At 37.8% G+C, this 144179-nt stretch overlaps 1 protein-coding gene across 4 annotated transcripts; it reads left to right on the forward strand.

Moving 5' to 3' along the window:
• Positions 1-45960: 45960 nt before the first annotated feature.
• On the forward strand, positions 45961-120840 carry LOC120543396 (6-phosphofructo-2-kinase/fructose-2,6-bisphosphatase-like). Of its 4 annotated transcripts, none has more exons than XM_039776475.1 (15): positions 45961-46362; positions 68882-69007; positions 71969-72065; positions 78349-78415; positions 79870-79944; positions 81033-81089; positions 83092-83213; positions 85491-85698; positions 87008-87154; positions 92043-92147; positions 99386-99515; positions 107758-107820; positions 108943-109007; positions 113589-113713; positions 120173-120840. In XM_039776475.1, exons 1-15 carry the CDS (start codon positions 46329-46331, stop codon positions 120177-120179), a joined length of 1428 nt encoding a protein of 475 aa, XP_039632409.1. In that variant the 5' UTR covers positions 45961-46328; the 3' UTR covers positions 120180-120840. The 4 variants fall into 4 exon arrangements, with proteins under 4 accessions (XP_039632409.1, XP_039632411.1, XP_039632410.1 ...); XM_039776474.1 differs by lacking the exon at positions 45961-46362 and adding an exon at positions 62419-62750; XM_039776477.1 differs by lacking the exons at positions 45961-46362; positions 87008-87154 and adding an exon at positions 62409-62750.
• The last annotated feature ends 23339 nt before the right edge of the window (positions 120841-144179 follow it).

The raw sequence follows: 144179 nt of genomic DNA on the forward strand, positions 1-144179 counted from the left end.
CTTTCACAATGAAGCTATTTCCAAATATTTTGACAAATTAAAAAAAAAAAAACATATTAGTGACCTTAGTGTCTGCTGCACTCTACAATATCTGTGGGCAGTACTATCATGAACTTTTTATCCTGTTTCTGAGATGCCTAAACTACTGTATTTACAAGGTGGAGCAATTGTCAGCAGAAAATAAACAAAGTGTGAGAAGTCAGATAAAATTTTTAGGCTTTAAATTTTAGTCAGGAAGAGTAGAGTTAAGCTACAATGGGGAGGTGATCTCCTCATTTCCACAGCAGTCTCTCTAGGTATTCCATGCTCTTTCCTTTCAGTCACAGACCTATACAAAAAAGAAAATCACGATTGTTTCTTGTGACACTCCACACTTTTCAGGTGTCTCAGAAAGGTCAACCTTTGGAGAGCTATGTATAGTACAATGTTTGTATTTTATGAAGTATTGGATTCAGTGCACTCTATGGATTAAGGGCAGGTGGAGCACTACACATTTATCACACAGGAGATGTCAATGTTGTGCTAAAATTCAATAAGTAGTAAATCTTAAATTAATAATTCAGTATATTGGTACCTCAACTTAATAACTCATGATATTGCTAACATATTTATAGCAAACACAGCCTGGTATTTTGATCATAAGGTTTCCATTTTGGCGCCAGTCTGTTAACCTGGGCTACAAATATACAAGTAAAAAAATGCCTTAAAACAGTTTGGTAAGAATCTGTATTTGTAAAGTACCTTAAAGTGGTGTTTGAATTATAAAAGGCCCTACATAAAGTAAAGGTACAGTAGGTGTTTGATATTGCAAAGGTGTTGCTACCGTTAGCCCTAAGAGAACAGCAACAACAACAACAACAACAACAACAACATTTATTTATATAGCACATTTTCATACAAACAGTAGCTCAAAGTGCTTTACATATTAAAGAATAGAAAAATGAAAGACACAATTATAAAACAAAATAAATCAACATTAATTAACATTGAATAAGAGTAAGGTTCAATGGCCAGGGGACAGAAAAACAAAAACTCCAGACGGCTGGAGAAAAAATAAAACCTGTAGGGATTCCAGACCATGATACCGCCCAGTCCCCTCTGGGCATTCTACCTAACATAAATGAAACAGTCCTCTTTGGATTTAGGATTCTCACGGAAGGGCTTGATGATGATGATGGTCACGTAGACTTCTGCCTTTTAATCCGTCCATCATTGTTGGAGCATCATGAAGCTTTGAGTAGGTGGAGGTGGCGCAGGCCGGAAAAAGAAACAGAAAAGAGAGTAGGGGTCAGTACCGATTTTAGAGCCACCATGAATAGTTATTTTGAGGAGATTGAACATACAGAGTATCAGGATTAAGTTAAATTAAGATTAAAATGAAGTTATAAAAAGGCCATGTTAAAGTAATGTGTTTTCAGCAGTGTTTTAAAGTGCTCTACTGTATCAGCCTGGCGAATTCCTATTGGCAGGCTATTCCAGATTTTAGGTGCATAGCAGCAGAAGGCCGCCTCACCACTTCTTTTAAGTTTTGTTCTTGGAATTCTAAGGAGACACTCATTTGAGGATCTGAGGTTACGATTTGGAATATAAGGTGTCAGACATTCCGATATATAAGATGGGGCGAGATTATTTAAGGCTTTATAAACCATAAGCAGAATTTTAAAGTCAATCCTGAATGACACAGGTAACCAGTGTAGTGACATTAAAACTGGAGAAATGTGTTCTGATTTTCTTTTCCTAGTTAGGATTCTAGCAGCTGCATTCTGCACTATGTTGCAAACGATTTATATCTTTTTTGGGTAGTCCTGAGAGGAGTGCGTTACAGTAATCTAGTCGACTGAAAACAAACGCGTGAACTAATTTCTCAGCATCTTTCAGTGATATAAGAGGTCTAACTTTACTTATGTTTCTTAAGTGAAAAATGCTGTCCTAATGATCTGATTAATATGTGATTTAAAATTCAGATTACAGTCAACAATCACCCTAAGCTTTTTACCTCCGTCTTGACTTTTAATCCTAATGTATCCAGTTTATTTCTAATAGCCTCATTGTATCCATTATTGCTGATCACTAAAATTTCAGTTTTCTCTTTATTTAACTTGAGAAAATTACTATTCATCCATTCTGAGATACAAGTCAGACATTGTGTTAGTGAATCAATAGAATCGGGTCATCAGGTGCTATTGATAAGTACAGCTGTGTGTCATCAGCATAGCTGTGGTAGCTCACGTTGTGCCCTGAGATAATCTGACCTAACGGAAGCATGTAGATTGAGAATAACAGCGGACCCAGGATAGAGCCTTGTGGAACACCATATGGATATCATGTGTCTTGAGTTGTAATTCCCACAACTAACAAAAATTTTCTCCCTGTCAGGTAGGATTCAAACCAATTTAAGACTGCCAGAGAGGCCCACCCATTGACTAAGGCGATTTCTAAGAATGTTGTGATCAATGGTGTCAAATGCAGCACTCAGATCTAAGAGGATGAGAACAGATAAATGGCCTCTGTCTGCATTTACCCAAAGTCATTTACTACTTTAACGAGTGCAGTTTCTGTGCTGTGATTTGTTCTAAAACCCGACTGAAATTTATCAAGAATAGCATGTTTATTTAGGTGGTCATTTAACTGCATAATGACTGCCTTCTCCAGAACTTTACTTAAGAAAGGCAGGTTAGAGATGGGTCTAAAATTTTCAAGAGCTGAGGGGTCAAGATTATGTTTCTTAAGTAGGGGTTTAACTACAGCAGTCTTAAGACAGTCTGGGAAGACCCCAGTATCTAGTGACGAATTTACTATGTCAGAACATTATCAATTAGCACGCCTGATATTTCTTTGAAAAACCTTGTTGGTATTGGGTCAAGGACGCAGGTGGAGGGTTTTAATTGAGAGATTATTTTCTTTAAATCAGGTAAATCTATCCTAGTGAAAGAGTTTAATTTGTTTATAACAGGATGCTGGGGTTTAGGAGGATCCTTAGTGTTGGGGAGATATACTATGTTATTTCTAATATCATTAATTTTTTGATTGAAAAATACAGCGACAGCCTCACAGGTTTCACTGGAAGCACTTAGGAGGCATTCCTTTGAGCTACCTGGGTTTAGTAGGCGATCAATTGTTGAAAATAAGACTCTGGGATTACTAGCATTGTTATTTATAATCTTGGAGAAATAGCAGCGTCTCTCAAGACGGACAGTGTTATTGTATTCTGTTATTTTGAACAGGGTAGAATCCTGGCCAGGATGCAATCTGTATGCAGTTTGAAGAGTTATCCTGTGTCTGCTCGGGTTTTTCTTCAGTTACTCACCCAAAGACATGCAAGCTAAGGTTAATATGTGACTTTCTACTTTTCTGCTGTGAGTTGGTATGAATGTGAGTTTGAGTATAAACCATGTTCATGTGTCATGTTCCCTGAATTAGTGGTGGCTCCTAGTTTGTGTCTGATACTTCTAGGATAGACCTGATTATTATTCCCCTTGCTGTAAAGTATGTTATGTACTAAAATGCATATAAATGATAATAGAACCTCAGGAGTTATTGATGTTCTGAGAACCTTAAATTTAAATCTCATATTTGTGAATAAAACTGTTTATAATAAAAGATAACTGCATGACCACTGTGTTTCCTGCTCGAGAAGTTTCAGAGAATGCTGAGTTATTTTTCTCCATCAGTATATTACCCTTTGTATATCCAATATTTATTTTGCCTTATCTCCAATGATAGCAGTGATTTTAAAGGGGCTTTCAGAAATATTTAAGCCATTTAAAATGTATGTGACGCATGGCAATGAGACTATGACCTTTGCAGACTTTAAAATAAAACTGAGGAGTTATGAAGACACGGAGAAATATAGTGTTTACACATCGGATGACCATATGATGAGAGTACTGGTACAAGAAAAGCCCAGCACATTAGTGGGAAGCTATGCGGATATTATGTGCTATAGTTGTGGTCAGGAAGGATGTAAAGCCAAAGTATTTCTGAACAACCATTCTGGACAGACACAGTGGTACAGCTGGTGCAAAAGTAAGACAGATAGATATGCAACATGCCAAAGGATATGGCAGGACAAAGACAGATGGCTGAGGAGGACACCAAACACACTTACGCTTTCAAGACAAATGAAAATCTAAGGCAGTCAAGGCTGAAGCTGAAGGGCTTAATGGTCAACACAGGAGCAACATCCCACATTATTACCAACATCAAAAGGTTTTAAGACATTTGACGACAAGTTCCAGCCAGATAGGCACACCATGGATTTGGCTGATGGAACCAGAACCAGAGGAGTTGTGCAACGGATAGGAGATGCGGAAGTGGAGCTGATTGAAAGCAGAGGATGACAGTGCACAGCAACACTTCGAGGCACACTATACAGTATATTCCCTTGTACCCACAGGACATTTTCTCTGTGAAAGCAGAGACGGCCAGCGGAGCTTGTGTGCTCTTCCAGCAAGATAGAAATATAATTTACCTCAAATGGTAATTCATTTGACATCACTGAGTATAACAGACTGTACTTCTTGAGCATGGTATGTGATGAAAATTATGACAATTCTAAGAGTTGTCAGGATGTACAGTGTGAAAAGATCAGACTCAACACACTTAAAACGTTTTGGGGCAGCCACTCGTATATTATCCCTGGCAGCAATGGGTTTGTTTTGTAGAGACATGTGTCTCTATTAGAGTCCAGACATGAACTGATGAAGATTTGGAAAGATGGTGGTTTTAAGTGACTAGATCAGAAATGAGGTAGGGGAACTTTAAGTCACCTTCTGACATTGGTCTAGGCACCGGAACCGAAAGTGACATTGGTCTAGGTGCCGAAATCGGAAGTGATATCTTCAATGCTGAGTCAGACAGTTTTCCCGTGGCTGGTCTATAAAGACAACAGGAGAAGGTTTAGTGCACCCTGCCACCCCCTGGCCTGGCGTGGAATTACGTTTGCTTGGTCCATACAACATCGTCCTACTCGCACGTACATCACAACAGACATGGCATGAAATTGTTAGCCTTTGTAATTATGATCACATATTGAAGCTACAATATGTTGTTGATGGGTTAAAAATAAGGGTTAAAGCGGATAAGTCCAGTCTTTCCTGTGAAGTGTAAATTCAGGAAAAATTTACTCTGAGTAGAAACAGATGCCCTAACAAAAGAGCCAAAGAGGTACTTGAATTAGTTTACACAGATTTAGCAGGTCCAATTGATCCAGTATCAAGAGGGGGATATAAATATGTGATGGTATTCACTGATGACTTTTCCAGTGCAATATTTATCTTTTTTTGAAGGATAAAAGTGGCACAGTAGTAGCTTTGGAGAAGTTTACTGCTGATGGTAGCCCCTTATGGGAAAATCAATGATACAGAATTTATGTGTGGAGGCTTTAAACTACTGCTGACCGAAAATGGTTTCAGGCATGAAACTTATGCACCATACTTACTTCACCAAAATGGTACTGCAGAATGACAATGGAGAACATTATTTGACATGGCCAGGTGCATGCTCATTGAGAGTAGTCTCCCATAAGAGCTATTAGTGTATGCACTACAAACAGCAGCAGTACTGCAATCGCACCAAACAGACACTATACATTATATTGAAAGGGAAAAAGCCTAATGTTTCTGGGATGCAAAAGTCTGGGCCAGTGTGCTATGCATACAAAGAAAACAAAAAGAAGTTAGAGAGTAGGTGTGAGAAATGTATCTTTGTTGGCCATGACAAACATAACCCAGCCTACATAGTCTACTATCCCGATACTGGCAGGGTTCTAAAACAGACTACACAGACTAGTGAAATTTATTGAGAAGAGTAGAATAGAGCAGAACACACAGAATGGCCAGGTACAGATTGATGACAGCGATGATTATGACCTGAGGGGTAACACTTGGCAGATTAGTAGAATTATTGGTAGTTCAGACATTACTGATGAAAAGCCAGTACAGGTTCATGGAAATCAAACTGGAGCAGGTAACAAAGACAATTCACAAGCCAATCCTTGTACACACTATACCAGCAGAGAGCACAGGAAGCCACCGCACTTGGATGATTATGTATTTGATGTAGACCACAACGACCAAACAATAGTTAACACTGATTATTGTTGCAGCATTATGAGTAATGTGTCACAAACATTTACAGATCCGTAAATTCCAATCAGTCCAAATGAGTGGAAGAATGCAATGAAGGGATAGATAGATAGATAGATAGATAGATAGATAGATAGATAGATAGATAGATAGATAGATAGATAGATAGATAGATAGATAGATAGATAGATAGATAGATACCTTATTAATCCCAAGGGGAAATTCACATAAAAAAATTAAATTAAAGAGTGATAAAAATGCAGGTATAACAGACAATAACTTTGTATAATGTTAACGCTTACAAAGGGGTGGAATTGAAGAGTCGCATAGTGTGGGGGAGGAACAATCTCTTCAGTCTGTCAGTGGAGTAGGACAGTGACAGCAGTCTGTCGCTGAAGCTGCTCCTCTGTCTGGAGATGATACTGTTCAGTGGATGCAGTGGATTCTCCATGATTGACAGGAGCCTGCTCAGCGCCCGTCACTCTGCCACGGATGTCAAACTGTCCAGCTCCGTGTCTACAATACAGCCTGCCTTCCTAACAAGTTTGTCCAGGTGAGAGGCGTCCTTCTTCACCGCATAGAAGAGGGTGCTCACCATAATTGTCTGATAGAACATCTGCAGCATCTTATTGCAGATGTTGAAAGACACCAGCCTTCTAAGGAAGTATAGTCCGCTCTGTCCTCTCTTGCACAGAGCATCACTATTGGCAGTTCAGTCCAATTTATCATCCAGCTGCACTCCCAGGTATTTATAGGTCTGCACCCTCTGCACACAGTCACCTCTGATGATCACAGGGTCCATGAGGGGCCTGGGCCTCCTAAAATCCACCACCAGCTCCTTGGTTTTGCTGGTGTTCAGTTGTAGGAGGTTTGAGTCACACCATTTAACAAAGTCCTTGATTAGGTTCCTATACTCCACTTCCTGCCCACTCCTGTTGCAGCCCACAATAGCAGTGTCATCAGCGAACTTTTGCACGTGGTAGGATTCCGAGTTGTATTGGAAGTCCGATGTATATAGGCTGAACATGACAGGATGAAAGTACAGTCCCCTGCGGCGCTCCTGTGTTGCTGGCCCCAATGTCAGACCTACAGTTCCCGAGACGCATATACTGAGGCCTGTCTGTAAGATAGCCCACGATCCATGCCAACAGGTATGAATCTACTCCCATCTCTGTCAGCTTGTCCCTAAAGAGCAGAGGTTGAATGGTGTTGGAGGCGCTAGAGAATTCCAGAAACATAATTCTTACAGCACTGCTGCCTCTGTCCAAGTGGGAGAGGGATCGGTGTAGCATATAGATGATGGCATCATCCGCTCCCACCTTCTCCTGGTATGCAGAGGGTCAAGGGCCTGGCGGACCTGTGGCCTCAGGTGGTGAAGCAGCAGCTGCTCCGTGGTCTTCAGCACATGTGACGTCAGCTCACTAGGACGTGATACCTTTGGGACTGTGGTGATGCAAGATGTTTTCCAATGCATCGGGACTCTCCCCTGTTCCAGGCTCAGGTTGAAGATATGCTGCAGAAGAGCTCATGCTGATCACCGCCTTTAAAAGCCCTTTTCTTCCGGTTCAAAAGGCCCTTGATGTCACTTGTAATCCATGGCTTGTTGTTAGCATAGCAGCGTACTGTTCTTACTGGAACTACAATGTTCATACAGAAGTTGATGTAGTCAGTAGTGCAGTCAACCACCTCCTCAATGTTTTCACTATATGACCACTGCAGGATATCCCAGTCCGTAGTTCCAAAGCAGTCTCTCAGAACCTGCTCTGTCTCAAGGGACCACTTCCTGAATGAGCATATGGTTGCAGGTAGCTCCCTCACTCTTGATTTGTAGTGAGGCTGAAGCAAAACCAGGTTATGATCTGCTTTCCCAAGCGCAGGCAGCGGGTGGCGCTGTATGCATCTTTAACATGTGCGTACAGTAGGTCAATAGTCCCATTTTCCCGGGTGTTACAATCCACATACTGGGAAAAGGATGTTTTGTCCAATATCACATGGTTAAATTCTCCAGCGATTAGCACAAGCGCCTTGGGGTGCTGTGTTTGTAATTTAGCAACAGTGGAATGGATGACGTCACCCGCTATCTCAATGTCCGCCCGAGGAGGGATGTGAACAATAACAACAATGACGTGTCCAAACTCTCCGGGCAAGTAATAGGGACACAGACTTGTATTCACATAGGGAGCGAGTCATCCTCCTCTTTTCTGCTTCCCGCGGGTATTTGCGTCTCTGTCCGCTCTAACTTTGATAAACTCAGGTAGCTCCACATTAGGATCTGGGATGCTAGTTGTTAGCCATGTTTCACAAAAACACAACAAACTGCATTCTCTGTGGGTCCTGACATTTTTCACCAGCGCAGCCAGTTTGTCGAAATGCACTCATTGAAAGAAAATGTAGACTTTCACGTTAACCAACCTTACCTGAGAGATAAAAATGCAGTGGGGTGGAGTCGATGGATGTATGCTATTAAGAACAACCCTGATGGTTCTAAGACATACAAAGCAAGGTATGTAGCTAAAGGGTATAGTCAGGTGGCAGGAGTAGATTATAAAGAGACTTTATCTCAACAATAAGACTTTTGATTCAAATAACTGCACAGAATGGTATGTTGTTACACCAGATGGATGTAAAAACTGCATACTTGCATGCACCGATAGACTGTGAAGTATATATGGAAGAGCAAGAAGGATTTGAGGTTGAATCTGAGAAAGGAGAAAAATTGATATGCAAATTGGAGAAATCATTGTAGGGGTTAAAACAGTCAGGCAGGAATCGGTAAAAAATGTTACATGATCATTTGAGTGATCATACAAAATCCAAAGAAGCTGGACTTGACAAAGTAACAATTATTATTTGGGCTGACAATTTGATATTAGTTGCAAGTGATGAAGAGGTAATGAAAAATGTAAAAGAAATGATAACAGAGAAGTTTAGAATGAAAGACCTGGGAAAACTGAAACATTTCTTGGGAATAAACTTTGAGCAAAGAGATGATTTTGTAAAAATGGACCGTAAGAGGTATATTAAGAAAATTGCGGAAAGGTTTTACTTGACAGAATGTAAAACAAGAGTGAGCAGAAGCTAGATTACAACCAGGAGTATGAAAAGTCAGTTGATCCCAGAAACCTTAGAGAACTAGTTATCAGTTTGATCCATGTAATTACATGTACTAGACCAGACTTAAGTTTTCTCGTCAGTAAACTGTCACAGTACTTGTCCAAACCATTTGCCCAACAGTGGGTGACTGCAAAACATGTTTTATGATATTTGAGAGGAATTGCCAACTATGCTATATGTTATAGAAAATGTGAAGATCAGTTAAAACTACTGACCTATAGTGATGCAGATTGGGCAGCAGATGAAGATGATAGACGCAGCATGACTAGATAAAGTTTTAGTCTAAGTAAAATGGGGGCTTAATTTCATGGAAAACAAAGAAGCAATCCACTGTGGAATTATGTACGTGTGAAGCTGAGTATATGGCACTTACCGCCATAGTACTGGAGAGTATGAATCTCATCCAGCTGTTAGTTTTACGAATTTATGAGGATAACCAAGGTACAAATGCTCTAGCAAAGGCTCTTAGGCTAAGGATCTACGCTGGTATCTGGAAGGTTGCTGGTTTTGAATGCCCGCTAATGTCAAAAGAGATCCTACTCTGTTGGGCCCTTGAGAAAGGCCCTTAACCTGCACTTGCTCCAGGGGCGCTGCACAATGGCTAATCCTGTGCTCTGACCCCAAGGGGTATGCAAAAACTAACAAATTCTTAATACAAGAAGCTGTATAAGGCAAAATAAAGAACAAAAAAAGAACCCTGTAAACAGACAGAGGTGTAAACATGTGCACATTATGAACCACTTTATCACAGCAATGTTAAATGATGGAAAAATTATTCTAAAAGACTGCCCAACAGAAGAAATGATTACTGACATTATGACAAAACCTGGAACAAAGATGAAATTGCAAAAGTTCAAAGGATTTACTGTATGTTTGGTAAGTAAATTGAGAATTCTGTTTTGTTTTCATGGAAGGTCTGGAAGACTGTTGTGACAGGAATGCAAAACAATGTGAGAGCAAGTGGGGTGTTAACATATGACTGTAAAATGCTCTAAATTGCAAGATATGTTCCCTTGTTTAATACTCATGTGATTTTGATGGACGGTGGTGTGTGTGTGTTTATAATAAAAGGTAACTCCAAGACCAGCGTGTTCCCTGGTCAAGAAGTTTCAGAGGATGTTAAGTTATGTTTCTTTGTCAGTATATTACCCTGCGTATATCCAGTGTTTATTTTCATCTTATTCCCAAGTGTATATTGTTAATAATTTTCTTGCGGTTGCACAGACATTTAGTCTGCTCATCACAGGAAAACAGACATTGAGTTGAAGGTAGGATAGGGAACTCAGAGGAGCCTGCAGCAAAGGATAGAAAAGAGGAGGTAAAAAAGACCGAAAAAGGAGAAACCCCAGCTAGCCCTTGACTAACTGAACAGCCTGAACCCAATTGTGGATAGCAGAGCTGGATAAGTTGTTACTCTGGGATGTTGAAAGTTTAACACGTACAAGGTTATGAAATGAAGACTTCCAGACTGAAGGAGGACTTCCAATTGGAGACTTATGGTAAGTCATTTGCAATAGAAGCAGCATAAGACCAGTGACACTTCTGCATTAAGGGCCAGTGGTACACAGTCCCACCAGATATTGTACAAAATATTCTCTATGTAATAAACTTAATAAGTTATAGCATAATGAAAATTGCATAATTAGATCTGGACTACCCTATATAACTCCAAATCAGAAAAAGGAATAGTATGAAAAATGCAAGTAAAAAAATGCAGAGATTCTTAAATTTACTTTGACTTTTATTTCTTTGCAGACAGTATGAACCCAAGATATTTAATGTTTTGTCTTTTCAGCTTCATTTCATTTGTTAATATACAGTACACCCATTCCTGCAATATTGTAGGTCACCATTAACAGGGGTAATGCTAAATCACATAAGCTTTCAGTGTACTGTGTAAAATTGAACTGAATAAAAAGATTTAAAGTAGAATGTTTCTATTCACACAATTATGATGTGACCTACAAGAATGAGGGAAACATGAGCGTTAGAAAGAGCACACCCATAAATGAAGACAGCATTATTCATTTAAAGCTTTGGCTAAGGACTTTGTGCTAATTCAGCAGCACTAACTAGTTCAGCGACATGACTTCTAAGAAAATCCCCACACTTGCATAGATGTTTCACTGTGGGCAAAAGGACAATATCAACTACAAACAGCATATATGCAGATATTTAGGGAGTTACACTACTCACCCTGCCTGGGAAAGCCTATGCTGAGTTTTTGAAATGGTGAATGTGGCTGACAGTGGAATGAAACCAATGCAGTTTCTATCCTGATCATGGAACATTGGATTAATTTTTGCCTATCTGAAAAGCTGTGGGATTTTGATAACCCTGACTTGTTCTCAGTATTTGTATCCAGCAGCAGCAGCACATGCTTAGTTTAAATGTGAATTCCAACAATCAGACACATGGCACTATGGCATTGTAGTGGTGAGAATCATTTTGCATGATTCCCTCTTTCTGTCTGACTTGTTTAGTTATTTTTTTTTCACTGTCTTAATAAGATTGGTTTGGTAAGTGCAGTACTGATAAACAGTACTGATGTTAGGGGCGTTTTCTCTTTATAGTCTCAGCCACAACATTAGATATAGTTGCTATCTCTACATGCAGCTTTACCCTTAATCAAAGGGGTCTGCAGGGTGCATCACAGATTGGTATCTGAGGAGATGCCTGCTCTCAGATGTTTGAATTTCTGCACCATTTGTGTAAATCCAGTCCTATTAATATTTATTCTTTGGTGTTTTTATATAGAAATGAAATAGTTTGTGACTAGAAACTTACTTTTCTATATTCCATCAATCAACAGAATGAATCAAACAATTTTTGGTTATTGAGGGATTTTCATGGAGAGTATATTTTCAAGGCACGTCACAGCATAAAAAACATTATATGTCAGGCAATACCTCAAACAACACACAAATGGAACAGTAAATAAGTTGAGGATTAGAGATACAGAATTGACAGCGGCTTAAAGTTAATTGTGAAGCAGTTTGCAAAGTAACAATGGATTTCCTAAATCCCATCTTGATCTTCTTGGACTGATAGCTTGATTTTACATTTCGTCACACTGTTGTTACCTTCATCAATTACTAGATCTGTTTGTTTTTTGGACACAATACACACTTGGTCTATTAATCTAAAACAGGGGTCTTCAATCACAGATCTGGAGGGCTGCAGTGGTTGCAGGTTTTTGCTCCAACCCAACTGCTTAATAAGAAGCACTTACTGCTCAAGTGACACTTCTGCCTCACTTTAGTTGTCTCACTCGTTAAGGTTTTGAACCCATATTGCTTATTTTAGTCTTAAACAGCTGTATTCTTGGTTTTTAATTGCTCCTACTTAGCAACATACAAATGACAAAAGCGACCAGCATTTCTCCATTTAGCTTGTTACCATTTACATCTATGTGTATTCATCATGCACTGCTGGGTTTAATTAAATACTTGGAAGGAAAGTAAAGGACTGAGAAATACTCCATTTTAGCCTTCATATCATTTGAATGATATAGCCTACTTAGAAAGGGGAAGAAAATCTACTTGACATAGCAGAGTTAAAGCACTAACAAGCCATGAAATTTAATTATTGGCAAGAATTGCTTTCTAATTAAGCAACCAGGTTAGAACACAAACTTGCAGCCACTGTGACCCTCCAGGACTGTGATTGAGGACCTCTGATTTAAAAATATAAAATAGTGGGGGTGGAGGAGTGATGGAGGAGAAGAAGAGAAATAAACAATAAAATGTTTGTTGGAACAATGGAATGGTCCAGTAATTAGAGATGATGCCTTGCATCTCTTTGGTGTTATGGCTTTGCTGTGGCTTTATCCTTGGCTTTAGCTTCTTTTGACTTTGTTTACTTATTTTGTTGTTTTTGTAAACTATTATACTATGTATGTTTTTGTCAATTTCTCTTAAGTATTTTATTGTTTTTCAATCAATCATTTTACTTTTATGTCAGTTCAATTTGTTATTTTGTTTGCACTTTGTCTGTTTAACTAGATGGAGAATTTCCCCCATGCACTACAGCTATGACTGCAGGTAGCCTATTTAACACTAGAATTACCAGAACCTACAAAAAAACTCGTAGATCCGGCCCACCTTAAATCCGTTCACACCTGTCCACCAGTGTCTTTTGTCCTGTAAATGTGCCGATAAAGACAAGCAGCCTACTATCCCATTCCCCCCACAGCCGCAGAACATACACAAAGTTCTCCCAGCTCATGCATTGATTGATTATCTGGGAGTGAAGTGCTGGAGTTTTAGAGTAGAAATAATAGATCGTTATTTGGAACACATGCATTTCATGTGTTCTGTTTCTACAATAATCTGTTTAAACACATTGTTAAAACAGAAACGTTTTTCACATATTTAAGTAGTATATGACAAAATATTAGCATAAACTATATAATGTATGAAGCCTGACATCCAAAGATCAAATAAACACTTTCACAAAAGGTTCAAGGAGCAGACAACAGCTTCTGTGGTGTAGCGGTAAGAGTTGCTGACTTGTGGTCAAGAGTCTCTGGTTTGATCCCGACTGCCTCCTATAGTTACCATTTTCAGTAATGAGCTGCTCTTATTGTTAATTATACAGTACACACATACATTTGGTTTGCGTCTGTAACAGACGGTGTACATTTGTAGTACTTGTGAAAGCTACCGTTTTTTTTCACTTTTATTCTCGCAGAGAATTATCGGAATACAGCATCTACCCTGGAAAACATTTATGGCACACGCTGCCTCACCCATGCGCACAGTCTATTTGAACTTCTCCCAGCTATAAACACACTCAATCAGTCCATCAAGTGCTCCTGGGTAGAACTGTTTGTACTTATAAGTACAATTAGCAAACTGTAAACTTGCATTACAATTGTAATATTGCACAACTCGAGCCACTTATGCTTTCTTATTGTATATTTCTCATGTTTTTTTTTCTTGTATTATTATTATTATTATTGTTGTTGTTGTTATTTTACCATTTATAGGAAAATAAGATTATGGAGGATTTGCATATTGAATGTCATTTTACCATACAATAACAATAAAAGATATTCGATTCAATTCAATAGAAGAGAGCGCGTATTTACAGATGATGACGACTGGCTTCTAAGTTGATTTAGATTGCCAAGCTCTATCTTCTTGGAGCTGTTGCTATCTTTTTTAAGATGAAATGCAGTAAAGTATTATATTTCATTATGCAGATAAAATTTTAACTTAATTTAAATAGTATATATATCATTAATGATTAAATGTGGACAGCAGTAGCGATGAACTGACAGGGTTGTCTCTGCCTCATGCTGTATTCTTGTACATGTACTATGAACATGTTTCAATGTTCCTTAAATGTTTTGAAGAATCATTGTTTTAAGCTTACAGATGGCTTGATTTTTTTAAAGAGCTGATTGCGTGGCGATTGGTTACTTGCAGAAAGAAATGGAATGACTGGAATTGGGGTTTAGTACGGTTGAAAGAGACAGTACTGCTGCATTGAATTATTTTATCGAGGCTCATTCATGGCACAGCAAGCATCTTGCGGGAAGCAGGAACAATCTCTGGATGTGGCGCCAGCTCGTCTCTACCATAGCACCAAAGTGCCCCCATAGTTTTTCACATGCTTTAATTCCTATGATCATAAAAATGATATCAAGTATACATCTTAGCATTTAAATTGTTCAGAGAGCTGTAATATCATGAATATAACGTATTCTGTTTCCTGTTGGCGTAAGAGGAAAGGCCGTTTCAGAAACATGTAGTGATTCACACACATAGAGTACATAGAAGAACACATAGAATATGAAGTATTTAACGTGGTACTTTAATTACGATGGAATTTGAGAAACTAATAAATGATTTTAAGATGACATTTATGATGTTCTACTTTAATGACTAAATAAACTACATAATTAAAGTGGAAATTTCAACCTTTTTTTCCACTGTGTCCCTGTATTTTTGCTTTTCTTTTTTAGTGCGTGCACACATTTCCACTTTTGTCCATATGCCATGTTTTAGTGTGAATTCTACGCATGGCATTATGCATGAGGCCCCTGTTCTTTTTGAGGGTGCAGACCAAGAATTGTCTTACTTTGAGTTGAAATGTGCATGGATTTTTTCTGAATAATTTGTTTTTCTTTTTTCGTAGCGTTTTGCCCACATTGCAGGAGCACACATCTTGGTTTATTAGCGTGAGGAAGTTTAAGTGATTGTGCCATAAGGTGGGCTATAGCGCATGCTAAAGATGGGTCCAGCTTGGGATTTGATGCTGGGATAGGCTACGACTCTTTTGTAAATATGTATTGAAAGGAACAAGTCTAGAATATAGTACTAGAGTACAGAAGTAATTTGATATCTGTGCAATCATCCATCCATCCATCCATCCATCCATCCATTATCCAACCCGCTATATCCTAACTACAGGGTCACGGGGGTCTGCTGGAGCCAATCCCAGAATATCATAATTAATAATATATATATTTTTATAGTTATGTCTGTTGGTACACTTGCATTCATTTTTAATCTGTCTTACTTGATAAATATTGACATCTACTTTGTTGTTATTTTTTTAAATCATGTCATTTGAAACTATCACTTGCTGTTCAACTGATTTGCCCTTGTTCTGACTCTCTTGAATAATTTACAATTTAGAAATCATTTTTTCAGTAAAAAGCACTATATAAAATAAAGATATATTTCATTTTTATTGATTCCAGTTTATTTACATGATTTACATCTTTCTGATGTGTTTTATTAAAGTGAGAAAGGCTAAATAAAATAAAGATGCATTCACCATTTGGTGGGTGGAATGATGTCACAGTAGTTAATGTTGCTATACAACAAGAAGCAACTGTCTGAATACCTACTCAGCTACATTCTGTGTAGAGTCTACATGTTCACTCGTTGTTGCTGTTTGAGTTTTCATATGTTTTGTTCTTTCCTACCAAAAAAATACATTTTGGTTCTATAAACTTGTGTTTTGGTTGCTGCTAGGGAACCATGTGTTAATCCTTAAAGGGTTTTTTCCTTTCAAGGTTTTTTTCCTTTTTTTATTACCACATAGGAGCAAAAGTAGCTGTTTTTTATTGGGGGTGCGCTTGGAAAACTTACTTGTTACTGTTATGTGTACTTGTTCTTGTTATTTGCATTCGAACTAGCATCAAAGGGGCAGGGAAGAAAGCAAGTAGCCACGTCAAACAGCAATTCCTTAATTTAAAAAAAAGGCCACGACTGATTTCAAAACAATAAAGGGGAAGGTTCAGCGGTGCATAGAGGGTAGCGTTAAGATGGTCAATCAAGCACAAGGGGCTGTAGCAGCAGATAAGACAATAAGAAATTATTTAGCAGCAGATAGTCACTAAGCAAGTTTTATTTATTTATTTCATATTGAACAGTCCTTAGTGGTCCGGAAGTACAGCAGCAAGTAGGCAACAGCATAAAGTTTCATTAATTCTGGGGAATACAAACAGTGCAAGTGGAGAGCTTTTAAGTAAGGAATAAGTGGAACGCAAATTTAGGATTACAGACAGATGTAAGTAAAGTTAACCTCATAAAAGAACAAAACAGCAGGCGACTGAGGGGGAGATTATTACAGAAACTTCAGAGGCCAGAAGGTGTAAAATAGCTCTATGGCTTAATTTTTTTCAGTTTTACCATTTAAGTTAAATCCTTTCAATTTAATTAAAAGAAAAGTAAATGTTAAGAAACTTTTAGTAACCCTAAATCAAATTTTAATAATGAGGCCAGTACAATGCAAGTACTGTTGGATTTTAGACTCTTTAGATGATGGCTTGGAGTAACCAGTCTTCTATAAGGGCTACATCAACAGGAGATGCCAGTAGATCCAGCACCTCGAGCTCAGGGTTGTTGAACTGGAGGAGGAGTTGGCTGGCCTGCACTGTAGTAGAGAATTGTCTGACCTGGCCCAGGTATCCTTTAGAGAGATAGTGTGCACCCCTAAAATGGCGTGGGAGGAGATTCCAGACCAGACAGGTAGAGGTGGGTCACGGTCACAAGGCGCAAAGTAAAGGGTACACACTGTCTGGTGGCATCAACCCCAGAATTGAAAGTGTCAAACCGTTTTCAGGTCCTTGTGGAGCTGGACGGTATCTCTGTTGATTCTGAGGCGTTAGGCAGGGATGAGGAGTCCCAATGGGTCACTTCAAAACCAGTTCCCAGAAAGAGAAATGTGGTGATAGTTGGGGACTCGATCATTAGGGGGATTGAAGCACAAGTTTCCTCCAGGGACAGAGAGTCTCACATGGTGTGTTGCCTTCAGGGTGCACAGGTCGGAGACCGCCCTAGATGGGTGAACAGACTTTTGGCCAGAGTGGGGGTGGATCCAGTTGTCATTGTCCATGAAGTTCTGTATATGCCACGCACCAATCCAGGTATGACTGAGGTGATTAGAAGACTTAATGAAGGGCTCAAATCTTGGAGCAGGGTAGAAGCCTATGGGTTTATGGGGCATTGGGACTCCTTTCGGAACAGATGGGACCTGTTCTGCTGTGAAAGTTTGCATCTGAACCAGATGGGAACCAAGGTTTGGGGAGGCTTATGAGTAAGTTTGTCAAGAAATGTCTAAACTAGGGGATGGGGTGTCATGGAGTTTTGGACAGGCCAGGTTTAAAACTATACATGGAGGAACAAACAATAGCGTAAAAATAAAAAAGAGTAGTAATGTAAATTCTACCCCAACATTTACACGTAAATACATTAAAAACTGCTTGCCTTAATACTGGAAGTATTAAAAATAATGCAAGTGAGTTGGAGTTGTATGTGGCAGAGCACAATTATGATATTATAGCAGAAAGGGAAGCCTGGCTAAATAACAAAAATGGTGATGAGTACAACGTAGAGGGATGCACATTTTTTAGGAAGGACAGACAGAACCAAAAAGGAGGTGGGGTTGCTGTTTTTGTCAAACTGTCTGGATTAAATATTTTGTAATAATTAGTACAGAATTGTGGATGTAGAGGGGATTGAACCTCTATGATCAAGTGACCATAATATAATACAGTTCTCAGTGTTTTGTTAGAGTGCAGATGCAAAGACTAAAATTGTTAAGTTTAACTTTGGTAAGGCAAATTTTGAGCAGATGTGGCAAATTCTAATGAGGATAGACTAGGATAAGCTTTTAAGTGTGAAAACACTTGAGGAGCAATTTTACATATAATGCAGGATAGGTACATACCTAAATTTATAATTAATATGATGCTGCTGTCTTCTGACATCTACCCTGGTTTTAAAAATACATCTTCTCCACATAGCTGCCTCCCTCTTGATGTGCATGCCCTTCGTGTTCGGAAGCAGGATGGAAATACCTGCTCTGCCTCCCAACCAGCTGAGGGTGGATTGTCGCCCTGCACCCCCAGAAAGTGACCTTCTGATGTATGTGAGCACACAGGCTTACATGCTGCAATATCAGGAGATCCACCCTTTTCTCCAGGGATCTCTTTTTCATCTCGGGTCTGGGACTCTCTATGATATAAAGATAGACTCTGTACTGTCTGAACCTTTTTTGATTCCCGTGTGACCAGTGCTGGAGTGGTGAGTGTCTGGGCAGCCCAGAAATCTGCACTAGATAGCCATTCCGAATCGTCTAACCCCTCCCCCTAGCAATCGATCATCACCCCTCTGTCAATTTTAGTGCTTGAGGCTACTTGGTACCTGATATTGATTAATTGCAGGGCCCATTTCCTCTCCATCTCTCTTTGTTGTACAGTACTGGTGTCACTGACCTGTACCACTGACTTAGGGAGTCCAAGGCCAAGTTGTTGCAGGTACTCCTGTACCTGTCGCAAGGGTGCCTCAGCCATAGTCCTCAGCTCTTCGATTATCTTCTTGATGTTGCTGATAATCTGTAAGAAAGCCTTATGAACTGGAGCAGCCTTTACAGCTCCCGCATGTCAAAATCTTTACATTGATCGGCCATTGACGGGATTGGGCTGGCAAGTATGATGTTTTCCTGTGCATGCGCCATCGGGTCTCACATAGGCTCATGGGAATTGGAGTCTCAGGGTATGGCTTTATGCCAACTGTAGTGCGCCTGTTTCAATTTATCGGCAGACTGTTCAGACACCCCCCGATCCTCCTTAGCTTAATTCGCAGTGGTCTGACCATTGCTCGCCTACCCCTTGCCCTTCTGGGAGTCCACGTCCATCGGGCTAATTTCCAGGCAGATGACGGCTGCTGTTGATCTTCTCTGTCCCACAATTCCTTGTGGCAGATCACGTGTCCCACGTGGCACCAGGATGCCTTTAAGAGTTGCTATCATCTTCGGTTGTATAATCCGGTCCCTGATAGATATCTAGATGTTCATCCTTTATGGGGTATGGGAGCAAGTCAGATACATTACTAAGTCCTGGATCCTTTCGATCCCCTCCCTGGCATGTACCTCTTCCTGGACGCAATCATCTGGAGTTCTTTCCTCGTCTCTTTTACAACATCGAAGATATTGGGTGCCTGACTTCTCAGCGTGTTGTTAGCATGCCTGTTCTTCTTTTTTCCCATCTCAAACTGGCAAGAGTTTCCTCGTGGGCTTAATTGTGCTGCAGCGCTGTCATGTCGGGATGTTTCCAAAGAAATGTATTATTACAGGTTCCTGACAACCAATGACCAGTAATCCTGCTGATTTTGCCACTGTGGACACTACAGGGCACTGTTGCTCCTCAAACCCAACTCAACAGACACAGGGAATGAGTTAAAAATACAAAGATTTTATATATTAAAAAGAAAACTCTTTACAATTGTTTCTGACCACCTCAGCCACAAGTGAATAGTTTGCACAGCACATTGTTTTTAATTTCTTTCTCCTCCACTCCTCCCAGCAAGCTTTGTCCACCTTCCACATGCAGTAAGCACATCTGGGTGATGATCAGGGGTGGTCTGACCATTAGGGCATTTGGGCAATGCCCGGTGGGCCACAGACTCCGGTCTGGTCATGAGCCAACTGTTTCATGAAATAAATGTTATTTTTTGGTTACTGTTTGACATTAAAATAAATTTTCTAAACTACTAAACTACTAAACATTATCTGTCTGGTACTGTGATTTATATAGTCCTGTATAATATACCGTATTATGTCGTCAAGTTGTTTTAGTTGTCAGTACACAACGTTGCAGCAAAAAATTAGGTCATAACTGCCTTTTGCTGATTTCTGTTTCGATATATTTCGATTGGCGTATACATTATTGCAATTTATTTTATCTCATATCTAGTATTTAAATTACTAACAATTAGTTTAGATTAGTAGTAAGCCGCGTACACATCAAAATTTTTTAAGAAAATTACAATGAATAAGGGGCAGAGTGGGTTGACCTTGTCACCTCACTTGTTGAAGGATGCCTGGGCCGGTTTTGAGACCCAGTCTGCTCCTGGTGACGATGGCAAGTTTTACACAGATGTTTGCGGGTAGAATGCGAGAAAGTAAAGTGTGGAAATACTTTAATTACAGCACAGATGATAATAAAAGCAAATGTAGCGTGCGAGAAGAAGAAAAGAGTCTTAGTGCAGGGCCAGCTGAATCAGTACTTAGTGGAAGTCCAGCACTTCTCTGGTACCATAACTGCCCTTCATACAGGGACGTGCAGTCACACCTGTCATCATTAAAAGAAAAAAAAAACTAATAATGATAACATAAAATACATTTGTCCACTGGTCTGTGGTGTAAATTTGTTTTCTGTATGATTATAATAATTATGATAATTTTTATAGTAAAAATTGCTGAATTTGCGCATTTCCTGATCAAATACAGAGGAGAAACGCAAGGTGTGGCAGCGACGAGCCAAGCCTCATCTCGGACAGCACTATCCCTCACACGCTATGTTAATGTCTGCAATTGGCGCGTGCTTGTTGCTGTCTCTCTGTATAGGGTGGTCCAGGTCTAACTATTCAATTTTCATTGCGCTATAACTTATTAAGTTTATTACATAGAAAATCACCTGAAAAATCCCGGACCATCAAGAAGTGTGCGAACAGATGACATGAAGAATCGTCTTCGCGCCAAATTGGAATCGTCCCCGCATAAATCAAAGTCATCCAGACAATCTGGATCTGCATAATTAGATCTGGACCACCCTGTATGTCGCCAATATAACGTTTGCACATGCGTTTATTATACACCTGACTTTCCACAGTCTGGCTAATATCTTAATAACTAATTAATATAATAATAATAGCGGTCCTCCAACTTGCAGGGAAATCATGGGGGTTGGTGGCAGGATTAGCACTCCGGTCACCGTAAAAAAATTCACAAAGCTCCTAGACTACAGAAAGAACTCCTTTTTGCTCTCTACAGGAGTAGCTCTGCTGCAGCCACCCATAGGAAGGCTGCTCGCATCATGAAAGGAATGGGGGGAAAGCCCTTGGGAGCCCCATCCCCGGAAGAGTCGAAATCGTTGGAGAGCCAATAGGGTCAGGTCTGTTGGGGACTGGAACTGGTGTGGTGCTGAGGCATCGCCTGCTGCACGCCAGCACTCAGGTTCCAATTTCAGGTGGCCCATATGTTTATGAGCATGGAACGTCTTGTCTCTCCGGCAAGATAATCATCTTCCTCTGCTGTCGGAGGAGCTGCGTAAACTCCGCATTTCAGTGGTGGCACTCTCTGAGGTGTGCAGACCGGGGACTGGCCAGATCTCTGTAGGTGGATACACCTTTTATTGGTCTGGTCGGTCTAATGGCTGTCATACTCAGGGAGTAGCTGTTGCTGTAGCGGATTGGCTTCTTCAGAGTCCGATGTCACTCTTTTCAACGAGCATATTATGGGACTCAGATTACGCCACTTTCTGGGTGCCTTGTCTGTTGTCTCAGTGTATGCTCCGACCGCGGTGAGTGATGTCTCGGCAAGGGAGACATTTTATTTGCAGCTTTGCTCGGTGGTTGATGGGTGCCCACTGGATGACACTCCTCTGGTCATGGGTGACTTCATTGCAGCCACTGGCACTGACAGGGCTGGCTATGAAGATTGTCTCAGTCCCCATGGGTCTGGTGACCATGGTGAAAGTGGCTCCATGTTCCTTGACTTTGCAAAAGGTCAGGGGCTGTGAATCAATGGATCCTGGTTCCAGTACCCTGAACTGCATTGTTGGACTTGATACTCCAATACTGCTGGTGCGATGAAGGAGATTGATCACATCCTCGTGGGCAGATGCTGGAGACTCTTACAAAACTGCAGGTTCTACAGAAGTGCTCAGTTTGTGAATTCTGACCATAGACTTGTTGTTGCTATTCTTAGGATCCAGCTTAGGTCTAGTAGGTTACCACCTGCTAGGAAAATGAGCCTGGACTTGGCCATACTCCAAAACCAGGCTGTTTCTAATGAGTTTGCACATAGTTTGTGTGAGGAACTTTCAGATTTGCGTATGACTGCTGATCCTAATGTGATGTGGGAAACCTTCCATGACAAGACCCTGAAGGTTGCTGAGGGTTGTGTTGGTGTTACTAGCATTCCCAGAAGGAGGTGTTTCATCTTGCAGGGCACCCTGGATATCATCAAGAGGAGTCGCAGTGCACGGCTCAATGGCAACTCTGGTCTGTACCGGGAACTGAGAAGAACAGCTGCGAGGGCTCTGAGGGCAGATAAAGAGGCGTTTGTTAGAGGAATCTGTGAGCAACTGACACACCATCTGTGGTCTAGCGACCCACGTCCTGCTTACAGAGGAATCAAAGCATTATGCACATCTGAATCTGTTCCTAGGAGAGTCACAGGCAGGGCAGCTGATGGAACAGTCCTTACGGATGACACTGCAGTTGTGACCCACTGAGCTGGTTACTTTGAGCAGTTGTTCAAAGCTGATCCTCCGGCTATAACGTTGGAAATCTCTGGGTCCATGGTTGTTGAGGCTGATCCTCCAATTAGCTGTGAACCACCCAATCTGACTGAGATTGCACAGGTGGTGAACCAGCCTTGGGAAGGCTGCAGGTATCTGTGGTATCCAGGGTGAACTTCTCCAGGCTGGTGGTAAGGCTGTCCTCCTGGCATTGCAAGCAAACTTTGCCTCCATTTGGAAGACTGGCATCACCCCAAATAACTGGAAAACGGGAGTTGTCGTCCCTATCTGGAAAGGGAAGGGTGATTGCCTGGATTGCAGCAACTACAGGGGGATAATATTGCTCTTGGTGCCAGGTAAGGTCCTTGCTAGAGTCGTCCTCAATAGGATCTGTGATCACTTGCTCACCTACCAGCGACTGGAACAGTCTGGTTTTACGCCTAAGAAGTCTACCATCGACCGCATCCTGGCACTGAGGGTTCTCATAGAGCGCAAACGTGTATATCGGCAGAGCTTCTTTGCAGCCTTTGTCGATTTTTGCAAAGCGTTTCGACTCATTTGATCAAGCTGCCCTGTGGGACATCCTGAGGGTTCGTGGGATCCCCTCGAGGTTGCTGGATAAATGGCTGGCCTGTGCACTGGTACTGTGAGTGCTGTGCAGACTGCAGACTGGAGGCTGGACCTCTGCGTTTTTCTCAGTTGATTCTGGGGTTCGTCAGGGGTGTGTTCTTGCTCCTACTCTATTCAATGCTTGTATGAACTGGGTGTTGGGCAAGGTTGTGGGGTCCAGCGGCTGCGGGGCATCTGTTGGTGAAGAAAGATTCACGGACCTTGACTTTGCCGACTATGCTGTGATCTTCTCAGAGTCAATGGAGGCTCTGATCAGGGCGCTCGGGAGACTGAGTGAGGAGTCTGAGTGTCTGGGCTTGCAAGTGTCCTGGATAAAATCCAAGATCCAGGCCTTTAATGACCTCTTGGGCACAGCCATCAGCAGTGTGTCTGTCTGCGTAGAGAGTGTAAACTTGTTGAGAGGTTTACTTACCTTGGTTAGTGACATTCATGTCTCCGGTGACTCTTCCTGTGTAGTCAGTAGACGGATTGGGAGAGCATGGGGAGTCATGAGGTCTCTGGAAAGGGGTGTGTGGCGCTCCCGATATTTATGCAAAAGGACAAAGGTCCAAATCTTTAGAGTCCTGGTGCTTCCTGTCTTACTATATGGTTGTGAGACATGGACGCTATCCAGTGACCTGAGACAAAGACTGGACTCCTTTGGTACTGTGTCTCTCCAGAAAATCCGTGGATACCGTTGCTTTGACTTTGTGTCAAATGAGCGGTTGCTCATGGAGTCCTGAATGTGGCACATTACCTGCATTGTGACGTAGCGTCAGTTACAGCACTAAGGCCATGTGGTGCGTTTCCCTGAGGGTAATCCAGCTCATAAGATCCTCATTGTTGGGGACCCAAGTGTTTGGACCAGGCCAAGGGGTCGCCCACGTAACACCTGGCTGCGGCAGATAGAGGGTCATTTCCAGAGGGTGGGACTGGACCGCGTGTCTGCCTGGGGGGTTGCCAACTGGGATCCTGAGCTGTTTCGACTTGTAGTGGGTGTGGCAAAGCACTGTACCAGTGCATGCTCCCCAACTTGACTTGACTTGCTAATATCTTTAATGAATGTGTGTGACATATTTAGTCTTGCTGATAGAACATAAAACTGCAGTGAAAAGGCTAAAGTTGAGGCAGACAGTACTGTGCGCACTGAAGCCCAACAGGTGTTTGTTGCTACTGTTCTACTCAGAGACTCTCGGCGCCAATAAGTTAGCGATATCAGAAAGTCAAGTGCACTGCAGTGGTCCGTTTATTTTTTATTTCGACTGACTGCCAAAATGGAAGATTAAGACTAAAGGAAAATAAGGAGGACTTTTGCAAAAAAGTGACGAGGAATTTCATGGAGAAGGATTGGCACATGGACTTCATTTACAAATGAAGGAAAGACCATAAATGGTTTTCAATTTTATAAAAAATTGGATCAGACTAAGAAATAAAAATCCAATATTTAAAAACTAAATTTTGATATTAAATAAAATATTCTTTTGTTTTTCTTGTCATTCTTTTGTTGAACAGCCTGTATTAAAATGGATTAAAGCAGGCATGTCAAACACGCGGCCCGCAACAGAAATCTGTGCGGCCCGCATGACAGATCCTAGTTACCACTGAACTTGTACAAAATGATTGCTGTCATTTGTGATTGAATCATTATGCATCTTCGATGTTACTTACTGACTTTTCTTACTTCTGCCTTCTGACAAATGTGTGTTTTCCCATGGCATTACGGTACCAGAAACGTCATCTGCTTGTATAGCCACGACATCGCAACTGAAGTGCTAGGCTGCAGCAGAGTTGGCCTTAGGCATATGCAAACTGTGCACCTGCACAGGGCCGCCACGCCAATATATATTGAATATAAAACAGAAACAGAAAATAACGACACAGCTTGGTTTTCAAGTTACGGACACGTGCATATAGAAGTGTGTCATGAGCACAAGGCAGCTATGCAGTGACCGCAACAGACATAGCCATCCGCTGTGCATAAGATACCATATTGACATTGGCAGGCGAAGGGGCCACCGATTCTTTCTCTGCCCAGGGCTGCCACAAGCCTAGAGCCACCCTTGCTAGGCTCCACTACTGGCTGGGCTGCTGAGACAGGCCACTGGGCAGAACTGACCCTCATGAGTAGTAATAGCTCACATATTTTCACGTTTTTTTGCTGTTGTTTTATGCAATTTTGTGCTAGTATTGTAACGAACAGTTAGTGCAGACTACAGCTGAAGATCTGAAGTGGACGCGAAAGGTGGTGAGTTGTTTATTAACAATTTTTTGTGATTTTGAGTTTGTAAAATTAGTGTAGGTCAGGGGGCTTTTTGCATATCGGCTTATTTTACAATATAAACTTTGAAGTAAACTTAGTAAAGTAAAATTAGATTATGGAGTATTTGTTTTCCAATTTGAATTACTGAGCAGTGAATTCAGTGAGCGTTTTCGTGAGTTCAGTTCACACAAACAGGACTTTGCGCTGTTCTCTTAAAACGTTGAGAATGCGCCTGAGAATATCCAAATGGAATTGATTGAACTGCAGTCAGATTCTATTCTGAAGGCAAAATACAACAAAGTTGGTGTGCCAGGCTTGTATGCTTACCTGCCTACCTGTTGAGCACTTTTCATCCCTCATAAAAGTTGCAGCTACACAAGATTTCAAGCCTGATATTGACGAACTGGTCACTAACAAGAGATGCCAAGTGTCAGGACAAAAGAAATAGATCTCAGGCTGTAAGACTCCCATATAAGCAATAAATAAAATATAATAATATAAGAACCTAGCTAAGAGGCTAAGACTCTAATTGTACGCTGTTGTACGGAGATTGTATGGAAATAAATTGCTTTTCTTTAAACTTTAAGTGTTACATTTTTTAAAGTTTTCAGTATTGGAAAGAAAGCTACAGTAACTTTGTATAATAGTATAATAGTATTTGTTACAGTGCGGCCCGCTGACACACGTATGGCAGTCGAAGCAGCCCACCAATGGTAGTGAATTTGACATACCTGGATTAAAGCATCAGAATTAAAAGCTTTTAAAAACAACTAAGTATTTAAATTAAGGTCAAAATTGAAATCCATTTTTTGTACACCACTCTGTACTTTCATTTGTATCGAATGAGTTTGAATTGTGAAATTCCAATGGCAAATTTACAACACATGGAGGGTGCAGAGCAAATGCTCTCTCCGCTCTCTCTCGCTGCTATAACTGTAACAACAACAACATTTATTTATATAGTAAATTTTCATACAAATAATGTAGCTCAAAGTGCTTTACATGATGAAGAAAGAGAAAAAAGGACAAAGTAAGAATTAAAATAAGAGAACACTAATTAACATAGAATAAAAGAAAAGTCCAATGGCCAGGGAGGACAGAAAAAATAAAAAAAAACTCCAGACGGCTCAAGAAAAAATAAAATCTGCAGGGGTTCCAGGCTATGAGAGCGCCCACCCCCCTCTAGGCATTCTACCTAACCCAGGGGTCCTCAATCCCAGTCCTGGAGAGCCGCAGTGGCTGCAGGTTTTTGTTCTGACCTGGTTGCTTAATTAGAAAGCAATTCTTGCCAATAAAACACTAACACGCTATGAAATTAAATTAACTCTGCTATGTCAGGTCATTCTCATATCCTAGATTTCCGTTCCCTTTCTATCATGCAAATGATTTGAAGGCTAAAATGGACAAGTAATTCTCAGTCCTTCACTTTTTTCTCTTCATTTTTCTTCCAAGTATTTAATTAAACCCAATAGTGCAGATACATACACACAGGTGTAAATGTAAATAAGCTAAATGGAGAAATGATGCTCTCTCTTGTCATTTGCATGTTATTGATAATAAGAAGCAATTAAAATAGCTGTTTAAGTCAAAATTAAGCAATAAGGGCTCAAAATCACTAAAGTGAAGCAGAAGTGTTACTTTAGCAATAAGTGCTTTTTATTAAACACCTGGGTTGGAGCAAAAACCTGCAGCCACTGCGGCTCTCCAGGACCGTGATTGAGGACCCCTGACCTAACCTAAATGATCAGGCCTTATTGTATTCAGGGTTCTCATGGAAGGACTTGATGATGACCGTCATGTGGACTTCTGGCCTTTAGTCCATCAATGTAGGACATGTAGTAACGTTCTTTCATAGCGAAATATGTACCTTACCTATGTGTGTGTAAAAAATGCAGATGAGATATGAAACATAACCAGTAGTCAATGTGCATGCTGCCAGTTGAATAGTAAATAAGCTACTCTTTTGGGTTCATATATTTGTAAATCTGACTCTGAAGGAGTAAGTACCTCACCAGCCATGAACGTCACCGCACGTCACTGCTTCAGTACTGGCAGCAGAAATCGTCAACATACAGTTTGCTGGCACCAGTGGCCGAAGACCTTGTCTGTGCACCTGCATTACAGGCGCTTGTCAAGCGAATATTTTTACTGAGTGGATATCTGTGCAAAGGACATCGTTGCAACATTAAAAGGCTCATAAAATGTGTGCTTGTTTAAAGCTTAACAGCAATATGCTTGTACAGACTGGTTTCTTAGTTTGAAACATTTGATCTTGCTGACTGTACTCATTTGGCCACTTCATCTGTTTGATCATTGATAGTCAAGCTGTGTTTAACGGCATTATGAACTGTGAGTGTATTTTGTTGACTGAAACATAACTGGCATTGAAATAAGTGAAGGCCAGCATTTGTGGTCTTGCAACAGAAAACAAACTAAAATTGTACTAATATTATGTAAAAAAGCCAGAACTAAATAAAATAAAAACAAAAATTTTAAACACAGAACTATATTAAAATAAAAATTGTTGACTCCATTGAAAACTAGAACAAAATAAAAATAAAAATAAATTTTATAAAATAAAATAAAAACTAATACCACAATTAATATCAGAACTGAAATATAGATAGATAGATAGATAGATAGATAGATAGATAGATAGATAGATAGATAGATACTTTATTAATCCCAAGGGGCAATTCACATAATCCAGCAGCAGTATACTGATACAAAGAAACAATATTAAATTAAATAGTAATAAAATGAAAAAAAATGAAAAAAATTAAAATAAAATTAATGTTAGCATTTACTGGGCCCGTCTGTCTCTTACAATAGATAGATAGATAGATAGAAAGCACTTCATTTGTCCCTAGAGGCAATCTAGGCTTTTTACAGAAGCTCAATAAATAAATGAACCAATAAATATTATAACTGACATCCCCCTTCTCTCTCACATTTGCACCAGAATGCCTAGTAAGAAAGAAAGAGAATATTCTGCCAAGTTAGTATTTATGTATCCATTTTTGCTGAATTAACTCATTGGGTTAAAGTACTCAGTTTTAGTGAGTCATTGCGAGGATGTTGAGCATTATTCAAAATGGCTCTTAGTTTTGTTTTCATTCTCCCCTTCGCTACTACTACCAGGGGTCTGAGAGTGTGTCCAGTAACTGAGTGCACCTTTTTAATTAACTTGTTGATTTGGCGGGCCTGGTAAAGCTCATATCTAAACTTCATTAAGATGTTATGACAGGACCTAAAGTGAGTTCAACCGGCTGTGAAGGGAGGAAAGAACCAGAATTCACTGCAGTGGTCTCAGAGACTGCTCAATTGAAACAAATGACTTCTGGGAGCAGTTATTGCTCTTAAAGATGGTATAGCCAGTTACTGGACTCCAAGAGATAACTACTTTTTCCTTTTCTTTGCATAAATTCTTTTTATTTATTTATTAAAGAATCTTGATTTTGTGTCATTTATTTATATATGGTGCCCATTATCTAATATATTTTATATAGTACTTAATAATATTGTTTTCTCCCACAGTCCTAAGACATGTATTATAGGTAGATTGGCGATAATTTCCAGAAAATCCTTTTGAATAACAGAGGCCCATTAGATAGATAGGATCAGACACTAATTTTTCATCAGATTTTTTCAAATGCAATCATTTTAAAATAAAAATAAAAATTACAATGTGCAGCTTAGCAATGCAGAACTTAATGTTGTAGCTTGTGGAAGTACACAAGTAAGACATACAGCAATAAGTAAATGATAACTTGTGAAAAAAGAAGCAACTACATGTTCAGATCTACTGTAGTTGGCCATGATGGCCCCAAAGGTTAAAAAGGACACAGCCTCACGTTACTAAACTAACAATAACAAAGAGAGGTATTTGATAAAGGGGGCTTTGGGCTCTCAGATTTCTTTGCAGTACTGGTGTAAATCTGGCCTGGAGGTGGGGGGATGGTAGGGTAAGGGAGTGGCCAAGTCATGTGCCGCCTTTCCTAACACAATGAATGTCTGCTTCACTCATCATGTGAGGAGAATTTGTGCTGCAGGTTTGACAGGATGAGTGTGAGTAAGAAAGCCATTCCTTACAGGACAAAACAGGGCCTTGAAATACTGACTGTGGACTACTGCAGACTGGATAAAATCTCCTCTTTACAGTAGAAACTGAGACTTGCTTTGTTCGACCTCTGTTAAATTATGCTTGAAGCTGTTGTGCTGTGAGGCACTTATCACATGAGCTGGAGAGCCTCAGAAACTTGTCTTCTGATTGGGTTGTGACTTCTAGTCTGTCACATCTCTTCCCATAAGAGTTTCTTCCGGTTTCCAATTGTTTTTGGAATGTGTAGGACACCATACTCACCAACGCTTTGATTTTTTTTTTTTGCAGTTTCTCTAAAAGAAAGGCCTACACTTTGAAAGGCAATACTGCTCTAGGATATTGTCCAAGTAGTTCTTCAGAGGGTGTAGTAACACGGTCTGTTCCAACTTTGCTTTAAGACTGACAGGGATTTTAAGTAATCAGCAGAAACTGGGACACTTATGCAAATGGTTTGCTTCAACTTGCAAGGCTTAATTTACTTTAATTACTGCAGAACATCTGTAGGTTGTAACCTATTAGTTACAGAAGGCCCATTTTTAATATTCCTTTTTTTCAGTTTCTGCTAACCTAATCTTTAAACTCAATCCTCTGGAAGTTTACTGCTTACCTTATCATCATTTTAGGTCATTCATTACATTTCAACTGATTACATTTGAAAAACTGGAAACACTGAGGTGTTCCTAAACTTTTGTCTGGTAGTGTACAGTATGTCAGAGCACTATTTCTTGATTTTAATTCATCATTCAATACCATGCAGCCTCATACTGATTGAAAAACTGAACAGTATGAATGTTAACCCATTTACTACATTACTGATTAAGGACTTTCTTTTTTAAATCATTCACAGATCATCAAAGTACAGAACAGTCTTTCAAAAGTCATTAATTCAAACAAAGGCAATCCCCAAGACTATGTTTTATCTCAAATGACCTTATGCAGAACAATGACCACTGCTCTATTATCGAGTATGTTGATGACACCATGTGGATAGGATGCATATCTGGGGAGGATTTAAGCCATTATTTAACTTAAGTGAACTGTTTGGTGCAATGAGAAATATCTTACTCTGGATGTCAAAAAGATCTATTTTACCCTGACAGTGCTTTGTGAAAGTGAACACTATGAAGTATACAATAGAAAATAATGAAATATTAAATATTAGAGTAGATGCTCTTTAACTATTATTTCTTTTTAATGGGGTTTGTGAACGTGAAAAGAGCTATATGAAAGAAAGACAGAATGAATGACTGTAACAAAGGTGCTATATGGGTGTCTGGCCCAACACAGATGGACACACAGGCACGTGTAAAATAAACAAACCTATTATTTTTCTTCACCGTAATCCGCACCGGCACAACACAGTCCCAAGTGCACAAACACCAAATTAAACACACCACAAAGTACTCTTTTTTCTTCCTCCACCACTCCACTCAGGCAACCTCGTCCTCCTCCTCCCGACTCTGGTTCCCGGAGTGGTGGCTGCTGGTCCCTTTTATAGTCCACCTGAAGAGCTCCAGGTGCTTGATTGCCAAGTTCCGGCTGCACTTCTGGGTGTAGTGAAAACACTGCCCATAAGGACTCAGGAGTTCCAGTTGCGGCACCCCCTGGCGGCGCCTGTGGGACCCAACAGGGCTGCAGGGAGGGCAGCCATCTTGCATCCAGGAGGTGGTATTGCACCGTCCAGGACTGCTTCCCCTTAATATAGAGTGAAGGGGTGTCCCGGGCGAGGTCCATGCCACAAGACAGATAGGCACAGAGGTTAGTGCTGCCACCTCACTGCTCCAGGCAAAAACATGGATCCTTGCCTGGCCACAGTCTGTATGCAGTTTGAATGTTCTCCCTGTGTAAATGTAGGGTTTTTCTCCTGATACTCTTATTTCCCACATCCTAAAGACATGCCCAACAGGCTGAATGAAGTTTGTCTAGTATGTGTGAAGATGTCTGTGTGAGTTTGTTTATTCTTTGGCATCCATCTCCAGGGTTTGATGCTACCTTGCACCCAATTCTGCCAGGCTTTAATTTGGAATATAAAGCTATTTCAGAAAATGGCTGACTGGCTGGCTGGCTGCCTGGTTGGCTGGCTGGATGGGTGGATGGGTGGATGGGTGGATCATTGATTGGCTTCTCTCAAACTGATTTTGCGTATTGCCTTCAGATAACATTTGCTATGGAAAATAATAAAGGTGCAATATAAACTAAAGACTATTAATTCAATGACTATTGCTTTTCAAGCAAACTTGACATATTTCTTGCAATGGAAGGCATAAACTTTGGGCAAAACTAAATATGTACTATGGTGGCCAATGGGTCATGTTTTCGTGTTTTGGACAATTATTCAATTTTTGATATTAACTCTCAATGGTGTTATCTTTGTGTTTCCTCTAATGGTCTTCTCCAACAAACATCCTATATACAGCATGTCTGATTTATTATTATATTAGACTGGCACCGTTATCCAAGGTAATTTACAAAATCAGATTTCTTTATAAATCATTTACATTTCTTTTTCCAGTTGGAGCACAGGCTGGTTAAGTAACTTGTTAAAGGGCATACAATCAACTGAAGGTGTAGATTGAGCCAGCAACTTTATAGCTTAGTTTATACATCATAGAGCCTGAATGACAATTTTAAATTGGACTGACGTGAATGGAGTATACACTCTGATGGCCTGACACCAATCCAGGTTTCAAATGGTACTGATGGAATAGAATCAGCATCCTTATGAAATTATACTGGATAAAATCAGGTTCAGCAATTAAATGTATAGGTGGTCTGATGGCCATTTTTTCTTGCTTGCCATGAAATATGCCATATAAAAAGAATTTAGTGTTCTCTCAAAGTACTTTGCAGAAAAGACACCACACAAAATTAAGAAGCACCAACTGTTTTTTTAGCAGCACTGAACATGTGCTAACTTCATTGGCCAGGGTACAATAACTTCAGCAATATGCCCCTTTGTTGTCTATTACTTTAAACACACACCACTTGATCATTGCTGTAAATTAGTGGCGCTCCCTGGGGTGCCTGCTGGAATCATTTTACCACAGCAGCCAACAACAGCTGCTAGGATGATGTTTCATTTCAGAAATTCTCTCACAAATGAAAATAAGAACTCAGTGGAACATAAAGGAGGACAGTCATAGGACCAAAGAAAAGGGAGTGATTTTTGTTAACCTTAAAGTTGTATATTTGATTAACATGCATTTCTATGTTCTATGGAAGTGAATCATTGGATAGCAACTAGTATTGCATTTTATTATCTCATTGCTTACGTCTCATTTTGATAATTGATAAATCTTGATATGTCATTAGTTCAATTAACAGCAGAAAGGTGGGATGACAACTTATGATGAAAAAAGCTTCAGAGAGTTCAGGGTCTCTATCTGTGGGCTTTGGGTTTTAATGATAATTGTTGGCAAAGCTTAGTGCAAAACAATTCTTGAAACATTTGAATATGCAAATATTATTCTCAATGTGGCTTCTTGCCAATACCTGACTATGAAGGCTGATATGAACTTTTCAGATTGGAAGTCCTACAAGGGGGCTTTGTTTGTTTTTCTAATTCATGCCTATTGGTTAAAGGCATTCTGTGGTCGATACAACTGACACTTAACTTTAATAATACAATTTCCCTTTTCTTTCAGGCATTTTTTGGCATTATTAGTAGAACATTCACCAGCAACTTGTCCCAAATATTTTTCAGTAGCCAAAATAGTTAAAGAATGTTTCAGACTATAAGAATAGCACATAAAATAAAAGAAAGAATGTATAATAGGGGTGCAATGGTTTGTAGATTTATAGGGTTAGTATTGTCACATGTACAGAGTACAGTGGAAATCTTACTTCTCTCCAGTGCCATGATTAGTATGTTTGACTACCTTTCCTCGAACCTTCTGTCTTCCTTACCTAAGAAAACTTCAGAGCATATTTGTCATTAACTCAAAAACATAATAAGGCAACTTACAATAAAGATATATTAGGGTACACTAATCTTCTAATTTAAGGTATTACATGGCTAACATTCCCTGGGAAGTCCAAAGTCCACCTCTTGATCTGGAAGTTTCTGCACTATAGTGGTCTTCCATGTCTCAATAACATGCAAGTTAGTTTCATTGGCAACTAATGGTACATACACAAGAAAATGTGTGATATTTTAACTTGTACTTGATACTGCTGGGATAAGCCCTGCCTCTCTGCAACAACATATATTAATAGGTTTGTAGGGTCATTATTGTACCATATGTTCAGTGAAATTTTTGATAACATGTGCTAATCGGTTCATGCAACATGTCTCCACTCTCTGTCACCATGGTTAGTGGAGTATTATTACCCTGTAAATATCATGTAAAATTTTATAAAGTTTTGCTTGACTGCTAAGTTCTTGAAAGTCCAACAAAAATATATTTCCATTGAGAAAAGCATTAATTGAAACAATATGCTAGAAAAAGATATTTTAATACATTTTGTTCAAAAAGAATGATAAAAAAAAGAATGAAACAGAACCTTCAAGTGAGAGAAAGAAAATAACACAACATTATATAGATATTAAATAATACTAAAATTGACAGATATTGTTGTTTTTCATTTATGTTAAGTAGTTTCTACTTTCTTATTGGTGTATTTGGAAAAATCTATATCTTTATATCAGATAGTTCTACATTTAGTGAGTTGTTTAATCTATTCTTGTATTTTGCCTTGATAGTTGTTGCAGTGCTTTGCTCCTACACTTGGTGAGGTGTGCTGTGTAAGAACAAGGTAGTTTGTAGTTATTGTATTGTATTTTTGAGATGGCAGTGATAGATAGATCATCTAGCTCTGTGAAGATGATTACTTGTGTTTGGTTTTATGCATTGTATTAACCCAATTTTTTAACACCCATTCCGTATTCAACCTACAATGGGGGTCTGAATTGCCTTTTCCAAGATTTCTTCAGTTTTTTCCCCTACAAGGTTTTTTTTGGAAGTATTTTTTTTTGTCTTCTTATGGAGTCAAGACTTGGTCCTGTCAGACTTCAGCACCTACAACATTATTGTTGTAATACAAAAATTATAACTCTATATTATAGAGATAGTACACCTGTATTGAAAGTGATGTACCCCATCTCCTTCATGTATTATAGATAAATTGATAGGTAGACAGATTCATGGATTTTCTAACCCACTTATTCAGTTCATCACATAGTCACCGCTAAACCACCCAAACAAATATCATTGGGATGTCAAAGAAATGACAGATTCCCTGTATTCACACTCAGGACATGTGAGGCAATATCACTAACCACTGCCCCACTGTGAGGACAGGTAATATTTTATATAAATGTTTTTACCCATCACACTCACATTTAATACATGTGAACTACACCATTGCACCACCAACTTTATGGATGGTTTTGCAATATACCTTACATAGAGGAATGTGAAGAGGATAGTATAGTAACAATTGTTTTAAAAAGAATCACAGGCCTTCATTTTAGACCTGGTGATTCATATGGTGTTCCTAGAATCCTTATCTAGGAGTAAATAGATGTAAAAATGCTTGTAGTATTGTTTTAGTATATAATTCACCCCCAGAACTGTAAGAGCCAACATAATAATAAGCTTCTTAGTTTAGTTTAAAGTAGACAAGAGTACAAGGTGATAAGGCGAAAGGTGAAGAGAGAGGTGGCGAAGGCTAAAGAAAAGGCATTTGATGAGTTGTATGAGAGGTTGGACACTAAGGAGGGAGAAAAGGAACTGTGGGCTAGATAGAGGGACCAAGCTGGAAAAGATGTGCAGCAGGTTGGGGTAATAAAGGATAAAGATGGAAACGTACTCACAAGAGAGGAGAGTGTGTTGAGCAGATGGAAAGAGTACTTTGAGAGACTGATGAATGAAGAGAACGAGAGAGAGAAGAGGTTGAATGATGTGGAAATAGTAAATCAGGAAGTGCAACGGATTAGCAAGGAGGAAGTAAGGACAGCTATGAAAAGGATGAAGAATGGAAAAGTCATTGGTCCCGATGACATCCCTATGGAAGCATGGAGGTGTTTAGGAGAGATGGCAGTGGAGTTTTTAACCAGATTGTTTAATGGAATCTTGGAAAGTGAGAGGATGCCTGAGGAGTGGAGAAGAAGTGTACTGGTGCCGATATTTAAGAATAAGGGGGATGTGCAGGACTGTAGTAACTACAGGGGGATAAAATTGATGAGCTACAGCATGAAATTATGGGAAAGAGTAGTGGAACCTAGGTTAAGAAGTGAGGTGATGATTAGTGAGCAGCAGTATGATTTCATGCCATGAAAGAGCACCACAGATGCAATGTTTGCTCTGAGGGTGTTGATGGAGAAGTATAGAGAAGGCCAAAAGGAGTTGCATTGTGTCTTTGTGGACATGGAGAAAGCATATGACAGGGTGCCCCGAGTTGTGGTATTGTATGAGGAAGTTGGGAGTGACAGAGAAGTATGTAAGAGCTGTACAGTATATGTACGAGGGAAGTGTGACCATGGTGAGGTCTGCGGTAGGAGTGACGGATGCATTCAAGGTGGAGGTGGGATTACATCAGGGATCGGCTCTGAGCCCTTTCTTATTTGCAATGGTGATGGACAGGTTGACAGACAATATTAGACAGGAGCCCCCGTGGACTATGATGTTTGCTGATAACATTGTGATCTGTAGCGATAGTAGAGAGCAGGTTGAGAAGACCCTGGAGAGGTGGAGATATGCTCTAGAGAGGAGAGGAATGAAGGTCAGTAGGAGCAAGACAGAATACATGTGTGTAAATGAGAGGAAGGTCAGTGTAATGGTGAGGATGCAAGAAGTAGAGATGGCGAAGGTGGTGGAGTTTAAATACTTGGGATCAACAGTACAGAGTAATGAGGATTGTGGAAGAGAGGTGAAAAAGAGAGTGCAGGCAGGGTGGAATGGGTGGATTAGAGAGTCATGAGTGATTTGTGACAGACTGATATCAGCAAGAGTGAAAGGGAAGGTCTACAGGATGGTAGTGAGACTAGCTATGTTATATGGATTGGAGACGGTGGCACTGACCAGAAAGCAGGAAACAGAGCTGGAGGTGTCAGAGTTAAAGATGCTAAGATTTGCATTCGGTGTGACAAGGATGGATAGGATTAGAAATTAGTACATTAGAGGCTCAGCTCAAGTTGAACAGTTGGTAGAGAAAATCTGAGGCAAGATTGCATGGGTTTGGACTTGTGCAGAGGAGAGATGCTAGGTATATTGGGAGGAGGATGCTAAGGATAGAGCTGCCAGGCAATAGAAAAAGAGGAAGGCCTAAGAGAAGGTTTAAGGATGTGGTGAGAGAGGATATGCAGGCGATGGGTGTAACAGAACAAGATGCAGAGGACAGAAAGATATGGAAGAAGATGATCTGCTGTGGCAACCCCTAACAGGAGCAGCTGAAAGAAGAAGAAGTTTAGTTTAAGGCTAATTTATAAAACAACACGTTACTTTTATTGAAGATTACAAAATGTCCTAAAAGGCTCAGAAGCTGTTTCTCTCTGGCCAAACAGTGACCTTTGTAAGCTGGAATGTCAAAGAAAGAAAGAAAGTATCCTCTTACTTAACAGCTCTAAATGCTAAGAATTTTTACAGGAGGTTCACTTAAGAAGTAAGGAACAGTTTAGACTGCAAAGAGACGGTATTGGCCAAATTTTTCATTCCAGCTATACAAATAAAACTAGGAGTGTGGGAATCTTAATGCATAAAACGATCAAATTTGTAGCATCAGACATAATATCAGATCCTGAAGGACAGTATGCCATGGTGACAGGTAATTTATTCAGATCTACAGTAATTTTGATAAATATCTATGTACCTAATGTGAATGATATACAGTAGATTTTATCCAAAATTGTATTTGCATCTAATCCCAGCACTCATAAAATTATAATGATTGGAGACTTTAACTGTGTTTTTAGCCAGACCTAGAGAGGTCTTCAACTAGCATCTAATACCACAAAAATAATCACATTGTTTGTCATGGATCATAACTTATGAGATCCATGGAGATTCTTAAATCCAAACTCAAGAGAATATTCCTTCTTGTCACTAGTACATCATAGTAACTCAAGAATTGATTATTTCTTTATCAATAATAATTTACTGCCCACTATCGAATCTTGAAAGTACCACACAATTGCTATCTCCAATCATGCCCCTCTGATCTTAGAAATTGAATCACTATGCCCCACACTCTTATTTAGTAGCTGGAACCTTAACCCCCTATTGTTAGCAGATGTGAACTTTAAAGAATTTACCTCCAAACAAATTGATTATATTGTATAGACAAATATATCCTCAGAGGTCTCTGCAGGAATACTCTGGGAAACTGAAGGCTTTTTTTTAAGAGGGCTAATTCTTTCCCATAAAAATAAATTGGAGACCAAAAAGCCGTCATATCAGCAAAATTACCAGAATAGATCAAGAATGTGCCAGGTCTCCAACGAAGGCACTTTATAGGAAAAGACAGGTTCAGTAGTTAGAATTTAACCTCTTGACAACAAAAATTGTGCTATCATTTTTAAGAACAGGGACATACGGCTAATAAGTTTTTAGCTCAACAAATTCACACGCAGGAAGTTTGCAATGCAATAAGAGAAATTATTAACACAGATCGAGATAAAGCCATTTACTATATAATAAAACCCACACATTAAGGGAATACTAAATGTCATCATATTCTACTCAGTTTAAAGAAGATAAGACACAAACTAATGAGTTTGTTGTTGCATTACAAATACCACAGCTTGATACTCTTAGTGCAGAGGAACTGGACAAACCTCTGAATTACTGGATGCTATAAACTTCCTCCAAAGTGGGAAAGCAGCAGGCCCTGAAGACTTCCCAGTGGAATTTTATATAAAAATAAGGTAGTGCCACCAGAAGCTTCTGTCTGTATTAACAACATTATCTCAGACTACTTTAAACTAGAACATGGTACTCAACAAGGATGCCCTTTATCACCATTGCTTTTTGCATTTGTCATTGAGCCATTGTTCATTTACTTTTGAAATTCATTAGAGATAAAGGGGATTATCAGAGAAGGAATTGAACAGAGAAACCACTATATGGTAATGTATATATCAGATGCACAAATGTCTTACAAGTAGTCCTTAATGCACTAGCAGAAGATATCTGGACTCAAATTCAATTTTAATAAAAGTGTGCTTTATTCAATGAACTCTCTAACACACAATACTAGACTAGACATCTATTTTATCAGAACAGTTTAAATATCTAGGGGTAAACAGCACAAAAATATAAAGATCTTTTTCAATACAGTTTTGCTATCAGCATGGAATAAATCAAACAAGACTTGAATGGATGGTCTACCATGCATCTCACATTAGCAAGGAGAATCAATACTGTCGAAATGACCATCCTTCCCAACCTTCTCTTCCTATTTCAAAGCATCCCCATATACATTAAGAAATATTTTTTTAAGAAATTAGATTCAATTATAACCTCATTTATTTGGAATTGTAAATACTCTACAATGAAGCAGAAGGGGGCATGGCACTACCTAACTGTCAATTTTTTTACTAATATATACAAGCTATAAAAACCTGGACAGCAACACAAATCAATGAATATACAAAAGCCTGGTGCGCAATAGAAATAAAATCTTGTCGTACTTCTTTATATTCAATGTTCTTTGCCCTCGTTAATAAAAATTATCATCAATACACTAATAATCCAATTGACCTTCATTCTCTTGGAATATGGAACCAATGTAGGAAGCACTTTAAGACAGAGAAGCTTTTAGCTGTCGCACCTCTACATGGCAACCACCTTTTTCCACCCTCACAAACATATACAGTAATAGATTTCTCCCGCGGCTCCGCCAGCATAGTAGTGAAACAGGACAAACTTTCAAAATCAATAACAAAATTAAAAAAAAAACTTAATTTGTATTGAGAAGAATTTATATTGATAGCTTTTGTATCTGTGGGCCTCTTGATAAACAATAGTTTTGGTTTTGCTATCAGGGGCGAGAATGTAGCTGTGATCTCTTTGCCAAAAATGTAAAAAGCGGAAGGTAGGTATGCTCCAACATCAAATATTGCCAATGTATCTGATCATGTTCAGCTCTGATGGGAGAGCGTCCCCTGCATGGGGAGAAAAGCATGTGGCCGTGATATCTCTGCCAATGAGCAGGTACCCTCTAAAACATACATAGCTGTGATCTCTCTCTCTCAAAAACATCAAACATTACTCTTTAAAAAACTCTAGATGATAATGTCTGCTGAATAAACAGGTATCACTAGCTAAGCAGAGGCAGGGTATGCTCCAACATGTGCTGAGAGGTAGAGCGACTCGAACAGAGGCTGGTACGTGAGTGAGGATGGTCCCGCCCTGCTCCCTACTCCTGAGGATCCAACCTATTTCTCGGATTTGCGCAAATAAATCAGTGTCGCAACTAAACTATTATACTTAGCACAATGAGAGAAGTCATCAACCACAATGTTCAAGTAAATTATAGAAAATAAAAACAGATCTAAAACTATTAAGTAGTTCTCTCGTGAAAAGTGAATGGACAGAGAGACAGAGGTTGGATTTATATATATATATATATATATATATATATATACACAGAGAGAGAGAGAGAGAGAGAGAGAAATAGATTTAATGTTTGAAAAATGTCCAGGATTAAAACACTTAAACATTTGTGTGCCTTTACATCCTATAGAACAATTATGTTTCAAATTTAACTTCTCATCAACACAATTCTTATACTGCTTTCAAGCCAGAAACTTTGCAGACAGATCCTGCCCATTTTTCCTCACCTCCCATCTAGTTCTAGCATAAGGATCTGAGGGACTTTGACAAAGGGCTAATTGTGATAATTAGATGACTGGGTCAGAGCATCTCCAAAATGGTAGGTCTTGTAGGATGTTCCGGTATGAAGTGGTTAATATCTACCTAAAGTGTTCCAAGGAAGGAAAATAGGTGAACTGGCAACAGGGTGCATCAAGGCTCATTGATGCACATGGAGAGCGAAGGCTAGCCTGTCTGGCCTGATTCAAATGAAGAGTTACTATATCATAAAATGAAGAAAAACTTAACATTGACCTTGAGAGAAGGGTGTGAGAGCACGCACACTTACTGCGTATAGGGCTGTATAGCTGTAGACCAGTCAGATGGCCTATGCTCACCCTAGTCCTTTGCTGAAAGCTCCTACAATGGGCATGTGACCATCAGAACTGCACAATGGAACAATGGAAGATGTTCTAGTCTGATAAACCATGCTGTATTTTAGATCATGTGGATAGCCGAGTGCATGTGAGTCATTTATCAAGGGAAGAGATGTCAGCAGGATGAACTATAGGAAGTAGGCAAGATGGCAGAGGCAGTGTGATGCTCTGGGCAATGTTTTTTTGGGTTCTGGCATTCATGTGGATGTTACTTTGGCATGTACCACCAAACTAATGATTGCTGTAGACTATGTACACCCCTTCATGGCAACAATATACCCAATGGCAGTGGTCTCTTTCAGCAGGATAATCCGCTCTTCCACATGGCAAAAATTGTTCAGGAATGGTTTCAGGAACATGACAAAGAGTTCAAGCTGTTGAGTTGGCCTCCAAAGTCCCTAGATCTCTATCCAACATCTGAAGGATATGGTGAAAAAACAAGTCCAATCCATTGAGAAACCATTTCATAAATTACAGGACTTAAAGCTTCTGCTGCTAACATCTTGATGCAAAATACTACAGGACACCGACAGAAGTGCCTCGATGGGTAAGAACTGTTTTGGCACTATGAAGGGGACCCACACAATATTAGATAGGAGGTTTTAAAGTTGTGGCTAATCAGTCTATCTATCTATCTATCTATCTATCTATCTATCTATCTATCTATCTATCTATCTATCTATCATATTTTATTTTATTTTTTTATTTTTTGTTTTTTGCAAAATGAAGGTTATTCCATCTGAAAAATTGCCAAGAAACTGAAGATTTCATACAAATGTATCTATTACTGTCTTGTGAGAAAAAGGCAAACTAGATCTAACTAGGATAGAAAAAGATTGGGAAGGCTCAGATGTACATCTACATATCATTATAATTACAGCAGTGTACATATATTGAGAAACATAATGCCACACAGGTCTTCAGTTGGCCTCTTTCTTAAATACATGGCAAATACTAGTGTCATCTGCAACAAAGAAAAGATGATTTCTGGAATTCTGGCCTAAGAGGCAGTGTTTCATGTGCAGTTAATATATAGTAACCTTTCTAAAGGGCAGCAGTGGCTGCAGGTTTTCATTACTACTGCTAATAGAACTTAGTTCTTTCGCCTTAGTTTTAAACGACTTACATTTTAAGATTCAACCAACAAATGACCATCTACATCTAGGGTCTCAGACTACAGGGGGGCATCATTTTCATGCCAAACAAAATTCAGATGTCCTGGTACTCATCAGGCTTCTATTGCCCTTGAAGTGCCAGGTACTTGCAAGTTCCGGGTTACCTCATTTAAAAGCCCACAAAATCCCATTCCTTCATTTTAGGGGCTCTGTACTGCTACTAAATGGTCTGGGAGGTTTTGACTGGCCACATGCTAGTCGCAGCTTTTAAAAGGGTATCACTACTGTATATCACTTCCATTTATTTAAAAGTAGGTGCTGCCCCCTTTCAGCCAGGAAGTGTTGCTAGAGCAATTTTAAGGGCCATGCTCAAGGGCCCAGCAGAGTAGGATCTCTTTTGGCAGTAACAGGTATTTGAAGCCCCAAACTTCAGGATCCAAACACAGATCTTTAGTCTCAGAGCCACCACTCCACCCTCTTTATTTGCGTGAGATCAGATATCACTGTTAAGTGCTGGGACACCTGATCCCAATCAGACAAACAAATTTAGGGGGAAATAAAGGGAAGATAAGACAAGTAGTAGAGTTAATAATTCTATTGTTTTAACCTGATGTGTGATCCTGAATTGGATTAAAGCAGGTACAGACAAAGGACAGGATACTTTTTTACACTGTGGAATAAGAACAGAAGACATAAAATAGAAACTCCATAGTTTCACAGGATAGTCTGCAAGTTAGAAGGTTTGATGTAAGGTAGTCATTTAAGGTAAGAAATAAACAAGTATCGAGGTAGTTGCAGTATATTTTCTAATCATGGCACCAGGGAGCGTTGATGAATTGCATGATGATTAGCAAATGTAAATAAGACCTTCACTGTACATGTAACAAAAATGATTCTCTAAACCTAAAAACAGGAATAGTTATGAATGAGAATGTATTGTTAAGTAACTTATGACTCTTTTATTTCCATTCTTTTTCTAAGCTGACTGTTTGCTTGCATTTAAAATAACTGGATTAGAGCAACAACTGAACAACTGAAATGAGCCAGGGCACTATATCTGTTGCTAATACATAATGAAAAGATTTCAAAGTATACTTTCAGCTGATGTTTGTGGATATTGAGCTAAACTCAACAATAACCTGTTGAAACAAACACACACAGATAAACAAATTTCTTTCATTTACTTAAAATGTTGCTGTCATGCAACTCACTGCATGCCCACCCGGCTCCATTGTGTCTTGACCAGTTGTCATTGTTAGTTTGTTGCCCTGTCCTGCTAGAATCAGTGTGAAACTACAGCCCTGTTAAACCACTTAATGTTACCTAAGAAATTATAAATGAAGATAAACGAGATTCTATTGCACCAGCATGTAGTCAGTGAATCGCTCTTCAACTGTTTTGGTGCTCAAAATTTTGATTATTTTTGAATTTTATAAAATTTGATAACAGTTTTTCCAATTGACATTAGAAATAGTAAGCTTAATTGTTAAATGGATTTAGAATTTATTGCCAAAATGTCATAGACCACCTAAACAAATTGAGGAGTCTGCCATCACACAGCTTCTACATACATGTACTGTTTTCAAAATTCACAAAAATCCAGCCACCTGTCCCAAAGCAGATGTACATACTCGCATCTCACAACAAACCCAAGGTGAAAGTTGCAAAATGAAACTCAGAACCAACCAATTCATTGCAGTAAAGTAAATTCACGCTGACAGTGACCAGACCGAGTTTCAGACTTATACCCCTGGTTCTACCATGTAGCTGCAGCTGTGTATAACCATTCATCCATCACCAGTTTGGGTTTGAGTATACCACACCCAGACAAAAAGAGATTGACTGGACACAGATTTTAATTAAGTAGCCAAAATCACATGGTGCAATCTTAAAAAATGTGCAAGAATCTAAAAGATTATTGGGATCACGGTGTATGATTCACAATGGCTGTCTTGTCTGGACAGATTCAGGCAAAATGTAGAAGTGGGCGTGACTTTTATACATATTGCAACATTACTAATTATATATTTATAAAGCACTAGGGTTCTTTGCTCCCCTGCTTGCTTCGCTTGCCCAACCCCTTCCCCTGCCCCACAGGGGGCATGCTATGCGCCAGCCACTTCGTGTCTCTGCTTCTTGTGTTGTGAAGAGGGGGTCTGAACGCACGCTAAGGAGATACGGTCGCTCCTCCAAAACCCCCTCTTAAACTGTGATACAATGGGAAACAAATACATATTTTTTACCTCCTCTATGCTTGATCAACTGGCTTTCTGCTGCTGCTTGTGCCGTGCTGCGTGACCTGCAAGTCGTGCTGCGCATCAAACATTTAAAATCCTGTACAGCAGCTTTCCTCCTTGTCTCGCAAAATGTTAAAGTGTCTCAGTGAAAATCACATCTCAACCCAAGATTTTTTTTATATAATAGAGAGATATTTTACAAGTGGTTGTGGTTTCTTTCCTTGTATTACAGCATATTTAGTGCAAATGTTTTACAGATAACATTTTGATTAGAATGATTACAGTACATACATAAAGATAAATATATGTAAAACTTATGAAACTTGTAATTTGTGTTGTTAAATTAGCTACAGTATGAGAAAAGGCTAGAAATTTGGTTAGGAAAATAATCCTTATTACAGAATTGCTATTGCAATTAATAATATCAACAGTAGTTCCTAATTGATTTAAGTGGGTACGGGGTTCTAAAAGTATGGATGATTAATAATAAATAATACTGTAATATGCAATTATTTGGACTGTCAGTATTTTCTAAAAACCTTGTTGAGAAAAAGTGTAGTATGTGACATGGACAATTGAGGCCGAAAATCAAACTATTGATCAATTTCTACTGTACAAAGCAAAGTGTTCAATACCCTACCACACCAGAAAAACCTGCAAATCCACTCTGTCAAAAATGTAAACGGTGCACAATTATAGACCGTCACAAGAGACGATCCTTGTTAACAGTGGCTCCTGACAGACATCGGTATTTCACAAAACATCATAAAACTGCATACCTTCTCCCCAGTCTTGTCCAATACAAAGTTGTATTGAAAAAATATATTTGGTCATAAAAAGAAAAAAAAAGAAAACATTTTGCATGTTAAGCAAGTGGCATCAGTGCTACTTCGTTTATGAATGTAATAATATTAATAATAACAATAATAATAATGTATTTGCCCCGAGACAGCTATCTTATTCAAAGATCTTGACCATACATTATTCTCCTCTCTTGCTAAATGGATCTTAGCCTGAAGAAGTCAATTATTTTTTTTACATTTACGATGTCTCACTTACAGGTTTTCCAATGTTATTTGTCCTAGTGTGTATATAAACACAGGAATCTTCAGTTTCTGTATTACATTTTGCCTGAATAAGCGGCTTGAGTTGACTGGAAAGCTTGCATATTGTAATCTTTTTAGTTAGCCAATAAAATGTGTCGTTTTGCTTGACTCCCCACGATTATTGTTACAGTAATGAGGTTATTTTAATAGTAATGAGAGAATTCCCTGGAAAATTGGACAGAGAGACTCACGCAGGGGTTGTTGTCTCCTATTGATATGAACATTTTCTGTAATCAGTCGGAGGGCGATTAAGGGGTTAGGCTCCGAAGACAAAAATAACCGCAGTCCCTTGATTGATATGATGCGTGTTTGCCTACGACAGAGAGACAGAGAAGGAGGGACAGAGAAAGGGAGATAGAGCGAGAGAGAGAGAGAGAAGGAGGGACAGAGAGAGAGAGAGACGGCGAAGGTTAAAGGGCTTGATTTGCCAAGCCGGCGTGGTGCGCTTCACTTGCTTTCCGCGATTGTTTATCCTTTATTGTCTTTACAAAGAGCGAAAAGATAAAACTGTGAAGATCTTGCCAACCAGAATGCATCTGTGAAATATGGAATGCGTAGACAGTTCTGAGGCAACGAATCAGTCCTGAATGTTCCTTTCATCCCGATACTGGATATGAGCAGTGCGTGTTTTGGTGGAAGCAGATGAGCACAGCTGAACTCCGAATTGGCGCCGTCCTGCAGAGCTTTGTAGGCGACATAAGCTCTAAAACGTGACGCGATCAGTAGCCGCAGTCGACAGCAGCAGCATGACTTCAGAGCGCCGGGTGAACTGCATGCAAGGTGGGTCACAAGAAGTCCAGATTACATTCTATATCGAATATGCCTCATTGCCGGGACGTGTGGACTGTTTTAAAAGTGTTAAGGCAGAGGGTAAAAACAGGACTTGCAAAACCGCTTGTCACCTTAGGGTCGCAGCTAATGTCTATCCCAGCAGCATCGGGCGCAATGCGGGCACCAGCCCTAGACTGGACGCTGGGACACACCTATTCTCACATTGTATCCCTTTAAATCTTTCATTTTTGCGATAACGTCTCATGCAGGGCTTATTCCTGGCGATGTTACAAGCACGTGGCATACAGTTCAAATACAAGTGTGTGTAACTGCTCATGAAGTCACAGTTAATTTGTAATTGTCCAGATCCATTTACTGTGTTTCAACAACAAGTAACACAATTTTAAAATAATGTCCAGTTTTATAAAGGTTCATAAAAAATAGCTTATAGGACACAAGGGGAAATAGTTAACACTGTAATGAAAAACAATTATGACTACATGGTGTAGTCTTCCTTTGCAAAAACTGAATGGAACAACAGATCTCAGGTATTAAAATAAGCTCCCGTTTTTTTTTAATTTACATCTTACAAGTAGTCTATCTGTTGTTAATAAACCTCTCATTAATTTTATGTTCCGGATGTTTTTCGTTACAAGAATATGAAAGTGGATCGTTTTTTTCTCCGGCGACAAAAGTTCGCAACTGCAGAAGTTGAGACGTACACTATTTTCACTTGTTCACTTATTCACACGTACTTGCATGATGAGGTTATTATTTTAATGCCCTTTATATAAATATAACTATCATTAAGTTAGTTACCTCTAGAGTGCATTAATACTTATGTATGTATCTGCTTGTTTATTTAAATAAATGATCAGCAGCCAAAAAGATACAGATCATAGTGAGCGAGATATTAAAATAAAATGAGACAGCAGAGGGGCGTTCGCCATGGCCCCACCCCAACGATGGACTCACAAACCCAAAATCAGGAGCCCACATACCTGCCCCCAAAAACGTCAAGGACCCCCACCTTCCGGGGTAGATTAACCATCTTTTCCCACCCCGCAACTGAGTAGAATTAAGTGTTAAGTAAAGGGATACATTATTCCATTGTGATCATGAAAGTTCACGGTGCATTGGTATCCTGGCCAGAGTTGGCTCCTGTCTTGTACTCATTGCAACTATTCCCACTCCTTACAACTCATTAATTGAAAAAAGTCAGTTAAGAAAATGCAAAGACGGTTTAAAAACAAAAACAATCAAGCGAGTCCACAAGGTGTTTCCTTTACTGCAACTTAGAAATTCCCAGTGTTCCCATCTTTGTTACACTTTCATGTTCTCAATGTATTTTTGTGAGTTTTATTTGAGCAATTATTTTTTATCCCAAAAACCACAGACTTCCAGTGTATAGAGACATGGGATACCCTAGGAAAACTAGGGTTGCTGCTATCAATAGGTGTTGATTTGGCCAGTGAAGTACTTACCCTGTGGACTGTGGGTGAGTTCCAATGTCCCAGTGCAGTGACAGGGACACTGTGCTGTGAAAATAGGGAAGTCCCTCAGATGAGGCATAAAACTGAGGCTCTAATTTTTTGTAGTCATAAAAGATTGCTGGGCATCTTTTGAAAACATTAGGGTGTATCCCGATGTCCTAGCTAAATTATCCATGACCTGGTCATTCTGGTCCCCTAATCACCCCTGCCTCTTATTGGCTAGCTATCTTTTTCACCCCTCCACTCCTAATAGCTAATGTGGGGTGAGCATACTGCCACAAAAAACTGGCTGCCATCATATCATCCAGGTGGATGCTACGTATTGGTGTTAGTTGAAATGATTCTCTGCCTTCTATGTAAAGTGCTTGTGTAGTTTAGCAAAGCACTTTTTAAATGTAGTAAATGATGAGATTATTATTATTATTATTATTATTATTATTATTAAACCTCTTTATATATCAGACAGTGGTGGCTTATTGCCCGGGGTGTTACTTGCTCTTTCAATTGTCAGATTTCCACTGATACACAAAATATAAACAAAATGTAACAAGGATAGGATAGTAAGTACATACACATATATAATATGATAGATATCATTTTATGTAACAAACATTTTAAGGTGCATCAGATTAGCACATTCTATGCCTTTCCATCTGAGTACCTTTTGAATTGCATTTGTATTTTCTCTCCATGTTCATGCCCCACAGTTTCCTAGCATTTTTAAATCGCTTTACTGACATTGTGGCCTGTGGTCAACTGGCATTCATTCATGAGGTTTCTAGCATTAGAACAGTGCATTTTAAAAGTCATGCAATGAGTGAGAGGAGGCCTTGTATGTGCTAATATTCTCTCCTGTTTCTCCACCTTTCAAGGATGAGAGAGAAGAGGAGCTGACAGTTGCTTAGCTTTCTCCCTGATAAGTTATTCTCTTTATTTAAAAGGTTTATAATTTGTAATGTCAAAGAAGTGAAACAGAAAAGTCAAAGAAGTTCAAGTGGGTCTCCTTCTTTAAACATGCACTCTATCCCACCTGCTACCCAGCTGCTTGATTTATCGTGGATCACTTGAACTCTGCCTTGGCAGTGACTAAAGGACAAGTTCGGATAAAATAAGCCTGGAACTTAGCGTATCTGGGAGTGAGCTGCATGTCTCTGGCAGAAGTGACCAATACATGGAGCAGTCCAAACGTACATGGCCATATATAAAGTGGACAGCTGCAGACAAGACACTGCAAACATAGGCAAGAGCTAGAAGCAGTAAGCAAAATCAGAATCACCCATCTTAGACAAATACCTTTAAATACAGGCTTTATTTCTGTTCTTCCTTAGTCAGCAGCATGGGCCATTTGGAGGAAATAATATTTTGGTATTCTGTGCAAATTATATGGATTGCACAACTTTTATATTAATTCTGTGGTATGCCCTTTTGTAAGTATTTGTACTGGTAAGGGTACCAATTATAACAGGCCAAAAGGAAAAGAATCACCACCAATAATAATAATAATAATAATGATAATAATAAAAATAAAAGACAATAACCTTAGCAGAGACACATGTAGTTAGCATTAGAGTAAAATATATTTTAAACCAGGTGTTCATGTAACAATGGGAAAGTTGTATTTTTGGGTTGTATAATTATTAAAAAAGAATTAATAATGCATATATAACTATTTTGTTTTTTTTTTCCTGAGTATGTGAATGGACTTTTCTATCAGTCACTTAATATTGGTTAATTAATTATGTGAGCAAGTACATTTCCAGACACTTACATTCCAATGTTAGAACACGGTATATCTAAATACAGCTTTTTAGAACACATATATAGAGACAGTAACTTGTAAAAAATCTGCAACACGTTGTGCTTTCTGAATGCACCGTCAGAAAATAAATACATTTTTACATCTTAAGTGGGCAAGTGTTAATGAGTGAAGTCAGTACTGGAAAATCAGGTTGAGACAATGGTTGATAGGATCTGTTTATAGTATAAACAAATATTTTGTTTTTTAAAAGTAACTAAAAATGTCAAAAGGTTTGTTTCAACTTTACACCTCGCCTGAAGTCTCCTTGGGTTCTGATTTTGCTGGATTTTATTGCTGCACTAAACCATTTATGAACACTTTTCTAAGGCTTTTACACGTGATCCACATCTCCTTTCAAAAGAACTGCTGCTGGGAGCACAATCACTAACTCCCAAGAAATCCTGGCATGTGGTGTATTTTAATTGAAAACAAACAAGCAAGTGAAGACATAATTCTATCAATGTGACTACATTAATGTGACAGACTGATGTCTTACACAGGAAAAGCTCAGGCCTTCATACATATAAATGCAATTTTTGGCTCAGAATCCGTGGTCAAAATGATTAGTGGATATTTACACAGGAAAATAAATGTTAGCTTGGTACTTTAATTTTTAGATGCATTTTATTCAAATTAAGACTTTATATCTTAGGATGCAACATTTTAAAATAACTTTCCTTTATAAAACAACAAGAGAAAAAAAATAATGGTAATCTAAAGGAGTACTTGGCTACAAAGTCTGCTCCACTGTGCCAGATAATGCCCTTTGAGAAAAGTAGTCTCAGGGTTAATTAAAGTAGCTGTAATTAAATATTTTATTCACTATATGAGATGGGACTTCATTCCTCAGCACACACCCCTGTTGACATTTAACCATATATATGTAAAATACTCAAGAGGACTGAAAGCATGCAAACACATTTGTCCATGATTCACATAGTTTAAGATCACATAAATTCATTGACAAATGTTAAAAAAAAAAAACAAAAAGAAGTTTTTGTTCGCATATTTCAACATACGAGAAAAATTATATTTCCAGAAAAAACTTTACATTTGGCATGTATTCCTCACAATCCATCAAATATTTCTGAAAAACTTTGTCAGTAGCCAAAGGTGCCATAGCAGACATTGAATATTATAAAATTAATTTAAATAATTAAATAACTTTTAATGTATGTCTTTTTTCCACTTTTCCACTTTAAATGATCCTAGTATGCATGAGTGTGGATGTAGGTTTGAGATTACCTGGTAAAGGATGTGTGTACCATCTGAATAAGTTAGATAGATAGATAGATAGATAGATAGATAGATAGATAGATAGATAGATAGATAGATAGATAGCACTTCATTTTTGCCAATGGGAATTTAACTTTTTACAGAAGCTTAATAAACAAATAAAAATTGTAACAAACAACAACCACCCATTTAAATACACACCAGAATTACTAAAGGGAAAGAAAACTTATGACATTATTAAGAAAAAAAAGGCAATTGCAATCGCAGTGAGGAATTTTGCAGATGTATTGCTGTTCGTATAAAGGAGCTCCAGCAGTGTTTCTTGACACACTTCTGCTAAATAATTTGTTGGTTGAAAGTACTTAATGATTGTATTGCTTACTGACTTTCACCCATGCTTGCTTATCCGTGAATTTAGAAATTAAATGAATGATTAATTCACATTTCTGTCAGGCAGTTGTCACCTTAGCTTTTGCCAAATAGTAGAACATTCAAACAATTTCAATGGAGTATAATGGATGGCATACTGTATATATTTCCAATTTTAACTTTTGTCTTCAGCTATTCTGAGACTGTAGAGACAAATCCTATAATATGGTTCTTTACAAACTGTCTTCCTAGCAATGCTCATTTCTGTTGATAAAAAACAAGAGTAAATACATTGGTAAAAAATATAATAAGTAAACAAATAAATAGGTCAAAGTGTTGGAATCTGGCATCTGTCACAAATTTACGACACACGTCTTGTATTTCAAAGCAAACCAAAGCTGTAAAGAAGCATGTCTGATTAAATTTATTAGCATGTCTAATTGGTTTTGACCCCTGCTGAGTTGCTGAATGAAGTTTGTAGTCCTCTCCTGCTGTACTGAGAGACCTGAAAATCTCTTGCGCCATTGTAACGACTCCTGATCCCTGACAGATTACTTCTTTAATTTGCTGACCTTAAAGAACTTGTGTGATTTATAGTGAATCTTTATAAAATCATTGAATAATTTTGTGGGGCCATCACTTTGCCCTGGGAACTATCCCCAGAAACCATATTTTTTATAATAGTCTTCCTTGAATATGCACTAACTGGATTTGAACACTGTCATCAGTTGAAAGACAACTTGGTGGTGTAGTAGGTAGTGCTGCTGCTGCTTCATGAACTCAGCATCCAGGATTGGAAAACAGCATGATTATTGTTCATATTAAGTTTGCATGTGGGACTTCCTTTGGGAACTCCGGCGTTCTCCTCCCCCTTCCCCAAGGCTTGCATGTTACTTAGTTAATTAGTCATTGTAAAGTACCTCTTTGTGGCTGTGAGAGGTTCCTGTGATGAGCTGCTGTATTTTTCAAGATTGTTTCTTGTCTTGTGTGCAGTGTTGCTGGGATAGGCTTCTGCACCCTGTGACCTTCAATAGGTCTAATTAGGTTTGAGATTGTTATTTTATGTTATTTAATTATTCGAGTTACTGAGTAGTAAGGGCACCAGACAGTAATACCTGTAGTCACTGGAAAACCTTTACCTCATTCACATTAACTCTTAAAGGAGCATCGGAGGGCTAATGTCAGATGGATATGCAGAGCCAAAGGTCAGGAAGAGTTTATGGAAAGTTTTACAGATTGCAGCTTAAACGAATTGTAATGAAGATTTTGAAAAAAAGTGGTTTTAAGCACAAGATGGAAATTATTGTGTACATTTTAAAGTATAGCAGGATTAACACAGAAAGTGATTACAAAAAAAGAGTTGTCAGTATGTTTTTGTAAGTCTGATTCTGCTCATTGGGCCTCCTTCCTTGTGTCTTGGAATTTCTGTACTTCTGGACATATCTTATTATATTTGAAATGAAAGTGAAAATATATCTTATTCCTTTTTATTGTCCTCAAATATTTATACACAAAGATTTTTTAAATAAAACCGTGTTGCTTCTCATTATTTTTTCTTATGATTAGTTGTATTATTATTGTAGTTAAACTGCACACTAAATGGGTGATGATGACAGGCAAAAAAATAGGTTAAGAATGTACAGTATTATTAGCCATTTACTTTCCTACTGAAGACACCTTGTTTTGTTTTTCTTTTATGATGAAATTTCAGATGGCCCATACTAAAGCAGTTCCTATATAAATTAAATACTTTCTGGTTCATTTTGGTTCAATGGTTAGTGCTTCAAAGTCCTATAACAGGTTGTGGTCTAAACCAAATTTTAAACGTTCTCCCTGTGTCCAGGTGGAGTTTAGTCTGGGTAATCCAATACTGCTTTCATTTTAAAAAAGACACACTGGTTAAGCTAACTAAAGAGTAAAATTGTTCTGATCAAAGAGTGGCTGGTGACTTGCATCTAGCACTGCTGTGTGAACCTGTGTTGCAATAATTTGGATTAGAAAATTAAGGAGGAAATGAAGGTATCATCACCATTCTCATTAATGGCAACAATGGATCAGCAGATGGTGCTGTTTTTCAAAAATTAGTAGTAAACGCACCTCAGTTTGACATAATGTTAAACTGTTTTTAGCAAATTCATTTTATAGATAGGCAGAACTTTATTTTCCCCCGGGGTAAGTTTGGCTTTTTAAAGAAGCTCTTCCAATACACACATACATAAATAGATAAATAAGTTAATATGTATAAACACACAGTATGATCTGAACACACACCAGAATGATTAAAAAGGAAAATAAATTAAAAAGAAAGAACAATTTCTGACTTGGCAGTCACACTCACAGTGACACATTATGCAGGTCTATTGCTGTTGGTATAAAGGAGACCCAGTAGTGTTTTTTGACAAACTTCTGCTAAGTAATTTGTTGGCTGAAAGTACTCAGTGTGTCTGTGTCAGAGAGAGGATGGGCAGCATTGTTCATAATGGCACTCATTTTTGTTTTAATTCTCTCCTATGATACTGCTTCAAGGGGGTCCAGAGTGCATCCTATAACTGAGCCTGTCCAATACATGCACACGCCATCACCGAGTTATAGCAGATGCGAAGGATGTCACTTCCCACATTAAAGGAACACAATCTCCTAAGGATAAAGAGCCTGATCTGTTCTTTTTTGTATAGTTCCTCTGTGTTCCAAGACCAACCCAAACCGGTCATTAATGGGGACTCCCAAGTACTTGTAGGAGTGCACCACCTCTATATCCACTCCCTGGATAATGACTAGACATAGAGGCTCTTTGGTGTGGTGAAAGTCAATAACCAGTTCCTTGGTTTTGCTGATACTAAGATGCAGAAAAAAAGTTCTCCGCCTGACTCCTATACTCTGCCTCATCCCTCTTATCAATACAGACTATAACTGCAGAATCATCAGAGAATTTCTGCAAGTGACATGACTTAGTGTTATATTTATAGTTGGAGATGTACAGAGTGAAGAGAAAAGGAGATAGGACTGTTTCTTGTGGTGCTCCGGTGTTGTTCACATCCGAATGAGTCTCACAAACTGCACCCTGCATGACTGATAAGCTATTATCCAGGACACCATAAACTCATCCACCTGCATATCTCTGAGATAATTTCTTTGACATCTCAATGCAATTTCTTATCTAGAAAAATATTTCTTTTTGGATTATGTGAAGGTTTTTCTTTGCCTGATACTGCTAGCCTGTTTTAATGTTGTTTGGGCAGGCCCATGGACACTTCAATGTTCTTTCCATTCTTTTGTTCAGGTATGTGTATGTGCAGCCTGAACTTTTCAGTTCCACCTTGGGGATTGAAGGCTAGAGCCCTTTTAAATGACCTGTTTGTTGATTTTTTGTGATGTAATTCAAAAGCATGTGAATTTGTACATCTTGATATTTTGAAGTAGCTGTCATTGTTATTATGAATCATTTTGATTACTTATGTATAGTACATCATACAATTTAGCACTTTGCCAGTTTAACAAAAACTGATTTATGAATGAAGGTTTATGAATATTCATTAGTTTTTCTGATTTCAGTGCTGAATATTTCATATTCATGTGAAATATCCTGTAATACTATCCTTTGATAGTTATACTGTATGCAAAATAATACTTTGACAGATTTTCATTTTGTGTGTTTTTTATGGCAATATTTAGCTGATATTAATTATTGCTAGTGCTGGTAGCCTAATACATTTTGATACTCAGTTTCTCTCAAGGTCATTTTGCTTGACTTTTCACTACATTCATAATGGCTAACACGGTACAACACCCTAGTACCACATGCAAGTTATTGCAAGGGCACATATGAAAATAATGGTATGATCATTTAGAAAGACTCGTTTGCCACATGCAGTTTTCATGAAGTCATCGGTTATTCCTAATTGGCTCTAGATCAAGTTCCATCAAGGCAGACTTTTTGTTAAAGGTGATTGAACGGTTTTAAACTGAGCAAAAGTACTTTATAAAAAAAGTAGTTTTCTAGAGTTCAAATTCTAAAGCCATCCTTTCTAATGCAATACTTCCATAACTCTGAGTGGATTCTTTTCAAGCCTTAAAATTACAGTAGGCGGTAGGTGTTAGTAAATGTGACCTCTGCAGGCCATTTTACTGTTAAATGTAAAGGTGTCACTTTTCAGCAGAATTAGCATATGCACACATTAGAGCTGTGGAAACAAAGAAGTCTTTAAATACACAAACAATCAAGTTTACACAATACAATAGAAATCATTATCTTAGTTCAGTTTGTCCATCAGTTACTTTTTCCTGTTTTAAGTCTCATTCAGCCTTGCACTTCAACAAGGGGATCCCACTTTGGGCAGATCACTATCACAAAATATCATAAATCATAACCACGAAGCCCCCATAATCACCCTTAAAGGACCATTTTTGGGATGGCAGTGAATACAAACTGCACATCTATGATTTTTTATAGCAAAAATGGAGTAACATGAGGAATCCTTTACAGACATACAAATAATGTGCAAACTCCACACACACAATCAGGCCTTGTGTTAGGATTGAAACCCGGGGCCTTGCAACTGTGAAGCAGCCAATCCAGATGACAGGAATATTTAAGTTTTGTAAACAGTCAAATGTACTGTATATTTATTGCTCTCACATCTCTTCATTTATGATAAAAGATATAGTGATTAAAATTACTTATTGGCAAAACATTAAAGATTATTAAACACATGTTGAGAACTGTCAGTGAGTGCCTGCACATAAGCAGAACTATCATAATGTCAATTAATGTCAGAATTGTCATTTATTTTTAAATGTGTATTTAAAGCCTTCTTCTAGAGTATGATTCCTTTGCAGTCTGTTTGATGTGTTCCTATTGTTTTTGTGGTGTGGGTAACCCTGTTTAAAGTAGCACAGGTCAGCAACAGACTGAAAATAGTAATGCTGCCTTCCTACTAACACCAGAGGCCAGCAAGAATCAGAGCCAAACTGATGGCTTCTGTCCATGTGTTCTCTCAATCTACTGTATATGTATGTAATGCTAAGGTCTATCTGTTTGTGATGAGATTAATTGAAGGCTTATGACCTGATTTGTTCTGGAAATTCATAAAATGTTAGGTAGCAACAACCTTGGCAAAGTGACTTGTTCTATATATAGAAAATACTAACGGTTTCTCTGTCTGTCACATGATTACTTGCAAACGACTAGGTCTAGAGCCTTGATCTTGGTCTTAACTGAAAGCTTATGACCTGATCTGTTCTGGTTATTCAAACATTGTACATAAAGTGACCTGTGGTTGTCTGTTTCTTAATCTGATGTTACATTTTATAACTTATAGTAGTTGGGTATGTCTGATTTGTTGTCATTGGACCTTGTCAATTTACTTGAAAATGGTTGCCCATGTCACATTTAGCAATTGAATGGTGACAGTCTAGTATAGTCACCCCATTTTCTGACAGCCAGTAGTGTGCTGCATGATGGAGCCAGCACTGTACTGGCACTGCATAAGGGGTTAACAGCTGCGACGAGTTTGGCTGTAATCTCTGCCCTTTTTTTTCTTTTTTCCATTTTGTCATGGTACATAAAACTCAAGACAACAGACAGAGAACCCTTGCTTCTGTTTGTGAGGTCCAAAGCCCCTGCATTCCGTATTTCTTATTGCTGCTTTCTATGCATTGTACTTCTGGATGAGAACTTATTTGTTGCCATCCCTCATTCACACAAAGCTTGCCCCAACAACTAAAGATAAAATCACAGCTGTTTGATTTTAGTGGAGTGAGTCGTAGGCTAGTTGGGCAGAGTCACTGGCTATATCACATTAAATGACGGGATTCAAGGGACCATGCCACTGACTGCCATCAACTTGCTAAGACTATGTAAATGAAGGGTACAACTAGGGGTACGCAATCTGACGATTTTAGATTGTGACTGATTTTAAAGATGTCCACAATCTAATTTTCAAGTGAATCGTACAGATCGTGATCGTTTATATTCTTCTAATACAGCGCTTGATACCGATGGATCCATGCTAAGTCCACAACCCAACAGAGTAATTTCCCGTTTTGATTGGCCAAATTATATCATGTGTCCCCACAATGGCTTTCCTGTGTGAAGAAGTTTTAGTAGCGCGCAAGCAGCACGGTAGATTAGGAGCCTGTGCCAAAGAAGGATTCGACCAGTGCAGGATTTACGTATAAGCTACACAAGCTATAGCTTAGGGCCCCCGCCTTCTTGGTGGCCCCTAAAACAAATCATATTTGGCACTTACATAGAATATCTGGACTTATAAAGGGCCCCATGTCTCAAATAGCTTAGGGCCTTATCAAGTCTAAATCCGGCCCTGGATTCGACGTCAGTAGTGTGGCAGTGGTTCGGCTGTGCACAGTCAGATAATGCACAAAGCAAAGTTATATGTAAAATTTGTCGGACAACGGTTGGCACTTAGGGAGGCAATACGACAAATCTATTTAATCATCTTAAATGGAGACATCCGAAGGAACATACCGAGAATGTTTCAGTCCAGTCAGTACAACCCCACTCATCTGTTTCTTGCGTGGTCGCGAAGCGTAAAACAGTCATTGACCGACGCATTAGAGCAGTTGAAAAAATATGATAAAAGCAGCAAACTATGGAAAGAGGTGATTGAGGCGGTCACATTCTACCTAGCTAACGATATGGTACCTTTCAAAGCTGTAGTTTTGAGAAACTGATGCAACCTTTAGATGTGGAATATGATCTTCCAAGACGCAAATATTTTTCTGATGCAGCCATTCCGCAGAGGGTTGCAAAGCAATTAAAGAACGACAAATTTTTTTGCAACGACGAGTGACTTATGGTCCAGTCGAACATTCGAGCCGTACCTGTGTCTGGATGTCTGGCAAACAAGCATCTTTTTATCCCAGCAACCAGTGCACCATCAGAAAGAGCGTTTAACACAGGTGTAATACTGTAATAAGTCAATGGGCTTCTTTGAAACCCCATAAAGTGGATCAAATCACTGGTTATATGTATGTTATCTGTTAGTTGCTGATTACAATTTTTTAAAGAATGTTCATGTTTGGAAGTGTCAAAATTTGAAAATTGCCCATGTTTATATTTTTTTATATCTAGAATTATTTTTGTATGTAATCTATTCACAATTGAATTCAACTTTGTTTGAAATTTAAAATAAAGTGTAACTTAAGTCTTAATGAGTTTGAGTCCGGATATTCTCTTAAGTGTATGCCACATTGAAAAGATAGATCGCAATTCAGATGGTGGATCATGATTTTGTGTTAAAAGGATCGTGATATAATATTTTAGAAAGATCACCCACCCCTTGGTACAACTGAAAATTACTGGAAAAATAATCAAATGTGACATAGCTTTTAGGCAGTGATTGATAGGCCATGTGACATGGCAGAAAGAAAAAATACCGGCGACATCTGCTGACTATCAAGCAAAGTGCAGTAGCCGATTATATGTCAAAGAACATCATAATAGAACAAAAAACAAAGTGCTCAGTATGATGCACGTCATAGAAGGCAATTTAGTAATGAGGGATGAGAAGGACTAAGCATACAGGATGCTGAATCACTTAGACACACAAGGACAACTCCTGCATATTTTTCTGGAAATTCAAAGTATTTTAGGTTTGCATCAACTTGGTGGCCACTTTACTGCAGATACCACTACTTAACACACTTACCATTGTGAATCTTTAATTTGGTTTTTATTTGCATTTTATTTTAGTACAGTGGGTCCATGTGTTTCACTATTGTAAGAATAACATAAGTGGGAGTATCACTTGTGTACTGATGATTCTGTATTAAATGCCAGAAACGTGAGATATTAAAGCACATATTCATGACCAGGATTTGAAGGGAATCACAAGTTAATTGTTGTTTTTATTGCTTTGTATACTTTCATTTTCATGATTATTTTTTCTTTTTATTTTATTGCAGTGCACTCAACACCCGTGTCTTCCACTTTCTTTGATTACTACTATAGTTTTTTTATTGTAATTTCCAAGTCTTCTAACACAGAAACATGTGCTGCTCAAGTCAATCCTGTTGGCATGGATTCCATAAATGGAGTAAGAACCACACAATTCATAAATTTTCACTGCAATTTTCACTTTTCACGGCAAAACAAGGTAGAAGAAATAAAAGAGAGACACTCGGCTTAGCTAGTGGCATATTTGCCGGCTCTGTAGGTGGTGATGAAATGAAGCATTTTATTTGTTTCAGTATTAGGAGTGCAAATGTAACTACAAGTAATTCTACTCTCAGGTAACTGGAAAGTATATAGACAATACTGTAATAGTGCCGTTTCGAAGACAGTATGACAGTTCAAGGATCAAATAGTCCCATTGAGAAGGAGGAATTGATTTTAATTGAATATTTCTCTTTATCTGGTGGCTTTGATCCTGACCTCACTGATTTGAGAGCATTTCATCCAATTCTAAGTTGTGCTATATATATGCTCAAAGACAATGTTCTTCAGTGTACGCTCTTCTTAGTGAGGCTGGACTTATTTCAATCTGGCCGAAATAGCTGGATTGAATTATTTCCAACTGACACATAAGAAATGTTTAAGTCAGGGATGGCACTGCTGATCTTAGAAAAGTCAAGGCGATTGTGTTTAGTACAAGTAAGGCTGGTAGCGCAGAGATCCGTGATATCCATGAAATGCTTCTTAAGGACAGAAATACTGTATGCAGTTAGGTCTCAATGATGTGTGCAGTTTCATTTCTTTCTTAATGGTAGCCATTGCATAAGAAACACATACATATTTACTGGAAATGCGGTGGTAAATGTAGAGTATAATGGAAGAGGGCACTGCAGTTCTCAGTTCTGGTATACATTTTCTCTTGGGGACATTTGCAAGGTAAAAAATACTGGTAGGCTAGGGGAGTCTCAGCCCCTGTGAATGAGACTCAAGCTCACCTGAAAGTATCTCAATATAAATTATAATATAAATTTTACTGAATTCTAAACTTACATTTTGCAATGAAGAGTGATGCAATGGATGACATACAGTGTCCTGGGCTTGAGTTCCTCTTCTGGCTGTGTGAGGCTTTGCCTGAGTATACTCTAATTTTCGTTCCACATCCCAAAAGACAGGTTACTGGTTATTACAAATGGCCCAAATTCCAGTGTGAGTGTGCATTTGATGGGCTCTGTTTTCAAGCCTGTTTCCTGGATTGTGCTAAGTTCTAGCAATTGTGACCGTTACTTGCATTTAGAAGGTTTGAGAATGTTGTGTTGTTTTTTTATTTTAAAATGAAAATAAGTAAAACACTGCTGTGTTTAATGAAGGTGACATTTTTGCTTTTGGTTATGATATGCATGTGTTAGGTCTAAAGCATGATATGCATGTGTTAGGTATAAACGTATAAATTAGTCTCATACAACAATTTGTGCCTCATTATAAAAAGTGGTTAGTCATTGGAATGTTGTTTTTTTTTTCAGTATGTCCTTTAAGCAAGCAATGAAAGAAAGAAAGAAAGAAAGAAAGAAAGAAAGAAAGAAAGAAAGAAAGAAAGAAAGAAAGGAGCCATGCTTGCTAATTTTGTTTTTGGAAAATACCCTAAATTGAGTAGTGTGTCCAACACTGTTAACATTGTGAGCATTTGCGGTTCATTTTACCTCACCCCACGCCACCCTGTGCAACCCACCTCAAAATGTCTACATGGGCTCCCCAAAATGCCTTGGCATAATGTGTAGTCTGGAAATGGACTTAAGTCAGACTGAGAAAGCATCAGCATTATGTTGTTTGAGTTGGCAGCGTAAGTGGTCCTATGCCACATCAAATCAACTTCTTTGCGGGACTTACAAAATCCTTAACTCCAGCCCAGTTAAGGGTTTAGAAATCTACATGTGATAACATGGTTTCTCAGAGGCCAATATTCTAACCACAATAAAGGTATACATGACATTTTTTGAAACCAGGTGTCTGTAAATAATCATGTTATTAAAGTGCTTGTGAACACACTAAATGTACTGTAATTCCACACCTGTACAACATTTTATACACTACAGAAAGGCCAAATGAAAAGACAAAACGGAGAAATAGCTATTCAGTAGGAGATTCTACAAAATAGTTTTGAAATGTAAAGAGGACATGTGCATTGCAGCCATTTGACAGGTAAATATTACAAAATTACAAAAAGGATGACAATGAAAAGGAACTACATTTATCTAAATGTACTGAATAGAATATAAAGACCTAAGTAGTATTAGAGTTCGGGGCAGCTAGGTTTCTTGCCCAAGCATAAGCACTTTCCCACTTCACTTTCTCTGTTTCTCATGTCTCTGTCTCTCCACACCACCCTCTCAGGTTTAACTGCCATGGGGACTCAGTCCTTTCATTTCAGATTAAGATCACACTGGACATGTTAATAATATCTCTCCTTCAATCCATTCTCAAAACTGCTAAATCCAGTTGAATGTTGTGGATCTTGGAGCATTATTTAGTAACATTGTGCCTAAGACAAGAATAAGCCCTGAATGCAGTGTGTAGTGAGATGGATGAGTGCAATGAAGCTGAGTAGAGAGAACCTCCTGTGATAAGAGAAACGCTTTTGTCATCAGAATCACAATTATTTCTTGGTCAGGGTTCTCCATTCGCTCAACCTACTAAGACGCCTTATTCTTTGGTCTCTATATACAAAGGCCTGAGTTCTTGTTTAGTAGATCCAAATGAGGATATGCAACAAAGAAAAGGTACTGCCCAAATTCATTTCTGACCAGTGACAGGGTGCCAGATTGTGTTTTGGTACATTCACTCAAACATGACCTATTTAAGCACATTATTTTATCCTTCTTCGTGTGGAGCATACTGTGGGTTGTGTTTCTCAATCAGTGTTAAGCCATACCTATTCCTAATCCCAATACATGTTATGATTATGTGCTAATGATATTAACTCATGACTCTAATGTCCTGTGTAACCATTGTTGCACTATCTAGGTGTATGGGTACAATTGCACTAACAGCCAGTAATCTTCATTACTCTGCTGTATGAAGATTTAGATAGATAAAGCTAAATTTTCAACATGCTGGGAAATTATTTGTCCCTGGAAGGTATGGTGTCTGCATGCACACACTTTTCTTTTGTTGGGTATCCTGAGAACCATATGAATTTGATAGATTAAAGCAAAATCCACCTCTGCTCGACCCAGAGTCCGTTAGTGTTGTGACATTTGGGTGAGTGTAGAACAGAAGCCAGGAGATATGCTGGTTAAAAGGGCAGACATCAACACAAACTGCAGCTTCTGCTCCTATCAAATGACATGAAGGCAAAGTTCAACAGATGAAGGACTGTTATCTATAAAACATGTGGAATAAGATAAGCTCCTGACTTGAAGCCAGCTTTAATATACTAAGTGTGGAGAGGAAATAGCTGAATTAAGCCAACTGAGGGTCCAGACAAGCCCAAGGAAATACTGTGAGTTCATGGAGCAGACAGAGCTCACTCAGACACCATTACAGAAGATCTGGGTGCCATGGATGAGCACCCTGCTACAGCGCCGACGAGGCTGTAAGTACAGCAGAGTGGAGGTGCATGAGAATGTGCCCAAATTATATAGTGTTGCATATTTTTACTGAAAAAAAAAATCAAAAAAAGTCCTGCAGTTTACCAAGAAGAGACATGAGTTGTTAGAGATTAGTGTGGTAACAGGGGCACTAGCAAGAATCCAGCCTACATAAAAACATCTGAAATATAATATAAAAATGGGGGCTGAGCATAAATAATTCAGTACATGCATAAATTGGAAAACTATATTGCAAAATATTGCTTAGTTGTGTAATGTTTTAAAAGTACATACTTTTTAAGGAACAAAAATGTATTTAGAGAAATTTTCTCTTTCCTCACTTGTGCTCTTGACAGTTTTTTCTGAAAAGTACTGGTGTTAACATTAAGTGGAGACATAAATAAAAAATCAGCTAAATTTCAAAGTTACTGCTATGCTACACAAGAACTCAAACTGATACTTTCAATATTCTTCTTAATATGAAGGGTAATCAAAAACACTATGTACACTATGCACTTGTTATAATATGCAAAAAGCTTTACTATGCAAATGCAGTAAAACATTTAATTTTGCTTATGCCATCACTCTTTTTTGGGTGACTTGAAATGTCCATTACAATAGTGTGGCCTAAAGAAATAGTTTTAAAGATTGAGGAACAAGCTTTATTCACAATGGGCGAAATCTGGTGAATAGAGTGGGTATGACATCTCTTCACATCAACAGTTTCATAGATAAGCCTTTGTAATGTGTATTGTAAAATGGGTTACTGTCGTGAAGCAGAATGAGGATTGTGGACAGCTTTTTTAGTCGACTTTTAAAGCAAATCAGTGAAATATTGATCAATTATAGGGTCCTTTTAAAGCATACTGTATAATTAGTATAGACTATGCCATTAACACTGTGAAAAACATGACCATTGCTTTATTTGTTATTTGTATTCTGGTCATAGTGACATATCAAAGGTTTATTCCAGGATGTTACATTTTTCTGAATTCATTGGTTTGAGCCTTGGAACATTAGATGTGGTTACCCTTAACTTCAGGAGTCAACATTCTGGGCACCCAGCATGCACATTTGTTACTCATCAACAACAACAACAACAACATTTATTTATATAGCACATTTTCATACAAACAGTAGCTCAAAGTGCTTTACATATTAAAGAATAGAAAAATGAAAGACACAATTATAAAACAAAATAAATCAACATTAATTAACATCGAATAAGAGTAAGGTTCAATGGCCAGGGGGACAAAAAAAAAAAAACTCCAGATCGCTGGAGAAAAAATAAAATCTGTAGGGATTCCAGACCATGTTTAATTGTTTATGAAGTAATGAAATTAAGTAGCCCGTAGGTTATCTCTATAGTGTCTGCGGTCTCATACACCATTTCAGTTCTCAAACAGGATTTTCTCCACAATGACAAAATATCCTTCTGATATTGAAATAGTAGGCTTGCCAAAAATATGGGTGGCTCTCCAATACTCTTTTGCTTGTAATTTTTCATGGTAATTAAATATGTACCAAAATATTTGTATCAAAATCAGGTATGAGTTCAATAACTTGAAGAGTGATATAGAGTGACTTTCATTTCAACAACTTAGAATGTTCAATTTTATTTGTGTAGGTTGCTTCAGAATGGTGGCATTTTAGACAAGAATCTTCCATTTTAGTAATGTGGCTTTAATATGTTACACAACTTAACCAAGTAATATTGAAAAAGAACAATGTAGCAGTTTATGTGTTAAAAAGATGGCAGGACCGAGGAGTGATGCAAAGGAGGACACTTATTCTTAGAAGTATGGCAGCTTTTAAGATTTTTGCCACCTTACTGACATGTGAACCTATTTTGTTTTTTATGACCAGCAGTATGAGTGATTGGTGATATAAGGTAACAGTAGAAACATAAATCCAACCTCAGGTTTCCAGCCAAAGATCAGGCATCGTAGGATGATTTAGTACAGGTATGTCAAACTCACTACTAATGGTGGGCCACTTCGACTGCCATTTGTGTGTCAGCGGGCTGCACTGTAACAAATACTATTATACTGTACTATTATACAAAGTTACTGCAGCTTTCTTTCCAATACTGAAAATTTTTAAAAATTTAACACTTAAAGTTTAAAGAAAAGCTATTTATTTCCATACAAGCTCCGTACAACAGCGTACAATTAGAGTCTTAGTCTCTTAGCTAGGTTCTTATATTATTACATTATATTCATTATATTATATTCATTGCTTATATAGGAGTCTTACAGCCTGAGATCTATTTCTTTTGTCGCGACACTTGGCATCTCTTGTTAGTAACCAGTTTGTCAATATCAGGCTTGAAATCTTGTGCAGCTGCAACTTTTATGTGGGATGAAAGATGCTCGACAGTAAGTCTTGAGTGAGGTGGGGTTTTGGTAGCTTTTATTAACGAAAACAGTTGTCATAAAGGTAAGTGCTTCTGAACATAGTACTCTCGATGACAACTTATGGATCTGCACATACGAGGGTGGCAGGTAAGCATACAAGCCTGGCACACCAACTTTGTTGTATTTTGCCTTCAGAATAGAATCTGACTGCAGTTCAATCAATTCCATTTGGATATTCTCAGGCGCATTCTCAACGTTTTAAGAGAACAGCAAAGTCCTGTTTGTGTGAACTGAACTCACGAAAACGCTCACTAAATTCACTGCTCAGTAATTCAAATTGGAAAACAAATACTCCATAATCTAATTTTACTTTACTAAGTTTACTTCAAAGTGTATATTGTAAAATAAACCGATATGCAAGAAGCCCCCTGACCTACACTAATTTTACAAACTCAAAATCACAAAAATTTGTTAATAAACAACTCACCAACTTCTTGCATCCATTTCAGATCTTCAGCTGTAGTCTGCACTAACTGTTCGTTACAATACTAGCAGAAAATTGCATAAAACAGAGCAAAAAAACGTGAAAATATGTGAGCTATTACTACTCATGAGGGTCAGTTCTGCCCAGTGGCCAGTCTCAGCAGCCCAGCCAGTAGTGGAGCCTAGCAGGGGTGGCTCTAGGCTTGTGGCAGCCCTGGGCAGAGAAATAATTGGTAGCCCCTTCGCCCGCCAATGTCAATATGGTATCTTATGCACAGCGGATGGCCATGTCTGTTGCGGTCACTGCATAGCTGCCTTGTGCTCATGACACACTTCTATATGCACGTGTCCGTAACTTGAAAACCAAGCTGTGTCGTTATTTTCTGTTTCTGTTTTATATTCAATATATATTGGCGTGGCGGCCCAGTGCAGGTGCACAGTTTGCACGTGCCTAAGGCCAACCCTGCTGCAGCCTAGCACTTCAGTTGTGACGTCGTGGCTCATTAACTTTGGTCAAGGCTCGTGGCTATACTAGCAGATGACATTTCTGGTACCGTAATGCCATGGGAAAACAAACTTTTGTCAGAAGGCAGAAGTAAGAAAAGTCAGTAAGTAACACCGAAGATGCAGAATGATTCAATCACAAACAACAGTAATCATTTTGTACAAGTTCGGTGGTAACTAGGATCTGTCATGCGGACCGCATGCGGCCCAGGGGCCGCGTGCTTGACGTGCCTGATTTAGTATACAGTATATAAAAATTCCCACATGGTCTATATTGTTAGTGCTATACTAAGCTGTAACTTTCATGCTGAACAACTATTATTATGGGAGAATATTGTGAACCGAAGTCACAGGGAGCTGTCAAATGCAAACCCACACTTGAATTGTCCCTGGCATCATACTATGGCTGGGACAACAATTATCAAGAAAGGTCAAAGAAAGGCATGAATATACTACTGCATATGATATATCACAGGTGCACAATATAAATATATACTTGAATACATTTCACTGTAAATTATGGATGTGATCAGCAAAGCTTCAGTAAATCACAGCTTATATCAAGGTAGTTTCAGATTTCACCTTTAATTTATGTAAAATTTGATTCTTTATTTACTAGAGCACATGTGGCTCACATTAACCAGTGAATGCGAATGGTACAGCTCAAAAGTCTTTACGTACAGTAGTTAATAGAGGTATTATTTAGAAGAGGAAAAAGTAAAAAGCAAGCAAAAAATAATACAATTCCACCTGCACATCAGGAACATGTACAACTCCAGGACCTTCTGTGTGGGATGTGCATGCTCCCTTTGTGTTGGCTTGTATTTCTTCGTAGTACTCCAGTTTACTCCCATAATCCAAACACATGACATGTTGATTATTGACTTTAAACTGGCTGAGTGTGAGTCTTTAGTTGGGGTTCCTCTTGAAATAATGCACTCAATGGCAGGATGGATGAATCTAAATTGTTAATGTTCATTTTATTGCCATGATCAGCACTTCTGCTTAGAGTGAAAACCTTGACACATGTTTGTGATGTAAGCTATCACATGTTGTGAGAAAAACGTCCAACAAATATGAACTGACTTAAGTGGATGTGAGAATACTGTACTATTTTTATAAAAAGTTTTAACAATAAAAATTTAAAAAATGGCAGTATGAGCATCTTGGTAAAAGTATTGAGAAAGCTCTTAATCTGCCAGTGTAATAACAGGAGAAATCAAAAAGAGATGTGTTCTGCACTTGTGATTTCTGTGTTGGTTTGCTTAAAGCATTAATTGAGTAAATACATTTACATTCTGTAATGATTATTTACAATTTGTGATGAATAATCAGACTTTTCAGGTTGAGATCTTAAAATGTTATATAATACAGTGTGATGCAATTACTGTATGTGATGTAATGCAACAGAAGTTTGTGAAATCTAAAACAATTTGACTGGGGTACCTGAAAAATGCCTTGGATTTGAAAGAAATACTCTGAAGCTATAAGACTGCTATTCTATCCACCATACCACAGAGCTTCTATAATGTGAAAAAAATACTAATAGTAACAATCATTTCAACGATTCATTTTATGAGCTGCTTGTTCAATTCAGGTCCATAGAGAGACAGTGTCCATTCCAGGATCTTCAGATGCAATGCAAGAACTAATCCCAAACAAGCCACTAGTGGGTTAATACTAATAATTAACATATTATTATACAGATTCTAACTAGGCTTTGTACATGCCATAGAATCAGCTGGCACCTCCAACAGGGTGAGTTCCAGTTCTCCAGTTGTAGAATAGGTTTCAGGAACTTTTAACTGTCAAAGGTGTTGTCAGAAACGTAATATGCACAGTTTGACTTCTCTTTATGCATTCACTGATGTACAGTATGTAGTGCTTTCATGGAGGTTCTCCACTGATTGAGTTCGCTGTGAAAGACACTATATTGCACAATCACTAAATCATGAATATTTTGAAGAAATTGTGTATGAGTTATTGCCGAAGTGTTTTCGTAACTGTGATTCACATGATTCAGCTCCTTTAATCAATAATCTGTGAATTCAGCAGGTGGTGGATTTCAATAAGACACTCTTTTTATTGATTCAAATTGTGATTGTAGACCCATTCATAACACCCATGTGCTGAACCCACCTAATCGTACATAGTGGTTGCATGTTCTTAACATCTAATTGGCAGACAGTGCTGATGTTGCTTTGCAGATTTTAAATGAATAGAAAATGAGTAAGGAGAGAGCTATTTAACCAAGTGTCAAACAAAACAAATGCCGAACAGTTGAGTTCACTAGAGTTCTTTACTTTATGGATAAATGTTGTATTTAAATTCTTTTAATGTAAGTAAATAATGCCGTTATATTGGGGCAGGTCAGTTAATATATTTTGCCAGTTTTAAGTAACAATCTTGCTAGACTGACCTCTGACCCAGCAAACTCTAGTGCAGGGGAAACAACCTGCTGGTTAGTCACCCCTCTGAAATCCTGCTGTTGAACTTCGAGCAAGTTAAATCACAAAACATTTATCTGTAATGAAATGTCAAAGCAGTGCTTTCACCATTCTGGTTTATTTTACTTTTATGATAATGCAGGAAACACATTGAATTTACCAAACCACATGGACTCTCTAGTACATCATGTAAAGAATCTCTATATCATGGGCCATGTTTGCTAAAATGTAAAGAATTAATCTTGAGGAATATAAGAAAAGGACAATAAACGAAGCAGATATCCCTTTTTTCTCTGAGTCTTGTTCTGTTCTGTTAACATCTGATCATTTTTTACTCCTGCCTAGCCTCAGTGCCTCAATTCACCAACTCCCCAACCATGATTGTTATGGTGGGCCTTCCAGCCAGAGGGAAGACCTACATCTCCAAGAAGTTGACACGGTATCTCAATTGGATTGGAGTGCCGACAAAAGGTAAACTGAACAAAGCTCTTATTAATGGTATCAGTCAAGATCTATGTTATATAGCAGCTTACATATTTAAAATAAATGGATAATTGCAATAATCCTGTGATAATGATAAAATAGTTCAATGAAGAAAATTAAAATAACATTGATGCCGTGGGCTGGTGCCCTGCCCAGGATTTGCTCCTGCCTTTCGCCTTGTGTTGGTTGGGATTGGCTTCAGCAGACCCCTGTGATCCTTTTTAGGATATAGTGAGTTCGATATTGACTGACTGACTGATTAATAAACAAAATAAAATATGTCAGCCTGATGTCCAACACATTGCTAACAATGTCTTACTGGCAAATGAATATTTCTGCCACAATCCCTGGGTGAGTGTTTTGTTGTCAGATATAATTAGTGGTGTTTTCATGGAAAACACATTGGACTGTAGAATCTTCCATTTTAGTAACGACGGAGCAAGTAACGGGATAACAAAGTAGCTTAAATAGACCAAGATGACTGTGTTGTCTATCCAGAGAAGAAGTCAAATATTGACAAATAATAAACAAAAATCATAATAACGTGTTCTTAGAGCATTTTCTAAATGCATACATACAGATATTTTGAAACTTTTGTGGATTTCAGATAATAACTGGACATAGTTTATGTTCATGGTGGAATATGCAAAAACAATCAGCAAAAAATCTTTTGAATTTAAGCCTGGATACTGGATTTTTAAACAATGCTTCAAGCACTATTGATTTTCACTTCACTTTAAGCAATTATCAAATTAATGATTTATATGTTGCAACTGTTATGATTTTGGAGTGTTCTGTAAAATTTGAATTCTTTTCACATAGTACTCAAACAATTATTTTATTAAATATTTTTGATTACCACATCAACACATTAAAAAGTCAACACCATTTTGACTTTTTGCTAATATAGCAATATTGTTTACAGTTTCCATGACTGTTGTTTGGTACATGACACAAGAGTCACATTATTATGATAGTAATTCCACTCCATGGCAAAATAGGTGAGACCTCCAAAATTCAGAGAAAACGCAGGCCAAGATCTTCATTGGTCTGTCCAGTGGAGGCTCAGCTAGTCCAGTCAAGACTCGAATACTAATCGCTGGCTTCAGCTTGAGCATGACCAAACATGGCAGAGCTGGCAAAACACCTAAAAATATGTCAAAAATAACCCAAAAGCCTCACAAGGAGGAGGGCAACTGTAACTTCCAGCTTGAGCGAAAAAAAGGATAACAAAGAATCCTTACACATTAAAGATTTATTACAAAAAAGGTAAATAAAGAACAAAAGCTCTAAAGAGTCTAACAAGGCAAATAGGAGTTGCCGAAAAAGGCAATCCACAGTAATCAAGTCACAAAATTTTAAACAGAAGTAAAAAATCCTTTAACAGAGACAAAAATGTCAAAAAACACAAAATCTAAAGAAACAATACTCATAAAGAAGAGAAGTCACCAACACCAAATGCATTCCACGTACTGTGAGAGACTACAACTGCAATGAGCCTTGACAGATGGCCCCACCTGTTTGGAAACCCATTCACAAAACACAAGGAACATGGAAGAGTATCCACTCATAGAAGCACTACAATACACAAAACCAATCAAAAATACATAATTATACATATAATAAACAACAACAACATAATGACCAAAGGACTGAAAATGAACAGAAAGGATATAAAAAATGTACAAGGGACACACATATCATGTGACATCATGGATGTAAAAGATGGCACTACATAGATTACAGCTTCCGAGCTTTTTACCGACTTCTCACGGTTTATTTATTTATTTTTTTTTACTCTAAATTAGAACTCTGAATTTTAACTTTTTTGAAGATTGTTATGCCTTTGGTTTTTGGTTTTGGTTTCAAGGTTGTCTGATTTCTAATTATGACATTTTGCCTGCTCTTATGTAATTCTTTTTCTTATCCCTATTGGACACTTTAATCATCAGGTCCTTCTGTTTTTATTCCTTACAGGGACAAGCCTTTATTTCTTTAAGGCACAATAAAACGCTCATTGCAGATATCTTATACATTTTCCTGTAATTCTTAATATTTGTCATGAACAATTAAGTGGATTTTATAATATTTTGTCATTTCTCAGAAGTGATTCCACATCTGAAGTGACAAATGCTGTACGTTTAATAACCATTCATATGAAATTAATAAATTGAGAAAGAGATGCAGTGATTGCTTAGTTAGGGTGAAAAATGAATTGTCAAAGGCAGGCAGTCCTGCTGTACTCTCAGAAGCAGTCAGTGAAGTAAAGTTAGACACCAGATATACTTTTCATGAACTGTTGCTTGACGATTGTATTTTCCAACAACTAAATATGTACATCACATTCATATCTCTGCTTCATACTGATTACTACAAATGTTTTTCACATGAATTTAGTAGCTTCGGCAAACCCAGGAGCTTTTACTGATAGGCAGTGGAACTGCATGCTACTTATCAAAATGTAACATGGAATCTGAAAGATAAAAATAAGATTATATGTGGTTGAAATAATAAAAAGTTAATTTTAGAGTCAATCAAATGTTAGAATTTTTAGCCATGCCTCAAAGGTCAATATTTATCCAATTTCACAGAGTTATATTTTAATATAGGAATAAACACCTGCCAAAAATAGACTATACATGCCAAAGGAGAGTGGTACTTTATGAATGTTTACCTTGGAAAGGTTAAATGATTGAGAAATATTTTTTGTTTGACACACTCCAATTCCCATATTGTAAAGCTGCAATCGAATTTATTTTGAGGAATAAAAAGGAAAGTGAGAAATTCAAAAAAATGTCATTGTGCCATTCGGTGATAATTGATACCATTATTACTGAGAGTTGGTGTCAATAGGATGGGATTGTCAAAATTGTTTATTTCATTATTTATTTTGCACTTGGCCCTTTTACTATTGCAATGAACATTAATGACAGCTTGCTATCATTGCAGTGTTTAATGTGGGACAGTATCGTCGGGAAGCTGTACAGACCTACAAATCATATGAATTCTTTATGCCAAATAATGAAGATGCAATGAAAATTCGGAAGTGAGTATCTCTCTTTTCATTTTAAAATAGATAAAAGTAAATGCTTTGTTGGTGAGAACAACGTACTAAGAAACGATTTTATGCATTAAAGAGCCAGGGATGGATGACTAATTTGAAACTATTAAAGTGTCTTTCCTGATTCCTTGAATACTTGGTTTACTTACCATCAGTGTTTTTATCTCAGTTTTGTAAAGAATGCTCAAACATATTATTGAAACCTACAGTGTCATCTCTCTGGAGGAAATTTTCCCCTGTATTACTGTTATGATGATGATTTCAAACACCTTTTCCGTAAACCATTGCATGGCTTAACTTATAGCTGTAGAAATGTAGGAAATTATTTTTTTTGAAGAATCTCAGCTGGAAATGTATGCCTAGTGTGGCAGCAAATGAGAATTAGATCTGCTAGCTCAGGGGTGCCCAATGTGTTGATCGCGATCGACCGGTAGATCGGAAAGGTAGTGCAGTAGATCGCGTTGCATTCAAAAAAATTTTTTTCAAGTGTTAGTCAATCATATATCCTCCCTATGGCATTTCCCACTTGATTGACATACAGGGTGGCCAGTCTGAGATCTCTTTTCTTCTAACACACTGGTCATCCTGCACGTACGATCAAATGCGCGAGCTACTGCAAAACTCCGGCTATCTAAGTGATCTAGTTAGCCTTCCAATTTATATCGACTAAAGAAGGGATTTTAAAAAAAATTGTTGTTTATGGGCTGGATGTAGAATTGGAAGAGGATTTTTTTCTCTCACAGTGTCACAATCAAAGTGCGTTTGTCTGATCTGTCAATCTATCATTGCTATTCCAAAGAAGGAAAATGTGGAAAGGCACTTTCGAACTGTTCATAAAAACTACAAAACTGACTTCCTTCCAAAAAGCAATCTGAGAAAGAGAAAGAAGAGGGAACTAAAATCGCAGTTAATCGGACAGCCGTCATTTTCACTCATCTGAATTCAAAAGCAAAGGCAGACACACCGAAGCATCGTTCTGGATGAGTCACTCGATCATTAAGCATAAGAAGTCCTTCCAAGATGGAGAGATGATAAAAGATGCCTTCGTTGAGGCAGATGGCTAAGGAGAAATTCCTGCTGAGATTTCAAGACACTTGGCCGGAGAAAAAGGAGTTTCTCCTTGTCATTAAACATGCAGAATACAAGCAACTTAATAACGATCAATGGCCGCTAGACTTGGCATTATTTTTTCCGATCTGACCAACATGTTAAATGAGCTTAATTTACAGCTGCAAGAAAAAGAGAAAACTATGGTCAATATGATTAGCTCAGTTAATGCTTTCAAACAAAAAATGCAACATCAGACCTCAAAGCTGCAGCGCCTTGATTTGGGGAACATCCAAAAACTCGTGTCAGAGCTGGAGACGCAAAGGAAGGTGTGTGCGCAACTTGACAGCATACGTTACAGAGCAGATTGAAAATTGTCTGTCAGACTTTATCTAATGGAAAAAAAGTAATGATTCGAGTGTTGCCCAATGTAGCGGAGTAAGAGTAGCGTTTCTTCTTCACAAATGTACTGAAGTAAAAGTAAAAAGTATGGTTCAGTAAAACTACTCTTAGAAGTACATTTTTTTAAAAAGTTACTCAAGTAAATGTAACGGAGTAAATGTAACTCGTTACTACCCAACTCTGATACTCAGTATGTATATATATATATATATATATATATATATATATATATTATACTGTATATATAGCATTTTTAATGTAGGTAGATCATTTCAACCTGGTTATTTTAAAAGTAGCTCGCAAGCCGAAAAAGTGTGGGCACCCCTGTGCTAGCTAATAGAGGTCTCATTTTCCCAGACAGGACTGTATGGTTGTGTGCTGACACCCTCAGAGAACTAGCCACTTAAGGGTTCAGGAGACATTAGAGGAAGTCTAGACTCGTATCTCTGGTGAAAATGTGAGGCTTCTTCAACTGCCAAAATCATCCTAGGGCTTGTTTGATTTTGGAATGGATTTTTAAATCTCAAGGCTAGTCTAGAATCAGGAGGAGAGTCTGGGGTAAAACCTCAACCTGCTTGAGGAAGAGAGACCAGAGCTGAGAGAGACAGATCGAAGATAGAGGAATAAGAATAAGAAGAATAAGTCCTGTGAAATCAGGCTAAGAAGGACAGGAAGTTTATTGTTTATCCATTGCTTTGGTATTTTGATTTCTTGCCAGTGATCATTCCTCTCTGTCGATTGTTGATGTTGTTTAATAAATATACATTTCTTGCCTTTTAATGTTATTCTGCATTTGGAGAGCAACCCCACATGCTCTCTCCATTCATTATGCATTACAAATACATAAAGGATTTTAGGAAAATTATGCATCTCTAGAAAGCAGGACATTTGGAATTATAACATTTTTATTGTGTTATATAAAGATTTATAGTTCTAGCAAGTTGTAATTTTATGTACCGCTCAATTAACAGTGGCACTTGTGGTAATGACATGATGTGTGGTAAAGTCTGAACTTCTATGGTACTGATACTTGCAATTGCATTAGCAAATATTATTTTATTAATCAGATCATCCATTAGCACACCCCTGTTTCTGAGGGAAGATATTGCAGTTGAGCACATTTTTTTTCTTCATTATCTTAAAGAGGTCATTCAAGTCAAGCCATGTGAAATATGCTAGTGAATGGCCTCTTTGCCCCCTAAGTAATTCATTTACCAGTGATGTGGTCAGCATGAGGCTGTTACTTTTTAATAAAAGACCTTTATAAGCACACCCTATCAATTAAGAAGAACTGTCAGAAACATTCAATTACTTATTGGAAATTTAACATAAATATTTTAATGCCTTTTTATATTTAAAAATGTAATTTTTATTGTAAAAAATGTTATACCTTTAAACAGGTGCATTTTTAATATATATGTTAATTCTTCACTTAGTTTTATGTTCACTCTATTTTGCTAATAGAATACTGTAGTTACTAGTGTATTGCCAAGCCAGATACAAGGATGAAACAGTCGAAGGAAAAAGAAAATATCGTCATGCATTATTAAAAATTTTGCTTTAGATAATACTAAAGGGCAGGGGGTTGGTGTGGGAAGAATTGTGTCATTATTAGTGCTGACACATCACAGCTTCAGTGTTCCGGGTTTATATCTGCACCCCAGCCCCTGTCTGTGTGGAGCTTATCACAAGAGTACATGTGGTTTTCTCCAGACATTCTGGTGTCCTCCCATATCAAAATACATGGGTGTTAAGTTGATTGACAATACCAAATCAGCCATGTAAGAGTGAGTTAAGACCCACCCAAACAAGCTAGAGCACACAACTTGCTGTTGGAAGGAGCATGTTCTGAAAAGAAATAACTAAATGAATGAAAATGTTCCACTTACCCAGTAATTCTTCTTCTGACATGATTTACTATATGGAAAGTCTTTTTTTTAGTTTTATTTACTAGTGAAATGCAATATACGATTTAAGGAGACATGATAAATTGCACTTTGTATTTTTCCATGTGCCAATCAAAAGGTTTAACCAGGAAATAATGAAAAGAAGGAAAAGAACTAAGATTTTTTTGCAGTTAAAAAAAGCATCTTAAAATAGGCCATGTTATTTAAAATCACTGGGCTGGTCCTTGGTAAGTATTCTTTATTTTTTCCAATTTATGGTTGAAAGAGTTTGTATTCGTAAAAATAAGTTTGTTTGGAAAAAATTACATATCGAAAGAAATGTGAAATTTCAATTTAAGCATAGAGAAATGATTTATTTATTTATTTTTTATCAGGATGTTTAAAATTAATGGCCTAAGTACACTCAGGGGTCATAGAACATAAACAGGAAGATCTAATAACCATAGCCAAAACATAAACCAGATTACTCAGAATCAAAAATTCAAAAACAAATCAATACCTAGTTAGACCTGAAATTTCTTGTTTTTAGGAATACAGGAATATTCCAAATAAATGCTGATATAAGTCAATCTTTAATGTTAGGAAACTATTTAGCAATGTTAAAAGGATTACACTGAAATAACTACAGCAAATTGAGAAAATACATTCATATTAAATGCTTGAAGTCTTCCCATCATTTGTTGATCTTGTTAGAAAATTCTTATTTGTTGTTGTCCAAGAGAGGAATAAAGGTTTGTTTGAAAAGATCTTTGGCGGTTTCCACCTTTGTAACTCCCAAATATGTTGTATGGAAATTTGTATGATATCCATTCATTTTCCAACCCGACGAATCCGAACACAGGGTCACGGGGGTCTGCTGGAGCCAATCCCAGCCAACACAGGGCACAAGGCAGGGTGCCAACCCACCACAGGACACACACAAACACACCAAGCACACACTAGGGCCAATTTAGAATCGCCAAAATTTGTATGATATGGTGAAAGGAAATGTGGTGTGCCTGCATAATACCTCACTGTGTCTGTGACAAACGGAAGTTTTCTTTCTTTTTAATTTTCTTGCTTTTTAGTTATTCTGGTGTGTTCCTGTCTCTGTTAGAAATATATAACAGCATGTCATCTGTGCCTACACCTTTATAATATCCCGATAGGGGAAAAGTAACACCCACCATCCCAGCTGGGATGCCTATTTATCCATGGGAACCATAAATTATAAGGGCATCCTAACTGGGTAGAGACCCATCCATCCCAACCAGGATTCAAGCCAATCCATGTCCTCCATGAAAATATACAATAAATTCAGTACATTTTCAGAACCTTTTACTTTTTTAACATTTTGTTATGTTGAATATTTAAATTTGTTTTTTTCCCCAAATTAAGCAACACTCAACACCTTAGAACAGCAAAGAAATGGCATGATATAAGACATTTTTGCAAATTTATAAAACAAAAAACTGAAATATTACATTGACAAAAGTATTCAGACTCTTTGCTATGACTCTTGGAATTTGGGGCAGGTGCATTCTGTTCTATTGATCATCTCTGAAATGTTTCTACACCTTGTTTATTGTCCCATTGTGGTCAATTCAATTGATTGGACATGATAAAGAACAGTAGACACCTGTCTATATAAGGTCCCACAGTTGAAAATGCATATCAGATCAAAAACCAAGCCATAAGATTGAAGAGATTACTTGCAGAACCTACAGACAGTAATGAGTCAAGACACAAATCCTGGGAAGGCTACAAAATCTGTCTGCAGTATTGAAGTTTCCCAAGAATACAGGGGTCTTAATAATTGTTAAATATAAGAAGTTTAGAACAACCAAAACTCTTCACAGAGCTAGCCACGTAGGCAAACTGAGTATTCTGGGGAGAAAGGTCTTGGTATGAGAGATGACCAAGAACCCAATGGTCACTCTTGCTGAGCTTCAGAGGAAATGCTAAATGGAGCAAAGCAACAACATATAATTTATGTGTAATTAAAGTATAAAGCAAGGACAATACAGGACTGGCTAAAGGACAACTCTGTCCTGAAGTGGGCCAGAAAGAGCCCGGACCTAAGCCCAATTGAACATCTCTAAATGATCTGAAAATAGCTGTCTAGTGGCACACTTCATCTAACCTGACAGAACTTGAGAGGATTTGCAGAAGAGATCAAAGTCATAGAACAACTATATCCAGGTGTGCAAAGCTTATCAGATCATACCAAAGCACAGTCCTAGCTGTAATTAATGGATATTATTATTATTCATTTCAATTGATTTCAGTTTTTATGTTAATTAGTTTCTAATAATCTACTCCTTCTTCTATTCAAACATCCAACCATCCTTTTTATGAACTCACAAAATCCATTTTTTTATATAAAAACCTGATACTGATCCCCACCGTCCCAAGTGTGTTGCTGTTCCCTTACATAACAAACTCTCATACACACCCATACTCTGTAATTAGAGCCAATGTAGAGTTATAAATTAACCTACCATGCACATTTTTGTAATTCTTTGGAATGTGGGAGTTAAACCAGAACAAACCTACACAAACACATGCAAAACATGCAAGTTTACAATAAAAAATAAATATTTTAATAGTAAGATATTAATACGTTAAAATAGGGCCAGCTGGCATTAAAGAAGAGAATAAACAAACTGGTGGTTGTTGCTTTCAGCAGTGTAGATTAGATTTATCAGGAGGTCTCAGGGAATACAAATCTTCAGAAAATGCTATTTTATAAAATGCAGCTGTCATTGATTTGAGACAGTGATGATGATGATGATGATGATGGTAGTATAACTACATATCTTTGATGCTTTGCAGTATATTTAGTTTTAGGAAGGCTCCTCAGTGCACAATGAAATGAAAAGGATACTAAGGGTACTCAAGATACTCATCGATTTTTCCTGTTTTTTCATTAGGGCATGTGCCATTGCTGCACTTCAAGATGTCAATATCTACCTCACGCATGAGCAGGGACAAGTGGCGGTAAGGAGGATAATGTATCAACTCCTTCTTGGAGATTTCTCTCTATTATATAAAAAAATATTGGGACGAGACAAGAATTTTTCAGAGAGACGAGACATTTTCAGAGAGATAATTTCAAACCTAACAGGTCCAATCGGGGGCGGAAATAAAAGACAAACAGTAGAAAAAGAAAAGATAAAGAGTAGAAGACAAAGAACGTTGTAAAGAGGTTCAAAAACGTTGGCGTGATACACATGCGGAGCAGGTTATAGATTATGAAAGTAGTAAAATTCGAAAGTCTTGAAAAACTGATAGTAAAGATCGCATTAGTGCAAACAAATGGAAATTATTACTCTGTGAAATAACGGAACAGCAAAAAGAGATCGAATATATGGACATAGGTGACATGACAGAAGTATTGTTCAGCTTTAAAGTTTAAGGCAGAGACTTGCAGATCGTCTAATTCGTGTTGCTATCAGGGAAAAGTAGTGTTTCTTCCCAATGAAGAGGTGTATCCATGAGAAATAAAAGATTTGTTATTTAGTGAAAGTGAAATTCACAAACACTACTGGCAAAATATCCGAATCTGCAATAATCTGTTCACGTTCGCATCAATCAATGCTCAAAATGTAGATTTACACGATTCAGGACCATACGCTATGAAAATCTGTGGTCCCTCAACAATGAAAGCTACTACAAGTTTGATTTCAAAGAAACCACAATTCAGTCAGGTTTATATTTCACGGAGAAGCGATGCAACATTGAATCGAAAGAGTTAAACGATCAGACGTATTAGAAATTCTACAGTCAATAATAGATACAAATCCATACGTCCAAAAGAATTGCACTTTACACCAAATTTATCTGAAAAACACGGACAAAAAAGAAAAACCCACTCGCATATATAATAAACCAACATGTGACAAATTGTCCGCGATAATAGTTTCAAAAGACGGAGATATCAAAGACAGAGTTAATATTTGTGTTTATCCAAAAGCACAGCACAATTCGTCGCAAGTGGCAGATCTGGGAATCACTAGCGTGTAGGGCCCACATGGGGGTTGGCGAGCAGGGGGCAGAGTCCCCTAGTTCTTCAGAAAAAGAAAAAAAGAGTTGTATGTGACAATAATGACCTATAAAGCTTAATAAAGTCAGGTCTTCAGCTACAGTGTCTGTTTTGTGGTGATGAGGTATACCAGCAAAGGACGTCACTCAGTTTGCCACCATTGTAATGTGCAGTACAGAGACCAAGGCTAATTTTTCCATAGAAGACATAGTCAGGAGCCATTCACTGTATCTTTGTGTGAAGTCCCAGCTGTGATATGAACCTTTGTTAACTAAATCATTATAGCTCAGAAATTATCAGAATGATGGCTAATATCTAATAATACACAACAATACAACATCATGCAAAATCCTATAGAGTAGACTTTAATTTAGTCGTTTTTTTTCTCTTTGTTTTCCAACATTAACAGGTTTTTGATGCCACCAACACCACAAGGGATCGTCGGGAGCTGATTATTAACTTTTCAAAGGAAAATGGATACAAAGTAAGTAGTTATGTTGATAAATATGTTTTGGGCAAAAGTCAACATCTTGCTTTGATGATGAAAATGATGTTGTTGATGAGGATGAGGAAAGAGATGAGAAAATGACAATATAATTAACCCTTCATATGCTAATGTTTCTTTATGCTGAAGAACGATAATTTCATGCATTTTGCCAACATAAGAGTAAAACCATGGTGGTGAGTGATACATTAGTTAATGCATTAATGGAAGATTTCAATGTCAATGTTACAGTTTGCAAAAGAAAAAGAAACAATAACAATAGAACACAACAAGAAAGAGTCTGCACATGGGCTAACTGCATATTTACCTTCTTCTTAAACATCTATCCATTATCCAACCCGCTATATCCTAACTACAGGGTCATGGGGGACTGCTGGAGCCAATCCCAGCCAACACAGGGATCAAGGCAGGAAACAAACCCCGGGCAGGACAATTTAGAATCAGCAATGCACCTAACCTGCATGTCTTTGGACTGTGGCAGGAAACCGGAGTACCTGAAGGAAACCCACGCAGACACGAGGAAAACAAGTCAACCCGGGTCTCCTAACTGGGAGGCAGCAGCACTACCCACTGTGCAACCCTGCTGCCCCTCTTCTTAACTAATTTTATCTTAAGAGCTGCTAGAGTGGAATGTCATTAATCCTTTAAAATCCAATATATTTTAGAATACTGTTGTTACTTATCAAGCTATTGGCATGTATATTTTAATTAGTTGATTTGAAAAAGAAGGCAATGAAAAGTGTTGAGGGGTAAATTTTGACAAATCTAGGCCATCCAACCTTTTCAGACACTAAGAAGGAGTCATTAAAATGAAAATGTCCTCTAGTGTCTGTCTAATTCTCTTATGGCAGGTTTTACCTTTGGAGGACTTAACTGCAAATTTTCTATATAAACATATTTCTTTTGGGGGGTGGGGCAGAGAGCATAACAATCACTCAGCTAGTTCAACTAAAACTTACATATTTTAGATAACAAACCACACCTTGTTTTTGCAGAAAAGACCTATTCTTGGAGTACTCAAAGAATTCCCCATTTCCATCATTAACAATGATTTATTTTTATTTCAGGTGTTCTTTGTGGAATCTATTTGTGATGACCCAGATATAATTGAAGCTAATATACTAGTAAGTACAAAAAAACAGTTTACTCTTTACAAAAAGTATGCATTGAATAAGCTGAAATTTAAAGATTACTATGGCATTTGGAGTTTTTCTCTTTTGTCTGCCTTTTTTATTGTTACCTTCAACCTCAATATGTTGCTAATACAAATAAACTAATTATGCAGTAAATGCAGCACAAATACTTTTTTGAGGTACTTGAAGAGTAGGTTATAATAGTTGTTTTTATCCATTTTCTTCTTTAAACTGTTTGACAATCTGTTTGAAAATGTAGCTTGCTTGACATTTCTGTTAAGTATGATGTACTTTAAAGCTACATGTCAATTTTTTTTCATAATGGAATCCAACAGGCTTGTTTCTATCTCTTTGATTATTTTAAGGTTCTTCAACTTATCTAATGAACCTTTCCTCTCATGATGTGAGCAGCATATTTAGTATCAGCTTGATTATAGGTGATTTTAGAGTTTGTTATGGTTTGAGTTGGATAATTTGCAGTAGAAAATGTATATCTCACTATTTCCAGCACTATTTTAAAAAGTTACGATTTTCCTTTTGCTCTTTTTCAAATCAGACCAAATACTCTCTCCGCTACCCATCTAGAAAACAGGAGAAGAAACATATTTTTTTTTTGTTTTCACATACCCCTTGGGGTCAGAGTGCAGGGTCAGCCATTGTACAGCGCCCCTGGAGCAATTACAGGTTAAAGGCCTTGCTCAAGGGCCCAGCAGAGTAGGATGTCTTTTGGCAGTGACAGGGATTCGAACCGGCAACCTTCTGGATGCCAGCACATTAGAAAGTTTTTCTTTACACGAACCATAGACACATTGTATTTTGTCTTGCATAGAGTTCTATATTACTCTACTTTCCCCTTTTGCATTATTAATGTGTAGCCTTTGTCAGAATGCCTCAGATCTCACAGACATACCACTATTTATAAAGCAAGCAAATTTATAGATTCTCTGTCCAAAGCCTATAGCCAATACGGCATCATGGCACTTAATGGCTTCTGATTTAAGACCAAACAGGCAACTTTAGACCAATAGAATTCTGGTGTGACACAATGGTTTCACAGATGCCCCCAGTACCATTTGTTAAGCTGATGCTTGCCAGCTAGGTAATTTGGCTTTCCTGTGGGGGTTGATTGAGAGAGTCCTGCAGAGAATCCACTTGCCAAAATGGCTTTAAACACTTCCCCTGAACCCTATTATAAAATTACAAAGACTCTGTCTTAAAGGGGGGGGGCCATCAAAACATTGCTGTTCTTATCAGTGATATAACACTAATATTACATTGCTTTGTCTAAGTTACAAATAAAGACATGTAAACTATTTATCAATGTATATACAAAATTTCACACCACATCCCATGGGATAAGTTACAAGTATTGTGGTAAACAGTAGAACTTTAGGGACCTTCAAAACTTAACTTGTTATAAGACCATCCACACATTCCATCACACATCCTTAAAGCTCATAAGTTTTGCAAACTGGTATTTCCAATTAGTCCCTGTGTGTGTGTGTGTGTGATGCCTTCCAGGTCCTCAGTTGCCTTCTTTCTTATGTTGCATGTTGATTATTCAATCCAAGTGTGCCTTATAATGGAGCCGTGTTCTCTCACTGCTGTGTTTGAATCCTCTACCTGCTTGTTTTCCATGTACTGCTTGCACATTCTCTTATAGGTTTTCTTCTAAGTACTTCAGTTTCCAACACACATCCTTAAAGCTCATAAGTTTTGCAAACTGGTATTTCCAATTAGTCCCTGCTTATAATGGAGCCGTGTTCTCTCTCCAGGGCTATTTCCTGCTAAGAACTCAGTGCTGCTAGGAAACTCTGTAAATCACCATGACCCTAAATTGGATTAAGATGATTTGAGAAGTTCACATTATTATGTTAGGTTATTCACTTACTACTTACACTGCTTATTCTAGACAAAACTCATAAGCAGGTTTTCAAAATATTTAAATATTCATGAAGACTATTCTGAAAAAGAGTTATTATTTTCATTTTAGCAAGTGAAGCTGACTAGTCCGGACTACAAAGACTGTGATAAAGAAAAAGTAGTAGAAGACTTTTTGAAAAGGATTGAGTGCTACAAAATTAACTATACTCCATTGCACGATGAATATGACAGGTAAAGAGTGTTTGGTGAGTAGTTACCATTTGAGAAAGAAGGCAATTTTTTCAATGTCTTCCTTCATATGCAATTTTGTTAAAATTTTGGTAGTAAGTGGGAGTCAGATTCATGAAAATAATGCCTGTTTTTTATTATTTATGCATTATTTACTACTGTTATTGTCATTTTGTGTTTGCATTTTATGTGCTGCCATTTTGTGTATTTTATACTTTGATGCTATGTGGTTGCTAGTCAAGTTATTCATGTGTTGTGTGACCTTTGACATCATGGTGGCAACACGGATTAAATAGTGTGCAAACTTGGTTTTAATATAAAGGAAATAGTCTGCAAAAAACTTAGTTTTTGAGCACTCATTTTAGTAGGAAAATCCTGTTTTTTACTTAATTTTTAGTGTGACCCCTTTAACTTGAAGATTGATCTCTTTTTCAAATGAGCTTTGACCTTGGCTATGATTGACCTTCCTTCTGAATATCCCCTAAATCACTGCTATTCAAGCTAAGCAAAAATTGTCCTTTTGAGCAATATGGAGAAACCTCAACAGTCATGAGAACAAGAAAAATACAAATGACTGGAAAATAGCCAGCGTTGTATCATTATTTCAGTTAGAGATTGTGTTGACCTTGTTAATTAAAGCCCAGAAAGGTTAACTGTATTACAGACAAATTAATAAGTTAATTATAAGGAAATAGACAGAGGGATGGGTATGAATTACAGGTGTTTAGATGCTGCGGTTTTAAAAGGCAGCAAGAACTTTTTATAACAGTTTTGGATATATTAATAACATTGCTGACTTTCAAAATACATGAAGTGGTAATTGAAGAAACAGTAATCATTAAACAATATGTAGTAGGAATTTAAAGCACATGAACAATTGTACCCTAAATAACAGGTTATGGTAGAAGAACCTTTTGACGAATTAGCAGGATAATCTGCATCAGCTCCATATTGCTGGCCTCTGCTCTTTTTATTTAAATATTTGGTTTAAATTAAGAAAGACTTTGAAAAAAATTTGTCACAGCACAAAATTAAATGGATTTAAATGATCTGACATAGAGTCATCATGTAACACTGTGCAGTAAAAAAATTCTTAAGGCAACAGTATTAAACAAAACAGTTTGTTGAAGGCAATCTGATTATTGAAGGAGAGTAACATTACAATAAAGTTAATAAACAATTAGTTAATTTAATTATCTACATTTTTCAAGCCCAAATACTATCTTTACTGCTTTTGGTATCCCATGTCTTTCTAACCTTTGTGATAGTACAACATGTTCATTTTTGGTAACAACACTCAAATAGAATGTATTAATAAACACAAGAATTACAAAAAGAACATAATAAATTAATATGATACAAATGCAAATGGTAATACATAATGCAAAATTGGCAATTGCTTTGTACTCTAGTATTTATACTTATTTTCCTTTTAATTCTTTTACAAATAATTAAATCTTTCAGATCTAACTATTACTTGGTATCATTACCCAAATTTATCACGTTTTGTGTCTGACAAAAATGATACTTTTAGTTATCTTTAAATATTTTTGTAATCCAGCACAGACAAAAGTTAGAAATGTTGGACTCTATTACGCTTGAGTAGAGAACAGTTTTTTGGGATGATAAATTTTGTTTTATTTATCACATTTAGGAAAGAAAAAAAACACCCTGACTTTTTCTGACTCTCATCCTCATAGTGCCGCAAGGTGTAGCTACAGTTCCTTCACGGTTTCAGAAAGAATGAATTTTATAATATCATAAATCTTAGATTGCTGGAGAATCATTAATCAGATTATCCCCTTTTGTTTGTCTGATTTAGAACATGTTGTTCTTATAGGTCCCTTTTCCTTAAATGACCTGTTACTTTTCTCCATCTACAGTACCCACATGTACACATACACTGCCCAATTAAGTTTTGCTTTGCTGTGCACAGTACAAGCACAGTAAATGTATTCTTTGTTTTTTTATGTTTTAGTGTTCATGGTGTTGTACCCCGATGTCATAGGGCAAACTGTAGATATTGCGTTGCTCTACTACATACTGTATATTATGCCTATACTAACTCACACAGACTTGTGATATTGCAGATATCATTTTTCATAAGATGTGACTGACTGGGACTAGAAATTTGTTTTATTTTGTAAAATCTGCTTTAGAATAGTTTATGGGCTAATTACTCAGCATTTAGAGAACTAATCAAGGTCAACAGCTTGAGCTTTAGACTGTTTGGTAAGAATTAAAAAAGCATCTCCAATATTTTCTTTCTTTCTTTTTCAGGAACCTTTCATACATCAAAATTTTTAATGTTGGCAGTCGGTACTTAGTGAACCATGTATTAGATCACATTCAGAGCCGCATTGTCTACTATTTGATGAACATTCATGTGACACCACGTTCCATCTATCTGTGCCGACATGGTGAAAGTGAGCTTAATTTGTTAGGCCGCATTGGTGGGGACTCAGGCCTCTCAGAACGAGGAAAGAAGGTAAGTAATGAGCTTTTATGACCCTCTCTTTCAGAAACTTTTTACAAGATACAGTGCTCTTGTCTGTGATGCCAGCTTTAGAAGAGATGTCAGTTCACTCACAGGATATTCACACACAAACACACCTATAAGTTTTTAGATTTAACAGCATATTGTTATAACTTGGAAATCTCTTTTAGTTTTGGGAAGAATGTGGAAAGCCTACAATGACTCACTACACCAACAAATCAGCAAAAGGTTCAGATGCTGTAAAACAGCAACAGGCCATTCTGCAAGAATAACCCATCCGCACTTTATTAATAAATATCGCAAATGAATTACTTGCTAATTACCCTAACTCATTTATAATGTTCTTATTAATATAATTTTTAAATTTTAAAAAGTACTGAAACTAAATTCTCAATATAGCAATCTTAAGTCATTGTCAAAAAGTTTTGTGACCAAAACCAAAAGTATTACACAAAATACACAGTCTAAATATTATAAGTATATTCCGTTAACTGAAATTTTAATAAAGAGAATTTCTCCTAACAGGTTCATCTATACACTTCCTTTCCTCAGGGACACTTGTTTAGGAATTATAAGCTTACATGGCTGCCAAATTAATCTGATTAACCCGAACTTTCAAATTGATGTTTGCATAGTTTAATCACAAAAGCTGCAGATATTCAACATTTTAAATTATTATTACTTTTTATATCTGCTTATGCTAAACGTAAAGTATGTACCTCTCTACAGTTAAAAGGCATGCAAGCTATACTAGTCATGTCAGCTTTAGTGTGTCTCATGCTGGACTGCATTTTGTCTAAGGTTGATACTTGAATTGTAACTAGCTTTGCTGCAATAGGCATCTTTGCTTTATAAAGTGGATTTAGAAAATGGTTTGAGGGATAGGCTGTCTATCCATCCATCCATTTTCTAACCCGCTGAATCCGAATAGGGTCACGGGGGTCTGCTGGAGCCAATCCCAGCCAACACAGGGCAGGGTGCCAACCCACCGCAGGACACACACAAACACCAAGCGCACACTAGGGCCAATTTAGAATTGCCAATCCACCTAACCTGCATGTCTTTGGATTGTGGGAGGAAACCGGAGCGCCCAGAGGAAACCCACACAGACACGGGGAGAACATGCAAACTCCACGCAGGGAGGACCTGGAAGCGAACCGGGTCTCCTAACTGCGAGGCAGCAGCGCTACCACTGCGCCACCGTGCCACCCACTAGGCTGTCTATACGAATGATTTTTAAATTGAATTTAATTAATTAGTTTTAGTTATTTTTACCTAAATAATGCATTCTTTCTTATAGTTTGCTAGTGAATTGGGACTCTTTATGCGGGATCAGGCCATTCAAGACCTAAAGGTGTGGACAAGCCACATGAAACGAACTATTCAAACTGCTGAAGCCCTGGGTGTGCCTTATGAGCAGTGGAAGGCCCTCAATGAGATTGATGCGGTAGGTGAGCTTCAAAAACTGAGCTTAAATTTATCAAGTCCTTTATCTTTTTAAATGCTCTAATATTACAATTAACAACCTCTTTCAACCTTCACAAACATATGCAGTTTTTAATATCTGGAAAAAATTTGGGATTAACTTGCTTAGAGATCTTTATATAGACAACGTCTTTGCATCCTATGAACAATTACATTCCAAATTTAACATTCCAGCTACACATTTCTTTCATTATCTTCAAATTAGGAACTTTGTTAAACAGAACTTTCCTGATTTTCCTCATCTTGCACCCTCATTCATGCTGGAAAAAATATTGCTCAATCTCAAGGACTCAGACACCATCTCTGCAATATATAAAATCATTTTACAACAACAACAACAACAACAACATTTATTTATATAGCACATTTTCATACAAAAAGTAGCTCAAAGTGCTGTACATAATGAAGAATAGAAAAATAAAAGACACAGTAAGAAAATAAAACAAGTCAACATTAATTAACATAGAATAAGAGTAAGGTCCAATGGCCAGGGTGGACAGAAAAAACAAAAAAAAAACTCCAAACGGCTGGAGAAAAAAATAAAATCTGTAGGGATTCCAGACCATTAGACTGCCCAGTCCCCTCTGGGCATTCTACCTAACATAAATGAAACAGTCCACTTTGGATTTAGGGTTATCACGGAAGGATTTGATGACGATGGTCACGTAGACTTCTGGCTTTTGATCCATCCATAATTGTTGGAACATTTTGATGCTTTGAGTAGGTGGTGGTGGCGCAGGCCACCACCACGGAGAAACCGGAAAAAGAAACAGAAGAGAGAGTAGGGGTCAGTACGGATTTTAGAGCCACCATGAATAGTTATTATGATGAATTGAACATACAGATTATCAAGATTAAGTTAAAGTGAAGTTATAAAAAGGCCATGTTAAAATAATGTGTTTTCAGCAGTGTTTTAAAGTGCTCTACTGTATTAGCCTGGCAAATTCCTATTGGCAGGCTATTCCAGATTTTAGGTGCATAGCAGCAGAAGGCCGCCTCATCACTTTTTTTAAGTTTTGCTCTTGGAATTCTAAGGAGACACTCATTTGAAGATCTAAGGTTACGATTTGGAATATAATGTGTCAGACATTCCGATATATAAGATGGAGCGAGATTATTTAAGGCTTTATAAACCATAAGCAGAATTTTAAAGTCAATCCTGAATGACACAGGTAACCAGTGTAGTGACATCAAAACTGGAGAGATGTGCTTGGATTCTTTACCCAGTTAGGATTCTAGCAGCTGCATTCTGCACTAGTTGCAAATGATTTATATCTTTTTTGGGTAGTCCTGAGAGGAGTGTGTTACAGTAATCTAGTCGACTGAAAACAAAAGCGTGAACTAATTTCTCAGCATCTTTCAGTGATATAAGAGGTCTAACTTTAGCTATGTTTCTTAAGTGAAAAAATGCTGACCTAGTGATCTGATTAATATGCAATTTAAAATTCAGATTACAGTCAACAATTACCCCTAAGCTTTTACCTCCGTCTTGACTTTTAATTCTAATGTATCCAGTTTATTTCTAATAGCCTCATTGTATCCATTATTGCTAATCACTAAGATTTCAGTTTTCTCTTTATTTAACTTGAGAAAGTTACTATTCATCCATTCAGAGATACAAGTAAGACATTGTGTTAGTGAATCAAGAGAGAATTTTACAGCCCCTCCCTTTCAAAGATCCAAGAGGTCACTGGGAAAAAGATCTCTCAATTAATATATCAGAAAAGGAGTGGAAAGTAGCAATGCAGAGAATTAACTCGAGCTCCATATGCGCAAAGCATACAATTATACAACTCAAAATTATATATCGAGCACATCTGTCTGCCTAAAACTCTCAAAATGTTTCCAGGGCAGGATCCAACCTGCGAACGCTGCAATCAAGTCCCAGCCTCACTGGGTCACTTGTTCTGGGCCTGCACCAAATTAACATTATTCTGGACCAAAATTTTTAATTACCTTTCAGACAGCCTTGGACTCACAATCCCTCCTAACCCATTAACAGCTGTGTTTGGGGTTCTTCCAGATGGGTTTAAAGTGGAGAAGGACAAACAAACTGGGATTGCATTCACTACACTTTTGGCACGCAGACTTACTTTGCTAAACTGAAAGAATCCAAACTCTCCTCTTTTAAGTCAGTGGGAAACTGATGTGTTATACTATTTTTAATTGGAAAAAATCAAATACTCAGTTAGAGGATCTGTACAGATTTTTTTCAAAACATGGCAGGATCTAATCAGTAATATTTTAAAATAAGCTCTTAAAGCACAAAGGAAGCAATTATTTCAGTATTTCTTTGTATTCTACTTTTAACTCTATTGGCTTATCAAACGTTAATTTAGGTATTTTTACAAGCCTTAAATTTTACGCCATTTGCCTTGCTCTCTCTCTCAGGGGTGGGGGTCGACTTGTTCCTAATTTTACTTTTTGTAAAAATTGATTGATTTGTATGGAATGATTGCAATAAAATTAATAAAATTTAAAAAAATAATAATATTACAATCAATGCAAAGTTTTCTTATTTTATCTTGTTTGTTTAAGTTTGAGAAGGTAAGAAAAATCTTGATTAATTTGTAGGATAATAATGCCATTTGTTAAGAATGTATTGTTTTTTGTCACTTTTAAATATCCTAACTACTTAATTTAATCTTCAGGGACCTCACATATAAAACATGCTCACAGTCATTTCTTGCGCAAAAGTCAGAATTTATAAAACACATTTGCTGTGGAAATTATCTTAAAGTTACAGCAAGTTTCAATGCAATCTGTAACTCCTATGCAGACTTTTTGGTGCTGTCATCTTAGTAACCCCAGGCAGCAGGACAGCAAAAAAAAAAACAGAAAATCACATTTCATTGCTCATTTCAATGATGCATCAGGTGTCAGTCATATTCCAGTGTTTTAGAACTAATTCTTTTGCAGGTAATTGATATGTTATCTTAATAGAGTAATCTTCAGTGTTGATTATATCACTTAATGCATATGCTTAATGTTAATTACTTTTAGTGTGTAGCCTGTCTATTTTGTCTATAAAACGGTGTGCTGTGTGTTGTTTATCAAAACTGGCAATTGCAGCATTAGGTTTTTTGGAGGATATTGTCAAAGGCAGGCTAAAGCACATTTTCAGGGATTGCAATGATTTTTTGGCTCATAGTGAAGACTGACTGTTAAGCCAATTTTGATTTCCTATAGTTGTTCTCTTGGAGGTGTGTGCTGAATTGAAGCCAATATTACAGAGACCATCATGCAGAAATCATGCAATCCACATTCCGTTATGGGTTATAACAACCATAGGGTAATCAGTGACAGGTGCTGTTCAGTGTGAACTGGCTGACCGATCAGAAATCTTGCTGTTATCCCTAAGCCATGTAATGCCATGCTTATGGGATGGAATACTTAAAATACTAACCAGATACATGCGATATCCATATTGTCAGGATGAGCAAGCTGATATCAAAATGCAATTTGCAGTGATTGCCTATATATTACAATAAAGGCACCATCACAAAATAAACTGATACACAACTAAAATGTGATGCTCAGATGTGTGTTACTAATATTGTAATATAAGCCTGGCTCAATCCACAGTTCCTTCATTTTATTAAATAGTACCATGTGAAGCTGACTTCAGGGTCATGCTATGTGTGTTGGTATTCTTTTTGGTAAGTAAGTCTAATTGATAGGAATGCAATTAAATTTAGTATTTTTTCTACTTTTTTTATAATCTTTCTTTCTTTTTGTATAATCTTACAAGAAAGAGATATAATGATTTGGGGTTTGAACAGACAATTGGTTCATTGAACAGTATATGGCAGTGTTTAGATTCTTTGGGCAGCACACTACTCTACAGTAGCACAAAGGTTTGCCTCATTGTGATGGCTTGTGCAGTACCACACATTATGAAACATGGATGCCTCAGGATATCAGCACAATGGCAATTCAAAGATATTTGAATGTTGTACATTGAATGTAAACAGGCTAGTATTGCAATGTTGACATTTACTTGACAGAATGATTTTATATTTTACAACCTCATTAAGAACTTGCACATACAGCCTGTGTGAGTTTATAATGTTAACTGGCAGCAGTCTGGGCACTGCATGATGGCACATTGCTATTGCTCTCTCCACTCAGTTACTCCCATTCTTGGTTATTTCTTTTAGTTTGTGACATCTGTAGAGAGACCTACAACAGGAATGTTTCTGCAGTTCACCACTTCAGGCATAAATACCTCAAGTTCACATTCACTTAAGTTTTGTTTTCTGCCTTTTTGCACTGTTCTTCCATGGTTTGTAGAATTGTGGTCACTCAGGAACATGAGGAATTTTATATTGTGAATGAATCATCCATATTAAAAAAGGCTAAGTTGCACACACCTAGTTTTAATGTATTTTGAGATTTTTAAAGGATCTTGGTATGGCATGTGGTGCATGAACAGTTTTATTTATCCTTTTTTTTTGTGTCCTTTGTTCAAATCCCGAACCTGCTCACTGTTTGTGTGTGGAGTTCGCATTGACTGGTCCCCTATATAAAGATGGTTGTTGCCTCATGCATGAGATAGGTTCCACCCCCAATAACCCTGACTTGGATTAAGGAGGATTGAAAACGTGTTGTTGTGTTCATAATAGTATTTCATTTCTTGTCTTCTGCCTTTTTTCTAGAGTAAAATAATATTTCCCATTAAATTGCCACTCAATTTTAGCTTTTTAACTAATATACTGTTCTTTTAAATTTCTTTATTTGAGACATTCACATTTTCTCCATTGTGTTTTGAGGTGATCTTTGTATGTTTTTTCTTTTTCATTTGCTTCCATAGTCAACAACCTTTCCCTGTGTCCTTTTCTTACCGTTAGGGAGTGTGTGAAGAAATGGCTTATGAAGAAATCCAGGAAAACTACCCACTAGAGTTTGCCTTGCGAGACCAGGACAAGTACCGCTACCGTTACCCAAAGGGCGAGGTAAATAGGACTGCACAGCATGTTGTTAATTTTGATGGTGGGGCTCCTACACAACTGGTCAGAGTAACCTACACTACAATTTGCTAAAACTGAAAAATAAAGATCAATACAAATCTCAATTGAATTCCATTATACCATGTACTAGGGGCCCTGCCCCACTTGCTTTACTTGACAATACTTTTGACTACAATTCTCCCACTAAACCCCTCATAGTTTTGAGTACCCTGCAGGCTCTGGCCTACACTTGACAATTGCATAAGAAATTGTTGAAAAGAAGCATTAAGGTTATATCTAAAAATTACATCAAAGCAATAAACATATATTACTCTTAATATACACATAGACAACAATACAAATAATTAACAAAATTACCTTATTAAACAGCTGAACTATTTTATCGAATGATAAACCACAGAAAGTTTATTAGATATGTTCTATTTTTCAATCATATGGACTACGACAAAATAAAAAATAATCTTAATTTAATTCTTCCAAAATCACAAAATTGAAAAAAAACGCCAGTTAATTATTAAATAATTCTTTTTGGTGAAACACTAAACCGTTAATACATTTAACTTATGTTAAACACGTACAAACAACATGAACATTGGCAGCCTTCATAAAATAAATATACAGTGAGTCATATTTTGGGCTGAAACATATGAGAAAACAGTATCATTTTATTTTGTACCTCAATTTTTCAAGCATTAAGCATTCTATTGATTACTGCATTTTTCTGAATTAAAAAAAGGGTTTCAAAATTACTGGCATTCCTACATCCACTTTGACAACTCCTCCATAAAGGACATTTCAATATCCTTGATAGGAAGGATATGTAGGATCACAAAGTCAGTGGTTTGCAATGGCCATCTCTGTCTCCAGACTTGAATACTATTGTAGATCTGTGGTCGGAATGCAAGAGGGTTTCCACAAGAAACTTAAACTACCAAGGATCTTGAAATGTTCTGCATGAAGGAGTGGTCTGAGGTCCCTACCAAATTTACTAACTTTACCTGATGAGGCTCTTTGCAGTTACAGTATCTTCTCAATGGGAGCCTTCTTCAAATATTCATTTTAGTGGTACAATAATTGATAAGCTTTAAGAGATTACACATATGTGGTTTTTTGAACAGGTAGCCCAATTTTCTTCTGGATAGGTTGTATTTAAAATACTAAGAGTATGGCAGTCTGACTTCAAAGAAATGCCTGATTATATATGACCTTATTAGTAGGTGTGTTTAGAGGGACATTGCAAGTTATAAGGCTGTAGAGATGCCTTACAACTGACAGTTCATATGTGTTGTGCCATTATATAAAAAAATTACCAAACTGAAGTGTAACTATTATATGTAGTACAGTGTAATTGTAGTTGGTGTTTTGCCTAAAATTATAAAAAGAAAACATGATGTAGGAATAGAACATATAATACACTCGTACTGCATATCTACATCCATTCTCTGTCCATTTTCCAAGCACTTACTTTCCAAAAGCTTGGGTTAGTCTGATCATTGACCTACAAAAGAAAGAGATATAGAATCTGCTTTAGAGATGGGTACAAGCATAATTTAAGCACAAACTTCAGCAAGCTGTGTGGTTTGAGAATCATTTTCTGAATTATTTACTTTACTAACAGGAATGTTTTAAGCTGATTAACTTTGCACCTGGACTGAATGCCCCCCATACAGTCTGCAACATAGTAAAGAAGATTCTAACCTCTATATAAAGTCAGATAGATTTACTCACAACTTAATTTGTCAGTACCCTGGATAGAACTAACTGTTCAGTTAAAAAATACAAAAAAGTAAAAGACTCTGCAATATAATACTAATAATAATAAGAAGAAGAGATTGGAGCTTGCATTTGACCATCCAGAGTGGTTTCCTGCTGGGATGGGCTCTGGACTCTCTGGACCCTGCTTTAGGTTAATGGGTTTGAGAATGGTATGTTATGCTATAATAGTGCTTATGACAGCACATAGTACCAGTCAGGCAGCATAGGTACCGGGTATTACAAGTATTAATAATAGAAAGAAAACTAAAATGCATGTGAATGAAAATACCAATAAGAGAAAGATGACTGGTACTACAAATGCTAGTTATTTTCATTAATCTTTATTTTATATAAAGTTTTTTATATCAAAGCCATCATAACACCCATTACAAACCCAGTCAATATTATGGTATAAGATGAATTATTAATTACATTTAACATTCAAAAGCATAATAGAAAGATGCTAAGTAGAGCATCATTTTACAATATAAAAGCAGCAGATCTTATTACATATTTTTTGTGACCACTAAATCAGAGCAGCCCTGCTTGTCAGGGTGTTCTTCTTCTAATTACCGTTAGTCAGAAGCACACTCTGTGCTGCTTTGCAAATGTTGCTTAGCAACTGACTCCAGATAATAACAGTTTCTTTTTGGGTGAAAGTTGTTTGTGATAATTTATGTTGAATGTGTTATTAACCGGCTTCCAGTCATGACCCAAAGTTCTGTATGAATAACTTGTTGTTAGAAGCAGATGGATGCATTTTTATTCAGATTCATTGTTTTACTCTGTTCTATTTATTCTCAAATGTTTTGTAAGTCACTTTCAGATCTTAGTCAGTAATCAAAAAATGAAAATGAAATGTTTTGAATAGCATAAAACATGCTAGAGCCGCATTAAGAAATGTCACCATTTATAACAAAGCAAAGTTAATAATTACAATGTATTACTATTCACATGTAACTGGTATAATGATTATCATCTCAAGTAAAAGGTGTTTGTTCCCACAGTCATTTTTAACTATTCAAATTTGTTGTCTAGATATAACTAATGCTAAAGTTAAAGGGGTGGCATAAACATAATGTAGTACTTCTTAACATTAACATTTTGATGTGGTTTGTTTACATGACCTTGCTCACTGGCGCCTGGGTATCGCGCATTCAGGCAGCCCATAGACAGTCTCCCTGAGAGTTTCTTGAAAATGACTCCTTAAAATAAAACTCTGTTCATTTTATTGAATTTAATTGTGCTGTATTAGTTACACAGCTTAATTCCTTTAGTTGTGTACTTTTGGGGTATACAGATTAAACTAGGGGAACCTAATTCATTACAGCTTCATATTACATTTGTTGATTATGTAAGTATTTACAATAAATAATAAAATAAGTGCTAGAACAAATCCTAATATTTCAGTGATTACTATTGAATCAGGTAGCAGGCAAAGATTAAAATATGAATACACACAAAATGACGTGGCAGTGGTAGACTGCAGTACTTATGATTTTGAAATACAATATTGAAGTTTGCAAGTAAATTAATAGATGGATGCATCTTTATAAAATCATGAAATGTAACTATATTCTGTTTGCTTGTTATATGTGACACTGGTTTGGATTTCCTCTTTCTATCTGTTCTTTAAAAATAATCTCTACCTTTGATTATAAAAGTGAACTTTAGAACTGTTAAGGATTTTCTATTTTTGTTTTTTTGCTCTAATATATTGGATTTTTGTGAGGAGTTTGCATGTTCTCCTTTTCTCTGTGTGGGTTTCCTCTAGGTACTCTGGTTTCCTCCCACAGTGGAAAGACATGTAAGTTGGTGGATTGGCCCTAGTGTGTGGTTGGTGTGTGCGTGAGTGTGTGTTCACCCTGTGATGGACTGGTGCCCTGTCCACAGATTGTTCCTGCCTTGAACCATGCTAGCTGGGATAGGCTCCAAGATCCCACATGAAGTGAAACAAAAATTAAATTAAATTATAATAAAAAATGGAACACAATATTAAAAGTTGTTTATGATAAATAAATGCAATGCATGCAATTATTATGATATTATTATCATTTCATACTAGTTTTTGTTTCATGGAATCTTACTAAAGCATTATAGTGCACACTTCTGTCACTGTATTTCTGTACTGTACAGTACTGAAATTGAACAAAAGGACACCATAATTTAAGTTGCCATAATTTTGCATAGCACTGTTCACATTGGATCTCGGAACATTGCACACTACAAATAGAGATAACTCTCCTTCAATGGAAATACAGTAGAAGTGTGCTTTGTAAGGCAAAGTTACTGTGCAGTTACTATTATCAAGAACAAAGGACTCAGACTGGTCTTCATTGTGACAGCAAAAGCTACATAAAGCTGGAAACACCACTGAGATAGAGAAGCCAGTAAACATCATAGGAGCAGCACTTCTCCTCTGTCTCCAGGGTGTTTCCTTTATTTTACTTACACAACTAAGTTAAATCACGACTAATTCAACAAAGGTATATATAGGTAATTTACTCACTGTCCAAGAATACATTTCATATAGCTTAAAAAAAAACTTAAGCATTATGTTTTTCACATATTGTATTCTGTGGGCTAAATGTCGGAGAGGTTTTTAAACATTTAGTAACCTTTAAAATGCAGCACTATTACTATGCTATGGTCATTACTAGTGATTAGAACTAGGAAAAGAAAAAGCAGCGGAGCCATTACCATCTTTAAATCCATAAGCAGGGCAATACTGCCCTGACTGAGAAGAAGTTGTTGGACTACATTTTGCTAGCTATCGGATACTCTGTCATCATTTGTGAGAGAACACGTTATATCTCAGTCAAATCACTATCACAAGAGCTTATTTTTTACATAAACAATGTATTGCATGAATTTGTACAGCAACATGTATAAACATAACAGTGCAGTGAGAAGTTAAGCAAGATTACACCTTTTATTGGCTAACTGAACTGATTACAATATGCAAGCTTTCGAGGTAACTGAAGGAGCCTCAGTTGCCTCGATACCTTGCATATTGTAATCAGTTCCGTTAGCCAATAAAAGGTGTGATCTTGCTTGACTTCTCATTGTATCCATAATGGCTAACACTGTACAACAACCTCTTACTGTTAACTTAACAGTGGAAATGTAACAAGGAACAAAAAGAGTGAGTTGAAGTTATGGCCCATCTAATTTCTGGAGCCTAGATACTTAACATTAATTTTAATTTAATGTGAATACTTGATCCATTTCGATGAGGAAGGAATAAGGAAAAAAAAAAAACACAAAGAAAATAAACAAGGCAAGTTAGATATGTAGATAGGAGCATTGATAAGTATAGGAGATGGCAAGTGTAGTATCTTAAAAAGGTAACAATAAATAAATCTTTCTTCACCTTATTTACCATCTCTACATATTTTTTCTTATCATAAGGCACTCATCTTAAACAACTACCATCCTGAAAAAACAGAAAAACATTACGCAGAAAAACATTACAAAATCAAACAAAAAGGAAAAGTTAATAGACAAATGAGTTTGGAAGGGGCTACAAGAAATGAAACAATAAATAAATCTTAGTTTAATATATACATAAATGAATTTATAGTCTGCACCATTAAATGTAATGTTACAAAAATAATAGATAGCAAGATTATAAAACATTTCATACAAAGACAAGTGAAATAAATTAGGTCAAACATTTAGTCTATTTACAGCAAAAAATTCACAGAAATGTTTTGGCTTTATGTATTATTTTTAATATGATTAATGATAATTAGCAACATGACTAGGGACCATGCAGTTTAAGACTTATCTTCAAATTAGGATTCTATTGCTAGTATATCTGTGTTATGTACCGTTTATACTCGCATATAAGTCAAGTCGTGAAACCCAAAAAATCGATCATAAAATCAGACCCTGACTTATACACTCGTTCAGAAATGCAGCACTTCATTTTTTTTTTTACATGTTCTTGCTTCCTCCAATCTTGCACCAGTTTCTCAGAAACTTCGAATTTTGTTGCAGCAGTGCAGTTACCAATTTGTTTCACCACTTCAAATCACTCCAACTAGTCTGTGACTCACTACGATAAAATCTGACAGGTTTGATTTTTTTTTTAGTCATAGGGGTGGTCTGTGTGTGCATGAGAGCTGACAACTAATGAATGCTCATACAGAAGTACAATTTAAAAATGCAGCAATCAGGCATAAGGAATGTGGGTGTTTTGGACATTGCAAACAGAAAAGAATCTCGCCTGCCTGATGTCTCATTTTTCTACACACCATGATAAAATCGAATAAAGAAAAAGGCTCAAGACTGTGGCTGAAGTAAACAATTACTTTAATTCATATCTGAATGAGGTGGAAGGTTAATGGCTTCAAAAAAGACTAGTCAGGACTGAGCAGTGCTTGTACATGGGAATCTCTAAGACTGGCAACCAAAACAGTGGGGCAAAATCAGGGACAAACAGTATTCAAAAACCATTGGAAAGAAACTGCTAGGGAAACTAGTTTTCGGAATGTATTAATATATTTTCATTTTAAGTTTATGATTTATTTTAAATTTTACTGTTACCTTGATGACATTATTATCAGTTCTATTTTGTCCTTTTTAAGTACAGTATACCTAACTGTCTATGTGTAATTTAAGATTTAAAGTAAAGAATTATGTTACACTATAAACAAATGACTTCCTGTTACCACAGAAATGAAACAGATCAAGTTCTAAGGAGGAGTGCTGCGTATGCTCTTTCAAGCTGGCAAATGCAGAGTTGAAGATCATCTCAAATATGTACACATTAAAACACACATGAAAGCATAATAATGTCTGTTAAACACCCTAGCTACTATAGACTTGTGTTCTGGACACAGCAGCACAGCCAGCATAAAAGTAAAAAAAAAAACCAAAATGTCACTAGATACACATAGTGAATGAGGTTAAAAAATGATATTGAGCAACATGCTACTAGACTGCAAACTGCTGAACATAATTAATTGTATATGATATCAAAATAATATTTTACAAAACCTAAAACAAGCAAAATATGCCAACACACTGAGAGTCTAATTTTTTGTTTTGTTTTTCAGCCAAATGTTAGATAGCAAGCAGTTCCATTTTCTTGAAGTTATTGGGTAAAAAAAACCCAACAACATTAAAAGCATTAGGCTACATGACAATACATTTTTTACAACTAGCCAACTTTTATTTGTATAAAGCAGTGTTCCACAATGATAAACCATCCTGACAGGCTTTGCAATTTTTTGTGTATTTCCAATAAATGATTTTATGTACAAACATGCTTACTTTTACCCACTGGATCAAATGGGAGTTTTCAACTAGTAATCTTTAAATTAAACACGTAACGCAAGAGCCAGTGGGCCACACTGCCTACTATAAAGTAGAGCTGTAATGATAAGATACAGATGACATGCATGTAGAGTTTACTATCCTATGGTTTATTTTTATTTACCAATATCAACTGATTTTTTCAGTCTTATGAGGACCTGGTTCAGCGGCTGGAACCAGTAATAATGGAGCTGGAGCGTCAAGAGAATGTCCTAGTAATCTGCCACCAAGCTGTCATGAGGTGTCTTCTGGCTTACTTCCTTGACAAAAGTGCGGGTATGTCTGAAGTACAGGCTACAACCAGTGGGGTGATATTTATTGATGATCTATGTGGTCTACAAATTAATAAAAATATATCTATCAAATTGTATTTGCCAATATCAGATTTTCTGAAATCTCTTTCGATATTTTGGCATAGAATGTAATCAGATATTCATTCCTGTCTTAGAGATATGTCATAAAGGGTATATAAAATGGAGAATGTCAGCAAAGTTTAGTTGCTTCTTTAATCTGCATATAAAGAGGTTCAGAATGGTAAATGATTGATTCCATCGATACTAAAAGCTGTTGGATATTTTAACATTCAGTGCTAATTTGACTGGGTTCTGTGTTACAGAAATATCATAAATTTTGTTTAAAATCTTGATTAAAAATCTCCCAAAATCATATATTAGTATAAACCATTTAGCAAAGTCAATGAAGCATAGTCAAGAAAGCCTTTAAATGGAATTATGGGACAATAATCATCCACTCAAAATCACTCTCAAAGAGCAAAGCTTAAAATTACTCTGTAAGGTGCAATAAACCGAAAAACAATCTCCAGATACTTGCAAGCAATTCTCACTTTATTTGAAATCACTTACAACAGAGAGCAATGTTTTGGAATGTCCTTGTGTTAAGTCCATGCCTTAAATCCCATTGAAATGTTCTAATAGGGCCTATAGCTGAACACAAAATTAAAAGTAGTATCTTGACAATGCAACATTTTACAAAACCTGAGAGGGTGAATAGGTTAGTCTGTCATGGAACTGTATCTTTCCTAGTGATATATGTAAATTTTAGAGTAAACTTATTGTAATGAAATGTAACCCATATGCATTTAATTACACGGTTGACACTAAACTTGGGATTTGTTCCTGCCTTGTGCCCTGTGCTGGCTGGGATTGGCTCCAGCAAACCCCTGTGACCCTGTGTTAGGATATAGCGGGTTGGATAATGACTGACTGACACTAAACTGTTTTGTTTGTTATTTCACAATAGTTAATATTAAAACATCACAGCTCCTGAGGCCTGGGTTCAATAATCCTTGTGTGAGTGCAGCCTTCACATTCTCTGTGTGTCAATGTGGGCTTTCTTTGACTACACCAGTTTCTTCCCACACAGCAAAAACATGCAGGTTAGGTTGATTGGTCGCTCTAAATTATCCATGGTTGAGTGAACTTGCCTTGTGATGGACTGGCACATTATGCATCCTACCAAAATATTCTCCAGCTCCTCATGAGTTCAGCTAACACATGACTGTTTAAATTTGTTACTGGTTGAGTACTTCAACATTTAATACGTTTTAATTTATGCAGTGTTAACTTCAGTTTTTACTACCTTTATAGTCAATCACTTTCTGTGGTAAGTACATGATGCAACAGTGAACCTCATTCTGGCTTTCCACTAAAGCATTGTCAACTTTAAATTTAATCTCAGAGGGATTAAATCAGTGACATCACCTTGGGAGTCCATACACTATTTGCTACTCTCGTATCATGCTGACCTACTGGAAGCATTGAACTCAAAGGTCAGCTAACTCATTAGTCACAGCTTTCTGGATATTTTCCACTGGTTCTATTAAAAGTTCTATCTGTGGGAATATATTCCAACAGAGGGATTTCTTTCACTGCCAAAAGCGAACCTCCAGATAGCACACTACATTTGTAGAGACTCTACATCGACTTGTTGGATAACACCTGTTTACTCAAAAAATCTAATCAGAAATTTGTTAGTTATTACTATAGAATGATTGGCACCTTATGAAACACCACAACCTTTTACCAAGAGAAACTCAGTACTGACTAGGAATCAAAAAAAAAAGGAAGAAAACTATCTAGCAGTGAAAGCTGTGCAGGTGCTGACACCTAGTGGGTAAAAACTAGTGGCACTAAGAACTTGCTTCATTGTCCATATGAATTTATGACAGTAAAAGAAAAATTAAATTCCATACTGAAAAAAATAGAAATGATCATTAAAAACACATTGTTTCAGCTCTGTAGCTTTCATCACTTGTGTTCTCAAGGTTGCTTAATTCAGTTTAAGTCAGAGCCTATTCCAATAGTATCAACAGCAAGGCAGGAACAAACCCTGCCCAGAGCGCACGTACTTCACAGTGTCCAGTCCACAAACTTACATTTCTACCCATGGTCAATTTAGAATCAACAATAAAAAATAAGCTTGATATTTTTCAAATCAAAGTGATTTTGTTACAATAATGGGATTCATTATTTTCTCACAGGAAATTGCGTTCTTAAGTGAAGCATTTTTTTTTTATTAATTTTGAAAATATTGTTACTGTTCATACAGTTTAATGTGGGATCTATAATGGCATTTCTCCAAATATGAAAAAATAGCCTTACAGTTTTTCTTTGAAGTGGCTAAAGTTTCATTTTCATAAGACATTTCCTGCTGCCTTTTTGAGGTATGTTTATAAAAACAAAAGGAATTTGGTAATAATAAATTTTATCACAAGTTTTTGGCACTATTTTTCCAGAGGTAAGTATACATTCTTGTTCACATACTTCTTCACAGAGGCTGTCGTGGGTTGACTTTTCTTGTAAATAAGGAAATAAAATAGCACAAAACCATGCACACATCTGAAGCTGTTTATGGTGACATTACTAAAATTACTTGAAAATGAACAGGAAGTGAGAAAATAAGAATGTTTACAGATTCCATCAACCCCTTATGGTAATGATGAATTCACGCAGCTTCAGGATGCATATTTTTCTGTTGTCGCCTTGCCAATTTGGGAAAGACAGTAATCAAAGTCAAAGAACATATACAAATATGTGCCAAAGTTGTTCTGGGTGATACAGGTATGAGTTCTGCCACTAAAGTCTTATTGAAAGTGCCTTGTACTCCCACTAATACAAAGGGATGTGCCTGTTCTACGATGAATGATGAAAGGCAGAGAGAGTTATTTTCAAAAAATAAGAAGATGGAAGAGACTAAATCAATTTCAGTAACTGTGCTCAAAATACATGAACCTGAGAAATCAAATCCCAAAAACCAAGAGACCAAGCCCAAAGTGTTAACCAACATCATTGTCGAAAAACAAAAAAAACCTGTTGTCTTTGAAGCCAAACACACTTATAACCATGCAATCATTTATTTTATTGTGAATCCAAAATCTTGAATAGCAGGAGTAGCACACTGGCATCTTAAATATTTTCCAGGGAGTAATGGCATGATGCACAACCTCCTGACAACCTACATGATGGCAGTGGCAAAGTGTTGCTATCTGTAAAATGGTGGGGACCATGATAGACAAAAGTAAACAGTAATAGTAACACAAAAGCAATCATGATAAAATCCAATGGTTACAAAAATAGGAAAAAACAACAAAAATAACCCAAAAGAGGCCAAAGGTCAGAGAAGTCAAAAATACCAATAGTCAAAAACCTAATTCACTTAAGTGAAAATCAACATCTAAAAAGATCAAGCAATGTAGATGTTATCTATACATCTTTTCCATAATTAAACCACAAAAAAGGTTTTTTTTGTTTTCTATGTGACTCCAATTCTCAGGTAAAGTCCACACTGCAATTTTAAACATGCAGTGTGTGATGAAGTTACACAATATGGCAGTGTGCGATGCCAAGACTAGTGTCATGAGTGAAATGAGTGTCATCAGCATAAACAACATGGCTATTACCATACAAAATTAACACAAAATAGAGGTTCCAACAAGAAAAACAAACATTCATGTAATATTACAGTAATGACACCAACACAAAGCATGAATATTCAATAAACTGACAAAAAGTGCAAAAATTGGAAGTAGGGCTTGCATAACTGATTACAAGAGTGCTGTGATGAGGCTAAATGTATCCTCATCTTTACAGTCACATATATCACTGGTATAAAATGACAGTGTATTTGTCTTAATTTGATTAATTGTGACTGAAATTAATATAAGAAACAGTGAAATGTATTTAAAAGGGAAATCATACAAATAAGTTTACTTTTTTATGTATTTATATGTATTATTAAAGTACTATATGTTAATTAAAGGATAAGGAAAAATGGAAGCACTGATGATGAATACCAAATGACTGAGAACAGAATGCCCTTTAAAGGCTAGGAATTGTTAAAAAGAAAACAAAAAAATATCATGGATTTGACCAGAAACTGGCAGTTTAATGGCTTAAAGATCAATTAAGTTAGGGATTTCATTTTGAAGATATAAGAGAATGGTAGAATCTCTGTTAGTGCTGTTGGATTTTACAATCTTTTTTTCTTTATTGTTGTACTATTAGAGAGGATATACATTAGATAGAAAAGAAGTTAGATTCATCTTCTTCTCTCGGCTGCTCCTGTTAGGGTTTGCCACAGTGGATCATCTTTTTCCATATCTTCCTGTCTTCTGTATCTTGTTCTGTTACACCCATCACCTGCATGTCCTCTTTCACCACATCCATAAATCTTCTCTTAGGCCTTCCTCTTTTCCTCTTGCCTGGCAGCTGTATCTTTAACATCCTTTTCCCAATATACCCAGCATCTCACCTCTGCACATGTCCAAACCAATGCAATCTCACCTCTCTGACTTTGTCTCCAAACATTCCAACCTGAGCTGACCCTCTAATGTACTCATTTGTAATTCTATCCATCCTTGTCACACCCAAAGCAAATCTTAGCATCTTTAACTCTGCATCCTCCAGCTCAGTCTCCTGCTTTCTGATCAGTGCCACCGTCTCCAACCCATATAACATGGATGGTCTCACTACTGTCCTGTAGATCTTCTCTTTCACTCTTGCTGATACCCGTCTGTCACAAATCACTCCTGACACTCTTCTCCACTCACTCCACCCTGCTTGCTTTCTATTCTTCACCTCTCTTCCACAATCCCTGTTACTCTTTACTGTTGAGCCAAAGTATTTAAACTCATCCACCTTCGCCAACTCTACTCCCAACATCTTCAATATTCCACTGACCTCCCTCTCATTCAGAAACATGTATTCTGTCTTGTTCCTACTGGCCTTCATTCCTCTCCTCTCCAGAACATATCTCCACCTCTCCAGGGTCTCCTCAACCTGCTCCCTACTCTCGCTACAGATCACAATGTCATCAGCAAACATCATAGTCCCCTGGGACACCTGTCTAATTTCGTCTGTCAACCTATCCATCAACATTGCAAATGAGAAAGGGCTCAGAGCTGATTGCTGATGTAATCTCACCTCCACCTTGAATGCATCCGTCACTCCTATTGCAGTCTTCACCACTGTCACACTTCCCTTGTTCATATCCTGTACGACTCTTACATCTATGCCACTCCCAACTTTCTCATACAATACCACAACTCCTCTCGAGGCACCCTGTCATATGCTTTCTCCAGGTCTACAAAGACACAATGCAAATCCTTCTGGCCTTCACTGTATTTCTCAATCAACACCCTCAGAGCAAACATTGCATATGTGGTGCTCTTTCTTAGCATGAAACCATACTGCTGCTCACCTCTCTTCTTAACCTAGCTTCCACTACTCTTTCCCATAATGTCATGCTGTGGCTCATCAATTTTATCCCCCTGTAGTTACTACAGTCCTGCACATCCCCCTTATTCTTAAATATCGGCACCAGTACACTTCTTCTCCACTCCTCAGCCATCCCACTCACTTTCCAAGATTCCATTAAACAATCTGGTTTAAAACTCCACTGCCATCTCTCCTAAACACCTCCATCCTTCCACAAGTATGTCATCTGGACCAATGGCCTTTCCATTCTTCATCCTCTTCATAGCTGTCCTTATTTCCTCCTTGCTAATCTGTTGCACTTCCTGATTCACTATCGCCACATCATCCAACCTTCTCTCTCTCTCATTCTCTTCATTTATCAGCCTCTCAAATTACTCTTTCCATCTGCTCAACACACTCTCCTCGCTTGTGAATATGTTTCCATCTTTATCCTTTATTACCCTAACCTGCTGCATATCTTTCGCAGCTTGGTCCCTCTGTCTAGCTAATCAGTACAGGTCCTTTTCTCCCTCCCTAGTGTCCAATCTGTCATACAACTCTTCATATGCCTTTCCTTTAGCCTTCGCCACCTCTCTCTTCACCTTACGTCTGATCTTGTTATACTCTTGTCTGCTTTCTGCATCTCTCTGACTATCCCACCTTTTCTTCACCATCCTCTACCTCTGTGTACTTTCCTGTACTTCCTCATTCCAACACCAGGTTTCCTTTTCCTCCTTCCTCTGTCCAGATGTCACACCATGCACACTGCTAGCTGTCATTCTTATTACTTCTGCTGTAGTTGCCCACCTGTCTGCTGGTCTCCTCCCTAAACTTAACCTTGCAGTCTTCTTTTATCAGCTTTCACCATTTGGTCTTTGGCTTTGTCTTCATTCTCCTACTCTTCTTGATCTTCAACTTCATCCTACAGACCACCATCCAACGTTGCCTAACTACACTTTCCCCTGCCACCACTTTGCAGTCTTCAGTCTCCTTCAGATTGACTCTTCTGTGTAGGATATAATCTAAAGGTGTGCATCTTCCTCCACTCTTGTACATCACCACATGTTCCTCCCTCTTCTTAAAATATGTTTTCACCACAGCCATGCCCATTCTTTTCGTAAAATCCACTATCATCTGACCTTCTTCATTCCGCTCCTTGACACCATACCTACCCATCAGCTCATCATCTCCTCTGTTTCCTTCACCAACATGTCCATTAAAATCCAGTAAAATCACCACTTTCTGCCCCTTGGGTCCATCACTTCATCCAACTCACTCCAGAAATCTTCTTTCCAATTTCCAGATTGATAATCATTGCTGTGACATTCTTTTCACCCCCAAAACACTTTTGACCTACTGTTCCTTCAGAATAACTCTTAACCCATTTCTCCTCCAATCCACACCATGATAGAACAATCTGAGTCCAGCTCTGATCCTTTAGTCTCTTGCACGCACAATACATCAACCTTCCTTCTATCCATCATATCGGCTAACTCTCTCCCCTTACCAATCATACTGCCAGCATTCAACGTCCCTACCCTCAGTTTCACTCTCTTTACCTTCCTCCTCTGCTCCTGCCTCTGGACACATCTCCCCCGTCTTCTTCTCCTTCTTCAGCCAACAGTAGTCCAATTTCCCCCAGCACCCTGTTGGCTAACAGTGCTGGTGGTGGCCGTTGTTAGCTCAGGCCTCGATCAATTTGTATGTAAGTCTGTATTGTTGACCAAATATTGATTTGGCAAAATTTTACACCGGATGCCCTTCCTGACGTAACACTCTCCATTTATCTGGGCTTGGGACCAGCATGAAGAAATACTGGTTTGTGCATCCCCTGTGGCTGGGTTAGATTTGTCTACTTTATAATAAAATAAAACAAATGCTGTTTTCTAGTGTTTTGTTTTTTGATAAGATAAAGATAAAATAAAATGTTTGAATATTAATTTGGCCTAGATTCTTACATATTTGTAATCTCAGATGTTTGGGCGGGGGTGGGTGCCAGCCTAGCAGTTTCATGAAGGTTAGAAGGATTTGTGACATACTGTAAAGTTCAGGATGACAGGGACTTCAGGTAACCAAACCTGATAAAGCACCTCACCACATGCTCAGCCAAGGGACCTGGAACTGCTGCGTGAACTTTTAAGGTTCGTAAGGTCACCATTGATTCCAGATCACTCACAAGGATGCATATAACAATGGTGTCCACTTAGGCCCAGTGGTTTTTCCTGAGTACTCCAGTTTTCCAAACTCTACCTTCAAATACAAGCATTATAGGTTAAATGGCAATTCTGCTTTGAGTGAGAAATCCGCAAAATGGAATGGTGCCACATCCAGGGCTGGTCCCTGCACTACGTGCATTGCTGCTAGGAAACACTGTCCTCAAACCTGAATTAGATTATGTGGTTTAAAAATATTACGTTTTTTGCATGCAAGCAGCCCTGGGACGGTCAAAGGCTTTGTTGACCACCTATGCCTCTGTGAATGTGGCATAGTTAGTCAATTCATGGTGACATCTTGGTTAATTATATATCAAAACTTATTTTATATTGAAGAGTCACTGCAGATTATGAAAAAGTGGCAGCATATTTATGTTGTCTGCAACATCATTTTAAAATACGATATATTTTTCGTGATCAACGTTTTATTAAATAAAGACAAATTGACAGAATATGAACAGAAGCATTTTAAAATAATTTTTAATGCGTAATTTTGAGTCATATAGTTCTAAGAAAAACATATGCAGTGTTTTAGAAACATATTTATGATGACTAATAATAAAAGCTTTCAACTTTTTTTGTCCATTTTAGAAGAGCTTCCTTATCTTAAGTGCCCACTTCATACTGTATTGAAGCTTACACCGGTGGCATATGGTAAGATTTTTTCAATATGGCTTCTCAAGAAGGAATAATTGAATGATGTATTATTATTATTATTATTTTGTTCTTGTATTTTTTTACATTGGATTGTCTGATTAATCGAATAATTTCAGTTGGGCTCCTGACCTCTCACTACTGTTAAATATAATTTCTTAATTGTATTGATTTTCACATTTTCAACAAAATGGCATCAAGTTATGTTCTTATGTAAAACACAAAATAGGTTATATGAACAGATGTTGCATAAATTATACATTGCTTGCAATATACTGTAAATGTACTCAGAAGGTCAGACCAAAATAGAAAGGTGCTATTTGGAAGTATTACAATCGTAAGTAACAATTCACTGTTCAATTAACTCTATTTAGAAAAGGTATCTAATAATAACATATTGCCAAGCCATATTTGTATGACATTAGCAGTTATTGCAGGTGATGTATCTAGTTCAGGGTCACTGGCAGAGCCTATCTTGGTAACACTGAAAGTAAGACATAAACCAGCCTTGGAGGCAGCACCCAGCTATTTCAGTGCAAATTCATGCACACAACCACCTTTACACTCACATCAGGCCAGTTTGGAGTCGACAGTTAACCTGCCCTGCAAGTCTTTGAGGCTAGGTATCTGTGACAGCAATTGGAAAATTGCCGGTTTGAATCCTGTAAATGCCAGAGTTGATTACACTCCATTGGATCGTTGAGCAAGGCCTTTAACCTGCAATTGCTCCATACTGGGTTTGATGTTAACATGCATACAACCCTGCAACCAGGTCCTTCAGCTTGCAGCGAAAACTTAGAGGTTGATGGCAGAAGTCACTGTAAAAAAACCTCACACTGTTCCATTCCAATTGAACTAGTGTGGTACTGAAGTGGTACCCGTTGCACAGCTGCATTCAGGTCCTAAATTGAGATCCTGATGTGGTTTGTTGTGTGGTGGGTGTGGCAAAGTGCTGTATCAGTGCATGCTCCCAAACCCTGTCTCTTTCACAGAGGTTTTCTATTCTAATCAAAAATAATTTTACAGTTAACTGGATAGCTTTCTGTTGTGTTCTCCACAGAGTATAAACATTAAGTCAATTTCATGAGTGTTAAGTATGTTTTTTTTTACTTTTTCAAATAGGTTGCAAAGTAGAGTCCTTCTTCCTCAACATCGAAGCAGTTAATACTCACAGAGATAAGCCAGAGGTAAGGGGCCTATTTCTCATGTTTTTAAGATATGTTTCAAACTCCACCAAGTGAGTACCTTCTGTCTAGGAGTTTTCTGATAATGTACAGGTTGTACCTGTGTTGTTTGTAGATGATGCTGCCATTTAAACTTCTATAATGTGTCCATACTTAGGTGACTTCCTGCATCTTGGATTAGAGTAACATTGTCTACTCTGAAGTCTTGATTCTGTCATTAATTGCTTAACACTAGAATTACCAGAGCCTACGAAAAAACTCGTAATTCCGTCCCACCTTAAACTGCTTCTTAAATCCCTTCACACCTCTCCGCCAGCGTCCTTTGTTCTCTAAATGTGCTGATAAAGAGAAGCTCGGAGCAGCCGGCTATTCCATCCCCCACCAATTTAGAACGTGCACGAACTTCTCTCAGCTCATGCCTTGATTGAGTATCTGGGAGTGAAGTGGAGTTTTAGAGTGGAAATAATAGATCGTTGTTTGGAACACACGCATTTCATGTCTGTTCCGTTTCTACAGTAATCTGTGTCAACACATTGTTAAAACAGAAACTTTTTTTATATTCTAGTAGTAGATGACAAAATGTAGGCATAAACTATATAATGTATGAAGCCTGAAGTCCAAATAGCAAAGAAACATTTTCACAAGAATAACACAATTGCACTTTTATTCAAACATATAACTGCAGAAAGAAAATGCCGCCTTAACATGCGACATTGACACCAGTTTACTATAACTGACTCCGTGGTTCAATAGATACAGCCCCGCTTGGAATCAAGGGTCACGGGTTCGATCCTGCCCCTCCCTTTTGAGAAGTAAACTGTTCTTAGTCTTACTGTTTTAGTATAAAAACATACATTTGATTTCAGTCTGTAACAGCCGGTGCAATTTATGATCTTTGTAAAGGTTAGCTTTTTTTTTTTCACTTTTCACTCTCTCAGTCGCGTTCAGAATCAATCCATACAACCCCATCTGACACGGCTGTTTTCACTAAAGACGCGCTATAGCTCTGCAGTGTACCACGATGCATACTAACGCCCCCGGTTCTGACACACAAACGCTGGCGAAGCTGCCTTCTTCGTATCTCACCGTCACTTGCTTTTCTTTTTATTCAGTTTTATTGAGTGTTCCTGCCAGTCCCGCATGTTGCTGTATGCTTTTTCTTTTGTACTCCAGGACATGCAGAAGAAAGAATGGTAAAGACCAACCGGCTATATGCAATCATCAGACACTCCCCATCTGCCCGTGTCGTTCAAACACAGGAACATATATTGGTGTAAAAGTATAACAAAAGTGCACTTTTATTCAAGTGCACTTTTTCCATCGCCTTTTCCTGTAAGAAGCAGTGTACACACTTCTCTCTATGCTGTGGTTTCTATTACACACCTGAAAGAAAGACAATATATGTGAAAATATAATCGCACTAATGCAATATTATTTGAAAGCGAACAGCGTCAGATCGGGTGTGAATTTATGCAGGAACTGGAAATTCTCTGATCGGGACCTTCCCCAGGGAAGAAAGTACAGTGTCAGGTGCTCATTCAGTGTAATAGAAACCATAGCACAGAGAGGTGTGTACACGGCAACAAGTACACGTGTCGTAAATGTAGGAAGGACGGTCCTTGGGTGTGTGGAACTGTTAATATTTGAATGTGATGATTTTATATAGCACGGAATGAAAATCTGCACTTCTTAGCATTGCACCATGCAAGATGTCGTATCAATCGCCTACTGTATCTTGCTTTCTTTTTCTTGGTTATACAGGTAGTTTTGAATAAAAGTGCACTTGTTTTGTTTGCGAAATGAAGTGTCTGCGTGCACTTTTCGTGGCATTACGTGTATTTTTGAGCATGCCCGTTTGAGCAGTATAAAAGTATTGAAAAGTATAACAAAACAACGGGCAGATGGGGAGTGTCTGATGATTGCATATAGCGCCGAACTTACTGCTCTTTACTATTCTCTCCTCTGCGTGCCCTGGAGTACAAAAGAAACAGAATACAGGCGCTATAGCTCTGCGTTGTACCACGATGCATACTAACGCCCCCCCGGTTCTGACACACAGGCGCTGGCGAAGCTGCCTTCTTAGTATCTCACCGTCACTTGATTTTCTTTTTATTCAGTTTTATTGAGTGTTCCTGCCAGTCCCGCATGTTGCTGTATGCTGGATATGTTCATATGTATTGTCTCTTTCTTTCAGGTGTGTAATAGAAACCACAGCATAGAGAAGTGTGTACACTGCTTCTTACAGGAAAAGGCGATGGAAAAAGTGCACTTGAATAAAAGTGCACTTTTGTTATACTTTTACACCAATATATGTTCCTGTGTTTGAGCGACACGGGCAGATGGGGAGTGTCTGATGATTGCATATAGCGCGAAGTTACTGGTCTTTACCATTCTTTCTTCTGCATGTCCTGGGGTGCAAAAGAAAAAGCATACAGCAACATGCGGGGACTGGCAGGAACACTCAATAAAACTGAATAAAAGAAAAGCAAGTGACGGTGAGATACGAAGAAGGCAGCTTCGCCAGCGTTTGTGTGTCAGAACCGGGGCGTTAGTATGCATCGTGGTACACTGCAGAGCTATAGCGTCTTTAGTGAAAACAGCCGTGTCAGATGGGGTTGTATGGATTGATTCTGAACGCGACTGAGAGAGTGAAAAGTGAATAAAAAAAAAAAGCTAACCTTTACAAAGATCATAAATTGCACCGGCTGTTACAGACTGAAATCAAATGTATGTTTTATTCTAAAACAGTAAGACTAAGAACAGTTTACTTCTCAAAAGGGAGGGGCGCAGGATCGAACCCGTGACCCCTTGATTCCCAAGCGGGGGCTGTATCTATTGAACCACGGAGTCAGTTATAGTAAACTGGTGTCAATGTCGCATGTTAAGGCGGCTTTTTTCTGCAGTTATATGTTTGAATAAAAGTGCAATTGTGTTATTCTTGTGAAAATGTTTCTTTGCTATTTGGACTTCAGGCTTCATACATTATATAGTTTATGCCTACATTTTGTCATCTACTACTAGAATATAAAAAAAGTTTCTGTTTTAACAATGTGTTGACACAGATTACTGTAGAAACGGAACAGACATGAAATGCGTGTGTTCCAAACAACGATCTATTATTTCACTCTAAAACTCCACTTCACTCCCAGATACTCAATCAAGCTGAAGTTCGTGCACGTTCTAAATTGGTGGGGGATGGAATAGCCGGCTTCTCTTTATCAGCACATTTAGAAGACAAAGGGCGCTGGCGGAGAGGTGTGAAGGGATTTAAGAAGCAGTTTAAGGTGGGACGGAATTACGAGTTTTTTCGTAGGCTCTGGTAATTCTAGTGTTAAACGTTTGTCTTAGCAGATAAGTTCAAATACATTGGAGCTTTATTCGGAAATTATAGCAGGGGAGGATGTTAAATTTACAGGCACACTGGTGTGGCATTAACAGTTATTGATGAAGTGTCAGTCAATGGTGGTGAAGCAGAAAAACAACACTGCTCACAGTTACTTGATTTATTTACATTTTCATCTTCAACTATGACAGACTATGCATAGTGACTGCAAAGACAAGTATATTCAACAGATAGATGAAACAAAACTAGTATAAAAAATGTATTATAGTGCAGGAAGTTTGGGGATGGTTTGCAACTTTAGGACTCAGATGGCTTTAATAAATAAATAAAAATGAGTTCAACAAGAACATTCAACAAGAGAAGTTAAGGTTGTCTTCAAATGATCCAACATTTAACAATAATAATTGTAACTACCCAAGTGAGTAAAGAAAAGAGAATTTTTTGTGTGTTTTGAAATGACGGACTCTAAATCCAGAACTTAATCTGTATGACCTCAAACTAAAAGGTTAACATTTAAATGAACTGAAGAAAAAAATGACCAAAATAACACTAAACCGATGTACAAGACAAGACTTATCATCAGCAAAAGGACATGTTTATTTAAAGTCGTTGTTGTTAAAGGTGTCACCAGTTACTAAATCTAACAAAGACAATAATGTGAGGTCATTATATTCAATAAATGCATTCAAATGTGTATCTTAAATCTTAATTTTAGGTATTTTTAGGAAAAGCTGAAGTTCACATAATATTTTAAGGCCTGATTAGTGCAGGCATTCAGATTAAAGAAGGCAAATAATCTTTTTCCCAACCACAGTATGATATGTTTATTTCCCTGTCTCAAAAAATGTATCACTTATCTATAATAGTGGTTGTGCAGATTCCATTTTCCCCATACACCTACAGGGTGGATTGAAATTCCTGTTAGTTATACATGCAGTATAACTAAAATCAGACACTTTTCAGTTTCCCTCTTGCTATTTGCTACGCCGTTATTCATTCTTATTTTTCTTTTCTTTTCTTTCTCATTCCTGTTGTCCCTTTTCTCCATCCCTGTGTCTTTCAATGTTTTAACACCTCTTCATCAACTTGTATGGCTTTCTTTGTTTTGTTTGATATTTTGTCTTTGCTTTACCTAATGTGTGTTCCAATGGTTGCTTCATCTGAAATATTCCTTATTCTCTCTCAAACCTCCATCTGTGTTATTACATCCACCCTCCTTTACCCCTTACTCTTCTGGACAGAATCAGATTGCTCGACCAAGTGATGCTCCTCTGTACCGACATCGGCGTCCTGTGCCTCTTGCTAGTCCAGCTCCAACTAAAACCCCTCGTCTTGAGGACTTGGGGGAAACATCACCACCATGCAGGTAATGCTGCTAATACTAGACCCCACCCAAATACACTCTCGAGCTAGTTTTAAAGCAATGTATACATGAATAATGTCTTAAAAAGGTCTACTGTATGGAAAACAAAGTAATAGGGGAGGGGAAAGGATCAAATTTAGACAATACCACCACTACCAACTGTGAGAGAGTAAGTCCAGATCACTACATTTAACACTAGAATTACCGAAGCCTACGAAAAAACTCATAATCCCAGTCCACCTTAAATCCTTTCACATCTCTCTGTCAGTGTCTTTTGTGTTGTAAATGTGTTGATCAGCACAAGCAGCAAGCAGCCTGCTATCCCATCCCCAAAAACACAGCTCAAGTCGCAAATAAGATTCTCAGTGCTCAAGTAGTTTATCTGGGAGTGAGCTGCCTAGAATTGTAGAGGGTAAATAATTTATCGTCATTTGAAATACATGCATTTCATGTGTGTTCCATATCCACACTATTTCTCCCAGATAAACCACTTGAGCACTGAGAATCTTCTTTGCGACTTGAGCTGTGGTGGTGGGGGGAATGGGATAGCAGGCTGCTTGCTGCTTGTGCTGATCGTCATATTTACAACACAAAAGACGCTGATGGAGAGGTGTGAAGGGATTTAAGGTGGGCCGGGATTACAAGTTTTTTCGTAGGCTTCAGTAATTCTAGTGTTAAAGCCTCTACCTCCTGAAAGAGTTTAATGAAATACTGATGTTACCTGCAGGACTACAAATGAACACTTTTAGGAAGCCAAGCACAAAAAACTCTGAAAGACGTTTGAAACAATCAACTTATACTATAACCATTGTTAGGCTTTAAATAGCAAGAAAAGTGCCAGTAAATTGACTTCAATTTACTCTCATAATACAGAGCCAAAGACAGAAATGTTCCATGATGCAATGCAGCAACTGGATAATTTTGCCAACCAACCAAACTTGGGAAGGAGACATAATTCACAGTTACCAGGCAATATTGGCTATATGTACATTCAAACAAGACAAACATAGTTCGCAAAATATTATTCAAATCATTAAACATTAAATAAAGGATACACAGGTAAGTATATTTTTAAAATGGAAAGTAAATGATAGTGAAAGCATCACTTACACTGGACAAGTCTTTCTTTTGGTAACAGCGAAAAAATGGCTGAGAAAAAAGACCTAGGTCAACAGTGAAGTGTTGCATTTCAGCTAGGGTTCCTCCTCTGGCCGGGGATCAAAGCCATTTTTATGTCTTTTTTGCTAATTCTTGATTCCTTTGTTTATGTTAACATTGTTGGTTATTTAGTGTTCATGTACTTAAATATCATCTTTTATGTCCTGTATTGTTTGTGGGTGTTACCTCATGAGGTAGGGTTACCTGCCCATCACTGCTAGGGACTTCTGTCAGATCTATAAAGGCTGAGTGTAACCCACCATTCCTTGTGGTTCATTGTGAATGCACTTGTAGTGTGGTGAGTTTCTCTAGTGTTATCCTGTGCTTTTGTGATATTTTGGATTGTTGTGGCCTTTTGCTGTGTTTTTTTGACTTTGCCTCTTAAATTTTGAATTGACTTTGTTTGCTTTTAGGATTGCCTTTTGAAGACATTGTCTTCTGTGCCTTTGTGCTCCTTAGATGTTATTTTTCTTAACAAAGCTTTTAAAAATTAATATTTTATGCTATAAAGATTATCTGTTGCCCATGTGGGACTAGCTGGGTTTTGATGGTTTTGCCTCCTTCTGGTGGTATTTTGAATCATTGTTTGGGATTTTATTGCTTAGGAACTCTTAGGTTCATAACACAAAGGACTTTTAAATCAATCACTAAAATGAAAAATGCAAACCAAACACAAGAAGACACTAACACTAATTTATTTTAACCCAAAATCAGAACAACAAATAACAAACAGAAATTTGTATCCACAAATTTGAACACCCTGGACATCCACAACAACAGTAGTGATGTTAGAGTCCACAAATTCTGGTTGTCATGAGGTAGAAATCACATGCACAACAATTGACTTCTCTGAGTCTGATGATAGCAGTGCCTAAAAGAAACAAGATGGCTGTGTGTCAAAACAAATACAGATTTATATACATTGTAACAAGTGACCAGGCAGGCAGACAAGTCAGAAAAGCCAAGAATAACTGGATTACCTCCCTGGTAGCCAAGTTTAAAAATAACTGAAAAGACAGCTGCAAATGGCTGAAACAGAAAAACGTTATGTTGTCAGGTTCTCTGGCAGTAAGAGCTCAGTCCTCCTGGATAGTCAGTTTTGCATCTGACGCCACCTTCTGGGAGCAAGCCAGCTTTATATTCTGGGGTTGGCAAGAAGTTTCTTCGGTGTTGGGTGGGGGTCAGTCATCCCTCTTGGACACTTTTTTCTTGGCTGCCGAGGAGGAAGGAAAATATTAGATTGCAGTCATTGCTCCCTGTCGTTATGGGGTAGTATTGCTTACCTTGTCAGAACCAGGAAAATGGTTTCCAGAGGCGCATGCATGACAACTTGTAATATGTAAAAACGTCAGCAGTAATAAAACAAAACTAAAAGCTCAAAATAAATACAAAATGAATACTGCACATACAAAAACATTAGAATAACAAGAAAAACTAAAAAATAAATGGAAAACTGCACCTAATATGAAATAAGAACCAGCATGACAGTCTTAAAAGTCATCAATCAACAGTGTCAATCTAAATAAATAGCTGAATGCACTTCTATTGACTATTTGATAAACAATAATAAATAATTCTTGTGTGTACCTTAAACAAGATGAACAAAAACAATAACCACATTAGGCGGGTCTTCAATCTAAAAGCTCAGTCCCATGTAAATGTGTTTCTTCTGCGTGCACTGCTCTGATTTTCTGAAAGTATTTATTTAACAATACTTGGCAAAAGTTACATGCATTTTGCCTGTTATGAGCATTCAAATGGATGACATGATATGTGGCTTATGTGTCTCACATCATGTGAGATTTTTTCACAGATGTTATTATATTGTTTGCTGTGGTCCAGCGTTGGTCACCATAGACACTCATTCTATCAGAAAGTCTGTTAATTCAGTTCTCCATGAAAGCATGAGTAAAAAAAAAATTCTCTGCCATCACTACAAAGCATATGGGGTAAGTAACATATGAAACATTTCATTTGTGGGTGGAGTATTGTTTTACGTATGTTTAGCTAATCATTAAACTTAAAAAGTTTTTTTTATTAAATCCTTTCAATATAATTTTTCACATTGAAAAGGTAATTCTAGATGTTTCAGCTGCTGCTTGTCTTAAGGACAAGAAAAGTGTACTTTTGTGAAGTAGGGTTTATGATAGGTGTCTCAGATAATCAAAGACCAGTTATCCTGAAGTGCATCTCTAACCACAGGAGTCCCACAGCAAACACAAGCACAAAAGCAAAAGGGTATTTCTTATGTAAAGTATCATACTTCAGGAAAATTTTGAGTTCTTCCACAAGGAAAAATCCTTCAGAACTTCAAATGTAGTTTTGAAGCCAAGCTTTATAAATAGCAACCCTTCTGTGATAAATTCTTATCTGAGTATCTGTAATAACATTTTATGACATTGTTCATTGTTTTAATGTTGTCAGTTAAGTCACTGCAGCAGAATTTTGGAAGATTGTTCACTGCTGTTGTCATTACTGAAGGCTGCAGCCACATAGTTTATTGTTGTAATGCCTGTGGCTGGACACTTGAAATGGAGGTCACCCTCCATCTATTTAAGACAGAGGCAACTAGGAAGATTAGTGTCAGGCATGGGAAAAAAAAGTAAAACATGTCAGTTGGAGAACCTCTGCTATAATTTATTTTGACCACAATGTCCAGTTTTATATTTTGTTGTAGGTGTGTGGTTTAAGTTAGTTCTTTCGAAATTGTTTCTGTGTAATGCATTGAAACACATTACCATTTACTAAAGTGAGTTACAAATTTTTAGTATTATATCTAAGAGATGTAAATTAGATCGATAGATAGATAGATAGATAGATAGATAGATAGATAGATAGATAGATAGATACTTTATTAATCCCAAGGGGAAATTCACAAATGTTTATTATGTTAGTAAAGGATATGTGAGCCAACAAACATTATAATTTTCAGTTAAATTAACATAAATTAACAAGGTTGACTCTAAGAATATATTTGTTGTGTGCACAACACATAGGATTCTTCCAAGTAATATTTTTATTTATACTGTACTTTGATTTACTGTATATGGTTATATTAGAGTATATATCATATATATACACTGGCCCACGTAAAACACGTTTAATATCCAGGTTAACCAGTTGGCCTATCAGATACCATTCTTTTACCATAACATTTTTTGTGGGGAAATTGCAGCTATTTTTTGGGCTGTGTGTGCTTCCTGATGTCAGACTTCTTTGGTCACCTTTGTGGCAAAGGCGCTATATAGGCATCGACCCGACACAGACTGACAATGGAGGCACGTTTTTTAAATTTTTCTTCAGCTGTGGGGCACGTCTTCCCCATGTCCCACATGCCCAACATAGTCCCAAAACAACACACAAAGTAAATCACCCCAAACTACACTGTTCTTCCTCCATTACTCCTCCCAACACTGGCGCCTAGAGTAGTGGCTGCAGGCTCCTTTTATAGCACCCCTGGAAGTGCTCCAGGTGCTTGTTGATCTACATCAGGCTGAACTTCTGGGTGTGGCTACAGTCCAGCCCAAATGGGCTCGTTAAGTCATGCATCTCCCCCGGGCGGTGGCCATGAAGCCCAACAGGGATGAGCTCCAGTGTTCCACCATTGTGGGCCCGATGCAAACCATGGGGGCTGTCACCAAGTGTTTTGAGGAACGTAGGGTGTAACCCATGGATATTCCCTCGGATCCAGTGTCAAAGGGGCATCCTGGCCGGGTATGGGACCTGGCCGCCCACCACTCCTTTTACCACCAGCATAGGAACATTGACCCAATTCACTGGGACTATATGATCATGCCAACGTCTGAATATGAAATATTGAGAAATTAACATATAAACGTTGCATAAAGTAGATATTGTCATTTTTTATTTATCTTTGACTCTTTGAATTTGCCGTTATACTCCCATGGAAGATATCTGATACTCTTTCTAGGAATGATTTCCACTTTGAATCCTAAATAAAAAAATCAGAAATCTACTACAGTGTCTTTTGAAATGTGCAAAGCCTACTATCGAGTTTAGCTCTAGGTTTTTGTTGTTTTTTACCACATATGAGAGTAAGGAGTACATCAAGTAAGTTGATTTGTATTTTCTTTTAAATAAAAATAAAGTTATATCTTTAAATACATTATTATTTATAATGGTGCCGGACAGTGACAACATGCTGGATGTGGGTCAGACATGCAAGTATGACATTTACTGTACTCTGTAGAAGTGAAAATACTACTGAGCCAACTAATACTACCACTAGTCTTCCTAGCATTTAATCATAATTAAGACTGTTCTTTTGGCACAGTTTTACATCCAGACATTTTTCTGAGCCTTCTAAATTTGTAGGTACATACTGGATACTAACAGAGGTGAAACTAAGCTGGCAGATTTGGTTGGCTAGTGTTTTAAGTGGGTGGGGTCAAAGTTACCTGTGGCTTTGCTTACTCTGGTTACTCAGCTTCAAAGCACTCCCTGAGAATTCTGTGCTGTCTGTAGCTAATTACTCCATGCCTGATAGGCCTTTCCTTTGAATTATTTACTTTTTTACAGATTTGCATTAATGCAAGGTTATTCAGTCCATTATTTATTAAGTGTAATGTGTGTCTTTTGTCTGCACTATTCACAAAACTTATTTAGTCTCTTTAAATTTTTTATTTTAGTTTTTAATATCTAAAGAACTAGTGTTCTATACAAATGAAAAAAATATCAAGAACATTTACTCTGCATATTATAAGCTGAATTCCTTTGACACAGATATTTACAGCATAAAGGAATACCAAAAATTAAATACTGCATTTATGTTTTCCATTGTCTGTTTATTGAATTCTGGATTACTGTTTTGGGAACAGTAGCCTAATCTAGTATAGATGTATACAAGGCATGAACTCATACTATTCGAAACATCTATTCATCATACAGCAAAATACTAGTGTAAAATGTCATTTTGATAAATATACATAATATATAACTATAAATAATATATAATACAGTAGTAACGTTAGTTCTAATAGAAAAGTCAGGCACTAACTTTTATTACTGTAAGCATCTGTAATTGTGCTACATGGATGTGGAACATCAGCTCATCATGCAGCAAAGTAGTACTGTCGTAATGTTATTTTGTCATACATTATAGATAATATACAACTATACATGATACAGTGATAATATTACTGCTTATAGAAAAGTCAGGCATTATTAAGCATCTGTAATTTTGCTAGAGTTCAGTTGACTTTGAAATTTAGCAAATAACACACATTGCATTAGTGATCGCAGTGCTTTTATAAACACTTGAGCCATTTCTTTGTCTTCTTTCAGAATGTAGAAGTCACTCGGAATCCAGAAGAAGCCTTGGATACTGTGCCAGCTCACATCTGAAGATTCCTGGATTTTCTCATAGACACTAATTCTGGTGCAGAGAAAGATGAGCATATTAGATTATCTAATTGCCTACTACACTGGCACCTGGGTTCCATAAGAAATTGTTATGCAATATAAAAATGTATATGTAAATGACTTAAAAAGACTGAATTTTATGTCCTGGTGTACAAGGAGTGGGAAAAAATATTTCACTTGGAGAAGTTTGCTCAGTATGGAATGTTTTCAGGAGCACTAGCAATGGCTGTAGAGCAATGAAAGTAAGAATTTAATATAAAATGTATGCAATATTAAAACAATACTGTATAGAGAAGCAATGAGAAAAGGAAGAAACATCACAAGGTTAATGAATATCTTCACCAATGCAATAGACAGCAGAGCAAATAGGACCATTTTGGTTTTAATAGATTCCTTTTAAACTCATTAATGACTTTTCTGTAATTTATTTCTCCCTTATCATGTACATAATCAGATAGGATATATACTTAAATGTGCATAAGAAATACAATTTTTGAGAAAGATTAAGACAGCATTTTAAAAACACTTTTATTTTTGCAATCAACACTAGAATGAACATTCATTTTACAAACTTATTGAAAATAACTGGTCATAACAATCAGGGAATTGAAAATGATATTTATTGTATTTACTTAGATTGTGAGGTACTCCTGCTGGAATTGAACACCACTAAATTAACAAACCATAAGTTAACCATACATTTGCATTTACAGATGTGATGTATAAAAAGCAAATTGAAAAATTAAATGATTAAATATTGTAATATTTCAAAAGAAACATTTTACCAGACTAAACATACAGCATATATAACGAAAACAGGCCAAGATAATGTACATAAAGCAAGTTTTTATTGTTTTATCAAAAAGTAGCCATTTTGTTCTTATTTTTTATTTTAATCAATGAAATAAAATTTTGAGGTTATATGAATGTGTAGAAGTTTACTTTTCTTTGGTTGTGTGTCAATTATATTTCAGTGTGATCTAAACAAAACGTTTTTCAAAGATATCTTACTGCAGTCTAATTATCACTAAACTGTTTAAATGCCTTGATTTTTGTACTGGGGTGAAATGACCATGCAATAACTTGTTTCCAGTAATGGACTGGTACTATGAACAGGGCTGCTTCTTGCCTTTTGCCCAGCACTGCCAGAATATACTCTGCCCAGCACGATTATCTGTTGAAATAAGACAGTTTGGAAACTGAATGAGTGAATATGAACAGTGCATCAAATTACTGTTTTCAGTGTTTGGGGGGCTGGTTTCCCACCAATAAACAAATATGGAAGAGTAACAAATGATATCACTATTTTTATAAGTAATATGGTTCATGTATGTGGCTGAACAGAGCTCAACTTCATACACTACAGGAAGACTTGTCACAAATGGTCCCACTGCCAAGTAAGAGCGTAACAAAGAGTGGCTTTAATCTCTGTTTACTTGACAGTACACTACTGCTTGAAGCAATTTTAAATGAGAGGAAATTAAAGAAATAATGTGATAAAGGATAATAAAAGACAAATGTAAGAGGATAGCGACTCTAATTATATGGAACAAGAAATTAGACAGTGACTGAACAATCTAAGTGATGTGAATGCCAGAAGGTCACCTATAAACACAGAAGATGGGACTAAAAGGGCTGAGTGACAGCAGCATTAATGGCATTGCTTCACAACAGCAGCCAACACGGCCTCTTGGGGTTCCACACACAAAACAAAAGGAATAAAAGAAAACCATATACACACAATACATAAATGCTAGATATAAAATAAGCATAACAATATTAACTAAATTTGCATAACAGAAAATATATGAAAAATAATAATTAAAAAAACAACAAAAGCATTAAATAAAGAAGGCAAAAAACTTAAGTTAGGGCTCTACCCCGCTTGAATCATAATAATAGAAAGTTTTCATATTATTCAATCTTTATGTATTATGCATTATGTATTATATATTATGTTTCTGAGTTGTTTTCTTATGTTCTTTATGCTCTGTGGATGGAACCAAAAGAGGCAGGTCCGCCCTGACATCACTGCTGCTGGATCCGCCATCTGTCTTTATTTTCTGGTAAAAGAAATGAGTCCAGCAAAGGTCTTGTGAAGTGTTAAAAGGCAGCAGCCAACACAGCCAGTAGGACGTTGAGAATAAAAAAAAAAAGTTTGAAAAGTGAAAATCTGGTGCCTTGAAGCATCAAGAAGCAGGTCTTTCATCCAATCAAGAGTTACTAATCATTCCTTTATTTTAAGGAGTTTAACAGGATTTGAATGCAAGTAATTTAAAAGATGGCTGGGATTGGCTCCAGCAGACCCCCGTGACCCTGTGTTAGGATATAGCGGGTTGGACACTGAAAGACTGACTGACTAATTTTAAAGATGTAATAGACTTCTGAGATGATATATAAAAATGCAGTAAGGGTAGATGAACAGTAGATGGCAACATAGAAAAAGGTTTATGCATAACAAAAACAATGAAGGGCAAGAGATAAATAGCAAAGTTACATATATATTTTTTTTAACTATACGGCTCAAAAGAAAGGTGAATGCTTTTTTCATTAAATAATTATAATACTACAGTTCAAAGTTAAAATGTCATATAATATGATCGTTTTACTAAAGTTCTGAGTAAAAATGGACCAGAATGTCTTAGTTACTGTTTGAAAAACTTTTTCCCTAAAGGTGAACAACAACCCCCATGTATTGTTATTCCAATAAAGGACATTTCCTCCATATTTTTTGCCCCATGCAAGAGTGTAGAGTACAAAACGATTGTTTGGTGCAGCTTTTCAGTTTACTCGAAAAAAAAAGAAAGGAACTATTAGGCTAAAAATTGAAATGGTTCTTTATGCCAAAAAGAACCTGCCAGTAATGCAAGATCAATTGGCATCGTTCAGTTTCATTCTGTTGTTAGACTTATTTTAAATTAAAACATGGAGAGGACTGTTATATGTTTTCCTTTTCATGGCATCTGCTATACAGAATGTGTATATACAGTATGTATAATGAATATATTAAAATATGTAACACTAACTGTTCTACCCTTCCAAGACAGGTTGAAATCTAAGTGATCATCGTAGCCCTCAGCACATGTTTGCAGTGCACCAGTCATTAGAATGTACTTTGTAATGCATGTAGTAATTAAATACATTGCATTTGTCATTCCAACAGATGACACGTCACAACCATTTGAAGTAATAAAACGCCATCCATTTGTCACTGTTATATGTCACTAGGTGTGTGATTCATAAAAGCAGTGTTAAAGTATGTAGCGACATCTGTTGGAATGGTAAAAGCAATGTATTTTATTAACACGAATACTGTTGAAATGACAGAGGCATAGCAATTAGATACACAAACAGATACACAGACATTTGCTATTTTATTAAGGTGGATTGCACAGTGTTAAAATATAAGGAATGTAAGGAAATCCTGTACTGTTGCTTATGCTGGTGTGCTCTGGAGATTTATGCTTTTAAGATGGCAGAACACTGTTGAAAGTAAAAAAGTTCTTAATATAGTTGGGTTCAAGCATGGCTAACTGAAGTACTGGTAGTTTAGGTCAGGTCAGGTTGGGGAGTTGCCACACCCACCACACGATGAAACAGCTCGGGATCCTGGTTGGCAACCCCTTAGGCAGACATGCGGTCCAATCCCACCCTCCGGAAATGACTGTCTATCTGCCGCAGCCAGGTGTTACTTGGGCATCCCCTTGGCCTGGTCCAGCCACTCAGGTTCTCAGCGATGAAGATCTCACGAGCTGGATCACCCTCAAGGAGTCAGACTTGTTTAAAATATTTGTTTTCATTTGCTGGTGCACAGTATTACATGAAAGTAACATTAGAAAAGGACTGCAAGATGCAATCATATTTGGAGCATGATAAGTAAATGAAGGATGTATTCCATAGCAACTATCCATCCATTATCCAACCCGCTATATCCTAACTAGCCATTCGGAAAAAAAAAAATATTTTGAAAATTAATTTGCGAGAGAGAGAAGAGATGAGCACGCAAGCAGCTATTTACTGGATTCATTATGAAGAATCTGTAAACATCATGTAAATAACTGGTATACTTGGCATTGTAGTAATCAAGGGCAGATATTCTGATATGTTTTTTCTTTTTCTAACATGTTAGGTGATAACACTTCAGACTGCAATTCTGTATAAGAGCAACTACATCTAGAAAAAATAAAATGAATATAGTTCACGTAATAAAGGTTTTAGGGCTTTTTATTAAGAAAAAGTATAATTGCATAACAACTTAATTACTCCAAATGTAGTCTGTTGTAAGTGGCAACTGTTTTTCATTTTCAGCAACCATAAGCTACAGCACTTGGCAAGTTTAGAGTTGAGCCCTGCCATCATTTATGCCTTCACTCCAACCATTTATTCAAGACATTTTGCTACTGTGAAAATATTTCTTTAGGGACACTAAATGTTCTGGGTCTTACATTAATATACTCTTATACTGTCTTGAGGAGGCAACTAATTGAAATAAAAGTGACCAAAAGAAAGATGTAGTCAAATGTGGAGCCAAACTTGTAAACCAAAAGTATGTCCTGCCTGTGTTGTGTTTCAGAAAAGGTTTGTTCCTTTTGCTTTTTTGTTATTTGGATTATTTTTGAACTGCTATATTTCATATGGTATGTGTTTTGTATTTATTGTAATATTTGTTGTGGTCAAGTGTATTCAAAATAAGAAAAATAGTGTGAGGCCTCCAAATAACCCACAAAGCAGGCCAGGGCTTCCACTGGCCTAGCAAAGATGAGCTTTGCTCCTGGCAGCCTGACCCCAAACTCCACAGACAGGCTTCTGCCTGCAAAGGCCCAGAATGCGGAACAGGCTTTAAAGGTTCAGAAAAATCTTATTACAAAAAACACCTAAAATGTCTTTCTAAGAAACGGAAACTGTCAAACCTCCGGTTTTAGAGAAATGAACAACCAAAAAATATTTATAAATTTGCAGCAATATTATTTGTATGTCACAAAAAAATAACAGAAACCACAAAAAATTAGACCAAAGGGAAAAATAATCTTCAAAAAATTCAAAAACAAATAACTGGAATGGTCTCAACCATTTCCAGTTGACGGCCTATGGCCACTGTCCTCTCACCTCTCATTCATGCGAATGCTTTTGTCAGACACACTTCCTGACTTCTCAGCTCTTATAAATTTTTATGTTTTCCTCATTTTAAGTCATTTATGAAAAGTTCTCAGTTTCATCCTTTAATGAAGCTTTTCTGGACAGTATTTTTATAAATATAATCTATTTGTTTTCTTCATTGTAGTCCTTTTCTGGACAATAATTTTATATGTTCTAGATGACACGTCAATGACTAAGTGAAGAAGAAAAGGCAACGTGTTGGAAAGAGGCCCAAAACCGTTGAAAAGAAAAGAATTCAAAAAAGAACAATAATAATCTAAGTGCAAATTTGGAAAAAAAGGAAAGTAACAATCAGCCCGGACCAAGTGGAATTGGAAACCTAGCAGATCCAAACGGGGTTGGAAATAAAAGACTAAAATAGAATGTTGTAAAGAGGTTCAAAAACGTTTTTGCGATACACATGCAGAGCAGGTTAGTGATTATGAAAGCAGCGGAATTTCAAAGTCTCCAAAACAAGGTTGGCACAGATTAGAAAAGTAGTAAAATTCAAAAGTCTTAAAAAACTAATAGTGAAGATCGCATTAGCGCTAACAAACGGAAATTATTACTTAGTGAAATAACATATCAGCGAAAAGAGATTGAATATATAGACATAGGTGATATGACAGAAATATGTAGATATTGTTTGGCTTTAAAGTTTAAGTCTGCGACTTGTAGATGATTGTCTAATTTGTATGGCCATCAGGGAAAAGTAGTGTTTCTTCTCAATGAAGAAGCATATCTGCAAGACTTAAAAGATTTGTTGTTTGGTGAAAGTGAAATCCATAAACACTACAGGCAAAATATCCAAATCTACAATCTGTTTGCATTTGCATCATTCAATGCTCAAAACATAGATTTACATGATTTTGGACCATATGCTATGCGATTCTGTGGTCCCACAACAATTAAAGCTACTACAAGTGTAATTTTGAGAAAGCTAAAATTTGGTCAGGTTTCTATTTATGAGCATGGAGAAGCGATGCAACATAGAATTGAAAGAGTTAAACGATCGGACATATTAGAAATTCTACAGCCAATAATGGATACAAACCCATATGTCCAAAAGTAGAGCACTTTACACAAAATTTATCTGCAAAACACGGACAAAGAAGTTTTCTTGGATTTCTGTATAGAAAAGTTCATGCTTGCATTTATAATACATCAACATGTGACAAATTGTCAGCGATAATATTTTTGAAAGACGGAGATATCAAACACAGAGTTGATATTTGTATTTATCCCAAAGCACAGCACGATTTGTCGTTTCTGTCTAATAATTTGCCTTATTCCGATCCTTTACTTTTTCCTTTGCTTTTCCCTGATGGCGAAACAGGATGGTCATATAATATGAAACACGAATTTGGATAAATGAATAACACCCACACATTATTTTGGATCAAAATTAGCGATACATTCCCAATGTATTTAACCCACTTCTGTCATCTCAACATCTATCACAACATTACATTATTAATGTGTATCAAAATGTCGAAGCTAATCGTCTCTTCTTTATTAGATCGAATTAAGGAAAATTTAGAATGAAACATATGTAAGGTCTCATTGATCACGTTCAAAATTCAAATATCAATAGTTCCAACTAATTCAAAGTAGGAAAAGCAGTAATATTACCATCATCATATCAAGGTAGTCCAAGAGCATTGCAATAGTTATATCATGATGCAACGGCAATATCCAAAACTATTGGTCGGACCAGATTTATTTATTACAATGACTTGCAATCCAGAGTGGCCAGAAATTCTTCAATTCTTGAGAACAATGCCAACAGCTACTTCAGCTCTGGATATTCTGACTTTTGTAAGTGGATGGTTTTATCAGAAAATCTTAGTTTTATTGAAAGAACTCGATTTGGTGTTCAGTAAAATCAGAGCATAAATTTACACACTCAAATTTCAAAAATGGAGTTTGCCTCGCATGCATTTATTGGTTACTTTGCAAAATAAATTAACTGCTGATGATGTAGATCAGTTTGTCTGTGCTGAAACTCCATACAGAGAAACCTATCCTGAATTATGGTACAAAGTCATTAAACGCATGTCTCACGGACCTCATTTAAAAGATTCAGTATGTTGGAACTCAAAAGAAAAAAAAGTATTTAAAGAAATTTCCTAAAGCTTTCATTAATTCAACAGATATGGCTAACGCTGGCTTTCCTGATTATTACCGCAGAGATGGTAAAATCATGATGATTAATAATTCAATGATAGTACCATATATTCTGTATTTGCTCAAATGATTCAATTGTCATATTAATGTCGAGTATTGTGCATCAGTTATGATTATTAATTAAGTACATCTATAAGTACATTCATAAAGGGCACGATAGAGTATGCTTAATTTTATCCAAAGAACAGTCTCAGGAACAGTTTTTTTTACTATGGTTAGTTACATGTTGTATTGTAAAATAGTTAGTTCAATTATGCATATGTAACAGTTCCCATGAAAAAAGCAATCTGTTTAAATTGTACATCCAAAACCACATATGTGAGCAGCAGAGCCGTAAAGTGGCTGGCACATAGCGCCCACTCGGGGGTTGGCGAGCGAAGCAAGCAGAGGCAGAGCCCCCTACTAATTCAAAAACAACAAAAATATTAAATGCACAAGGCCAAAAAGCTTAAGCCAGGGCTCTAACTCTCCCTGAATCATAATAATAGAAAGTTTTCATATTATTTAATCGTTATGTATTATGCATTATGTATTACATATTATGTATCTAAGTTGTTTTCTTATGTTCTTTGTGTTCTGTGGATGGAACCAAAAGAGGCAGGCCCACCCTGACATCACTGCTGCTGGATCTGCCCTCTGTCTTTATTTTTTGGTGAAAGAAATGAGTCCAGCAAAGGTCTTGTGAAGTGTTAAAAGGCAGATTATTATGAGTATTGTTAACATTTTTTCTGGTTTATGAATTTTTAATTCTGTTTTTGGTATACTGATTATTGGATTTATTTTCCTCTGTTGTGCATTTTTTGTTCTATTTTTGTTTATAAATATAAATCCTTTATTTATAAAGATTGTTCTGTGCCTTCTCATCTCAAGCCAGAGGTTTTACAGTGTTTTCTCTCTCTTAAAGGGCATTTTTTGTGCATTGTTAAACATTTAAAGTGTTCTTTGAACTTTTCAACTCAGTGTCCCACTTAATGCCTGGGCAGGCTTCAAAGCCTTCCTTTTGAGTTTGGGAGCATGCTGTGTGGGGTGAGGCCTATTTTCAGGCAGTCTAGTGAGGTCTTGATCTGGGGCCTCAGGCATAAACGGTGCGTACGCACAGAAATGTTGCGTAAGAACTTTTCCACGTTCAAATCGCGATGTATAAAACCTACACTTGGCGTAAAGCCACGCACTTTTCCACGGTACCTCATGCCTTGTCGTACGCAAGTTCTCCGCTCGGTTTTGCAAACTGGCGGCACCCAGCGTCAAAGCAATGGTACTGTTCTTGTGTGATTACTCATTATTTTCATGACGCGGCTTTATAAATACACAGAAACTAACCGCATATTGTTTATTAGTGTAATGCATCTGATTGTAATTAACTCATAACAATATAATGGTCCAGGGAACAGCCATAGTATTCCAAATACCATAACTGCTTTAGCGTTGTTACTCTCACTTCTCCTTCTTCTTCTTTTTCTTCTTTCAGCTCCTCCCGTTAGGAGTTGCCACAGCGGATCATCTTTTTCCATATTACTCTCACTGCACGACTCGGAGTATTTATATCACTGTATCTGAGTGTGAATCACAGCAGCAGCTGATCGGAAAGAGAATTATTGGTATACAGCTTTAAGGACACGCTGTCTCAGCCACTGCAAAATGTTTTAAAGCCTTTCCTGTACGGACCTCGCGGTTCAGAAACAGTTTAATCCCAAGAACTTTAAATGCACTCAATCAATTGCTCCTTGTAGAACTGTTTGTACTTATAAGTACAATCACCCCACTGTAAACTTGCACTACAGTTATAATATCTCACAACCTGGGCCACTTTATAAAGCGCGTATTTACATATGATGACGATATCATTTTTAAGGTGAAATGCAGCAAAATATGTTTGTTAAATTATACAGATAAAACTTTAACTTCATTTAAATAATCTATATTCTTCACTGGGAGTGTCGTGAAGGATAGAATAATTAAACATGTACTACGAAGATATTTCAATGTTCTTTAAACGTTTTGAAGAATCGGCGCTAAGCTTACAGATGGCTTAACATCTATTACAGAACTGATTGTATGGTGATCGGTTACTTGGGGAAAGAAAAGCAAGGACTCTTGGGGCGGCCACGCCAATATATATTAAATATAAAACAGAAAGAGAAAATAACAACACAGCTAAAAACGCAGCGACAAATTTCAACAAAGATAATGCTTGTCATGAGCACGAGGCTCATGAAACACATGTTTAATAATGTGCTTTAGCTCCTATCATCATGAAAATGACATCACGTATACATCTCAGTATTTTAGTTATTCAGAGAGCTGTAATATCACAAATGTAATGGACTCTGTGTCCAGTTGGAGGAAGAGAGCCAGTTTAAGAAGCAAGTAGTGATTCACACACATAGATCACATATGAGTAGAAGATCAAATACAAAACAAAGCATTTAACGTGCTACTTTAATTATGATGTAATTTTGAGAAACTGGTTAATTAAACGATTTTAAGATGAAGTTTATAATGTTCTACTAAATGACAAAATAAACTACGTGATTAAAGTGGAAAATTCGAGATTAAAGTTGACATTTCGTGCTTTTTCCCCACCGTGTGCCTTTTTTCTCTGTACCCTAATAAACTTTCATATGACACTCAGACAGTGGGCTACAACTCTGTTTTTCACGGCAACTTTGATATGTGACTTCTTTTTATTTCCGGCACTGTGCGATTTTGTGAATGTGAGCTTTCAAGTTTCTCCAACACGCTATGTCACTCGATCAACTTCATTTTGTTGATTATACCACGGTTTATTTGCACAAATAGTATGTTTTTCCTTTGCCTCCACTTGGTATTCGCTGAAATTCTTATATTTTCCCGTGCTTTTCCCATTGTCTTTTCACAGAAGGCTGCACTTAAGGGCGATTTATATTGATTTGCATATTCAAATAGGCGTAATTCTGGGAGGATTTGGGGCGTTACATAATGCGTGTGCACGAGCGTTAGTTTTCACGCTGATCGGGATTTATGTAACGGAAGGACGTGGAAGTTGGAGTACGCACAGATTCCTGCATCTGGATTTTTCTGTGCGTAAACACATTTCGGCTTTTGTGCTTACGCCATGTTATAGTGCGAGTTCTACGCACAGCGTTATACATGAGGCCCCTGGTGATTTTGTGTATTTTGTTGCCTGTACACCATTTTTGCAATCTTGTCTGTTGTGTTTCATAACTGTCTGTCATCAAAACACTAATGCTAAACAAGAAATCTTAAAGTGAAAAATCAAAGCAGAGGGTTTTCTACAAAGCATAACAGGTGAGTTCTCTGAAATTCAAACAAGAAGAAGGCCAACATCTTCACCTCTGGTTTGCCCAGTAGAAGCTCACTCAGTCTAGCCAAGACCCAAATACAAACTGCTGGCTTCAGTTGGAGCAGGCTCAAAAATAGGGGAGCTGGCAAAACAAATATAAATATCACATGTAAATCTCTGGCTTGATCATGGAAAGGGCAATACAAAATGTTTATAAATAAAAGATTTATTACAAACAAGGAGAACTACAAAACAAAAGCTTAAAAAAGCCATCAAGGCAAAAAGGAGTTGCCTTAAAAGGCAATCCATAGTAACCATATCTTAAAATAATTAAGGAGAGGTGAAATCCTAACACTGACCCACACAATGTCAAAAAGCTAAAAAAAATCCAAAGAAATGACAGTAAACAATAAGATAAGAACTCACCAACACCAAGTGCATTCAATGCACCATGAGCCTTATACAGCTTGGAGCAGTCCATCAACAGAGTCTGACCGGTGGCTCTGTCTCTTGGGAAGTCAGTCACAAAAACCCAAGGGGCATGGCAAAACAAGCATTCGCACATAGAAACCAAGCAGTAAACAAAACTGATTCAAATACATAATTATACAAATAATAACTACAAACAACAACAACAAGGAGGTTGGCCAAAGTAGAGTCTCTCAGAGAGGAAAGCTTCATGGGTCGAATTTTGAAAGCTGGAGTCCTTCCAGATTTCTTTTCTGTTCTGGAGAGGGTTGAGAGAGAACCCACTGTGAAAGTTCTGTGAAAAGAAAAGAACCAAGGAGATAAGGAAGATTACAGGTGGTGGCACAACAAAGTGGTTCTTCCTCTAAGTCATCTGGGAGCAGTAGTTAGGTAAGAAACAATGCACCAGGGAACAGTAACAATATTTAGAGCAGAGGAAGAGACCACCAGCCTCAAAGACGACCAAGAGTAACATCCTTTAGAAAAAAGATGAGGGTGGACCTGGCAATGAAGCTGCATTTCTCGCCCAGTCATACAAAAATTCCTAAGGCTAGATGAGGTAATTTAGTCAGTGCAGGAGAGGAATATCATTCTTATTGATTTAAATTTTCTGTGGGAGTAAATGTGATGAAGCCCATGCAAAGAAAGCCACCATGTACCAGGAACTGGTACAAAAATGATTTAGACAAAGATTGTCAGACCTGGCTATTCCCATTCAAGGCTGGATTTAGAGGTTGCTCCAGCACAATCCACATGGAATATACATATGGTCTTGGGATCATCAGTAAAGTAGAGGAATACAGCAGCTTGCAGGTTTGGGGAGGCAGCAGAACAAGCTTCCTTCTGGATATGGCATAAAAGGGAAGAGAGAAGCTGGAGTTTAAGAGCTGATGGGCAGTGATTTGGCCATCACTGCCAGTCTGCCAACTGGAAGGTGTTATAGTTAAGGATCAAAAGCTCAAATCAGCTAATGTCCAAAAGTTACAGTCACTTTAAGAGCAACGGAGAACTAAGCATCCTATGATGTATGTTAGAAATGATTATAACCAAAGACCCAAAAATTAACAAAAAGGACATAAAAAGGAATTTACACATAAATCAGGGTAGCGACCCTGGCTTAAATATAACACAGACAAGTAGATAACAGGGCTTTCATTAATCAAAGCACACAAAAATGATAAAAATGTATTTGGTTTTAGTTGCAGTCTCAGATAACCAGGGCCCTCATGCATAATGCCGTGGGTAGAATTCGCACTATAACATGGCGTAAGCACAAAAGCCGAAATGTGCTTACACATAGAAAAATCCAGATGCAGGAATCTGTGCGTACTCCAACTTCCACGTACTTCTGCTACATAAATCCTGGTCAGCGTGAAAGTAACGCTCGTGCACGCGCCTTATGTCCCGCCCCAACTCCTCCCAGAATTACACCTCTTTGAATATGCAAATCAATATAAATCGCCCTTAAGCTCAGCCTTCTGTGAAAAGACAATGGGAAAAGCACGGGGGAAAATATAAGAATTTCAGCGAATACCAAGTGGAGGCAAAGGAAAAACATACTATTTGTTTAATTAAACCATGGTATAATCAACAAAAGGAAGTTGATCGAGTGACATAGTGTGTTGGAGAAACTTGAAAGCTCAGATATCAAAGTCGCTGTGAAAAGGCGAGTAGTAGCCCACCGTCTGAGTGTCATATGAAAGCTTATTAGGATACAGAGGGAAAAAAAGGCACATAGTGGGGAAAAAGCATGAAATGTCAATTTCAATCTCGAAATATCCACTTTAATCATGTAGTTTATTTTGTCATTAAAATAGAACATCATAAACATCATCTTAAAATTGTTTAATTAACCAGTTTCTCAAATCACATCGTAATTAAAGTAGCATGTTAAATGCTTTTGTTTTGTATGTGATCTATGTGTAAATCACTACTTGCTTCTTAAACCGGCTCTCTTCCTCCGACTGGACACAGAGTCCATTACATTCATGATATTACAGCTCTCTGAATAACTAAAATACTGAGATGTATACGTGATATCATTTTCATGATGATAGGAGTTAAAGCACGTTATTAAACTTGGGTTTCACGGCGCTGTGATTGTGCGCGACCTTCGATGAAATCATTTATTGCAGCAGTACTCATGGGCGGCTCTAGGCTTGTGGTGGCCCTGGGCAGAGAAAGAATCGGTGGCCCCTTCGCCTGCCAATATCAATATGGTATTTTATGCACGGTGGATGGCCACGTCTGTTGCGGACACTGCATAGCCGCCTCATGCTCATGACACAAGCGTTTAACTTTTGTTGAAATTTGCCACTGTGTTTTTAGCTGTGTCGTTATTTTCTCTATTTTATATTCAATATATATTGGCGTAGCCGCCCCTGCAGCCCTTGCTTTTCTTTCTCCAAGTAACCGATTGCCACACAATCAGCTCTGTAATAGATGTTAAGCCATCTGTAAGCTTAGAGCGCCGATTCTTCAAAACGTTAAAGGGACATTGAACTATCTTCGTAGTACATGTTTAATTATTCTATCCTTCACGCCAGTCCCAGTGAAGAATATAGATTATTTAAATTAAGTTGAAGTTTTACCTAATATAATAAACATATTTTTCTGCATTTCATCTTAAAAATGATATCGTCATCATATGTATATATGCACTTGATAAAGTGGCTCAGGTTGTGCAATATTATAACTGTAGTGCAAGTTTACAGTGAGGTAATTGTACTTATAAGTACAAACAGTTCTACAAGGAGCAATTGATTGAGTGCGTTTATAGTTCTTGGGATGAAACTGTTTCTGAACCGCGAGGTCCGTACAGGAAAGGCTTTGCTTTTTTGCCGCGGCTGAGACAGCGTGTGCTTAATGCCGTATACCAATAATTCTCTTTCCGATCAGCTGCTGCTGTGATTCACACTCAGATACAGTGATATAAATACTCCGAGTGGTGCAGTGAGAGTAATATGGAAAAAGATGATCAGCTGTGGCAACTCCTAAGGGGAGCAGCTGGAAGAAGAAGAAGAAGAAGGTGCAGTGAGAGTAACAACGCTAAAGCAGTTATGGTATTTGGAATACTATGACTGTTCCCTGGACCATTATATTGTTATGAGTTAATTACAATCAGATGCATTACAGTAATAAACAATATGCGGTTAGTTTCAGTGTATTTATAAAGCCGCGTCAGGAAAATAAGGAGTAACCACACAGGAACAGTAGCATTGCTTTGACACTGGGTGCCGCCAGTATGCAAAACCGAGCGGAGAACTTGCGTACGACAAGGTATGAGGTACCGTGGAAAAGTGCGTGGCTTTACGCTAAGTGTAGGTTTTATACATCACGATTTGAACGTGGAAAAGTTATTGCGCAACATTTCTGTGCGTACGCACCGTTTATACATGAGGCCCCAGGATGTCCACTTCACCAACCTTTAAACCATTGTTTTTATGATGTCATATACTGTTGATTCTTGATCATCCTTGGGTAGCAAAACCAATAGCTACTGCACTCTCAGAATTGTTGAGAATACACAAATAATTGTAATATTTAGATAGTGTCCTTTGATTTTGCCACACAAAATGCAAAAGTAGAAGAAAGTCATTATGGAAAAAACCTAGTCACTCAACTTAAATAATGAAATTGATTTAATTAACAAAAAATTTATCAAAATAAATTGGTTAATTAATTCAAAATAAAATACTACAAAGGAAAAGTATAACATTCAATGACAAACAAGGAAACATGTACAACAGCTATAAAATAAAAACTAAAATTAAAAATGGACCAATATATAAAATATACCTGAAACTTAAAAGATAATGAGTACAAAAAACAAACCCAGAACTAATCAAGCCAGACCAACAATCCAAATTTCAAACTAAACAAAAAAGCAAAAAACAAAATAGTCCAAACATTTCCAACACCCAAACCAAAATACAAAATTAAAAAAATGGGTACAAGGACACAGACAACGGTTAGGAGAGTAATGAGTAGCAAACAAAGTTTAATAACCCACAGGCATGGATGGGCTGTCTTCACTAAACTGTACTTTCAGCAAACTGGCAGATAAACTTTTGAGCAAAAACCATAAGATGAGTGTAAAAGAAACAAAGCAAAAAAATATATAAAGTGAAATGAAACCAAAGCCCAATACAAGAGACAGTAATCGTTGTCAAGAGAACAAGAGAGTCAAAAGCGAAAGTACATGCAATAAAAGAGCACAAAAATAAACTGAATATTTCTGAGATTTGGTACCAGCAGATTAAATAAGGATTTTTCACCCATAGTTGTCCTTTTATCCCATTGCGCTAATTATGCTTGAGTCCCAACCTCAGATGCCATGCTCCTAGCAACACTGGAAGTAGACCTAATGATGGAAAAAATACTGGCGGCCTTTGAGGATCCAAAATCCTACCAAATCATGATGTGACCAAGACAGGCCTCCTTTTCTGGCTTGGAAAAGGCCTCACCTCAATGGGCCTAATCCCAGGCCTTGCAGTCCCAAAAGGAATTTAAGCCTCACATATATACTTAAAATGTCTCAAAAATATATCAAAAGCCCTACAAGAGGAGAATTGGTGCACAGGTGGGCAACAAAGAATCGTGATAAGAAAATTCTGAAAAAGTAAAGAAAGAAAAGCTCACAAGAGCAGAAGAAAAGCACAAAGGAGTTGACAAATGGCAATCCAAAAGCAAATAAATCTCAATACACAATTTCAGTAAAAAAACCCAATAAACCAGTGTTTCTCAAACTGTGGGGCACAAAGTAACAAAAAGGGGGGTCGAAGGATGTGGAAAAAATAGAAAACAAGAATCAAAAATAGGAAAATTACATCTATTAAAAACAAATTAACTTAAACTACATTCTGATACTAGAAAAATAAATATAGAGTTAGATAAATGTCGATAAAAGTTAAGTAGTGTGATAAGATGCTTCCACGAAGAAATATTTCTACACACAGAAAAAGGTTTGGGGATCATCCCCATATATTGTCGTCCAGACAAATGAAAAACAGGTTGATTCATATGACTTTTCAGTGCAAAATGAACAATGAACTGCAGACAAAATGGTGTTTATATAACAGGATGGATTATGGGACAGGAAATGGTTGGTAGGAAGTGACGATTGGAGGCGGGGAAACGGAACCAACGTCAGCAGGAGTGGACAGGAGCAATGGATTGATGTAACTGGAAGTGACATCATCAGGGTGAACTGGAAGTGACGTCGTGGTGGCCATTTTGAACCCGGAACTGGGACTTCTTATTTTTCTTTGAATTTTCTGTAGGTGAAAAGAGATTAAGGTAAGTATCACGTGATAACCTTTTGTCTCGTGATATTTCACTCACCTTTAGGCTCTTTGACTGCCTCCAACTCACACGTGTCTGACAGTAGGTATAATAAAATATGCATTTATGCATATAATGCATATGTATTAGTGGGCTCCTTTCAAAAAACGCTAGGGGGGCACAATTAAAATTGTTATGAAAACTCGGGTTGCAAATACTTAAAGGTTGAGAAACGCTGCAATAAACAGAGCTAAATAAATAAAAAAAACATAAAAACAGAACTCCACACTGTACTCACTATAACTCCAGCAGACTTCAATGCGCCACATCTGAGCTCTTCAAAGGCTGACCTAAATTGCCAGGAGGAGAGCACAGATGTCAACGTGGTTCCGCCTCTTGGAACTCCACCTACAAAGAACATGGAACATTAGTACATTTAAAGCAACAGTAGATAATTATAAACATAACAGAAAATATGTAAATAGTTAAACACATAACTTAGAAACAGCAATAATAATAATAAAATACATAAACACCTGTTTGTAAAAAGATTTGAGATAACCACTGGAAGAAGAGACATACAGCTACACAGTACAAAACCCAAAATGTGAGACAAAAACTAAAGTCAAAAAATCAGGGACAAATTAAAAAAACAGTGAATCAAAGAAATTGATTATTTTCCAAAGCAAGAAGGATGTTTGGAGTCCATCAGTCTGTATGAAGAAGAACGTCCTATGGTGACCCTTTAACCTGTCACATGTTTTCTCTGAGTCAGGACCTTGGAGAGCACGCCACTGACAACGTAGGATGCTACCCTAACAACAGGTGCACAAATTACTGTAGCACCAGCTGCAAAAAAAAAAACCAAAAACTAATTGGTGGCCAAACCGGCCCGAAAAATCTTAACATCTTATAATTGAAAACTGAGTTCAGAATTGAGATTAATGACTGCATAAAAAAAGAAAAAAAAAGTATCTGAACACCTAAAACAGAATTTTAAAAATTCAGTTATAACAACACCATAACAACTGGGAACAGAGGGGCAGTTTCTGGTTGGCTGCTTTCTCTGTGGGTCATGCTGTCAGGGTTTAGGGAATCATTTTTAATGTTGAGACTCTTTTTGTCTATCACCTTTGTTCTTGTTTGCTCCTTTTCAATTAAGATACTTTGTTTATCGGTGTGTCATTCTGACTATTGTGCTACTCCGGCTACTCTTTACCCTCCTCCATTTATTGTCCCAATAATTTCAGGGCCTGTCTATTCTGTCCTTAACTCAGCACAAGTCTCCATTCATATGATCCTCATTACCCTAACCTTGCGTCAAAATACAGATCTCTAAAAAGGGGTAGCAATGTATTAGAAAACTACAAATTTGGAGTGTAATTGAATGTAAAATACCCACCATTCTGTTTACTATGACTATTTACAATAACATAAAAGTTAAGACAGTTCATCAGAACAATCAAGTTAAAAGAAACATTAAAATGATTTATTAGATTGTGGTGAAGGGTAAGTTGAACATAACTAATATGACATTACAATCTAATGTTAATAAAACATCATAATTAAAAAAAAAATTTTTATAATTGCATTTCCTTAAGTTCATTGTAGTCAGTGATCTAAACAAATTTAACTTTTATTTTATAAAGATAACAGTTTTCGAACACATATAAAGTTGATTTAACATTAGCTAGCAAGCCCTGGATAGAAATTAGTTATGACTAAAATACTAAAAAACTGGTTCGAACATATATACGACGTTCAAGAGCAACATCTGTAAAATAAAAAAGCACAGCTGGTGAGAGGCAGGAGGACAAACCAGCTGCAGGAATATTAGAGAAATTCAGTGGAAAAATACAACATCTGCACAGTCAGGATTTTATTTGAGAACAATATGACAACACTTACAAATCAGAAGGGAATGTTTTGTATACAGTGCCTAAAAAAAGCATTTGCCCCACTTCAAAAGTTTTCACATTTAATTTTCTCTTAAATAAATTGTGTTTATTTGGGCTTTTTTGGCATTCATCAACAGAAAAAAAGACTATTTAATATCAAAGTGAAAACAGATATATGCAAACTGATCTAAGTTAATTACAAATATGAAACACAAAATGACTGATTGCATAAGTGTTCCCTCCATTAAAGTCAGTATTTAGTAGATGCAAATTTGGCAGTCATGATAGCCATGAGTCTGTGTGCACAGGTCACTATCAGCTTTGCATATCTGGGCATTGAACTTTTTCCCCATTTGTCTTTGTAAAATCACTCAAGCTCTGTCAGGTTACATGGGAATTCTAAGTGAAAATCCGTTTTCAGCTACAAACTCAAAGTTGGAGTGAGATCTTGACTATTCCTGGGTAGCTGTGGCTTTATGCTTGGGACTGTCTTACAGGTAAAAAAACCTACTCCTAAGGTTCAGGCTTGTTGCAGACTACATTAGGTTTTTCTCACTGATTTCACTGTATTATTGTTGTTTTCATTTTATTCTCTACTATAAGAAACTTTCCAGGGCCTGCTGCAGAGAAGCATCCCCACAGAATGATGCTGCCTTCACCATTCTTAATGTAGGAAAATTTGCATTAGTTGGCTTACAGTAAACATGGAGTTTAGCTTTATGTCCAAAAAACTCAACGTTGGTGTCAACAGACTATACTATTGTATTTCAGCTGACTGTGCTTTCTGGCAAACTCTATCTGAGATGTTATGTGTGTGTGTGTGTTTTTAACAGGTACTTTCCCTTTTCCACTCTCACATAAAGCTATGACTGGCGAAGCACCCGGGCAAGAGTTGTTGTATGCACAGTCTCTGTAACATGGAACTACTTTAGACTCATCATAGGTCAGTTAGTGGCCTCCCTCACTAGTCCTCTTCTGACATGATTGCTCACTTTTTGTTGACAGCCTGCTGTATGCATATTTACAGCTGTTTCAGATTTGTTCCATTTATTACAGACTAGAAAAATATCCGCGCTTCGCAGCAGAGAAGTAGTGTGTTAAAGAAGTAATGAAAAAGAAAAGGAAACATTTTAAAAATAACGTAACATGATTATCAATGTAATTGTTTTGTCACTGTTATGAGTGTTACTGTCATATATACATGCTTGTGCCTCCTCCAGACCGCGAGGGGGCGTCCGTCCTGGTTATGTGGGGGGCTTTGGGTAAACCCTGTAGGGACCCGTGGCCACTGCCAGGCGGCACCCCGGTGCCTGAGGAACCCTGGAGAAGAAGACAGGAGACACCCGGATGGCTTCCGGGTGCACAGCCGGCACTTCCGCCACACAGGGGTGTGTCCAAGAGGAAGTGCCAGGAAGCAGCTGGAGCCCATCCGGGTTCCCATATAAGGGGCCGCCTCCCTTCAGCCGATAGTGGATGTCGGGTGGAAGAGGACAGAGCTGGAGAGAGGGCGGGAGGCGGCCAAGAGAGAGGCATTAGACTTGTGTGGCCTGGACAGTTGGGGGAACGGTGCAAGAGGCACTGGGGGTGCACGTGAGCACAGTGTTGTAAATATTATTTTTAAATAAAGAGTGTGTGGTGGAACTATGTTGTCTGTCTGCCTGTGTCCGGGATCAAGTTCACAATATATATATATATATATACACACACACATATCTACATATATATATATATACATAAATACACATATATATATATATATATATATATATATATATATATATATATATATACACATATACACACACATACATACATATACATATTGTCAGGGATGCCAGGGGCAACGACCCGGCCGGGACGCCTTGAGGGACCGGAAGAGGGTCTACGCTCACCCTGGATCACGTGGGGGCCGCCATCCTGGTTGCTTTGGGGGCTACTGGTAAAGGGCTTGGAACCCTGTAGGGGTCACCACCTTGGGGACTTGCATGGCACAGAGGGACGTCAGGGAAGGGTGTCCAGGCAGCGGTTCTGCCCCTTTCTTTCTATCTGTTTCAGGGCCGGATCCCGGACAAGCAGTAGGACCCACTTTGTTGGGAACCTGCCCTCAGGAGACGGGCAATCTGCTGGAAGGACTCTCCACTGGCGTGCAGGTGCCGCCACGGCTGGAGGAGACTGCGAGGGAGCGAGTGGCTCCAACCAAAGGGGCGCGAAAACCTCGGACGGGGTGCCGAAGGAGTGTGCACCGGGGTGCCGGTAAGAGGGGGGAAGTGCAGCCTGTGCGAGGCACAGGAGGACACCAACTGGTGGTGTCCAGGTTGCATATCCGCCCCTATCCTTGTTGGGAGAACAGGGCCGGACCTCGGCTACCCAGGAGTAGGAGACGCTTCGAGGGTAAGCTGCCCTTGCGGGACGTGTCGCTCCTCCCGAGTGGTCTTTGCTGGCTGTGGGGCACTGTCAGGGATGCCAGGGGCAACGACCCAGCCGGGACGCCTTGAGGGACCGGAAGAGGGTCTACGCCCACCCTGGATCACATGGGGGCCACCATCCTGGTTGCTTTGGGGGCCACGGGTAGAGGGCTTCGAAGCCCAACCCAGTAGGGACCCATGGTCACCGTCAGGGGGCGTCCGAATGCCTTGGGGACCCTGAACCTCAGCACTTCCACCACACCAGGAAGTGCTGGGGGGGAAGAAGAGAAGGGACACCTGGAGAGCTTCCGGGAGAACAGCCGGCATTTCCGCCACACAGGGGCGTGTCCAGGGAGGAATGCCGGGAAACACCTGCAGCTCATCCGGGATGATATAAAAGGGGCCGTCTCCCTTCATTCGAGGCTGGAGTCAGGTGGAGGCAGGACAAGGCAGGAGAACAGAGAGTGGAGGTGGCCCGAAGAGAAGGCATTGTGTGGCTAGGACTGTTTGGGGGTTTGTGTGCACTTTAACTTGTAAATATTAGTTGTAAAATAAAAATGTGGTGGTGATGAACAACATGTCTGCCTGTCTGGGTCCGGGTCGCGTCCACAATATATACACACACACATACATACATATCTATACTAATAAAAGGCAAAGCCCTCACTGACTGACTGACTGACTGACTCATCACTAATTCTCCAACTTCCTGTGTAGGTAGATGGCTGAAATTTGGCAGGCTCATTCCTTACAGCTTCCTTACAAAAGTTGGGTAGGTTTCATTTCGAAATTCTATGCGTAATGGTCATAACTGGAAGCTATTTTTCTGCATATACTGTAAAGGAGTTGAGCTCGAAAGCCGTGGGGGGCGGAGTTTCATGTGACATCATCACGCCTCTCACGTAATCACGCAGTACGTAGAAAACCAGGAAGAGCTCCAAAAACCGCTGATGAAAACATGCATTATATAACTAAGAAGGCAGCGAAACAATTAGAAGCGAGCGAGTGACATATAAAACCATATTCAGTGGCTCACGTGAACTGACGCAGTGCGCAGACAAAAAGCAACAGTTCCAAAGAGTGCTGAACAAAAACCGAATTACACTGCTACGCTCAAATAGACAAACGCGCCGGCGTCCAAGGTTCAATTCCCGAGAGGGGATGCACGGAGTTTGTACCCGCGTTTCACGATTCATTTTAGCCTCGCATCCCCTTGGTTTGAGACGTATGAAAAAATATGCGGTTAACGCAGAAAGACAGATCACCAATTGAAGCTTTATGAATAATGGATACTTTATTCGCGATCAATGATTGTTTTGGTAAAGCCATACTCAGTGTATTCATTAGATGAACGGTAAAAAAGTAAGAGCAAGGGAGGGTAACTTATTGAGGCACGCAGGCAAAACCACAATAGCACGCGGGCTCGATGTACTGTAGTGTGTGTCAACTTGATCTGAATTGCGCGATCACATTTGAAAAAAATATATCTTTTCAAGTTCTATTTAGTCCATATATGTCAAACTCAAGGCCCAGGGCCACATCCGCCCGGCGTAATTATATCCGCCCCGAGATCATTTTATATATTATTGTTATTAATGGCCCGGGGATATGAAGCACTGGTAACACAATAAACTACAGATCCCATAATGCAGCACTTCAGCTGCCTTGCCGAACACTTACCGCGTTAATCAAGTCTAGCTTATGATGCTGCAAGTTATTGCAAAGCTAGCCCACACGATGCCAAAGAGAAAAGGTGATTCTGAACATAGAGCCTTTAAAAACCGATGGGAGGCTGAGTATATGTTTACTGACATTGCCGGTAAACCCGTGTGTCTCATTTGTGGAGCTAATGTGGCTGTAATTACAGAATTTAATCTAAGACGGCACTATGAGACAAAACATTAAGATAACCTGAAAGACCTGAATGCAATGCACAAGATACAGAAAGCAGAAGAGTTAAAGAAGAATCTGACACTTCAGCAGACGTTTTTACCCGTGCAAAATCACAAAGTGATTTCAAGTGAAGCTACTTTTATGGGAGACACAAATGCACCAGTGCAACTTGCCCCACTTTCCCTGTTGCCAAGTAATGTTGAACCAAGTCGGCACTACGGTGTTCCCAAATACTCATTTTGCTGATAAACTGAGCGCACTGCGCACTGAGTTCGCACGGCGCTTTGGTGGCTTTGAAGAACAAAAAAAGAATTTTAAGTTGTTTCACAACCCATTTGCCGTCGATGTGGAAACTGCACCAGTGCTGATTCAGATGGAGGTGATTGAGCTGCAGTGTAATGGCACACTGAAGGCAAAGTACGATACTGCAGGGCCCGCACAGTTTATTCACTCCATTCCCGTAAAAATGCTCCAGCTCCGTCTACATGCGGCTCGAACCTTGTGCATGTTTGGTACCACATATCTGTGTGAGAAGCTCTTCTCAGTCATGAAGACTAACAAAACAGCACACAGGAGTCGCCTCACTGATGAGTACCTGCAGTCCATCCTGAGAATCTCCACAACACAGAACCTCACACCAAACATAAACGAACTTGTTGCCAAAAAAAGATGCCAGGCGTCCAAATCTGATAAAATGACATAAGAGCAAAGACAACTGAATGATTTGATTTGTTATTGCTGAAAATAACAAATTTTATTTATACTTCCAGGGTTTGTTATGCACCATGTTCATATTTGAATTTGTATAATTTTGACAGGTGTGGTCCCGGCGGGGGGCTCCGTGAGGAGGAGGAGGGCTTTGCCTCCTCCAGACCGTGAGGGGGCGTCCGTCCTGGTTCTGTTGGGAGCCACGGGTCGAGGGCATGGAAGCCCTACCCTGTAGGGGCCCGTGGTCACCGCCAGGCGGCGCCCCGATGCCGGTTTATCCCATACGGTCCGTGGCTGGGGCTGGAGCCCGGCCGGGACACTTTGGAGGACCAGAGGAGGGCGAGTGCCTCCTCCAGACCGAGTGGGGGCGTCCGTCCTGGTTATACAGGGGGCCTCGGGTACAGGGCTTGGAAGCCCAGCCCTGTAGGGACCCGTGGCCACCGCCAGGCAGCGCCCCAGGGCCTAATTATTCCGGGAGCCCGGGACTTCCGCCACACCAGGAAGTGCCGGGGGGAAGACGATCGGGGAGACACGGACGGCTTCCGGGTGCACAGCCGGCACTTCCGCCACACAGGGGTGTGGCCGCCGTTAAGTGCCGGGAAGCAGCTGGAGCCCATCCGGCTCCCCATAAAGAGCGCCTCCCTCCAGTCAGCGGTGGAAGTCGGGAG

The sequence above is a fragment of the Polypterus senegalus genome, chromosome 13 (assembly GCF_016835505.1).
Source record: "Polypterus senegalus isolate Bchr_013 chromosome 13, ASM1683550v1, whole genome shotgun sequence".
NCBI lineage: Eukaryota > Metazoa > Chordata > Cladistia > Polypteriformes > Polypteridae > Polypterus > Polypterus senegalus.

Bases quoted from the DNA above. Each gene is read 5' to 3' on its own strand.
- LOC120543396 (XM_039776474.1), top strand. From the start codon at position 62,666: ATGGAGCAGACAGAGCTCACTCAGACACCATTACAGAAGATCTGGGTG. The intron at 69,008-71,968 runs GTAAACTGAACA...CTATCATTGCAG, and splicing joins GATTGGAGTGCCGACAAAAG to TGTTTAATGTGGGACAGTAT. The intron at 107,821-108,942 runs GTAAGATTTTTT...TTTTTCAAATAG, and splicing joins GCTTACACCGGTGGCATATG to GTTGCAAAGTAGAGTCCTTC.